The sequence below is a fragment of the Chrysemys picta genome, chromosome 2, assembly GCF_011386835.1.
Source record: "Chrysemys picta bellii isolate R12L10 chromosome 2, ASM1138683v2, whole genome shotgun sequence".
NCBI lineage: Eukaryota > Metazoa > Chordata > Testudines > Emydidae > Chrysemys > Chrysemys picta.
The window spans coordinates 52,243,823-52,388,001 of record NC_088792.1 but is presented as its reverse complement, the minus strand read 5'-3'; the positions used below and the strand labels follow the sequence as shown (position 1 = coordinate 52,388,001).

General features: G+C 40.5%; 1 protein-coding gene across 1 annotated transcript; it reads left to right on the top strand.

The window, feature by feature from the left end:
- The first annotated feature begins 34,809 nt into the window (after positions 1 to 34,809).
- Positions 34,810 to 142,109, top strand: LOC135981192 (angiopoietin-related protein 4-like). The gene is made up of 3 exons (XM_065582443.1): positions 34,810 to 34,935; positions 44,200 to 44,264; positions 140,345 to 142,109. Exons 1-3 carry the CDS (start codon positions 34,810 to 34,812, stop codon positions 141,171 to 141,173), a joined length of 1,020 nt encoding a protein of 339 aa, XP_065438515.1. The 3' UTR covers positions 141,174 to 142,109.
- Positions 142,110 to 144,179: the final 2,070 nt, after the last annotated feature.

Sequence of the window (144,179 nt, the reverse complement as noted above, 5' to 3'; positions counted from 1 at the left end):
CTGTCAAAAAGCTGACAAATTACTCTCTGCTAAACAAAAACGGCATGTAGAAGTAAGGGATCCTTGGAAATTACATGCCAAAGCCATGAAAGCCTATGATACAGGGGGAAACTTATGCCTGATTAGAACCATTTACTCTCTGCCACTTCAAAGGCATCTCCCAGAGATACCTTTAATCTTACCTGGCAACTAACACGCAGTGCTGAACACTCCACCTTTGTAGAGGTGACCATGAAAGTACGTAGGAAGTGAAGGGACAAACTAGGGTGACCAAAAAAAGAAGAACAGGAGTACTTGTGGCACCTTAGAGACTAACAAATTTATTAGAGCATAAGCTTTCGTGGACTACAGCCCACTTCTTCGGATGCATAGGGTGACCAGACAGCAAGTGTGAAAAACTGGGACAGGGGGTGGGGAGTAATAGGAGCCTATATAAGAAAAAGACCCAAAAATCGGGACTGTCCCTATAAAATCGGGACATCTGGTCACCCTAGGACAAACAGATTTAGCAGGATGTGGAATACATATTGCTGAGTCACTTATTGATACAAAATGTGATGGGGGGCTGAGAGAACAGTGAGAAAAAGAGATGGGATTTGTTTTAGACTGTCACCCAGCTAGGACTGCACACCACTCTGAAAAAGGTCTTAGGTTAGTGTGAAAATGGGGCCAATTTTTCAATCAAATTTAAGTGCAAAGCTGCTCAAATTTGCATTTTAGGAATGTTCATTATGTATATGTTGCCAACATACAGGGGCACGAGAAATAGACAGATAAACAGATCATCAAGTAAGTCAGGGATTTGTTTTGATCTAGAAACCTTACCAAAATGAATTCTCTTTCCAATTATCTGGCATTTCCTGGCTCCAGTCGTTTGGAATTACTATAGTATTTGCATGGAACTTCTTCCAGATCTGACTGGCAAAATAAAAAATAATAATATGTTAACTGATTTTTATTTCAAACCATTCAAAATATTTAGTGTAACTGCTAAATGAAGGTTTGTATCATTTGTCAAGTTATCTGAATTCATGCACCCAGACTCTGTTACAAAACATCCTTGCCGTTGCAAGTGTCACAGTTTTGTGCTTTTGAGGATGGGGAATGGCAACTTTTTCCACATCCTGATAGATTTCAATGTTTTATAAATAGTTTATTGGCCTCTGTATTGTAGTAATGCTGATGCCATTTGAGGGTACAAGACAAGATACTACATTCAAAGCAGGGGCTGGTTCTGTCAGCTCTGCAATATTATGGATATGTATAACCTGAGGACACTGGTTAATCATATGAAGCTGAATGGAAGCCAAATCATTAAAGTATTAAACACTATGCACAATAATTAATAGCTGTGTTTTTTCTGCCTATATATTAGTCACAGAAAGGAAAATGTATTACTCTCACAATGATGTAAGGTAAGGATTTAGAGAGATGTCAGCTTGATGGTCCTAGTAGATACTTTCCCTTGGTGAGAAACAGCAAATTACATGTGTGATAAATTATCTCAAATAAGCTGTCCTTAAGTATACCCATGTGCACATAGGGCCTTGTGGGTTTTGGCTCCGATCCATATACTTGCATCTTCATGCCTATTATAGACCAGCTGTAATACCAACAGTTGCAGCATTTGGTATTTGCATTTATCCATTTTTCTTATTTAAAGAAATAACAAGAAGGAAGAGAACCTTTCTACATTTTCATCACTTCCAAATTAAAAAAGAAAAAAAATCCTGTTTTGCCACTTGGCAAAATTGTGGGAGAAAAGTTATAATTTTAATTAGTACCCATTTTGTTTTGCTTTCTTTCTAGATTGCAGTGTCTGAGTCTTAGTGAATCCTGGGATAGTACAAAAGCTAAAGTAATTTACAGAACTAGCCACATGCTGGATAGCAGGGTATTTGTTGCAGTAAAATTCTGAATTAAGCTTGTGATTCTCCAAAGTTGAATAAAAGATTGATTGCTGTTAGTTACAGTTAGAGGGCCTCAAGTAAACCATTCTTCATTTATTACATGCAAGCATTAATTATAGCACTGAATAGTTCAACAGTCTGAATATGGACAATAATTGATTTTTCCGGGTGTTTTTTTTTAATTGACATTTGGGAGACTTGACCAATTTCCTCCCAATTTACTTCACTTCACTTGAAGTTGACTTTAAAGTCAAGAGAACACTACCTATAAAACAAATTAATACCCCTCTATCAGCACCATTATGTTGCTTCAGTACTGTTATTTAATAGGAATTCAATTTGCACAGTCATTCTGTAACACTGTTCATTATTTAGGCTCCTGACATAGGTTAGAAGCTGTCTCAGAGACCTTACAGGTGGAATGGAGCACTTCTTAGGTTTGGTCCCTCCCCCTTCCTCCATGCCCACCCAGAACATTCCCTCAAAACCTTCTACAGTAGGTATGAGTGTGAGAAGGTGGCTGATACAGGCGGTGGCTACACCACTTCCATTAACTTTCCATCTTCGGAGAGTTCCCCTACACAGTAGAATCTGTTCCAAGGTATTAAAGAGTTACACATGTATAACAATCTGTATGGACTGCTAATTTAGTTTATACACTCTAGATGGTTTTCTCTTTTGCTATTAGAGGCTATTTATGTGTGTACTTTTGCAGAAACTGAAAGAGCCACAGGGTAAGGAGGAAAGCGAAAGGACAGAAAAGCAGGAATTGTGTATGGGAGGTGTATTGTTTGTTTATTTGTTTGGTTTGGTTTGGTTGGGGGGGGGGGGAGGGGATTTGGATATGCCATAGACATAATGTGTCATTGCCCTTTCAAGTCCCAGCTCTGACTTGAGTTTGGCTTCCTCCCAAATCATGAAACTACAGAAAGTGGGAATAAAAACCAAGCCACTTTTTCTGTTTGGAGCCTGTTTCAGGAAGAAGGTGAAGAGCTGCCCTGGGAGTTTCCTAATCAAAAAGAACAAGAAAGCAAGCAAACCAAGGTAGGAAGCAACACTAGGGGAAGGCGAAAGCCTATTATTGAGGCTGGAGCTTCTTTATGGAGAGAAGAGCCCAGGTCTGGGCTCCTCAGTGCCTCAGCTCCAGTAGAAAGTGGTGAGCAGAAAACCCTGCAGCCAAGAGGCAAAGGAACTGGCTGAAACCCCTATGGTGCTTTAAACAGACTTCAAAGAGAAACAGCAGAACTAAAATTCATTTGCAAATTTAACACCATTAATCTGGGCTTGAATAGGGACTCCTTACAGAAGCAGCTTTTCCTCTCTTGGAATTGACACCTCCTCTCTATTATTGGGGAGTGGACTACATCCACCCTGATTGAATTGGCCCTGTCAACACTGGTTTTCCACTTGCGAAGTAACTCCCTGTTCTCCATGTGTCAGTATATAATGCCTGCATCTGTAATTTTCACTCTATGCATCGGAAGAAGTGAGGTTTTTACCCACAAAAGCTTATGCCCAAATAAATCTGTTAGTCTTTAAGGTGCCACCAAACTCCTTGTTGTTTTTCCCTTGTGTTACCCAGAAGGGGAGGATTTTTGCTATTGCCCAAAGGGCCAAAAGCACCAAACCACCAATTAACTCAGCAACCAACTGAGGGAGCACACACACCAGATGAGGACGGAGTAAACAGACTTGCTGCAGTAATCTTGAGTGACTCATATAATCTCATTGTGATTCAATTTCTTTGCCTATAACATTAGCATAATTATAACTATCTACCTCACAGGGGTATTGTCAGGCTAAATTCATTAATGTTTGTTAAGCATTTTAAAATCCACTGGTGGAAGTTGCTATAGAGGTGCAAAATATTAGGTGATTTTACAGAAGAGCCAGGTCCCAATCCATGAAGGTCTACCCAGAAAGACAGAAATTATATTGGAAGTAGGAATGCTTTGAGGAACTAGCATAATACTTTCACTCCACCAGCAACCAAGGAAATCTGACCACACCATTATCAAAATGGTGCAAAGCCTAGGTGTCTTGCTGAGTTTATCATTATTTTTGGATCACAGGTGGCCACAGTGTCAAAAATATCATCTTCTAGCTTCAACTGGTCAGGACAAGTACCTAGCTGTGTTGATCCATGCTATCTTCTCATATATGCCCAAGTTAGCTGCAGCTCACTCTACCTGGGGCTAAATGAAGTTGATGCCAGATGTACCAAATACCACCATGAACACATTGCATATGGTTTGTAAATTCCACTGGCCACCCTTTACTCCTGAACAGAATTCAAAAACCTGGTCCTAATCTGCAAAGTCCTTACTGAATAGGGACCTGTTGCCTCAGAGACCATTTTGTCTCCTACAACTCTCCAAGATGTTCCATGGGGATAATGCAGCTCTAAAGATCCAAATTTAGCCTATCAGGCACTGGGTCAGTGTTCTCAGCAGTGGGACTCTTGCTTTGGAACTCTTCATAAGAACAGATCACAATAAGACAAGTCTGACTGCATTCAGACTGCTGTGTGAAACACTGTTTTATTAAAACCTTACCACAAGAACCACCTGTCAATATTAAAAAAAACAAAATTTGAAGACAGAGAAGTTCACCCACCCCATAACCCAGATGCATGGGGAGAGAAAACATCATTAGTTCCAAATGTCTTTGTTTCTTTATAATTTTGTTTGGAGATTATATACCAAGGTGATAGGTATCTATCATGTTTAAGATAAACAGATAGAAATAGGTCACTGTTGCCATCCATTTGCCCTCCTTCCTGACCCTTTATTTCACAGACTGCCTTCTACTATAATCCTCATGCTCATTTTTGATAGTTGCCTAATTTGGTTTAAATTATTTTCATGGTTAATCAATTCCACAATGTAAATCTAGGTAATAAGTGACCTACAGTATCACTAGAAGATTGCCAGAAAGGAATGGCTATTTAAAATACTGTAAGTGGATCATTTTTTTTAAAAATGCATCCAGAGGAAGGTAAGCTACATATATAAAGCCTTCATTTAATTCTTCATGCACTCATTTTCTTGGAGTTCTTGGAGTAAGGGAAGATAACTGTATATTTTCTAGCTTTGTTTTAGGAAATAAACAAAAGTTTTAGACATTAAGATTGTGTTTTTTTTAAATCATTCTTTAAATGATTCTATCATCCTTATTTATGTGGAACAATACTTTACTTCGGCAATACCCTCAATGAAATCTATGGCCATTACTCAGATTAAGATACTCCTCTCTGTGAGGAAGAGTGGCAGAATCTGACCGAGATAAATTCTCTTTCTTTAAAATGCCACCCACTAAATATATGGTTTATACTAAAGGTGGGAGGAATAAGACAATCACAGAATAATGCTTTCCATATAAATAGTGGCTCAAACATTCTACAGACATTTTTCTGGATCATAACACTTAATTGTTTAAAAAGATCTATGTTAAAGTTATAGTCGAGTTACATCCCAAAGACCAATAAATGTACAGGTATTCATCTCCTTTGCAAGTTGTTGAAAGGTAAACACTCCAAGAGAAAAAAATGTCAAACTTTTAAAAAATATTTTATTTCATTGCAAATGTAATTATATAATTTAGTTTACCCAGTGGAAATGCTATTTGACTTGTTCCTCAACATCCAATAGCTGTGTGGGCTTCAGAATATCTGTTAATTATACACTGAAGTTAAGACAAAGCTGCTTGTACTCTAAATCTAGTCCTCTATAATGTATTTCATCCCACTCTGTAACTAAAATGAACTTGCCTAAAATAGCTACATTTCATCAGTTTGAAATTTCAGGATAACATAAACTCAGAGGAACTTGTATCACATAATACCTATGATTCCCTGCATTTAAGAATATGATAATTGTTTTCAGTGGTTTCTATCCGCCATCATAATTATTTTGACAAGTGTTAATACTATTCATCAAAGAGTACATACTCAGTGTACCCTTTGTTGCTACCATGGGAATATTTGAATGCATAAAATGGTATCATTATTCATTAGCTGAAATGAGTGACAGGGTATTTTATACCATGAATCTTCCTTTCATTATTCTGCAAGTATTAAAGGCTGAGTGAAATTTAAAAAGAAAACTTTTAATGCTGGCTAAAATTTGACATTCCTACAGAACAGTCTTCTTATATCTTTAATTTACTCTACATTATGTCACCTGCATTATTGTAAATAGCATAACTTAGTTAAATGTCATATTTTACATTTCATTTCCCTGATTGATTTCAGCCATTTAGAAGTAATGGCAATATGCTAGGTATTCTAGTACTGCAGGCAGTGTAGTTGGAACGGAAGGTTGTTTTTTCAGCCATAATCTTTTCCCCATAAAACAGTGACATTTTAGCACTTGCCTGCACCAATAAACGTAGCTGAACGATTATTTATCTTTAACAATACATTGCATAGTTTAGAGATGGAAGTCTATCCTCTAAGAATGCTCAGGGTACTAGATGATGTAGGGGTTTAGTGATAGCAGAGCCCTCCACTGTCAGTCTGAAGCCAGATCAGGTTGGTAATAAAGGCATGAACCTACAATCTTTTACTCATTTTCCCTTAAAGTCAATGGGGCTATTTACATGAGCAAGGGCTGCTCTGTACAGGTCTCTATTATAGCAGTCTGGGACCCTAAGGTCACCCCTACATGCCCTCGTACACCGTATTTATGGTAATGGTCAAGATAGGTACCACCCACACAAGAGACATCTGCTGGACTCGTGTAGGTTGTTGCTTGTTCTCTTTAGCTAGACTAGGGCCTCCCTCTTCCTGGAGTCACTAGATGGGCTAGGGTCTATCTAGGAGGGAGGACTCAGCCCACATCCACCTGTGCAGAAGATACTGTATGCAGAGGGGGTCCTTATGACCCCAGCAAATGGTTCTCTCACTACTTCCATCCCATAATGCACGCACAAGACCTTTTGTAAGTACAGCCATGCTGCGCATCCCAATCCCCAGTAAGAACCCCTGTCACCCAGACACAGTCCTCTACTGGGCTGACAGGGTGTTACATGGACTGGGAGGGCACCCTCCCCTTATTCAGGAGCTCCTTCTCTAACAGATGGCCAATGTTCCCTGTAACCTTTTTCTTTTCTTCCCTGTACATAAAATGAATAAGTAGCAGAGCTCAAGTTTAGAACCTGTGACTGCAGCCTCTCCCATCCCTAGACTCTTACACAAGCCTTTCCCTCATTCTGTCTTCCTCATCATGAAATGATTTCCTCTCTTTCCCAACCTCATTCATTCCAGACTCTACATTCTCTATCATCTCAATAGAGAGGGAAACGGAAACATGTGTGGAGGAGGGAGAGACAGACAAAGTGTAAGAGGCATGGTGAGAGACAGAGATAAAGATAGGGACATACAAGAGGAAGGGAGAGCCGCAGATCTGGAGCAATGGCAGCTGAGTCCCTCCCCCAGTCCTCAATCATAGGTGTTTGGCCAGCCAGATCTCCTCACCATGCACCTTTTTAGAGGCCTGGTCCAGTGCTGTGAAATGGGAACAACTGGATAGTCTCCTCCTTCCCCAAACCCCCTTTCTATGGCAGGCTGTCTCATGTCTTGTGTCTTCCAGGATCATGTGATGACATCACAGACATTGTCACATGATCTGATTGCTGCATGACACAGTTCATATCAGTTAATCCAGACCTTCCTTTCAGTTAATCTGTTTCTGCTTTTGTAAAGGGTAGGGCGTTCCGAAGAATTAGAGTTATTTTGAAACAGAAGTGATGCTGTTCCATTTGTATTGGATATATATATCACAAAACCCACTTCAGTAATTGACCCTGGGATCTGGCACTTTGGTTGGGCAGTGTAGGGAATCCTGCATTGTTAGTGCCTATGTTTGTAAGGATAGGTAAAGCATTAAGTTGCTAGTATGGGGTTAACTTCCACTTTGGGGAAATTTTGCAGACTTAAAAAACAGATCCATTGAATCAAAAACACCATGCATGAAGAATATTTTGTCTAGCTATAATGATATCTACCTCATAGGTGTGTTGAGGTACAATGAATCAATATTTTTAAAATCCTTTAGCTTCTTGGATGGGCATGGAAGTGCAAAATATGCATATGTTGTTGTTGTTTTTATGATTATAGTTGTTTTTATTGTGATGTTGTGCTACTACCTTGCAGCCCGATTTAGGAATTGCTATTCCTTAAGCAACATAGCAGAAAAAATCAGGGTACATCACAGGATGATGCACTGGACTTTCAGGCAATGAATTTTCAGGTGCATTATTTTCACATAGCACCTTTCCATTTACCCCACAGACTGACATTTCCACTGCCTGCCAAAACTCTTGGACCACCCTGCTTAGGAAATGGGGGATAAAAGTATCAGTGATACCTGACAGTATGATGCATTCTCAAAATCCCCCTTACAAAACCATTAGATATTCGCCATTCCTTTTTAATCATTCCAGACCTCTGAGCAGTTCCCTGTATCATTGTAATAATAATTTTAAAAAAGATATTTTTAACTGGAGAATATTCATTTGACATTTTAAATGCTTTTATTACATTATTTAGGGTAGAAACAGTGTTTCTCACTAAATAAAAAAGATTTCAAATACAGTGGATTCAACACAAGGTGGCAAAGAGCTTTGATTATGATATTTTGGCAGCATGAGAATCAACTGTAAAGGCTAAGAGAACTCTGTTTCTCTGTGGGAGAACAATCTTCAGAACAAAGACCTTTTACTACCTAGTCTTACTAAGTTTTAGATGCTGATTTCCCTTGCTTTTCTTTTCAACACTGGAATCTCTCTATTAGTGCCTTTTAGGCTGGAATGTCATGCAGGGAATTAAAAGGGCATGCGACCTGGAAATTGAGGTCTATTATATAGATTGCATGCATCACAATTTACTTAATTATAAAGTTATGCTTATTCACATATAGCTAGCATCTATTAAAAGCATGAAAGTGAAATACCAAAGGTGCTGCATTCAGAGACACTGTCAAGGCTGGTAGGCTGAAAATGAGGTGTTTTTTCCCCATATGTGTATAATTAGATATATACATATAATTTTAGTGTATTTTAGGCCCAATTCAGAAAAGCACATAAACACATTTTAATCAATCCCTATTAGTCAGTAAAACAATTAAGCACATGACTTCAATGGGACTTAAGCACATGCTTAACTTTAAGCATGTGCTTATGCATCCGTCCAGAAAACTAATGCATTCCTAAATTTTGTGTTTGGAAACTCTGGCCCAAACTTTAAATTGTCACCTATTGGTGGATCCAGATCACACAACTGATCATCTTTGTCATTCAATCCCTCTGTTATAGCTGTTCACAAAATGTATGCAGTTCTTTAGATGTGTGTTTCTTTTGTCTTGGTTTTTGTTTAAAGTAAAAAAAAAAACTGTTTCAGTGACAACACATCATCACCCATGGAAAATACAAGCAAACACCCTTGTGTATGGTGAGCATGCAAGAGGAAGCAAAAGATTTTAGTTTCAAATTTCCAAATGCTTGCTGTAAATTACACTGGACCCATATATGTTCTTGGATACTGAGATACTTAAATGAATTTGGCCCACTGAAAAAGAATTACAATTAAAAAGCTACACCTCTACCTCGATATAACTCTGTCCTTGGGAGCCAAAACATCTCACCGTTTTATAGGTGAAACCGCATTATATCGAACTTACTTTGATCCGCTGGAGTGTGCAACCCTCTCTCCCCCCCCCCCCCCCCGCCCCCGGAGCACTGCTTTACCGCGTTATATCTGAATTCGTGTTAGATCGGGTCACTTTATATCAGGGTAGAGGTGTATTTTTAAAATACCCCATAACATGCCTGAAGTTAGGCAACTGGATCTATATTTAGGTATCAAAGATGAAATCATGACTCCATTGAAAGGAATGGCAAAACTTCCATTGACTTCAATAGGGTCAGACTTCATCTCTAAAATGTAAGTATATTTAATATGCAGACTGATAGGCCTAATTTTAGGAAAATTCAATGTTTCTACTAAATGTACACTAATTGCAAATGCTTTTTAAAATACCCCTGACATTCAAATAGATATAGATCAAAATTTGACTTTTAATTCTAAAATCCCTATTTTATAATACTTTATAATCAGGAGCAATAGAGGGCAATTCCTTATTTAAAGGTAAAGAAACAACTTAAATACTGGCGGGCCTCACCCAAACTATTTGGAGCACAAATATCTCAGTCTCAGTTGTGTATTGCTATCACAGATGGGGCCCTAATGATATGGGATATGATGTATACATTTGGACTGCAGTCAGATCACACTACTTCATCAAAAAACACATTTGGACTGTAGTCAGATCACACTACCATAGCCCAAAAAAATGCAGCCATGTAAAAGGCATCTGTAAGGTTTCAAAAGAGGCACAAAGGCCTGGTTCTCCACTCTGTTGAACTAACTTTATGTTAGTGTGACTGAATCCACACTGCTGAGGAAGTCACTATGCCATGAAACAGGTTTTAAAAAGTGGAGTATGAGACCCATGGTGTCTCTTGTTACTAATTCGTCTACAATATGTGTACCAAAATGCTTTATTTACTTGCTTTTTCAAGCATGCAGTTTTGTGTTAGCAAGTAGACCTCAAGAATTTCAGATGCTTATTCACATTATTCAGACTATTGAGATCTGCAAAACCGGACTGGAATTTTTAAAAGCTTTTTACAAGAAAAGGATTGTTTATGAAAACGGTGGCATTTACTGCTTCAGGATCAGCACAAGAATAGACAATCAAACATTATCATAGCATTTCAAGGCATCCTCCAATCCCAGATGGAATCCAGAAATAGAGAAGTACATAGAAATGAAAAATAATATTTTTTTTTAACCTGGCACATTTTTATTAGGTTCAGTTCAAGTGGTGGGTAAAGGTTAAAAGAATGTGGTTAATAATCTTATCCTATTCAGAGTATTTACTGAAAGGCAAATGTCTAAGCTAATATAGGACAGTGCACAACAATTTAGCCCTAAGTCTGTATCATGGATGGGTTTCATTTTTACCATTTACTATTATTCCAATTTATTGCAAAAATTTAACTCTATTTTCTGTTCTTGGTATAATGTTAATAATAAGGATTTTCTATCAGTGGTTTAATACTTAATATATTCAGTGAAATATTTTGCAAGAATGTCTGTACTTTGACCATTATACCCTATATCCTCATTGACTATCCACTCCATCTACTTCCTGCTAGGTTAGAGATTCTGTAAAATACTATGAGATGTGGAACAGATCAACAGAGCAAGGTAGCCAATCACACCAAGGAATATTGAAAAGGTCAAAATAGTCAAGTCTACTACTACGATTTATAAAACATATGAAGAATTGGAATTTTAGTACCTAATTCTACTGAGAAAAATCATAATGAGAGCTGAAAATGGCACAGTGAATAGATTTTGGTGATGATAATTTGAAATTGAATGGGAGATGACAGTCTGCATTCTCCTCTAAAACTAGGTTCATTACTGTGAGGATTTCAATCTGGAGCTACCTTTGGGTGTAATATCAGTTTTTTTTCTTTTCATCACAGCCTAAGTTAAACACACTGGGTAGGGCTCTTTGTATTGCGCAGTACTCCTGTTGTGGAATTTGCTGTGGAATCCATCTCTTGGTGTGTAATTATGCTTCAGAATCTAAGCTTGTATTTTAAACGATGTTTCGAGCCCTCCTGGTTGCAAAGAAAACCTTCCAAACCAATCGCAAATGTAAACTGATGCTGTGACATCTTCCTGAGACAGCCTGAAACCATAGCTCTGCATATTGTGAACAGATCCGCTCTTCTCAAAGCTAGGAAACCTAATGATGAGAATTTAAATTTCAACACATCTATCCACTGCTACCCAGTTTAGCAGAAACACGCAGCTAAAGTGTTTATTCAGCAGTTCCAAAGATCTCAGTCCTGCAAAGTGATCCATGCAGGCAGAAACTTACTCCTTCACCTGTGCAGATCAATTTACGGACTCGGGGCCAACATGCCTGAACAGGTGTCCCATGCCCAGATGTCAAAACTTTCAGCTTCAGCCCTGATCATTTCTACCAGTTGTCAATACTGAAATCTCTGGCACACTGAAAATTGGGGATGAAGGAAATTGAATTTAATATCAACATAAAGAACACTGTGCTACTTATATTGTGTATTTTCTAACTGAAATGAAAAGCAACAGAATTTTCAGGATGCTACGCTGTAGAGCTACAGAATCCAATGTCCTTGCTATAGAATACATGTCCAGTTTGCCACAGAATACATGGACCTAGATTACAGTTTGAAGGCATGACCATCTGTGTTTTATAATGATCATGTAGTATGTAAAGTTGATACATTCCATACATTTAGTTAGAGGCAAATTGTTCCTACTGCCATAGGCACTCTTGCAAACATGTTTTAGGGGATTGCCTGCAGCCTCAGGGTGTAGTGAAAACTGCCCCTTTAGCTATGTACCTTTCTATCATTTCACTGTTCTGTAAAATTCCACTGCAGGAGATGCTATTTCCATGTTGTATTACGCCCTTAGCAGAGTTCATTAGGTAATGTGGTGTCCTTATGGGAATTAATTTTTCCAGACACAGAGTCCAAGAATGGCTTTGCAGGGCAGTAAGCTGCAGGTACATATTCTAAGTATATTTTTTGAGGGGATAGTGATTTGAGCGAAGTAAAATCAATGTAATCCCTAATATCTTTCTTTACTCACTCTACCACTTCTAAATCCCCCCAGATAAAATCCCCAAATCCCCCCAGGATTCAATAATAGGATGTCCCCTGAGCTGTCCCCCAGATCTTTCTCCCTTCCATTGCTGCTCTATGAGGATCTGTGATGTCCAGTGTGTCTAACAATCTCTCCACTGGCCTGAGATTGCTGCTTACTCCAGATTTCTTGGGATTTTTGGATTTACTTTAGTTGCGCCAAGAATGTTGAGAGATATTTGACGTCAGTGGTAGGCCATGCCCAGAAGAAATACATGGGCCGTGTACATTTTCAAAACTAGAGAGCACGGGAGTAAAGCAGGCTCCAAATGAAGCCACATTTTGGAAGAGATGCAGTGGAGAAAAGGATGAGGGATATATCCCTGAGCCATGCTGCCTCACAAGGTTTAGAGATTCTGGCTTACTCTGTTTATCTCATGCTTTTCCTATAACATATTTTACCAACATCACTTCCTGCCGTACCTGGATTTTTCCTTCTAAATACAGCCAAATTTCAATTTTACAGTCACTGATTTCTGGGTCCTTCAGTCTCTGAGGTGCCCAACTTGAGAGACCTGTTCATAGCAGCCAGTGTTACCTTTGCAAGGAACATGTTCATTTATACAGTCTCTGAAACTGGCCACCCAAAAGCCCAGGCACCCAAAAAGCAGTGCCCACACCCATCCAAATATAGACCAGGCTCAGCTTTATCTAGCTGTTTCAGTCCTCCAAGAGCACAGCCTAAGATGACATCACAGCAGGCATGGGACCTGATTCTGATTTTAACTATACTGGTATAAATCCAGAGTAATTCCATTGCCTTAAAATTGGACTTCATTGTGTTTACTGAAGGTACTTTACACTTACAGTGACTTCACTGAGATTCCCCACACTGTCCCTTAGTGTTTGCTTTATGTGTCAGAGCTCATATAAATGAACATGCTGAACACATCACCACAAATGTAACACTGCTTCGAACATATTGAATTTCATTTGAAGTGGTGCCATCCTAAAGTGTTGGTTTTGGTGCTTTCTCTGACAGAGCCCGCCCTGATGTTCACCATTTGACTCCTTATTTTCTGTGGCTTTCGTCGTTTTAAAAATAGTAATTTCAGATTACATTGACAGGCTGTCACGTATTTTTATGATTTATATTAATTTAAAAGATAACTTGAAACATCTCAGAATCATTCTTTATCAATATAAATGACTTTATGTTTTTCTAGCCCTCTCCATTAATCCGTGACAAACTGTGAAATTTTCCATTTTTGCCATGACCAATCCATAAAATCTGTCATCTTCCCACATGATGGTATTCATGATTTACATGGGGTCCTACTTATAAGGTCACTAGTGAAAATGTCTCATGAAAATTACTATTAAGTAAATGGGTAAGTCTTGTAACTTGGAAAAATCACATAAGCATTATTTGTATCTTTCGCCTTTTTGTATACACAGTGCAATTTCAGTATTCCTCTCCTTGTGTTACTTTTATTGCCTTGCAGAAATAAAATCGTTCATCAACTTCTGGCAGTAGAGTCTATAATATGCAGCTGAGCATCAGGAGGGGCTTTTATGCAAATTGGGTTGTAGGCGGTTGCTTTTGAGATTGGTAGCCTATGATAGGAAGCAACCACAGACCAGTCAGTTTTGGGTGCGGCTGTCTTTGATTGATGATGACCAGAGAGCTTTCAGATCTAAATTCCCTGCAGCTGTACTTAGGGTATGTCTTCACTGGCAGAGTTACATCGCCACTCAGAGAGCACTGAAGGGAAACCGCTGTTGTGTGTTCACACTGTCAGCTGCCTGCGCAATAGCGTGTTCACACTTGCAGCACTTGCATCAGTATTCAGAGTGGTGCACTCTGGGCAGCTATCCCACAGAGCATTTCTTCTTCTGCTGCTGCTAAGAGTTGTGGGAAGGCAGGGGGGGTCATGAGGCATCCTGGGTCCTGTCCCAATGCCCCATGATGCATTGCTTTGCATCCCAGCAATCCCTGTGCTTCCGTCCGCATTTGGGACCATCTTTCAACGGTTTGTGTACTGCACACTACGCCTCTTTGGTCTGCAGGAATGGATCCTGCACTGTTGACCAATATGCTGCTCACTCTCACTGACACATCATGAGTGGCAGTGGAGTTATTCCTTAAACTACAAAAGCAAGAGGAGTTTGACATTGATCTCGCCACACGTAGTAGCTACAACACGAGATTGCTTGTGGCATTCATGGAGGTGCTGACCACACTGGAACGCCACTTTTGGGCTCGGGAAACAAGCACTGAGTGGTGAGATCACATCATCATGCACGTCTGGGATAATGAGCAGTGGCTGCAGGATTTTTGGATGAGGAAAGCCACATTCATGGGACTTTGTGATGAGCTCGCCCAGCCCTGCGGCACAAGGTCACAAAAATGAGAGCTGCCCTGTCATTGGAGAAGCACATGGCGATTGCACTGTGGAAGCTGGCTACTCCAGACTGCTACCAATCGGTCACTAACCAGTTTGGAGTAGGAAAGTCGACCGCTGGACTTGTGTTGACGGAAGTGTGCAGGGCCATTAATTGCATGGCCAAAAGACCATGACTCTGGGCAACATGCATGACATTGTGGATGGCTTTGCACAAATGGGCTTCCCTAACTGAAGGGGGGGGTGATAGATGGCACGCATATTCCAATTCTGGCACCAGACCACCTGGCCACCGAGTACATTAATCGGAAGGGGTATTTCTGTTTGGTTCTCTAGGTGCTTGTGGATCACCATGAGCATTTCACAGACACTAACGCAGGCTGGTCTGGAAAGGTGCATGAAGCACACATCTTTTGGACACCAGCCGGTTCAGGAAGCTGCAAGCATGGACTTTTTTCCCGGACCAGAAGACCACCATAGGGGAAGTCAAAATGCCCATTGTGATCCTGCCTACCCCTTAATGCCATGGCTTATGAAACCACACATAGGAAACCTTGACAGCAGTAAGAAGTGGTTCAACAACAGGCTGAGCATGTGCAGAATGACTATTGAGTGTTTTTGGCCATTTTTAAGGTCCACTGATGCTGCCTATATGGGATGCTGGACTTGCCAATGACAATATTCCTATGCTTACAGCCCCATGCTGTATGCTCTATAATATTTGTGAAGAGAAGGGCTGGACCACTGAGGCTCAGCACCTGGAGGCTGAATTTGAACAGCCAGAGATGAGGGCTATTAGAGGGGCGCAGCGCAGGGCCATAAGGATCAGGGACGCCTTGAGGCAGCAATCTGAAGCTGAAAGCCACTACTATTTGTTGCTGTGCTCGAGAGTGCAGTGCTTGTAATGCTAGGAGGTGATTATGATTGGTGCAGACGATGCACTGTGAAGGTTTAAGAAAATTGCCTGTTGCTTTGCAGGGCTCTTTTGCTTTCAATTAATTAAATAAAGATTGCTTTCAAACCAAAACAATTTTTTATTAAAAAACAACAACAGGAGGAGAGAGACAAACAAAAAAACACATCAGCACTATCAGGGATAGGAAAGGGAGGGTCTCAGGAGGAGGTGGGCTCCCGGGATGGTTAAAGATCAGGTATCATATACAATCTTGTCCTTTGGAGTACAGTGCAGTGGGTTCTGTACTTCAGCAGGGCTAAACTGCAGAGGGACAGGTGTTGAGTGCAGTAGGTACTGGGATGCCGCAGTGCTGGACTGCGACAGGGCAGGAGTGGAATGCAGCGGGTACAGACTGGAGCCAGGAGGTTGATAAGAGTGTGTTGATCGGGGGGGCGGGACACATGGGAAAGAGTTTTGCAACAGCGGCTGCAGGGGAGGGCGGGCGCGGAGCTGCTCAGTTTGCAGTGCTAGTAGTGCCTGGAGTGTGTCCGCTTGGCGCTCCATAATGTTTAAGAGCCGCTCCATGGCTTTGCTCTGACGCACCACATTCTCCTTTCGGTCCCTCCTCTCACTGCCCCACCACTCCTTCAATTCTTGTTTTTCGGCCACCGAGTGCATCATGACATCATGCAGAAAGTCCTCTTTAGTTTTTCATGGCTGCTTTCTAATTCTGCACTGCCATTCAACCGGCTATAACAAAGAGGGAGGCTGGGCTCCAAAGATCATATCTGTGAAGCTAAAATGCAACATTTTACAGAAACAGTATTGTTTGCAACGCAGAGACCACTGATTCAGTGATTTAAAACACAGCCACTATTCAGATACCAGTCACTAACTGGCTGACCCCAAGCAAGCACACATGAGCCACAAGACCCACAAAATGGTGAGTAACCGCAGGGGCAGGGGAAATCAGTGTTCCCGGACACCTACTGTACACTGTGCATATGGTTTTTGTGGAGAGCCAGCACTATGGCGGGGCCTTATAATCATTACTGTCCCCACATTTTCCACAGGCTGTGTTCATTATGGAAGATATCTCGCTGCTGAGGGTGAGCAGGGAATCAAGGCAGGGTCTTCTCCAAGACTGCAGCTTCTGTCCTGGCCCTTATGCGGCTCGCCTGTGTGCAGAAATGATCCCCCACACCAGTGATGGCAGAGTGGCGCGGGAAAGTTACCCTTAATGGGGCAAGAAACAAAGCAGCTCTGACAAAGAACCTGCGGCAACAGATTGCCCAGTATTTCCATGAGAGTTTCATGGAGATCTCGGAGGCAGATTCCCGTGAAGTGAGGGAGTCAATCAACACCCACTTCCACTGCTCAGACTAGGCATGCGGTGGTACATGCATCATACAGACACAAGCCTGCTTTCTGCAACCCTCCTGCCCCCAACAACTCACTTCAGCAATTCCCAAAATCAAAGCTACTTACCAGGGACCTCCTCTCCTGTTTGTGCTTCGCCAAGCTCTGACAGCTGTGACTGGCTAGCCTCCGTCGGAGTAGAGAAGAGCTCCTGGCTTCATGCACCTTGACCTCCAAGTCGTCCTCTGCCTCTGGGTCCCCTCCCTGTCCACATCCTCATCCAAAATTTCCTCCCCCTGGTTCGGTCCACTCTCGACTGGCACGCGAGCCAACAAAGTATCCACAGTGGCCTTTGCAGTGGAGACGGGGTTGCCACTAAGTATCACATCCAACTCTTTGTAGAACCAGCAGCTCATCGGCACAGCACCGGAATGGCAGTTTGCCTCCCACACTTTGTGGTAGGCATTCCGCAGCTCCTTCACTTTGACACACTGCAGTGTGTCCTGGTCGTGGCCCCTTTCTGTCATGCATCATGAAATCTGCCCATAGGTATCATAATTCCTATGGCTGGAGCACAGCTGGGACTGGACAGCCTCCTCTCCCCAAATGCTGATGAGATCCAGCAGCTCGGCATTGCTCCAAGCGGGAGATTGCCTGGTGCGTGGATTAGTCATGGTTACCTGGAAAGACACGCTGAGACCACTGCACGTGTCACCGAGCAAACAGGAAGGAGACTTTCAAAATTCTCAAGGATTTTAAGGGGTGGGGCTCATGTTCGGTCACCTGAGGGCAGGGCAGTAGAGTTCAAACTGATGACCAGAGAGGTGAGAACAGGCATTGTGCACCTCCCAGAGACCAATCACAGTCCTGTAATCAACCAGGATGTCTACACTGGCACCGCAGTGCTGTATCCCTGGTGCAGAAAGCTGTACACCTCTCATCGGGGTGTTTTTTACAGTGCTGTGTAGCGGGGTGGTTACCCATTCCTGCCCTGAGGGGTTTAAAACTGCCCTGGAGGAGGGCTGTGGAAGGGCTGCAGCTCTAAAAGCTGGGCTGATTGGGGAAGCAGCTGCAGCTGGGCCACGCCCCAATCAGGCCACAGCTAGCCCTATATAAAAAGGCTGTGAGCCAGAGCTCAACAGTCTCTCTCTGCCTTTAGAGGGAGAAGGGCCTAGCTGCAGTGAGCTAGAGACAAAGTACCTTAGTGGAGCAGGGCTGGGGAAAGGCTGAGGAGCTGGGGAGCTCCAGCCTGGATAGCTCCAGGCTGTGGCCTAGTAGGAAGCCAAGGGGTACTGGGGGTTGCAGAGGGCAGCCCATGGGTAGGCCAAGGCAGCAGGTCCAAAGCCAACCTTGCCTGTGATGAGTGGCCTATACTGCAGTCTGCCCCAGGAAGTGGGGGCTAGTTGGTGAGTGGCAGTGGCCTTATTCTGAGGCAAGGTAGGGATAGTGGGTGGGGGTTCCCTGGGAGGGGAGACCCTAGTACTGAGGGGTGTACTGCCAGGGGGCAGCACCCCAGATTCAAGGGCACCGGGGTCCGGGAAGGACACGGGGGCCAGAAGAGGACAGGTGGATCACTGGTCTGCAGGGGGCGCTCCAGGATGGTGGAAGAGCTAATTCACAGAAGAGACCAGCAGGAGGCGCTGCAAGGGTGAGTCCGCCCCTCTACATGCTGCAACTGAGCAGTTTCTGCGCACTAAGTGGCTTGGAAGTAATTACACCGCAGAAAGCTGCTTTACTGATCAGAAACTTGCCAAGGCCTTAGTGAACAACAGTTAGCACCCACTAAGAGGGGCCTTTGTTCAGAGACAACAAAAGCCCATTTCTTGTTTTGAGATGGGTACTTTGGGGAAAAGATTCTGAGTATCCATAAAGAAAATGCCAACAGAAACTGCTCTTAATGTTTTTAAGATTTACTTTAATATCCTCTCCCATGATATTAAAATACTCTACGTACATGTACACACTACAGTCAGAAAACCTTTATACTCCTCTTAGCCAGGAATTTATATATAATATTTATTTGTATGTTGCCATATTCCTATTACAGCGAGTCATATTTTTTTCATTTTACTGAAAATAGCTTTTGGGGGGATGGAAGGTGCCATCTGATATTAAATATAACATCTTCCTCCAACCCAATTTTCTGAGATAACCTTAATCAGTGTGATACATATGTACTGTGTCAGAAATACCACTATATAAGGAAAGAAGTGGGTAACTGCCTGAAGAGAATGGATATTTCGTCATGAGAAGATGGTAGGATATTCTCTACCAACTGGAGAACTATAAACTCAATTTCTCCTACCCAGTCATACTCATTTATATTGACTGACACACTGCCATTCCCACCCACCAATACTGACTTCCAGTAATCATTCATGTGCCATACATACAACCATACAGAGTCATATTGGGTCGTGTGAGCTAAAATTCCATTCCACACTCTACATTCACTCATGTCAAGATATGTGCTGTCCTGTTCATTAATAATAATGCCAATTCAGGCATATCCATGGAGTCATATTCAATCTTACTCAGTTAGGCTGGCACCTTACTCAATCATTATCAGTCAGTTCCACCCATTTTCACTAAAGCCTTGACTCTTGCACACAAATAACCTCCGGATATGCTCATACATGCTATTGTATGATGTTATTACAGAACAAAGATACAGTTGTTTGGGTGCCCTAACTATATTTTTTTGTCCTTTTGCATGTTAAGATTTCTTTCAAGTTTAACCTAAACTCTGAATTTCCTGGGTTTATAGTGCTTGATTGGAGATAATTTCAACATTCCTATATATTTTTAACCTGTATGTTACTGATACATACCCTCAACTTTAATTGCATGGGCTGCCGTGCATTATATATTCATTTATTTATTTATTTTCTGAGAATTATAAAGTGGAAACTGGAAGTGCAAAGGCAACCAAAAATGGAAAATAATGTATTTCAAACTTAATAAATGTTTAGTTAAATATATGGGTAACGTGGTGAGTGTTTATGCACATGTTTTGGGGTAGCTGTGAAGGTGAAAGGCTAATATTTCATCTATCCTGGCTCATCCATTCCTAGGATTCCCCTAACTTTAATTTAACTGTACTTTCATAGGTAGAGAAAGGGAACATTTTAGACCCTTTTATTTTGAATCCAAAGAGACAAAATAAGGAAGTAAACTGATTACTGTAATTTACCTTAGCAGTCGAGAAATGCAATAAGATCTCTTTACAACAGATCAATGGCACAGAAACCATATCCATTATATTGTTACAGTTACCCTATACAGTTTGCCATTTGCATTTCTTTGTATTCTCATTGAACATTAAGTATTGCTTTTTGCTTTGGTTTTACTAGTAGAAAGCTGTGAATCAGCATAAGATACAAACAAAAATTGTTGCTAGAACTTCAAAGCACTTAATATAGGGACATTTCCTGGAGATAAAGACATTTCATTTTTCTCAGTCAGAGTATAGCACCCAGAAATTATCAAATGCTGAAGGAATATCATCCCAGACCAACTTTCTTACTTGCCGATTTGGGGAGAAACAGTAAAAGACCTTGAAAATTGATTTAACATTTTCTTTTATAGCTAAGGGGGGAAATAGAATCAAAATACATGCTTTTCATTCTTTATCCTTTCCTTACTTTGCCTTTTCTACTTCCCAGTTCTTTGTTTAAGAAAGCTATCCTGTTTGGTTCTGTAGTGTAATATATTCCTGGAGTTCCTGTAAGATTAGTGATGAATTTGCATGTTTTATCCATACTGAAATACAACTTATATGGTGAATATTTCAGATAGTATTGCATCTTAACAAGAATTAGAATAGCCTAGTTCTGATCTTCTGCTTAGTTCACCCTATGTTACATCACATTATAATAATAATAATAACAATAATAATAATAATAAATAAATAATTAATAATAAATCACAATTTGCCCACATGTGCTCTTACTCATATTGGTAAGTGTCTACTCATGCAAGTAGTCCTTTTTACTTCAATCGGTCTCTTATTTGGTCATTGTATGGCTGTTCAACCTTGGGAGATGGCTTCTGATAATGTCAACATGTGATGAGAAAATTGTGATCTAGCATTTACATGGCATAGGCTGAGAGGCAAAGGAATTGAATACTTTAGCAATCCCCAAACAGTGTTCTGTGGAGCACTTACCAGGCACATGGCGTTAGCTCTCTAGCTTGTTTCTGGCTGCTAAATCACATTAAAAGAGCTAAATGTGCATTAAATATTAATGTTTCCCAGGTAAGAAACTGGCACCGTTTGTCACACAGGTATTATATGAACATGAATAAGAAGGGAAGTGTCCTGTGTGATCTTTGATTGAGGAGTTGTCCACAAGGCAATCACTGAATCATGATATGGTCCATGGAACAAAAAAAGTTTTAGAAGAATTAAAACTGAATCTAAATTAGACATATTTTCAAAGAGAATTGAGATAATGGGAAGTACTGGAGTGATACTGAACACTAACAACAGAAATCAGAAGAACTACATGCTCTTACAAAAAGTGTTGATTCAAATGTGTGAAGGACATGATAAACACCATTATGAACTTGAAGCTCATATTAGAAAGATCAGCTGAAATGGGGAAAACAATACATTTGTGTTTTATTGACTTTCAAAAAGCATTTGACAGAGTCTATCACTACAAATTGCTCAACATATTAACATTTGTAGGGATTGATGGACACAGATTCTGAGTAATAAAACAATTATACTAGAATCAGAAGGTGATTATAATGGGAGAATGAAATGAATATCTAATAGAGATCAAGAGAGGGGTGAGACAAGGTTGTGTAATGTTACCAATTTCATTCAACATTTGTAGCAAGTATTTGATTAAATTAATTGATGAAACAGAAGAAGATATTAAGATGAATGGAAAATGGGTGAATAACATTCACTATGCAGATGACACAGTGTTGTTGGTTGATTCAGAAGAAGGTTTAATGAAATTAGTGTAGATTATATATGAATATGGTCTGGAGTTGAATGTGGACAAAAAAAAAAAAGCCCAACAACCCTATAGTATGCAAGGTTCCTGAGAAAACATGCAAGATTCCAGTAAATGAGAGAGCCATACAGCAAATGAGAAATTATTTCTACTTAGGAAGCATCATTACAGAAGATGAAAGATCAGATACTGAAGTCCGTATCAGAATAGCAAGAGTCACAGAGACATTCTGAAAGAATAAACATCTGATGAAAAGGGACATAAATCTGAAGACCTTATTCTAACTCTTAAAAACTTACAATTGGTCTGTGTTAAATTAAGGCTGTGAAACATGGACATTCAAACAATTAATAATAAAGAAACTACAATCTTTTTGAGTTATGATGCTTCAGAAGAATTCTGAAAATATCATGGATTGTCCTGGTAATCAATGAAAAAGTATTGGCTATGATTGGAACTCAGAAAACATTAGTCAGAGTTCTTATGAAAAGAAATATTTGATTTTCAGATCATATTTTTAAGGGGTTCAGCAGGTGATGTATGTTCACAGGCACTGGAAGGGAAGGTTGATGGCAGAAGAACACGAGGAAGAAAAAGATTTTGGATGATGACATAGTATCCTGAATATATCAAAAGGATTATTCATCTATAAAGAGATTAGTAGGGGATCCTACTGAATGGGCTACTGTTGTTGCAAGCTTCCAGTAATGGAGATGACGCAAAAGAAGAAAAAGACAGCATAAATAACACCAAAAAGACTATGCAGAAAATAAGAAAGGTCAGAAATATAATACCGGTAGTCAAAGTACTGGATGGAGAAGCAAACTTTTCTGAGAACATCTGTGGGGGGAAAAAAACTACCAAAGAAAACATTATGCTGCACATACAATTATCTGCCTGGGGAGAAGGTGAGCGAGAGAACCACCTGTGACAGATGTTAATCACTGCTGGAAAGTGCTCAGATAGTACGGTGAAGTATAAGACCCTACTGAGAAGAGACAAGCATAAGGGCCCTTTTACAATTAAATTTAAATCTAAAAGCGTCTGTGGGCTCTTAGAAACCACTTAACTCTAAAGTGTGCAATATACAGCCAAACTGCTACAGTTTCGGAACTCACAGGAAATTGATTGTGAAGACAAACACAATAGTGGGGAAAATTCCAATGTAGGAACTGATCTTGATTTCACTCAAATCAATGAAAAGACTATACTTTTCTCAGTGGGAACAGGATTGATCTCATAGTCTTCTGGTATTTTATTGTCCATGTATTGTCATTAATTACACATGCCCTATCCATATGAAGTGATATGAACATTTTCAAACTCTGTGAAATGGGTTAAAAATTATCTTTAATTTTTCTTCTGAAAAGTATGGAGAAAATAACTATTCCATAGTCTCTTTTACTTTTGTGTTTTTTATTAGAGATGATCAACAAATAGAATTTCCATCCACAGTGTTTAGAAACAGTTTTTCATCCTGGATCTGGATAAAAAAAATGTAATATCTAAATTTATTATAGAATGAAAAGTTGTGAAAAAATTGATTGGGAAGTGTCAAAATGTTTCAATTCATTGGAACAAAACCCAAAATGTTTCAATTTGGGACAACCCGATCCAAAACAAAGCATTTTATTTTGATTTTCCTGAAACATGTTGGCAAGGAAAATTATGATTTTTGCAGAAGCCACATTTTCCATCAAAAAACAAATCCAACAAACAATTCCAAACCAGCTCTAGTTTGCATATCATGGCCAGCTATGTCCACACTATGTATACACACACCCCTTATGCAGGGGAGTAAGAAAGGAGGCTCCTCCACCTTGCACAGCCCACACCGTAGTCACCAAAAATATCAGTCCCTATGCTTGGGGAAGTGCAGAGTCTGCTATGGAGTTACCCCTCCATCCCTTCTTCATTAAAAATGTAGGTAGACAACTGGCTTGTCACACATGGGAAAAGATGCTGTACCCCTTAAAGGGATGTAGCAAATTTCTCTGCTTTCAATATCGCCATCATCAGGGAGTTCCAGGATGCATTGCCTCCTGCTGCTCCCCTGTGGGTGGTCAACTGTATGGTCCAAAAGCTTTTCTCTCTCACCAACAGAAGATGGTCCAATAAAAGATATTACCTCATCCACCTTGTCTCTCTAATATCCTGTGATAGATACAGCTTCAACTACACTGCATGTACCTTACATGCACAATCTAGTCCTTAGTATTCTTACTGATATACAATTGAGTTCATGCTTCCATTTTGTGGGCTTCTTCTGCTAACACATTGTAAAATATAGCTACTAAAAGCAAGTTAAGTGTGATCTTTTTTTAGGTATGACATAAATAGGAAAGAAATCTTCTGGTTGTTCAAATTGTCATATATGATAATGTGCAGAAGCTACTAAGGCCCACAGTATGCAGAACATTAAAGACTTATTTTAAAAAGCTGCAAAGACTTCAATGTGAAATAAGTAGTAATGTTACTTATCCAATAAAATCAGACATGTAAAGGTGTGAAAGGATTTTGGTTGCTTAACCACATTTGTGCATCAGGGTTAATGGATACCATAAATACTGCCTATGTGTGACCTCCACCATCTTTGACAAATGCAACTCTATGAAAAAGTTTTACTCAGAAAGCCTGCTTGTGCAATCCTTACTCACATTGGTAAGCATTCCTTATGCAAATCCTCCTGTGATTTTTTTTTTTTAGTCAAATGACTCTCATGAATGAACATATAGGATCTTTTCTCTCAGCCTCCTCCTGCAACTTCCCTCCTACCCTACCATTGTTGGCAATGCCACTAATCTCTTATCATTCAGTCCCATAAGATGGGGCTTAGTTTTGTCCCCTTTGCCCAATGTATCCAGTCAGTATCCAAATCCTGCCACTTCTTCCTCTGTGACATCTCAAAACTCTGACCTTTCCTTTCTGTCCATGTAATTAAAACTCTCATCCAGGCCTTCATCATTCATCTTGATTACTGGCCCAGCCTCTTCTCTGGCTTCCCTGACACCCACATGGACAGCCTGAAGGCATTATGAAAAAACACAGCCAAGTTTATCTCCTGGCCATCTTGTCTGACCATGTCACACCCTTTATTCAGTCCCTCCACTGCTTCCTCATTTTCTGCTGCATCAGATATAAGCTTCCTGTTGGAACCTTCTGGGTCCTTCACAGCACTGACCTTTCCTGCTTATCTTCTTCTGCCTCTTCTGAGGTCACCTCATCCCCTCTCCTCTGCTCGTGATGACTGCCTTGAAACCCCATCGGTCTGCTTCTCTGTGTCTTCTTTCAAAGAAGACTTGGAATAACCCCTACAAATGCCATGCCCATCTCCCCCTTCAAATTCTTCCCACAGCTCCAACTGCTGTGAAGCCTACAGGAAATCAACCAATCCATGATGGCTGGGTTTTGTGGCTTTTAAAGATCATTGATTTTATATATATTTACTTACTTTAAATTCAGATGGTTTGGATCTATCAAGTTGGTGATTAGCTGACCTATGTAATCCATTTTATTATCATTACCCTAGTCCTCCCTCCCTGATTCCCTTCTGTTTGTCACACTCACATGTTGTGTCTTATTTCAAAGTTGATAATAAGCTCTTTGAGGCAAGGAGCTATGTTTGGACAGAGCCTACAACAACGGAGCCCTGATCCTGACTGATGTTTTTGACTGCTACCACAGTACAAATAATAAATAACAGCCTTATCCTGTGAGGAAAGTAATGTATTATTATATGTCTAGTTTTCTGATGGAGTTACAGAAACATTAAGGGGTATCCATTTCAGTGGGATGACTCTTGAATAAGGCTAGTGGAATTTGGCCATAGATATCTTGCAAGGTCACACAGTAAATTGGTAGAAGAGCGGAAATTAGAACCCAGGGATACCATAATAAACTGCTGAACTTTTTGAGGCGCAACCTGAATGAATTAAATGTGCTGAGACAAGATTTGTCAAGTAGTCAAATGAACTAAAATTAAAAACAGTATGAGCTGTTCCATAATCCGTATTTAATTACTTGATGCAGTCATCTGCTGGTCCAGTATATGAAGTTATTCTCAATCACTTGCAGCCCCTATTACTCACAGATTCAAAGCCTAGAGGCTTTTTTCCCCTGACATTTATTAGGGGTGAAAGTAATTAGAATGTTTAGTAGATAAAATACAAGTTGAATATTCAGACCTTCCTAAGACTGCTGCAGTGACAGACAATCCAGGTGGAATTTGCAGGTGCACAGCTGCAGTAAATGATGAAGCTGGCATCTTTGGCAGTTCTCCTGTACGCTGATGACAGTGAGGTTTTCATCCAGTTTTTAATCTCTGCTCCTTCCATTTCTTTCTTTCTCTCTCACACACACATTTGTATACACACATACACATGCACATTCAAGTATTGATCCAAAATCACATTTTGACACAACTGTTTTGCAAAAACAGGTTTTATTTTTGTTCCAATGTGGGATGAAACCACACTTTGAAACCTCTAAAGCGGCTGTGAAACAACTGTTGTCTTCCCGTCAACTCTCGTTGGGTGTACATTGAGTGCTGAACTCTTTTGAAAAGCTGATCATAAGGGTCCTTCCCTATTCATGTTTAGCCACCTGTCCATTAGAAAAATGTCCTAAAAAAAGCCCTCTGAAGTCAGTGGGAATTAAGGGTTCCCAACATCTTGCTGAATTAGATTCTAAATTGCCTTTCCTGGTTTATCGTTTATGATCCAAAGTCCACTTATGTCAATGGAAAGATTCTATTGGATTTACCTAATAACTCTGCTGTTGACCTATTCATAGTCCATCACCACTCTTCTTCAAAAAATCAGTCTCCTAAACATAACCATTCATTACATTCGCTGTTAATAATGCCATTGTTATGAAAAGCTGCAGTATTTCATGAAATCAGAATACATTTTACTATGTAAAAATCTGCTCCAAATGAGTCATTTTTGCTGAAAAATGGTCACTCATGAAAACCTTTTCACATATCAAAGCTCCATGTCCCTCTTGATCAAATCATTCATTGTCTACCAGCCTTGTTTTTGGAACTGAAATCTTAAGTTTTATTGTGTATTTGCATTTTACCATGTTGTATTTGCTACAAAGCAACACCATTTTGAAATGAGCCTGATTTGTTTCCTTCAGTTCAAGTGTCAGACCTTGTAGCATTTTGGTCTAGCTCAACTGCATCCTCAGATACAGAAAAGGTGGCTCGGGGTTCTATCTGTGTTCTGGTTCAACTTACCACATCTCTGCTTCAAATACAGGCATTATGTTTTGAGGGGGTTATTTTTGTCTCCTTTGAAATATTTGTTACTGCACTTTTAAGGCAATTTATATTTTGTCATTATGTGCCATAATGGACATCTGCTGCAGTGGAGTGAAACAAGATCAGACATCAGTCATTAATATTTTCTGGATTACAATCTGAAACTCGGAGATATCAAGAATGGTTCATTGATTTGAATATTTCAGTCCTGCAGCACTCAGAAAAGTTCATGCTAAAAATCTGACTAGAGGATCCCTTAAAAAAACAGTTTTGAAAATAAAATGAGAGAGAGAGAGAGAGAGAGAGTGTATGTAAAATAGAGCATTGTGAATTCAGAACTAAGGAACTAAGGAAAGGGAGAGCTCATACAATTGGCATTGGAAGAATGTGGTGCAGGGGGCATGGTTATTAGGGCCCTGGCTTGGGATGTGAGAGGCACCCAGGTTGAAAAGCCCTGGATTCCCTGATTCAGAGCATTTCCTTTCACATAACTCTAAAGCAAAGCAGGGACTTGAAATGGGTGCCCAGGTCAGTGCCCTATCCAGTAGGCTATAGAGTGTGTGAATCTCTCTCTCTCTCTCTCTCTCTCCTACCCTTCCCCCACCTCCTGTCAGAAATTTTGTCATAACTGCTACGTCTGCATGAAACTCTGACAAATTTTCATTTAGTTGAACATGTTCTGATGATCTCTATGCCCAATTATCTGAGCTCTCATGAAAATCTGGCCATTTATTTAAGTGCCTAACTGGGAGCAGACATTTTTTTTCAAAACCTAGCTCTGTGAAGGCAGGTACTAACCATTTAAGAGAGAGCCAGGAACTCACAACTCAAATAAGTCATTAAGGAGGCTCCCTGCTCCATCCTCGGTCTGACCTATTTGAATAGGAGGCTGAATAGGAGAGAGGGACTAGAGACCATCCAGGTTGTAAGGTAAGGTGATCTCTCTCTCTGGCTCTGAAAGACTAGTCTGACCATGTGCAAAGATTGTTTTTTGTTCATTACATTGGGGAATCTCTGAATCAGGGTCCTGAGGTAACTCGTTACTCCAATGTTCCTTCCATGAAGTTTTATCAAAGCATTTGGATTCGTTTGTTTTGGCTTCTCATTGCCTTGAATGCATTGATGCCCAGTTGGGGGCAGTAAAGTGGGGCTTACATGCAGTGCCACACCTGGCCACAGTGGGGGGTGTAGGCCCAGAATGATACAGGCCCCAGTTGAGGGTGCCGACCCCTTCTGAAAATTATAGCCATAGTGGTCTCTGTAGAACAAAGATGGTATAAGTCAGTTGGGAAAGCTTGTACTTCTACAGCCAATGTTCTATCCTATCTGTGAGTAAAGAAAGAACATCATTCTCAAGGGTATATCTGACACTCCACCCTCACCTCTCCTTGAATACTAAATTAAGTGGAAATGTTTACAATATAAAATATGCTATGTTCCTTATTTAAATTTAACTGTCCCTTCTGAAAATGTTTCTGTTTTGCAAAGGAAAAACCAATTTTCACTGGTGAAAACTCTTTTGGTTATGGCAGTTACCAATACAGTATTTGGAAAAACTAAGCGGTATCAGTGTTACAGAATCACAAATTATGTAGCCAGAAAATTTCTCCTTTGTCCCAATTACCTCAGTTCTGAATCCCTCCATTACAGAGGACAAATCCAAGAGAGTTAAATCAATTTTTGCATACACTCACATACCAAAAAGTAAACTGTATTTTTAAACATTAGCTTCATGTTTACTACTAGTCAAGACTATTCTTATAGATCCTGGGTGAAATCCTGGTTCCTGAAGTCAATGGGAGTTTTGTCATAGACTTCAAGGAGGCCATGGTTTCACTCCAGCAATCCAGAAACAAAGCCAACAATGGTTCCATTTTTATCCTTGCAAAACCAAACCACAGCAGTTGAGCTTTTGCCAAAATGCAGCTGGGGGTGAGGAAGAAGGAAGGAGATATTTGGCAGGGCTATAAGAGGAAAGACACTCCCTGGAGTCCTGGCCAGCATAAGGAAAAGGAATGGCAATCCATCCTCTTCACTCAGCAGTCTGTTGATGCATATGTGGAGTTGGGCAGAATTGCATCCCTACAGCCTGTCTGGCCCATTAATGGGCCACAATGGCACCTCATTGGACCCATGTTGGAGGAGTTTATATTGCTCCTTTTCAGCATGAACTGCCATTCACACCTATTTTCTTTGTCCCATCCACCTTCCCTAGGCATTTGTTTTTTCTCTGTTTCAATCACTTTCCTCTGAGTTTTAGCCAATGCTCCTTTAAGAAGCTAGGAAGGATTTTTCCTCATTCATAAAATGATATCTAGTGATGTGGGGTGGTTGCCTATCTCATCACATGCAAGATGTTTGTCTAGGGAGGGAGTAATGTATTATCATCATTTTTTGTTGCACCTTTACTGTAGGCATCTGGTGCATGTTAATTGAGGTAGCAGTAGGACTGGAGTTGCTGCTGTAATCCCAGGCACTGCAAGTTAAAAGGAGAGTTTTAATGTCTGGTGTACAAATACATGAGAAGGGTAAGGGGGCATTTGGAACTGTCCTGATCCCTGGGTAAATTTTGCAGGAGGGGATTAGGAAACAATGGTAACTTCAGTGATGGATTACATTGAAAACCTACCACATGTACCACCTTGTTATTCCATTAGGAGCCTAACAAAATTGCTTTCCATATGTACAAGCTGCCCCTTGTTAAATTCATTTTTTATAACACAAGGATTGCTAAATCTACTTCATTCTAAAACCACTGTTGACAAAATCAGATTGTTTAAATTGCCTAGCTGCTTTATCATCCTGTGATAGGTTGAACAAATCACATCTAGTTATGAAATGGTATAAGGTATTGGCTGGTAGGTAAAACTGCACAGAGAACAAAAAAGAACAAAACAAAAAAATCCCTGGAGGAAAGGAGCAAAGTTCTTCCAGGGAAATTAGAAGTAGCCAGTTCATCCTCAAAAGTCAGTTTGGCCAGGGTGGAGGTGTTGCCGGGACATCTGGGAGATACACTGAGTCAGCACATCCTCCTGGACAGGACCTCCCGAACAGATACTCCTAGAGGGCGGGTGGTCCTTCCCTGGTGATGAATTTCCCCTTAGGGTACAGCCTTTCCCTGCAACAGTAAATCTAGCTCCACTTTTCTTCCAGATTCTCAGTTGACTAATGTTCAAACCCCCTGTCTTTGAATGATGGGCTTGTAGTGATCATCGCAGGAGATATTAAATGTCCAGGCAAGTGACATGTAAATTGCACATTATGCAAATCAATATGGAGCGGAGAAGGAAAAAGTTAAATAAAACAATTGGCCAGTGACTGCATGGATTTACTGACCTCCCTCCATTTGTAATCAAAGGAATTTCCTTCTTTTTTTGAGTTTTTCATGGCTCGTCAAACCTCCAATAAGTAATATGATGATTCTGTATTTTTCTGTGTTCTCTTTTTACAATGAACTGAATTAAATGGAATACCCAGGAGATATGGAAAACTTCAAAGCCTGGTCCCAAATAATGTGCAGAATAGGTACAGTGTGAATACCAACAAAGCCTCAGCTTTATGTTCAAACAACCTTTTAAGAGACTTCCTATGAAAATAACTTTTTTTAATGAATCGAATTCATCTCAGAGGTTTGATACTGGAAAGAATAATTTAAAAGTCGATTCCAAATCTGACTAGCTCTCTTCTTCTGCATATTCTCTGCTGTGGCCTGCATAGCAGCCTGCCAAGTGAGAATACCTCAGAAAAAAAAAACCAGAATGAATAGCCATGGAAACCAAAAAGGCCCTAATTAAGGATTTATCACTCACTTTAAGGGGCGGGGGGGAGGAAATTGTTTTTGAATCAGGTCACTGGTGTAGAATAAAGACGTTGTTCCCTCAGTACGTCAGTCTAAATCCATATTGCACTTACGTAAGATATAGCTATTTTTAAGGGAGCATAGAGGACATGAATATGCTATTGGACTGTTGCACAACTGTGTTAGTACACTTTTACTCTTGCCCTAGTTTCTTAGAGGTCAAGAAGAGTTTAGGCTCCTGTGGCCAGAATCTCCCCTACAACATGGCCATTTGACCCTGCTCTGGTGGTGGAAAGGGGCTGTTAAACCAGCTTAGCTGACTAGCTAAGGATTCCCCCAGCATGGGAGGAGCCCCAAATTCAATAGTGTCTTCTCAGAGCCCCTGGCACAGGGGTCTTGGCCAGGCGAAAGGGGTATGGCTGGGGTGCACTTTTATTTCAGTGATTACCAAATGCCAGAATGACCCTTCTTAGGGTATGTCTATATTGCAATCTTCCCCCATTTCATGCCACACACCTGTTCCCAACCCCCTCTATAATCCAAACTCAAAGTCCTCAATCATGCATCTAGGGGTGAATTGTACCCAAGATGGCATGCTTACCTGGGGGCACAGGACAGATATGTATTGAGCTGTGACCCACACTCCTAGCCACCCACTTTGCAGTGCGGAGGTAACAAAGGTTCAAATACCTTGCCTCAAGCCAAAATAATCCACCACTGCTAATTCCACAATTCCCTGAATCTGTATCTTTCTGCCTTTACTACACTGCACTTCTATCTGCTCTCTTCCCATTCCCTCTGGAAATGACCTGGTGGTTTACATCTCCTTGCTCAGCATTTAACACCTCATTTCCCACATGGCCTGCTCCTGTTTCTGTAGTTTGGTCTGTGCCAAACCGCCATTGGCATACAGCAACTCATGAACAATTGCCTCAGAGATCTTCGTGGAAGATTGCAGACTGTTCGGGTTGAATAATTTTCCAAAAGGATCGGAAACATATCCTGATACCAGCGTTCAGGTCTCTTGTAGCATCATTGAGCATTGCTGCATAGAAGAGATTGAACAAGACCGAACCAATTACGTAGTCCTGCTTAATACCTTTAGTGATAGGAAATTAGTCAGACAGTAACCATCTACACTGACTCGTCCAAGCATTCCATCATGAAATGCTGGTGAATGCTGGTGAATTTTTCTGGACAACCAAACTTATGTAATAGTTGACAAAATCAAGATCTACTGATTGTGTCAAATGCTTTAGCCAAGTCGATGAAGACACTGTAACCGTCCTGTTAGTGTTCTCTGTATTGAGGCACCGATTGCACATGATTAATAATGTTCCATAGCAGACAATCAGGGAGTTCTCTGGCCAGAATCTTTCCAACAATGGAGGGTAACAAGATACCACAATAGTTGCCACAGTCAGACTTTTCACCTCCCTTCTTGTATATGGTGACAATGGTAGTATCTTTGAAGTTGTGCGGTACATCTTCAGTACTCCATAGACTGAGAAAGAGTACATGTAGGGTATGTCTACACTGCAATTAAAAACTAGCGGCTAACTTGTGCCAGCTGACTTGGGCTCGTGGGGCTTGGGCTAAGGAGATGTTTAATTAGATTAATAGAATCAGAGATTTTAAGGCCTGAAGGGACCATCATGATCATCTAGTGTGACCTCCTGCACCTTGCAAGCCACAGAACCTTGCCCACCCACTCCTGTAATAGACCCCAAAACTCTGGCTGAGTCACTAAAGTCCTCAAATCATGATTTGAAGACTTCAACTTACATCATTTACACAAGTTTAAACCTGTAAGTGACCCGTGCCCCATGCTCCAGAGCTAGGCAAAAAAAACCTGGGGTCTCTGCCAATCTGACCTGGGGGGAAAATCCTTCCCAGCCCCAAATATGGAGGTCAGTCGGACCCTGAGCATTTCGGCAAGACCCAACAGCCAGACACCAAGAAAGATGTTGTGGTATAGATGTTCAGGCTTAGGCTACTGCCCGAGCCCTGGGACCCTCCCACCTCACAGGGTCCTGGAACTCAGGCTCCAGCTGAAACCTGAACATGTACATCACAATTAAACAGCTGCTTAGTGTGAACCTGAGTCAGCTGGCATGGGCCAGCTGCAGGTTTTTAGTTGCAGTGTAAACATACCCACAGACACCTCAGCAAGGTCTCTCCCTCACACTTGAATATTTCTGCAAGAATGCCATCAGATTCAGAGACCCTGCAGTTCTTCATGGCACTGATTGCAGTGCTGACTTTGTCAAGGGATGGGGCTGCAATCGTGTTGGTTAGTTAGTGCTACAGTACAGGCCTGTGAGAAGTGTCTAGTGCTGGTGACCAATATAGTGACTCCACTATTATCATAATTGGTCACCAGCTAGCCTTGTTTAGGTGAAAAGGAGGCTGAGTGCATATGTTCTCCCTGTTGGTGCATAGCCTCTCCGCTGACAAGACCTTTGCAGTACCTCCAACTTGTACCAACTGGTAACTGGGCCCTTGCTTGCCCAGGTTAATTCTGCAAGGGATCTCAGAGCAGCATGGGGCCCCAGAGATGTAATGAGTAGGCCTACCCAATGTGTGGAATATATCCTGACATTCACTAACATGTGACTCCAGCTACCAAACTGGCAGCAAAGACCTCAATGGTTTCTATGGTCTTTGAGAGTGCTATACTCTACAACAGCATAGCAAGCAGATGCAGACATAGCAGTTGATTATGACCATAGAGAGCACATGAAATGATTCCATAGTGATGGCCATAGACTGCACCTAACATCTGCCAATGCATGCCACTGGAGTTCAGGAGAACGGGTGAGAAATGGTGGGTGGTGCGACACAAGCCATCAATGTTAAAAACAACTCACATGTGTTCCGATATTGGAGCACAGTGATGGGCAAGTGGCAAAGCATTAGGAGAAGTGACGCTGGTGGTTGTAGTTGCACACCTGCATGTAGGCAGTCCATGACATTGGTCACTTGGTGCTGTACCTTGAAGTAGCAGTACCATTCAGCAACATCCTTGGGTGTCTGAGCAGCTCTATTCAGGATTGCACTACTCACCACACATGGGGAAGGCACTAGAAAAGGTGCCCTAAAAATTGCCTGCTTCCCTAGAACCTGACCAGACCACCATATCTGGAAGTTCATGCACCTATGCAGTCAGAAAATGAACAAACTTGCAATTACAATAGCTTTGTGGAAGCTAGGGTGCTATGGGACAATTATAGCACCAACCAACCTGAGAGAGGCACAGCACTTGTTGCAAGAGACCTGGCCAGGTATAGGGTTGACGTTGCTGCACTGAGTGAAACCAGACTCTCCAATGAATGGCAACTTACCAAACTCAGTGCAGAGTGTACATTCTTCTGGTGAGGCCACCTATCTACAGAGCCACAACAATCAGATGTTGGTTTTGCCATTAGCAACTCCTCTACTACCAAGCTCAAAAGTCTTCCAAAAGACATGAGTGATCATCCTATGTTTTATGCTCCCACCATGACAAATGCCAACGATGAGAATGAAAAGTTCTACAATGACTTAGGCAAACTCATCATGTCTACCTTGGTGTCAGATAAACTGACCATCATGGGGGACTTTAATGCAAGGGTTGGAAGTAACGTGGTAACATGGAAGCATGCCATCAGACAGCATGGGACTGGGGAAGAGAATAGCAATGAAACTCTGCTGCTCACTGCAATCACTGCAACTAGCAATCACAAATGCCCTTTTCCACCTTCCAGACAAAACTAAAACATCATGAATACACCCAAAATCCAAACAATAACATCTTAGTGACTACATCATCATCTGGCAGTGAGACCTACAGGATGTACAAATAACTGCAGCTATGCACAGTGCAGACTGCTAGAGAGACCATCACATGGTCTGCTCCATCTGTTTATTGGCAATATGACCAGTGCATTGCAAGTCATCATCTAAAGCAATCAGACTGCTCAACGTAAACTGACTTGAAGATGAAACTTCACAAGCACAGCTCTGCAACAACATCACAGCAGCTCTGTCTGACCCTGCTGGTTTGACAACTAGTGCTAATGTAAAGAGTGAGTGGGTGACTGTATATCAAGCCCCTCTCACAAACTTGGGTACAGTAAAACAACATCACCAAGACTGGTTCAATGAGAATGACTCAAAAATCCCAAAGCTGCTCACTGAAAATCATGAGATGTACTGTCAAATTCTTGCATCACATGTCCCTGAAGGCAGTAAAAAACGTACAGGTTACCACCTCCAATTTCACCCAGAGCTAACTATGACTTCTCTTAACCTGTCCACCTCGGACTTAGTGTAGAGGATTCATCAAATCCAGGAAGAAGTTAGGTGCCACCTGGAACAGCCTTCTACAAGCAACATGCAGACTCGCATCATCAACCAGTCTCCACATATTCAGTCAGACAAAAAGTGTGGCTCCTGACAAAGCACTTGTGCATCAAACAAATTCTTGCATAAATTAGACTTCTAGTTCCTTGGCCTTTATCAAATCCACTGCCAAGTTAGCCTGGTTACTGTTGAACACCTCCTACCCCAATTTCTGAAGAAACACCCAGTATTCCACATGTCCCTCCTGAAATCATATTCTAAAAATTCATTTCCCCACATGACCCAGCCACCTTCACTGCCAGTGCATGTGCAAGGCCACGAGGAATATGTCATGAGATCTTGGAGTCTAATACATGAGATCTTGGAGTCTAAACGCCAGCAGAGTAAACATTTATACCTGATTGACTAGGAAGACTGTGGCCCTGAGGAGCATACGTGGGAGCTAGTAGAAAATGTTCATGTTCCCACCCTAATACAAGCCTTCCATGATGCTGAGATCCAGCCCAAGAGGCCCAGCTCCCAGAGGGGGGACAGGGGTGATATCAGGCCTCAAAAGTCTTGAACCCAGGTCTTGGGGAATTCTGGGAGTCATCACAGTGCAATTCTCCATGCTGGAACTCACAGAGAAAAGCTGGGACCTGGATCCATGAAGCCCAACTGGGGCACAAGCCCTGCCCCTACACTCTGATGGGGACAGCTCCAAGGCTCCTCACTGGGCCATGGTCCCTATTTAAGCCAGAGGAGGAAACAGGAAGTTGTCTGTTAAATTGGGCTTCATTCTGTGATGGACTGCTTGCCTGGCATTTACCGGTTCATGTTTCCTGATCCTGACCTGATATCCTGACTTGGCCTGACTCCTGGTATTTGACTCCTGAGCCCTACCTTCTGGTTTGTCTCTTGATTCTGATCTCCTGGTATTCCAACCCACCCTGATTCCAGGTAATTGGCTCCTGCCCATGCCTGATGCTAACACCTAAGCCAGGCCACTTTTGCCCTGGCCCTTGCACCATGGTCCCAGTGTAAGTTAGACATTCTCTAGGTTGACCTAACTTTCACTAGCTGGAAACAGTCCATAAAGGACCATCTGCTAGCTGAGTACAGCTGGAGCAAAATATACTCTGGTCACTCTCCCACCCCACACCCACTGTGCCTCCTGCATTGAAGATGGCTATGCCAGCTTTGTACCTACTGAGTCCTCCATCACATCAGAGATATTCCCAGAAAGCTCCAAGGAGCCTGTAAGAGTGCATGGCCATCCCTCCCTGTCAATCTCGGAAGAAGGCCATGCCTCCTCGCTATCTTGTTCCTAGAAAAAAGCAATCTGAAACAGGGGAAATTAGCTGTCTCTGGTGCCCAGGCCCTCTGAGCTGGAGTGGGCAGTGATCAGTCTCTGGGGCTCGAGCCCTAGGCAGAGTTGGGCCCCAAACAGTCTAGGGCTCTGGCCCTCAAGCAGGGCAGCACAGCAATCAGTCTAGAAGCCCAGGCCCTCAAGGATGGTGAGATACCAAACAGTTTAGGAGGGGCTCTGACCCTCAGGCAGGGTGGAGCAGTCTATGAGCCCAGACCATCAAACAGGGGCGGGGCACCAAACAGTCTAGGGCTCCAGCCCTCAGATAGGCCAGAGCAGGGAATAGGCATGGGGCCCGGGCCCTGAGGCAGGGTGGGGCACCACACAGTGTAAGGCTCCAGCTCTCAGGCAGGGCAGAGCAATGAATAGTCTAGGGACCCAAGCCCTTAGGAAGGGCAGAGCACCAAACAATCTAAGGCTCCAGCTCTCAAACAGGGCAGAGCGATAAAGAGTCTAGTGACCTAGCTCTGGCAGATGGTAGACTAGCACAGGCCTCCTGGACTAAGGTGGGGAGGCTGCCACCCTACTCCACTAGGTCCCAGCCTAGAGCCCTAACAGTGGTAGAGTGTTCTGCCACTAGGTCAGCAGGGAATCCAGCCACAACACACTGATTTGGATTCAGGCAGCAGTGCAGCCGAACTGGAGTCAGCTGTCCCTGGGCTCCTTCCTACCCTCCCCTTTGGGGGTACCTGGATCCCGAGGTCATCCTCCATCTGCCCGGGGCACACTGCCAGTGGTAGTCTCAGCAGCTTCTCGGTGTCCGGGGGTGTCCGGTAGCTCTGGTACGTCTGGCAGTTCCTCAGCGCAGCAGAGATCCTCTTTGGGTTCCTGCTCCAGCAGCTTGTAGGGAGCGTCTGTCTCCCACAGTGCCTTCGGCTAAACTGAGCTGCAGAGCCCGCTTTTTGTATTTCTTGTACCACATCCACACATCTGGTATAGTGGGCATGGCCTTCCTGGCCCCACCCAACAGGGGCAGGAGGTGGTTCCTCCTTGTCAATCTTGGAGGGACGTCATGACCCCTTGCTACAGATCCTAAATCACTTTTGAAAAATGGGATTTATCTCCTAAGTGACTTAGATGCTTTTGAAAATTTTATCCTTCATGCTTAGTACTTCTGCAGGAATATAACATCAAGTATTTATTTAGATAAAACTATTTATGTCATACTTTTGGCACATTGGTTACATTTGTTTAGCATTTCAAAAGTGCTTCAATTGTTCCTAAAAACACTGACATTGGGTGCTATTTCTTTAGTGTTAACATTTATTTTTATTTTTGGAGACAATACCCTCTGACTTTTGAACCATTTTGTGTCTGAAATCTATCTGGCATTACAAACATTCCTGTCCTATACAAAAAAAAAAAAAAAAACACCTTGAAGAAATGCAATAGAAATCTCCTATCTTATAGGAATACTTAAAATTTCCAGGATTATGTTTTAATGGCAGAAAAGTGTTACAAAATATTAAAAATAAAAATGTCTGTAACTCATTAAATTGGTGTAGGAGTTTTGTTCTTTTTTTAAACAAGATTATATCTGTAAAGCCATGTGATGTATAAACACAAAGCAATGATGTTCTATATTAATTTGCCATCCACAGGAGTTGAAATTGTTGTTGGTTGTTGCGTCCATATTGAAAGCCCTACCTAGCCAAAACTCAATGTGGGCTTTGCAACATGAAATGAGGGGTTATGAATAAAGCTGTATATTGCGAATGCCCAGTCTAGAATCTCCTGAGAACACAAGAGTCATTACCTGTAGGATACTGCACAGCCATTAGATGGTAATGGCTTTCAGTTTCACTCAGCATCAACCTGGGCTGCATTTAAGCTGGCACCCTACTGAAGAAAGGCTCCATAACCCATTATCAATGCTCAGTCATTAACTCCCACTCATTCCTTCTTATTTCTTTTACAACCATCTCAGGTGAGAATTAACACAGCAGTTCACATGAGCCAGATTGAGTATTACTCAAGACAACTATGTTTTAAAGACTAAAGAGGAGCTGGTATCCAGATAACTAGCTTGGGACACAACAGTGGAGTTATAGAACAGCTACAGATTTAGGGTTTTTATATGCTGTACTCTCATAGAAATAGGATTGGGCTTTCAAGTCATCACCCTTCACTGTGGGCACTGCAGAGCTGCACTGACCCAGAGTTGCAATGGGTCTTGCGCTTGTAGTAGAACCTCTTTGCAGTGTCCATTTGATGGTAGCTAGGCATGAAAGGGAAGAGTCCTTCACAAATAAATACTAGCCCTGAAATGCTGTGTCTAGATAGCAGTTGGACAAAATACAGGAAATACTGATATTCAATACAAAAATGAAGGGTTGGGGTGGAATTCTCAAAAGTACCTACCTGATTTAGAAGCACAAATTCCATCAAGAGCTAATAGGACTTGTGCTCCTATGTCACTTAGCTATTTTTGAAAATTCCATCCTTGTTTCCTGCTTATCAAGAGCCAGAGTTTGCTCTAGGTAGGCAGAGTCCTGAGCAAGGGGGATCAGAAGCTGCAGAACCCTGCTTTCTCCTTGTCTGAATTGGGTGGTAAATTTACTACTGGTCTATTCCTCCACCTACCTGGCACTGGCTCAACTACTCAGGCCTGCAATTAAATGGGGTGGAATCGAGGCTTCATCCATTCTCCAGCCCTCCCTGCTTCGTGGAAGTAGTAAATAGGAAAGTGTCCACACAACTCCTATGTACTTGGACTCAAGGTCCAGGTACTGGACATGCTGAGGACATAAGGGGAATTCAAGCCAGACTTTAGCTCCAATATTGCCCTTAGATTAATGTATTCCTGATGAGTATAGAACAGAGTGTTTGTGAAGAAATACTCAATATTGGTTACACTCCACTTTATTATCAATGGCTTACAATAATTGTTTCAGGTAATTTGGTACAGCTCTATTTAAAAAAAAAACCTTTTGTTTTTACTCAAATGCCTTTATATACATGAAAGTCTGAGATGTATAACACTTTCATAACACTTGAGCATTACATTTTTCTTAGTAATGGATTTCATCTTGTACCTGACAGTCTGCTCTTGAAACTTATAAGCATAAAATTAAAATACCGAACAACTTCCAAAATAGTACTTTGAATTAGCGGGTTTTACACAGCAGCTGAGAGGGGTTTGATAAGCATTTCCCCCTATAATTTCCAAGGTACCAATCTCAGATGATGTTCATCCCTCTTATCCCACATGCGCTGTACTTTCTAACTCACTAGGCTCTTTACCACATGCTCAAAAGAATTCAGAAAGGCACAAGGAAAATTATTTAAAAATTCTATAGTGCTAGTAGAAGAAAATTAACCACTGCAAATTGTGAAGGTCTTTTTTTGTTGGTTATGGGGAAGAGGGGGGGGATTTGCGATTGTCAGGAAAGCATTGTAAAAATATGACAATATCACAAGAGACAAGGTGGAGTATTGTGATTTCCAATGAGCCACAATGTTTTTGATGTTACTTTTATGTGGCATTGTCCGAAAAAGAATATTTTTGGAAACAAGATGTCAGCATCAGTTGACAGATCCTGCCACATTTAAGCATATATTTAGAGAAGACTGGCATATGTGTGCATACTGGCAGGGTATAGGTATGTCGATTACATGCACTCTATTGCTTTGGGTTTTGACATAACACGTTTTGTGGGATTGTCTCTATAAACATGAGAAGAACAGATGAAAAGCAAATAATAAAATAAATCTACTATTACATAGAGTTGTCAAAGTTAGAAATGGAAAAAACTTATTAGGTTAGCCATGTCTTCCTCCTAATCAATGCATTTCCCTAACATATATTTCCTAGTGTTCAAATCTATTCTAAAGAACCACTAAGAACGAAGCTTCCACCATTTCCCTGGTAAAGGGAGACTTTTCCATCCACCCCTATTCTACAATTGACTCTCTCTATTTGTCCAAGTTCTTATAAGCACCCCATTGTACATATAAATATATATTTGTCTCTTTTTCTCTTGTCCTACATGCCAGCAGTGATTGGACTATATTCATTTTGTCTGAATATTTTTTGTGGTATAACGTGATGTTTTGTGGGGAGGTTATTTCAAAGGAGTGGGTTTTGTATTTTGCTCTGAACATATAATTCTGATTTTCATGAGTGACTTCCAGATCCCTAGGCCAATTGCTGAGAAACCTTTGTTTCTTTCACACACAAGTGTGAGGTTTTGAGGTTGACAGATCCATTGTTTCAATGGAGCATAGCTGACATGAGTGGTGACAATAACCATGAAGATTGAGACAGTTATCCAAATAACTTGAGTCAGTTCCAGGCATGGTTTTGAATATGAGGATAAACCTTGATTTTGACATTGTATCCCATGGGCAGTTAGAGAACAGAGTAGGGACTAGAGGGGACTAGAGTGATGTGCTCTTGTGGGCATATGTTGTTTAGGACACTCTTTTCTTCACAATTTTTCATCAACTGCATTCTGTTCTAAATGCATTTCAACTTTCTAAAGGTCAGTATTTCTATGCCTAGGTAAAGAGAACTATACAAGTAAGATCTGGAAATTAGAAATGTATGGATCATCCTGGCTAACTCTTAATCTGTCAGAAGGCAGAACATTCTTCTTGCCAGACACAGATGGAGAAAACCCTCTTTGGTGGCCATGACAGTTTCAGTACCCAGAAGCAGTGAACACTGAAGCTATGGATTGGTTTAGCCTATGTAGCTAGATACCCTCAATGCAGAATATGATTAGAAGAGGTGGTGAGTTCTTCAAAATGATTTCCTTTCCACACCAGTATCATCATCAGTCTCACCAAGATTTATCTTCAACCATCTGCCATTTATCCACTTGCTGATTTCAGTCAAGCCCTTGGATGTTTGATGCTTTTTGTATCTGATGTAAAGGTGATACAGAGATGGGTGTCATCTAATATTGCTGGCATTTTAGTCCATGCAGTTTGTCTCTCCCCAATGGCTTTCAGGCAGATGCTGAACAAGGGAAGGGAGAACACAGAACTCAATTTATCCATCTGAGATGGATGAATGGATAAGTTGACCTTAGTTTGTGCTTCCAGAGGTCAAAGTAACCCAGACCTGATGTTTAGGCCTCCCCTCCCTATGCCTGGCCAGCAATTTGCAATATGACTTTGGGGCAATTGCTTAAACTCCCTGTAATTCACTTTCTCCATCTGTAAAATGAGAATAACAATTAATAGTTTTATAGGGGTCTTGTGAGGCTAAATTTATGAATGCTAGAATGTTAATGTAAAGTGCTTTGAGATTTTTATATGGATTTGGTTCTTGGACAGTTCCAGACTAACCCTCAGAATCTGAACACAGGGTTTACTCAAATCCTAATCTTGATCCAGATCTTTAACATCGTCTCCTTAGCCCATATCTAATGACCATAAATAATACTGACCCTAAATTTGGAAGGATTTCAATTTCTTTTTGGTAGCTGAACATATATCCAGTAAATATTTGTAGTTCTAGACACTACTTACAGAAGGCCTTTAAACATTTTCTCATTGAAAAGACTTTGATTTTTTTTTCAATCTTGACTGCTTAAAAAGGCACATTCTCTTTCACTAGTATGACATCTTTTTAATATTATACAACTTCAATGTTTTTGAAAGTAAAGGTCAGCCTAGAAATTTAATACCTGACTAGAAAAGTTCTCTTCATCAGTTTTTCCTTCTTTGATCATTTAATTGCCTGTATTCTCATAAATATGCCTTAAAAAAGAACAAAATAGATCAGTCAAGCTCAATTTCATTTTTTGGCCAAGATCTGAGCAATTAAAAAGATCTGTGCTATTTATAATGTCTTCTGATTCCAACATTTGCCAGGTTAGAATGTCTGTATCCTTTTATTTCAGATAATGAGAAAGCTCCATGTGCAGTAGTGTACATCTGTTTGAATTAGACACATTATTTATTCTTGCCTATGTGCATGCTTATTGTTGCCTTGTTATTGCACACATTGGAAGGATCACGGAATGAAGTTTGATCTAGTATGCTGTAGTTAAGAAAATTAAGCATGTGTACTCCTGTATTAACTCTAATCTGTTTAAACGTCTCTCTGGCTGCATCATGCTATGCTATAGATAAGCTAAATCAAAGCAGGATCTGTTCATATTCATTTTCATCTTCAGTCATCAGGTAAAATAGCCACTTGTTCCATATGGTGTTAGTTCTAAAATGAAAAGGGTATTTTATATTAAAAAGCTGTGTGCATACTGCTTTCATAGCAACTCTCACATAAGGAAAGAAAACATGAGCTTCATCAACAGCATTTTATGACCTTTTAATATACAGTGTGATGACATAGCCTTTAGATAGTAAGCCAGAATTTCCACTCTGATATAATTCAGAGGCAGGAGTTATACTTTCCGTATACAGTTATTTCATTTGATTACAGATATGCAGGACACATAACACCACTGAGGCCTGTGCTACAACCAGTGCATTTTCTTTTTACAACTGGCACCATAATCTCTCCTTTAAGAAATGTTTAGTAACAGTAATATTTGTAATGCTAAAACATAGTAAAACATCTTAAACATTTCTTAAGCAATGAAACTAAATCTGCACTATCAATATGGGGGGTTTTATCTCTCAGGACTAAATATTTTCTTTGGAGATTACTTCTGCAAACTCATAGGCATGCAGGTAACTTTACATATAGGAGCAGCCAATGGGTTAGTAGTTCAAGCCTATGGGACTAGTAAAGTTACTCATATTCATAAGGGTTTGCGGGATCAGGGCCATCATGCTATTATACATTGTGAATACTTCTCTTAATGTTATTATCCATTCTGTGTTTTCCATACATTGTACATTCATGTATGCATTTCATCAGTGAACTGTCTGTATCTTCCTTTTGAAGAGAGTGTTCTTCTGGATATTGCAACAGAGGGTCCTGTGGCACCTTTGAGACTAACAGAAGTACTGGGAGCATAAGCTTTCGTGGGTAAGAACCTCACTTCTTCAGATGCAAGTCTGGATATTGCATCTGGATATTCTGGATATTGTCCTCTAGATGAGAATTCTAGAGGAACAGTCATCAGAATTCTACTATATTTGATTGGCATGGTGTGTTTACCCTATGCATTGTAAATACATAAAACTTTAATACCTTGTCTGATTCATACTGAATTGGCTGATAAGTGGTTCCTAGATGATTGATTGTAAGTAATTTAATATATTTCTAATTTCTTTTATAGCTTGATCTTATTGTTCTGACTCCAGTGCTTTGGTGTCAAACCTGTGAGCAGAAAGGGCATTTTGGGTACAGCTGTGCAAACTTCAATCGTTTTGGCTCACTAGGGATTATACCAACTTTTGTCATGGTTTCAATTTGGCAGGATTCACATTCTGTAAATTTCAAATTCAAATGAACACTGAACATTCTTCTAATTCAGGGTTTATGGGCAGGAGACAGAAAATGTTGCAGAATTAGTTTTTCCTCACAAAACAATTGAACATTTGTGTGCTTTTTGCTCATAACAACAGGGCCCCTCTTTAAATTTAGGCATCAGTGAGTCACTTTAATAAATAACCTGTTTGTAAATATAGGTTCTATGCGTGATGGGAAAGGGGGGGTAGATAACATTAATAACGGTCAGTTTCCTTTCAGTTTGTATGTTGGCAAAATAATTGTCAGTTCCTCAGCATCCCCCATGCGCATACCAAGGTGGAGTTGAAGTAGTTAGTCAATAAGAAACATTCAAGGGCAATGCAAATGGACTACAAGGTTTTTCATCACACTTTATAGTTTTAAACTGTGCTGTTTATACCAACTAAAGAATTGTTTGCAGGGGGAAAAAAGCAGAGGACAGCAGAAGACATATGACACAATTTTCCCAAAATGGTTATCTTAGCTCTATATATTTAATTTGTAATAAGATTAGTTTCTATTTTATAGTGCTGCATTTGAATTAAGGTAATTTAATTACTTATGTTTGTATAATTGAAAATGATTCCATAAAATTGAATAATACTAATTAATAAATATGTACGTGTATTGGTTATATCTCAAATAGTTATATAACAAAAGGAGCAACACAATTACAAAACTCCCTATTTGTACATTACTAGAACAAATGGTCCAGAGGTTGATTAATATAACATTAACAGTATCAATAAGAAAGAAAAACTCTACACACTGGTCAAATTGTGATATCTTAAATAGGCAGCTGAAGTAAAGTCAGTGAGACAGACTCTGAGATTCAGAACAGAATTTGACTCAAGGCACAGTTTGACTCATAAATGCTAACTCTGTGCAGTAAAAACATTTCTATAAAATACATTGAGTATGAACCTGCTTTCCCTGGGATTTTTCAGGACCAAAGTGCGCCAAATCCTCTAGGTTAGTTGTTGTGGGTTGTTTTTGTTTGTTTGTTTGTTTGTTTGTTTATGCTTTAGCAAGTAATCCCCTGGAAACTACATAAATGGTTGTGTAGTGTGGGACCCAGGAGGGTGGGATATTATAACTAGAATGAAATGTTCAATTTAAGGACTGTATAGTAAATTACTTCTCTTGGTTCATTAAATATTCCCTTTGATACATGAGTTCTCTGTGACATTCTGGCAGCCATTTTAGTTTGTCTCTTTATATGAAGGAATTCTTCACATCATTATATTTAGGAGAGTTATTTGGAGACAATAAGACAGAGTCAAACATCATGACTAAAGAAAGCTTTTTAAAAAGGTGTGTTTCTGTTTTACTTCATTTTAAAGTAAAGCAGCAGGATTTATACTGAAAGGGCTCTTCTTACACTTTCTCTTCCATTCAGCTCTAAAGAATATAGAGAATGCTGCTTAGAGATGGGAGAAAACAAAGAACAGTTTTTAAATAAAACTAAGAGTAGGCCCAAAATCCTAGATCCAGACATTTCTAAAATCCAAGGCAAGATCTGGATCCATATTTTACTATTGGACCCTGTCTATATAATGGAAAAAACCAAAACCACAAATTTGAACATTCTGCACGTATGAGTGTTTGAAGTCTGGATCCAGACCTAGAATTTTTTACTTGGGTTCCTGTGGTCTAAGAAACTTAAAATGCTATATTCTGTAGGCTGGTTTGCTGTCCTTAATTCCTGAAGCTAAAGCTGCAGCATTTCCACAGTACAGCAATTCCCAGAGCCTTATTGTAATAGCAGTGGAGTCAGTGATGTCCATTCTACATGAACAGAACAGACTGTAGGTAAACTTCAAGATCTCCTTATTGATTATATATAGCCCTTAGTAAGCTGGGACCCTGGTATATGTATGACCTTCCTTTGCCCTTTAACCTCTGCACTCAACTAATATTAGCTGTCTTTTCTGTGCTTGCTATCTCAGTATTCAACCTATTTTAGATCAGACTGATTGTGAGACCTTCTTTGTGATAGGGACTCATACATAGAAAATGTGGCTGTTGTCATGGCTTACCTCTGGATGTACGGGGTGCTGGACTATCTACTGGGTTCGTTTTTTGTTGTTGTTTCTTTGTTTTTTGAATTAGGAAGAAACTTTCTCAGTAGATCTGTTCTGGAATTTTCCATTGGAATTATTTTCTGTCAGCAAACGCAATTGCTGCAAAATGAAAATTTTCTATGCCTATATTCATAATTACACTGGTGTAAGTGAGTGGAGAATCAGACCCTGATGCAGAAAATACAGCAAAACAAACAAAGCCCGGCACTGTTTGTATTCTCTGTGAATAAGGCAGAGGTTTTTCATTTCATAGACATTCACAGCTGCTGCAATGATCAGTAATTCTGAAGTCACATGACATTATGCCATATTAGCCCTAACAAAGACTTAGACGGAGGTTTTCATGTTAAGATTTTTATTTCTGGAACATAATTTGTGTTTTTGATTTTTAACTCTGATGCAAAAAGGAGGGAGATGTTGCAGCAGAGAGAGGGTGTTTTTTCTTCTTTTCTGACTTATTCTTATGATATCAACAATAGTGCTTGACAAATATAATGTTCCAGTCTACAATACTATATTATCTTTTCTTGGGTTACAATGGGTCAACTTTTAATCTAACTACAGTTACATTTCCAAAGCAACTTGTCTTTAAGTTTTTCACGTATGTTTTCTTTCAGTGTTCTCTGTATCTCTAGTCCACTGTAATCAACTATTAGTTTAGACTACAGCCAAGATTAGTGAAAGCACACACACATAAGGGGATGAACACCCAAGAGTACCAGCTGGAGCATATTGCAATAGGCTCTGCAGTTTTTGTAACAATCAGTCCAACCGATATGGAATTGATGGTTCTGATACTTACCCCATTGCTGCATTCTTTGTGCTTTGAGAGAACTGTTCAGCAAATGGAGAGCCTTATAGAACAGCAGCCATGTTTATTGCCAGCCTCAGGTACTATTATCAAACAGCAACCAACAACAGTACTTTTTCTTTGGATCCTGTAATGGGGGAGGATGACTAAATTCAATGAGGCTTTATTGGAATGACAAGCTATACAAATGTTACTAAATATAAAAGTGGCAATAGCAATGGTATAAAGACATAAGGTGACAGAGTGGGTGGGAGGAAAGAATAGAAAGAGGGTGGAAGTGAAGGAGCATACAAGGATTGAGTGGGGAGATTGGAAGGTGTGTGAAAGGGGAGGGTGGGAAGAGGAGAAGAGGCTAGGAAATACAGCCTAGATGGAGCTACTACAACATGGGTGCGTATCTGGTTGGAAAACTGTTCCCAGAGAATAGATATCAGTGGGTCACAGTCAAGATGGAAGGGCATATCTGGTGGGGTCCCTCAGAGATTGGTCCTGGGTCTGGTTCTGTTCAATATCTTCAAAAAGATTTAGATGGGGTTCAAATTCAAAATGATCTGGACAAACTGGAGAAATGGTCTGAGTAAATAAGATGAAATTCAATAAAGAGAAATGCAAAGTACTCCATTGAGCAAAGAACAATCAATTGCACACATACAAAATGGGAAATGACTGCCTAGAAAGGAGTACTGCAGAAAGGAAACTTAGGGTTTTAGTGTATCACAAGCTAAATATGAGTGAACAGTGTAACACCATAAGAAAAAAAGCAAACAGCATGCTGAGATGTATTAGCAGGAGTGTTGTAAGCAAGACACAAGAAGTAATTCTTCCGCTCTACTCCACCCTAATAAAGCCTTAACTGGAGTATTGTGTCCAGTTCTGGGTGCCACATTTCAGGAAAGATGTGGAAAAATTGGAAAGAAAAAGTCCAGAGGAGAGCAACAAAAATGATTAGAAAACATGACCTATGGGGAACGATTGACAAAAACTGTGTTTGTTTAGTCTGGAGAAGGGAAGACTGAGAGAGGACATGATAACAGTTTTCAAGTACGTAAGCCGTTGTTACAAGGAGGAGGGTGAAAATTTGTTCTCCTTAACCTCTGAGGATAGGACTAGAAGCAATAGGCTTAATTTTCAGCAAGGGAAGTTTGGGCTGGACATTAGGAAAAACTGTCTGTCAGGATAGTTAAACACTGGAATAAATTGCCTAGGGAAGTTGTGGAATCTCCGTCATTGGCGGCTTTTAAGAACAAGTTAGACAAACACCTGTCAGGGATGGTCTAGTTATTATATAGTCCTGCCTTGAGTTCAGGGGATTGGACTAAATGACCTATTCAAGTCCCTTCCCATCCTACACTTCTATGATTCTATGATCTAGGTCATGGTTACAAATATTAATTCCTTTGTCAGTATCCATTGACTCCAATGGTTACTATTGCATCTTCCTTTATAAAGCAAAACAACTCAAATGCAAATACCAGATCAAAATACAGTACTGACCACTAACTGATATATTCAAATAATAAACCATGTAAATGACCTGACTCCTCCTGACTGATGAAAAGATTATTCTAACATTTTATTGGACATCTGTCACTAGCCACTCTCTGGATCCCAGTGGGCTTTCTAATCACATGGCTGGTTTTTACCCTCAAAACAATTCTCTCTACATTATCCAGTGTGGCACCAAGGTAGATCATTTTCTGAAGGCTAGACTTTGCTTTTCACTGTGATTTCTTGAACATGGCTTCCAAAGGCTTGTGGTCTTTCTTCTCTGCTAACGGCCAAAGTCAGTTGTCAGCATTACTTTTCAAATTTGAATACAATTTTGTTGTGCTTTAATCATAGAATCATAGAATATCAGGGTTGGAAGGGACCTCAGGAGGTCATCTAGTCTAACCCCCTGCTCAAAGCAGGACCAATTCCTAACTAAGTCATCACAGCCAGGGGTTTGTCAAGCCTGACCTTAAAAACCTCTAAGGAAGGAGATTCCACCACCTCCCTAGGTAACCCATTCCGGTGCTTCACTACCCTCCTAGTGAAAAAGTGTTTCCTAATATCCAACCTAAACCTCCCCCACTGCAACTTGAGACCATTACTCCTTGTTCCATCATCTGGTGCCACTGAGAACAATCTAGATCCATCCTCTTTAGAACCCCCTTTCAGGTAGTTGAAAGCAGCTATCAAATCCCCCCTCATTCTTCTATTCTGCAGACTAAACAATCCCAGTTCCCTCAGCCTCTCCTCATAAGTCATGTGCTCTAGCCCCCTAATCATTTTTGTTGCCCTCCACTGGACTCTCCAATTTTTCCACATCCTTCTGTTGTGTGGGGCCCAAAACTGGACACACTACTCCAGATGAGGCCTCACCAATGTCGAATAGGGGGGAATGATCATGTCCCTCGATCTGCTGGCAATGCCCCTACTTATAAAGCCCAAAATGCCGTTAGCCTTCTTGGCAACAAGGGCACAATGTTGACTCATATCCAGCTTCTCATCCATTGTAACCCCGAGGTCCTTTTCTGCAGAACTGCTGCCTAGCCATTCGGTCCCTAGTCTGTAGCAGTGCATGGTAATCTTCCAACCTAAGTGCAGGACTATGCACTTGTCCTTGTTGAACCTCATCAGATTTCTTTTAGCGCAATCCTCCAATTTGTCTAGGTCACACTGGACCCTATCCCTACCCTCCAGCGTATCTACCTCTCCCCCCAGCTTAGTGTAATCCGCGAACTTCCTGAGGGTGCAAGCCATCCCATCATCCAGATCATTAATAAAGATGTTGAACAAAACCGGCCCCAGGACCAACCGTTCGGGCACTCTGCTAGATACCGGCTGCCAACTAGACATGGAGCCATTGATCACTACCCGTTGAGCCCGACAATCTAGACAGCTTTCTTTCCACCTTATAGTCCATTCATCCAGCCCATACTTCCTTAACTTGCAGGCAAGAATACTGTGGGAGACCATATCAAAAGCTTTGCTAAAGTCAAGGAATAACACATCCACTGCTTTCCCCTCATCCACAGATCAAGTTATCTCCTCATAGAAGGCAATTAGGTTAGTCAGGCATGACTTGCCCTTGGTGAATCCATGCTCACTGTTCCTGATCACTTTCCTCTCCTCTAAGTGCTTCAGAATTTATTCCTTGAGGACCTGCTCCGTGATTTTTCCAGGGACTGAGGTAAGGCTGACTGGTCTGTAGTTCCCTGGTTCTCCTTCTTGCCTTTTTTAAAGATGGGCACTATTTTTGCCTTTTTCCAATTGTCCGGGACCTCCCCCGATTGCCATGAGTTTTCAAAGATAATGGCCAATGGCTCTGCAATCACATCTGCCAAGTCCTTTAGCACCATTGGATGCAGCGCATCCGGCCCCATGGATTTGTGCTCATCCAGCTTTTCTAAATCAGTGTTTAAGAAGCATTTGCCACTGGGTGACCAACTTGTACAAGGATGGCTTCGAACCCATGTGAGTTTGCATCAACTGAGTTCTTAGGCTAGGCTCTATATTAATCTCAAAATACTTTAGTATTGGTACTTCTGTTATCATGGGTGGGGTATTTTAAATACCTGAATGCTTTTATATTTCCAGTCATCAGTGTTATTCTGTCCTGTCCTGAAGCAGTACTCTAAGTGGAGCATTCTACTGAACACAGGATGCATTTACTTAGATGTTTTGAGCTGCTGAAGAATCTCTGTAAGACTTTCTTGTTTTGGGGTCTTTCTTTTTATATAATTGACTTTACCTTTCTTGGGCCTAGCTTGAGTTTTGTTCCTGAACATGTGTCCTACATGACTAATCTCAGTCAACTCAACCTGGCATTTGGTCCTATTCAATTCAAGGAGCTGATCTTTGTTTTGTTGCAGAACATTGCAGTATTTTCTTGTGGTGTTGGTAATTTTTGCCCCAAAGTAGCAGATCATCAAATACTTCCATTCCACCCACATACTCAAAGATTCAGTACATGTTGCTTTGGTACATGTTGGACTAATATTCTCTTGTCATTGGGAAGCAAAGTATGAGTTGAATTTGACTGGATGGGAAAATAAGAAGTTATTGAATTAACTCAGATACCAACTGACTAGGTTAAAAGAATGGTCACTGTAAAAAACCATACTAGTTAAATATTTGCATAGATCCATAAGATTTGAATAAAACTTCACAACCAAGTGCTGTTCCATGAGGACAATCTGGGACGGCTTCTCTAGATTTCAAAATGCCTGTGTATTTTCAGTTTTGGATGCAAGTCATGGATGCTGGCAGGTCTACTTGATACTGAAAAGTGCAAAACCCTTCCTTCTTTTGGCAGATAAATGTTTAAAAAAGTTTGGTTTGTAACCAAAGTTAATGATCATTTGTCAACCATTCAGATTCACACAATTTAGCTTTATTACAAAGCTCTATCACATGTTACTCAATGGTTTCACTTGCTGTTGGTTCCTTGTAAAGAAAACATGCCCTTCCTAAGTTGTTTGTGTAGTTGTAGCCATGTTGGTACAGGCGTATTAGAGAGACAAGGTAGGTGAGGTAATACCTTGTATTGGTCCAACTTCTGTTTGTGAAAGAAACAAGCTTTTGAGCTTACACACAGCTCTTTCTCAGGTTTGGGAAAGGTACTCAGAGTATCATAGCAAAATACAAGGTGGAACAGAGTCTTAAGCATATGCAGTTAACATACATTGCAAGAGACTATTCAAGGACAAAGGAGGATTAGTGCGTTACTAGACACTAAAAATCCGGGACTGAAAAAAAGATACTGGATTTATGGCTCTTTACAACAATCTGTAACCCACTAATCCCCTTCTTTGTCCCAGGCCTGAAGAAGAGCTCTCTGTAACCTCAAAAGCTTATCTCTTTCACCAACAGAGGTTGGTCCAATAAAAGATATTACCTCTGCTTGTCTTTCCCAAGTGACATTCTTGCATAAATCAAAGCATTCTTCAAATTTTTGAATGAATTTGCATAGAAGTTTACCGCTTCTTTACATTACCACTGAAATGTATTGTAAATCTTGAATACCTTTAGGTAGCCACATGGAGAAGTATGAAGATTTCATTCTTTCTGGTTTCTCTTCAATGCTACATTCTGCTGGCAAATTTGTAAGGGTAGGTACCACGTCCTCCAATTCTCTGCCAAGTTTACTTCCATGTACAGGAATTTATTTCTTGGCTTAGTCACATGATATTGGTAAGAGCCAGAAAAGGTTTATGCCTATGTCATGTGACAGGGGTCAATATCCATTAACTTCACTTTCTACTGTTACAGCAGTGGGAGAAGAATTTCCATGAGTAACATATAGTTAATTTAGGGAACAAGGTAGTCAAACAACATGTGATGTCAGAAGGAGAACCAAGCAACAAAGAAACGCAAACTAAATACAAACACAATTAATTCTTCAAGAACTGCTAACTGTGTCTCTGCTTTGAATATTTGCTCTTCATAATTTGCTACTCATATTCTGTAATTCGTCACCTAAATCACATGGTATAATTTCTTCTCTCTGAATGGGTGATTCTCAGAAAAGCAGCTTTCATGATTGTCAAGTGTACACTACCAGTATAAATAGTTATGCAAATAGTTATTAGCATGATAACGCACAATACTACATGTGAATAAAAACTTGCTTGTATGAATGTTTGCAGACAGTGAATAAAAGGGGCTGTGAATTCTGTCCAAGCAAATTTGCTGCTTTTATTCAAAGTATATACTTTTAGCACTCTTTGTGCACATTTATCTGTAACTTTTGGTCAATGCTGACTCTTTAATGGCAACTACTACAAATATTGAATTTGTCACCACATCTTTAATAGCTTAAATTTGCAAGTCACTGGTGAGTTGAAGTTCTTATGTATCTGTGCTTTTTGGTTGCTTTCCTTTTCTACTTCCCTTGGTACAATAATAATTAATAATCTCAGAGAAGAGGAACTAGTTACCTTTTTAAATAGCAAAAGGTAGGTTAAGTGTGATATAGTCCACTCTCCTGCTAGTCAATATTGGTAAATAAAACTCCTATCAGTATCCATCTCTCTCTTTCACTCACTCACACACACACACACTCACGAATATAGGACGGTATAGCTGAATTTGTTACTAAAATATAAACTGGCTATACAGTCTATATAAAAACTCTCTTTCTTTATTATGATGATTTTACAATCTCTATTGAAAAGAAGTGATTTAACCCCAATGCTACCCAATGTCTTGTGAATTTATGCCCACGCCTCACTCTTTGATTATGGTAATGCCTCTGATAGCATCAGCACAATAATTAATAGCAGGTTTTGTCAATTTTCTGCTTGACAAAATCCACCCAAAGCCTTACCTCCATCATACCACATCATAAAGGATTACATTATTTCCTTCTCTTTTTAACCTCTTCACTTCTGCTTGGCCGTGTATATACAGCACAGGCTCTATTTCCAGAAGTGCTGAGTTCCTAAATCTCCAGGTGAAGTAAAAGGACTCTGCACCCTGGAAAGTCAAGCCCTAGATGTTTTGCAGCATTTTGCCAGAAATGCATTCCCTCAAATAGAATGTCAAGGACACCATGGAATAATTTATTTCTGAGATATACCTTTTGCATCAGTCAATGTGCTATGGGTTAAACAACACTATTGACAGTTATAATTTACAACAGGCTATATAGAAATTATTAATAGAGGAAAAACCGGAAATATCAACAGGAATTATCTTACAAATTATTTACTTTCAAGTACATTAAAATCGTGCAATCTTAGCAGGACTGTCTGTATCACAACACTTACCTGCCTCCTGGCAACAGAGTTATAAAGGCAAAGTGTGTGTCTCATTCCACTTGTGATATTATAATGAGATGTGAGCCTACATTAAAGAGTAGCATGTTTGTTTTCTGAGGGAAATTCCCCAGGTATTACAGAATGCCAGGCAGCCTTCCTATCTGTCTGCTTTGTTGTTGGTATGTTTCATAAATGTAATTCAAATGCAACTGAACAGTTTTCATTGCAAAGCATCAGGTTTTGAAACTAGAAAGACATGATATGCATATGGTGTTTTATTATGATGTGTATTAAAAAGAAATCTTAGTCTAGATCATTTGCTGTTCTATACGGGAAAGGGTCACTTAAGCACCCCTCTACAAAGGGGGAAAACGTGTTTCTACTGTCTTTTCTGTCTCCATTTTGAGTGTGGGCTGCCTGCTGCTTATTCTGCATTCAGTTCTCTAAAAAGCTTATTAATGTGGTCTAGAGGGAGACTGTCAGAAATGGCAGACCGAATCAAGGGATTTTTCTTCAACATCCAAATGACATGCTGCAGCGAGAGAATTAAACAGATGACTAACCAGTGCCTTTTTGTCTGCAGATGAAGATGGGATTGCCAACTTGTAAACCAGAGACTGACATTTGGGTGGATTAAACCGTCCTGTTGTTGTACTGCTAGTTTCTAATCACTAGTGCTTTCTTGATCTCAAGTGTCTCAGCTGAAAGCCTTCCCAGTTCTCGGAGACTTGTTTGCTGAAACCCTCAGCAGAGCTTTTGCTGTAAACATTTATCCACAGAGAAGCACTGCTCTGACACTGACTGAGGAGAATAGTTGGCTTCTAGGTATTTAATTAAAACATTAAGCAGAAAAAGCTTTAGTGTCAACATTCACGAGTGCTTTGCTATAGCTAAGGGTTGCTATAATTGAGTTTTCCAGCAAATGCTCGGACTCCCCCCTCCCCACTTTCTTCTCAGAGAGCTGGAATAGCTTGAGGTTCGCTTAGCCTCATGCTGTTAGTTGTGGCTCAGAGACTATGCCCCATGCTGTCATCCTCCTGATTCTTTCAATCTGGTTGTTAGCTTTAATTTCTAAAATCAAGATTGGATGGCAACAAGGGGCTCTAATGAAAAGTAAAAAAAATAATTTGTTAAACAACGTTAAGAATTCTTATTTGCAACAGCACATAATGTGGTCAAGCTGAATGTTTTCTGGTTTTGCGAATCATCAAATTCCCTTCACCATGTAATATTAAGAAGAAGAAAACACTGTTTGGAAACTAAATGTATCATAATAGATGTATCATTTCAATTCAGGTTCCCTGTGTGCCACCATTTTGATTTACACCATTGTCAAAACTCTATACCTTACCATAACATGGACATTTTTATTAGAAATTGCCCTTAGAAATGAGAGGACTCTCAATGACGTGTGTGTGTGTGTGTGTGTGTGTGTGTGTGTGTGTGTGTGTGTTGATTTGGTTCGTCATGTTAGTACCTACAAAAGAACAGCTTCATTTTCTTAAAAAATCCTACATTTGCCAGCTTGGAAGTAATAGAAAGACATTTAGTAATACTTTATTACCGCACTTTTCTGAAAAGGAGCAAGCTTAAAAAACACTCCTTTTGTTCAGATATTCTGTGCATGGACCATTGAAGGTAATAAACCGAGATTGCCCATGCAATTCTCTTCAATGCACTGAATCAAATGAGAGGGTGTTATCCCTTTGAGAAAATAGAAAGGTATAGATTTCACATAACATCCTGAAACAGTCAAGATGGTTTCTCAAAGACAGAAAAAGCAGTGTTTGCTGCTCCGAGACTAACTTCTGATATTCTGCATTCAGAAATAAAGAAACTGATGACAAAACGTCTCCTGTGGAGATTCATGTTCTTAAGAAATTTCATTTTTTCCTAACTTCCTTAAGAGTATCCTTGTTGTCATCGCTCATATCTTGGTGAGTAGAAGTCAAAAGGCCCAGTTCTAAGTAAAGCCAGTTACAGGTTTGGTGCTCTCTAAAGGTAATATAATATTTTCCCCTATGCTGCAGCGACAATATAGAGGAGAAAGTCTGGTTTAGGCTAGTGAAAAACAGTTAGTTTGTCTTTGTAGTTGCCAGGCCTTTGGGGCTACTCCCTTGGCCTTGCATCTTCCAAAAGGAATGCTGTGACTGCAGCTATCTCTCACCAGCTCAGACTTTTCAAATGGTGCCAGATCCTCCTTGCTGCTGTTGCTTTACTTCCCTTTACTTCCTACTTGATACACTCAGGCAAATACTTGTTTTTCTCACCACAATTAGTATGTAATGATGCCATGGAATGCAGAATGTGGAATTGTGTGGAACCAAACATCTCATTTCATTTATGATCCTTTTAAAAAAAAAAAAACACACATCTACAATCACTGAATGCAAGGAATTAGCATGATCCAATTATTGAAATATCATTGAGCACTCCATGTCGCCAGACAAGCTTTAGAGCTGAAACAGTAAGGATAGTAATGTAATGACTACATTCTGACAAATATTGAATGTATATTGTAAATATAAAGAATATAATGGCTACAGTTTGACAAATATTAGAGCAGTAACAGGGCTACTCTGTCTTGTGTGGGGAGCTAATTCTTATTCTGTACTGAGTTCAGAAGAGCCATGGTTTAGCATTAGCATGAACACTTCCCCTCCTTTCCATGCTTGCCATTTTCCTCTCTATGTGGTAATATCCACATCCATGCCCCACATCACAACTGTTTAGTTGTTTGATTTAGTTGCAGACTAATAGTGGTGCAAACCCATCAGAGGAATTTTTTACACATCCCTTAAGATGTAAAACAGTCACTCAATTAACTTAATACAACCAGAGTCAATACATGTCTCCATTTTGGGAGAAGGGAATACTAGACACCAGTATTGGAATAACTTTTGAAGGAAAGCTCTAAATAACACAATAAAAAAAGGGAATATTTTTTCTTGATTGAGGAAGATTATGCTGCCAGTATAAAGAAACATTATCTTGATTCATTCTATTTAATTTATCTCCTTGTGCATGTGCTCATTCACACACACAAATATGTGTATATATGTTGTACCTTCAGCAAAATATATATTCTTTTTTCTTCCTCTCAGGGATGTGAGAAGTCATGACCTATACAATTAATACTACAGCTGATTGGAAAATGTTTTTGTTTGTTTTTCTTTCTTTCCCAAAATAAAATTTTAACTTTTTGTCAACAAAGCGAAAACCAGAAAAAACAAAATTCTTCAGATAAAAGCTGCTGAAATTTTTTAAAAAATGGTTTTCAGGTTTTTGAAAAATCAAATTTTGGAGGAAAGTAGAATTTTTCTATGAAGATTTTAGTTAAGTTGAAAACCAAATCTTCCATCAAAAAAGTATTGACAGACATTTTTCAACCAACCTAGTTAATAATATTAAAACAAAGTTTGCACTGCATGATACTGTAATTTTATATTCTGTGACTTAAAATATAAATTAGATGAGACAAAAATATAACAAACGTCTATAAGAAAACATGAAATATCTTTGGGGAAGTGAGTTAATATAATTAATTGAAAGGCTGAAAACCTACATAGTGATTAAAAACAAAACAAACTAGGCACTGATTGTCCTACATTGTCATATATTTTCACCATTTTGTAGCAATTTGGAAGGCACTACCTAAGGTCTGGAAATGCTTTAAAATTCATTAATAAAAATGGACTATATCCCTTTAAAATTTCGGTTAGCAAATTGGAGAAGTAATTAGTATATGGATGCACCCCTAAGACTGTGGGCTTGAAAGGACTGTTTATTTTCTGCCTTGCAGCTGTGTGTAAAACCCACTGAGAGAAACTTGTTACCAATTACCGGTTTAGAAGCTTGAAGTGAAGACAGCAGGTACCAAGAGAGTAAAAAGTCTAACCCACAAATAACTATACAACACTGAGATTCCTTAAGACCAGCTGTTAACAAAGCAAAGGGAAAAAATATACCCACTGAGAAGTAGAAAATGCAGAGGAGAAAAGATGGGTTAACTGTGACACAGAAGAAAGGGTTCAGACCACAAGGTTCCAATGACACAGAGCAGATCAATTGATGCAGTCCAGAAAACCAATACATTTTAAATGATGTTGGAGATCTGGGAATGTTCAATCAGCAAGTCACTTCTATAGGACAAAATATACACTGAATATTGTATTTCAAAATTATTCAGTTTTGAAAAAGAAGGAGGGAAACCATTAATGTCAGCAGTTTCAAGGAAATTAGTCCATGTCTGAGTGGGAAAGAGGCTTTATCCGTCAATTTAAACAACTTTGTAGCATTGACCAGGAAAAATGAAAGACCTAGTGCTATGCTTGGAGACAAGAAACATTTATTAGCTAGTATCCAAAAAAGCAAATGAACAAGGAGAGAGAAACTAAGCTCAGGAAAAGTCATGCTTTGTTAACAGCTGGTCTTAAGGAATCTGAGTGTTGTACAGTTATTTGTGGGTTAGACTTTTTACTCTCTTGGTACCTGCTGTCTCACTTCAAAGTAATCAGCTTTGGACTTGGAAACCAGGAATACTACATCCAGGGATAGTAGACTGGGGGTCTGCAGTCAGACTGCAGTATGGTAGTAAGAGATAAGAATGCAGTGGACAACAAAATAATTCATCAGCCCTAGTCCTCAACAGAAGCCAGTGAGCCCTCAGTACAACTCAATAGGGGGAAGGGCCTGTAAAGGTGGCATGAATCCAACACTTTGCTCCTCCAATTCTGAGCCACTTGTTTTCCTGCTAGTCCGTCAGCATAACTCTGAGCAGCCCGATGGCTGTTCTAAGTTAAGTCAGCTGACAATGGCTCCAGTGTGTTAATAGAGCAACTGAGGATCACCACATGTCTCCTCACTCCTGGTCATGTCCCTTGCACACACCACAGCCTACAATGAGGAGTGGGAGACATAAGCTTCTGTGCCACCAAAAGATCCTTCAACGTTGGAGTGATAATCCTCCGGCATTAAAGCAGCCCCAGTGCAGTCCAGGATCAAGACCACTGATTTTAAATGTTTAAAATGGATGTATCATGCATTTCCCACTGTGGTGAGCTGGCTAATATAGAAGGGTTAATGTCATGGCCTGCTTCTTCCTTTCCTCCCCACCCCACCCTGTTTGGTGAGCCTGGGATTCCTAACCTCAGAAAATCTCAAACTGCTCTACAAATATAAACCTCATTATATTCTTGTGAGAGAGGTAAGAAAATCTTTTTCCTTGGTATTTCAAGCCGACCAGAGATAGAAAGTAACAGAACTGACATGACAAAGCCTGTTCTCTTATTTCTAGCCCTATCTATCATGACTAAGAGAGATGGCTACTATGGAGAAAGTTCTAAACTCTAGTTCCACAAAGGGATTTAGGCACCTAACTGCAATTTTAGGCACTTAAGTCCAACTTTTAAGCACCACAGAGATCTTCAAATGCCTGCTCAGCTGCCACCTAACCACATATGCAACTAAATTTCTAGATGCCTATGTTTCTCCCAATCAGCATGTCAAAATTACCTAAGTCCTGATGGTGCCAAGCAGCTCAGCATCGTAGTGTTGGTAGGATTCACAAACTAGGTGTTGCGCTGCCTCTCCCGTCTGATGGGCCTGATCTGGTAGGCATGTTCTGAGCATGCCTGACCTGCAGAAAAGGGAACTGGAGGCAAATAGATTGGGATTTGGTTGTGTGTGTGCCTGTGTCTGCCAAGGCTTGAATCTCCACTCCACCTGATTTGGAGCTCCCACGTCCCAGGTCAGTGTCCTAGCCTTGGGTATTCTAGGATGGGAATCTCACCTATTGTAGCTCTTCCACTTTGTATAAATAATTAAATATCCATTGGGCCAGAATGAGAATGAATCGACAGCCCACCACTTAATCTGGGAGATGGAAAACCAGGGTGTAAGTTGCTGCTACAAATCAGGCAGAGTAGGGATTTGAAAACAGGCCTCCCACATCCTAGCTGAGGCAACACCAGGCTATTGGCTAAAATAGAATAGGTGTCTTTCTTTCTCTCCTTCATTTTAGTGTCTGTTTTTTCACAAGAACAGGATAACCTGCTTTAGGCACCTAATTCCAGGAGTTTTATGGCTGAGAATCCGAAGAAAAGAAAGCTACCTCTCCCCAGCCTGGAGTGAGGCATCTAACGGTCTCAGAGGGGCAAGATGTAAACCTTACCTCTCTCCTCAGTATTTCCTATTGACTAATTTAAGCAGCTCCCCACTCAGCTTGCTGGCTTCTGAGAATCCCATTCTTAGGCACCTAACTGTCCCCATGCATTGTATAGGGAACCTGGGTTCCTAATTTGGGTCTGTGAATTCCGCTGGGTAGTAGGGGACCTAAAAGAGAGGCAATTCAACACCTAAGTACCTGTGTGGATCTAGCCCTAACTATCTAATCTTTTCTGAGATTATCACTATTTCTACTTTATGCAGTTCTTGGGAACCAAGTATGGGAATACATGGGAATGTGGGGTTTTATAACAAAATTAAATGTTCCAATGAGGGAGTTAGGAAAGACAAGGTGCAAGATCTTTGGACTGTAGACAGAGTGAAATCCTGGATCTATTGAAGTCAATGGGAGTTTTGCCATTGAGTTCAATGGAGCCAGGATTTCACACATAATATATCAGGAGCTCATTCAAAGCCTACTGCATTCAGTAGAAAAAGACTTTCAACATTGGGTTTTGGATCAGGCCCAAGCACAGAAAGTATTTGAAAGCAAGAACAAAGCTTTTATTTAATTTTTACAAAAGTAGAATATAAAATGTTTTTTGCAGGTTGGCTCCTTTTTTCCATTTTCAGCTTTTTATAGCTTGTAACTAAAAATTGAAGGTTATTTTTTTTATAGTCAGAGGTCATAACAAAACACTAGACAATTACAGTTGAGAAAATGCAAGTTCTTATAGCACATGCTATTTAAATATGAGTTACTGAATACAATATATCATATCAGGAAACATACCCAAGCTTAATATGAACTGGTGTTAATCTGACAGAAGAACATTATACTTTATTGTATGTTGTAATGGTTGTGGCATCGTTAATTTAATTATTTCCAATTGTAAATGAGATTTGTTAAAATCACAGTTGCTTACTAATGTTTCACTCTAAATGTTTCTTACAGATTTTCCTTTAAAGTAAAAATTGTGACTATTGGTTTTAAAGACATGCTAAAAAGGATATTCCAATGAAAATCCCTTGTTTACTTGAAAGAGGCTGCTTAAATGTTTAATGACATTAGCTCCTTGCAAACGGCATTCATTTCCTGCATATGCAAATTTCCTTAATGTGAAACCCCCATAACAGGTAGAATGTAGAAAGTTAATGAAGCCATGTAATTACAATCACTATAGTGACTGCAGTCCCCGGAGAACAATAATGTGATAATATACATGGGTTTTGACTTTCTTTGAAAACAACAGCTTATAATTTGAAAATAAATAGTAAAATATTTTCATTATCTTCTGCCGTTTCCTAAGGCAAATGGCAGGTACAAATAGATTACACTTTCAATAACTGCAAAAATCATGAGATAATACAATTGGGCAACATTTTCATTGTTTGTTTTTTCAACTTTCCACCGCTGATCTTGGTCTCTGTTTAAACCTTTTTCTCCTTTTAATCATAAGGCAAAGCCAGAGCCACTCTGGTTTAAGTCTGGGAGTCTTATCTTTCTCTAATGCTTGAAAGATACATAATGAATATGTCCAAAATGATATAACTGGCAATTTCAAACCACATAACAAAGAAATAAAATATTTATTAGGAACTTGGGAAGCCATTTTGCCGGGTGTTAGAGGAACGGTTTCTAGGGATCTGTGCTGAATTATAACCTTTCCAGTGCGATTGCTTAAGGTTTTCCAATGGAATGGGGAAAAATATTCACAAAGGAGGATTTAAGCAATATTCTTATGGCCAAATTGTTCTTGGATCATCTCTAGTACCAGTAAGCAAAGGAGGAAAAGGGCACAGAGATCCCTTCCCCATCTGTACACTGATGCAGCTGCCAGCCATAATAAGAGGTCCTTGAGTTCAGGAAATACAAGGATCTAGCAGGAATCAGGCTGCTGTCTGCTCTGACTTTTTCAAAGATGGTCAGTGGGAGATGGATCAATCTCATGGAGGGGACTGCACACTATCAATTCTTTAAGACTGGCTCACTTCAGGAGAGACTGCTCTCTTCAGGAGCTCTGGGAGATGTTCTTCATAAACAACAATGCCCTCTAGACCTTCCATTGGAAGTTGTGGACTTCACCTCCCCGTCCCATAAACAGAATGACTGAAAGACACAGTCCTCTCCTTAGCTCCTGATTGAACACAGTTCTTAAGCACGTGCCTAACTTTAAGCATGATTAGTTCTATCGCAGTCAATAAGACTAATCACATTCTTAAAATTAGACTCGTGCCTAAGTACCTTGCTGATTCAGTGCCTCGGTGAGATACATTCTCCCTTGTTCACACACATCTCGTTCCCATTCACTTAAACAGGAGAAATGTTTCTTCTTTCAGTGGTAGGTATGAGCCAAATCCTGATCTCTGTTACACTGGTGTAAATTTGGAGTAATCCAGTAGAATTATTCCAGTTTTACACTGATTAAATAGAGATAATCATCTGTTCCTACACCCCTAGGTGTGATTGTTCTCTGGAGACTGCAATTTCTGAATTAAAATGTAAAATGTATAATGTGTGTCTAATTAATAGGTATTTTTCATGTATGTTGAATTTACTTTTAAAGAGCACTGAGATTCTCCGATGATAAAGGCTATGAAACGTGCAAAGTATCCGTATTTAATTAAACTTAAAAATTAAGAGCGAAATGTGTGTTGACACATTTAGTCTGTACCAGACATGGGCACTATATGACTCTGCAGAAGGTAGGGTAAATCGCTTATGGAAGCCTTTTTTCTCTCCCCCTTTTGTATTTAATGCTGGTTTCAGAAGTGATGTAGTTCTACCATCATAGTGTGTTAATGCTGTATTTTTTTTAATATTCCATTTCACAGGAGGAATTAGTTATGCATCATACACACATATCCAAATTTACATCAGTGAGTTTTTTCTTAACTAAAGTTTATGAGTCAGATTTTAAAATGTGAGAACACATACACAAACAAAACCCACCAGATCTTTTGCCAGCGCAGAAATACACTTAGGTTCACAACTACCTGCCTTACAGGTGCAGTATGAGGTATGGTAGCTGTCCAGGTATTTTTACAGGCTGCGTCACCATAATTTGAAGCTTGGGCTGTTTCTGTTGAGATTCTTTTGAAAACTCTTAACTGAAAATAGTCAATAAAACACATGATTTTTATCTGTCTCCATTCATTGGGTTACATCCCAGCACTGAAGATATCTGATATTTGTTCATTTTATACAGAACCTTTTTAAAGGGAGAAAATTAATTATTAATTATTTCATTACTCCTTAGGCAGGGTAGAGTACTCTTCCTTAAGTGATGAAATGCTCATCCCCCACACTTTCTTTAGTGAAGTCATTCAGGGTTAAAACATTACTGCAGATTGCATCACAGTATTCCATTCCCACAATGTGATTGTTGGAAGTAGCACAAAGATCCCCTGTCCAATGTACCTGCTAAGTGTCCTTACAGCTTCATTCCAATGTACTACTCTCCAGCTGTTCAAAGTACTTTAAAACAAATATTAATTTTACTCTATCAGTAGTGGGTTTGCTCTATCGTGTTGCTGCCATTAACATTTTGAAGTGTAGAGCCAAGAATGCTGGGCCAGATTTATTTAAAGTGTGTGCAGGTGTAAATGACACTACCCTTCATCAGCGAGGATCCTTATGCACCAGACTAGACTCAGCCTCTGGTAGGGCATGCAATATTTCCCTGGGGTTATGGGGAGGAACAGCTTTAACTATCACTGGAGTTAGAGTCATAGAGTTTAAGGCCAGAAGGGAACACCAGATTGTTTAGTCTGACCTGTGCATCACAGGCTACTGAACCACTGCATTGAGCTCAGCTGAGTTCCAATTGATCTCCATAGTCAGGAACAAATGTGGGAATATTCTACATCCAAACACACCCTGCTTGGCTGGGCATCTTCCACTACCAGCACAAAGGAGATTGCAGTTACTTTCCCCTCTGCATCCTCCTTAACTAGCAGACATTTTTCAGAAGCTGAAATGGACCCTGCAGCGACTCCTTCCCACTTCATTATTATTGATTTATAAATATTATATATACAATATGTTAATGGCAGGATGGAGTTTGCAACATCATATAGCTCTTTTGGGAAATATGAACCACTATGGATAGAATGAGACATGTTATTCCATTCCTCTTCCACCAGGGTCTTTTGTGTATCTCAAAGCATTACTAAATGGTTAAGGAAAGAGCTAGGGCAGGAAAAACTGCTATTTTTTTTGTAGGGAATGAAGACCAATAAAAGCTCATTTTAAAGATCTTACGGCTTGAGGTTTCCTGTAGGGAGCAAGAACGGGGAAGGACAACTGCGTTCAATTCAGGTTAAGGAGAAGGGAGTGCTGGGGAGACATAGTTGGGAGGGCACAGCTGGGGAACTATGAAAACAGCATCAGCCCATGTTGGTAGAACTTTGTGGCTCTCACTGATGATTGAGGTCGCAGAAGAAATCCAAATCCAGCCTGATCTTGGATAAACTCTCTAACTCCTATGCAAACCTTACACACACATTCCCACTTGCTATGTGTTTGGCAGAATCCATCTACTGGACACTTGCAGCTCTCTATATATAAATTACATCTATTATTAATAATATTTAGATCTATAGGGATTTATCGTAGTTCAAGGTCCTATAGTATTCAGAACCAGAAACCTGATCTAATATATTAATCGTGGAACTAAAGGCAAGGGGCTCTAACATCTGTGACTTTGAGCAAGTCATTTAATTGCCTTACCTCATTTTCCTCATCCATAAAATGGAGATAATACTTATCACTAGAAGAGGGAGAATTTTCCAAGCATAACTTTCTCTAAATATTTAATCAAATATTAAATTGAATTTGCTTCAACTGTACTAGTGACTCTTTGTATTTGTTTTCTACTAACATACAGTTGAGTAAGATGTGTCCACAAAAATGTGCAAGGAAAACACAAGACTCATGTATTCAAGCAAATATATATTCACACAAAAATTCATCCTGGAAAGGTTTGCCTAGCCATCTTCAAAAGTCTAGCCATCAGGCAACAGAGTCAATACAAGGTGATTAGGTGACGAGTAGCTCAGCTTGAATAGCATATTGCAAATAATGAATACAAAAAGGAGTACTGGGAGCCAAAGACAGGTGCCTGTTGCGGTATATGGCTGTCCCTCTCCATTAGTTTCAGAGGGAGGCCATGGTGCGCTTATATATGTAAAGCTCAATAGGGGGATTAGCAGTCTCAGGACTCTGGCCTCCTGGGTGGGGCAGAACAATGGGCAGTCTAGGGCACTCTGCCCCTACAGGCAGAGTAGAGCACCAAACAGTCTAAGGGGGCTCTGGCCCTCTGGGCAGGGCAGAGCAATAAGTAATCTATAGCCCAAAGCTTCCTGGCTAGGGCAGACAGCAAACAAATACAGCATGTTTGGCCTAAGGTAGATAGGCTGCCACCCGAGGGGTGGGGTCAGCAGCAGGGGGTAGGGAGATCCAGGCCCCTCCTACTCCATCAGGTCCCAGCCCAGGGCCATGACAGTGGTGGAGAGCTCCAAGCGGGGATCCCACAGAAACACACTGATCTAGACTCTGGCAACACAACCGGGTTAATATCTGGTGTCCCTAGGCTACCTCCTACTACCCCTCCTGGGTGTACATCCATCTCATGGGGTTCTTCCATCTCCATGGGGTACATGGCCAGCAGCAGTCCCAGCAGCTCCTCCAGGTAATGGCCAGTTGGCAGTACCGGCACCTTCTCTGGGTTCTTGGTGCTGTAGAGCAGAGGTTATCAAACTGTGGTCTGTGGACCACCAGTGGTCCATGAGCTCCATTCAGGTGGTCCACGGATAGTTTCCTCTAAGGTGCATGCCTGAGCAGCTGCACACGAGAGAATGAAGGGCTACCCTCCTAATTATGCAGGCATGGCTCCACTAATTAGGTGCCTGGATCCTGGAGAAGATACATATGTAAGGTGAGGTGGTGGCCTTGGGGAGAATAGGTCAACTTTCACAAAGATGTTTTCCAAAGTGTCCAAAAATCAAAAAAATTCTAAATTTTGTATGGAAGTTGGGTTGTGGATGTAAACTCAGGGAGTCAAAGATCACGTTGGATACAGAGTCAAATTATGCCTTTTTGTGGAAGAACATCTTGTAGACCCCAGAAAATCTACTGGTTCATTTCAGTTTCTTCTGAATAATCTCACCACCAATATGATTCTATGGGAATTGATTTTCTGCCCCTTCCATCCTCTCCTGGGGAAGATGCATGTAACAGTTTCAAAGTTTAAAAAAAGGAAATGTGCATGTATCCGCGTGTGAACATTATACCCTAAACACAGTCACCAATTCTTGTTTGCTTCATCATACACTTTATTTCTGAATTAAAGTTAAAGTGTATACTGAACGGGAATGTTGAGCCAAGGATGTGACCCACCTCATACATTTCCTCTGGAGACCTTTGAAATATTTCCTTGGTTTTGTTTTTAAATTTCTGGAAAGGATATTATAATGCTTTTTAGTTTTCTCTTCATATAATAGAGGAAATAAAAAGCGATGGACTGTTGCTAAGAGTTAGCAGGTTATAAGTCTGCATTTGCCCGAGTCTTTAGCTACCCAGAAGCAGCTAATATGTCTATATTGCTTCAAACTGTATTATAGGAGTTGTATTGAAAGAGTGGATAGTTATGTTATATCCCTTATAGAAACAGGCTTAGGAAAACAATCACATCTTCAAACGCTGAGCTGAACAAATGATAACCTTTTTACCACTACAAATCATGTAAGTCCATATCTTCCTTCAAATATGAAGGCTTGATCCAAAGTCCATTGACAATGGAGAGACTCCCACTGATGTCAATGGATTTTGGATTTGGCTCTGCATGTGCACAGTGCTCGTTGATATCAATAGAAGTTGCCCATTCATATTTGAGGGAAGAATTTGAAATAGATAGTAAGATAAGATGTGTATAGTGCCAGTATAGTGAAGAGGGAAGGCAATGTCAATGAGGGAGTGTGTGTGCAGGGAGTTAGAAAAGTATTTTTGCACTAATCAGATTTGCACTAATATTCTAGTTAGCCTCTCCAAAAAAATAGAAGCTGCTTGACTTCTTAAAGCAGATTTTCAATTTATATTAATTTCATTTTAAGATTGCTAGAAGTAGAGCTGCTCATATTACACACTTGTAGATACATTATTTGGTGAATTTAGTTCTTACCAGTTACCCAAAGAAATAATTGGGTGGTATAAAAGTTCAGCTGTCAGGAACTCAATGTCTGCATTATTTAAAGTTTTTTTTAACACTGCACACATATTCTGAACTGAAGTACACTTCAGGTGTGCACTGTACAAATAGCAGTACAGTGAAGATACTACATTGTCCTTTAAATATCTGCTTAAAATTATGCTATGATGGCGACAAAACACCTGGCAAAGACTAGGCAGCTGGTGTGTTGTAACCACTGCTTATTGCATTAATCGTAACTGTCTCACTGTTGCCTAAGGCTGCCTCCGTCTGGTGGTTGTAGCCACCTGCCATCTCTTGCCCTTTATTTAGACTGTAATCCCTGTGGGACAGAGATTGTCCTTTCATTATATGCTAACCTTGATCCTTCCAGGACTCACATCTTGAAATGCTACCAGTATAAAAGAAAGGAGGCCATGACTACAAACCAGAATCTGGATAGCAGAGAGACTGCTCCTTCTGAAAAAGAGGGAAAGAATCAAGAGCAATGAAAGACATAATGGTTTCTGTCTGAATGCCAGACCATCTGTGAGAATCTTCTTCCGACTCTATTGACACTTATTTTAGCACTTGTCGTTGTAATTATACTGGTCTGATAAATCCAGTGTTAAGAACATTATAAAAAAGAAATATAACAAAACCTAATCACAACTGAGCAATAAGTATGGGGGGCAAATAGAAGTAGCACGGCTTAAACATTTCTATGAGGTCTTTGTGAACACGATGATTTTGAATATGGCATCACCATCAAAATGTAGAGCAATAATCAAATGAGCATTTGTATTCCCATTGGAGTGCATGAGGAAAGAGTCCTTCTTGAAACACAAGGTCTTTATCTTCAGGGTGGTTGAGAAGGAACTGGAGTGGCACCAGGTTAGCACCTTCCGATCTACCTTCACTCTGAAGCATGAGGATGTGTGGGGCACAGTCACTGCTAGCTAAAAGCTCCAATCAAGAGTGGTTGGGTATGTGCACATCCCACAGTGGAGCACCCATAATGACAATAATTTCAAGAACTTTTGTTATGGCAAGTGCTATCCAAAATTAGTCAGATGGGATCAAAGCTGCAACTTTCCCAATATCAAAGAGGTATTTTTAAGTCTTCCATTGCTTCTCTGATGACAACACTGAACATATTTTTCTACAGTAATCTCAGTATTTAGGGTCTGATTCTGATCTCATGAATGCTGGTTTTACATAATTACTATATTGAATTTAGTGGGATTAGTCCTAATCTACAACAAAAATATCTGATTATGTCATCTTCAAGAAGGGGATTAGCAGTTAATAATTGTAGATACTGTAACAGGTGTTCCAATTTCTTCCTATCTTTATGATCTGCTCTTTTAGAAATATTGGAATAACTTTTTTAAAAGGGCATTAAAAAGGGGTGAGGGGGAACATCTGAATTACACTCAGCCTGTTTAGCCCAGTCAGGAATCCTAAAATAATCAACTGGTTTTGTTTCTGTCTTTGGAAAGAAAGCATTATCAGGAGTTATATTGTACAAGTTACAAGTCACATGATGGCTAATTTCCATATTACTTGATAACATTGCCTGGATCACATCTCCATATACACCAGTGTTATGGTATAATATTCTTCATAGGGAAGGAATATAGTCTGCTGACCAGAAGAGGAGACTAGAAGTCAGTAATTCTGAGTTCACTTCTTGCTTGATTCACTGTGTGACCTTCAGCAAGTCACTTAATCTCTCTGTGCCACAGTTTTTCACTTTGAAAAACAGGAAGAATAATACTTCTCACTTAGAAGAGTTCTGATGCTTATATAATTACTACTTGAAAAGTTCTTTGAGAAGTGAGGGTTACTGGTATTGATTCACGAGCTTGTTAAAAAAACAATCACAGTGGAAACCCTACTTACTTATTTAACAATTTCATGAGACTTTCAAATGATTAAGAAGAAATGGTTGCACAGTACAGTACTATTTAATAATTTAAATAGTATGTGCAATGTGGGTGAACTGATTCCACTACTAGAACTTTTACTTGCCTATTGTCTGTCATTTGTGCATGATACATTTGAATTCCAGCACTGAAAACAAAAGCCAAGGGTCCTCTGACCAAATCAGAATTCTTTTAGACCAATACATTTATACAGACATCACATACTAATACAAAATCAAGGGGGGAGACTGCTCAGCTAGTGCCACTTTCTAGAATTTGATCCGTATTTACAATGTTCTGTGCTAATGCAATACATGGTAATGCTACAGCCTTTCCTGCATCAATAGCCATTTACAGTAGATGTACCCTGGTGAGACGAAATTAGGAAGAACAAAGAATAACAAAATCTATTGTGTTGATAATCTTCTAGAAGATTGCATTTATATATTAGACTTAACATGAAACTTCAGAAATGTTTAGGGCAGCCAGTTGAACTTTCACAGCATGATTTAATAAAATTGCCATGTATGAACATACAAACTAGCGTAAGAGTCATTACTTTCATTAAGAATATTACAGTGAATAAATTAAGCTAAAACAATAAAACCTAAGCAACAGATATATGTAAGTCATTTACATATTGTTGTAGACTCATTTGGAGTAGGAAAGAATGAATGTGTTATGGTAGAAGTTTCATTAGCTCTTGCGTTTCAATTGACTTCAAAGCACACCACAAAAAATGCAAAGACAATAAATATAATCCATAAACAAGAATACTATACAGTGCCTTTTTTAGCAAGATGTCCAGTGCCATTACATTTGAACATTCATGTTGCATTTCCAATGTGAAAAAAAGCTAAAAAAGTGCTGCAGTGGTGTCATCAATGAAATCTGCAGTCATATTTCATATGGCTTTATTACATAACTCTACAGCCAGACCCATGAATGTGATATTGTCTCATGAGACACATCGATGATATTGGAGGGAAGGCGTTAATAAACTATAGTAAAGACATAGAATACAGTACCTTACTCAAAGAAGCTTTGCTCAGATATTTACTGAACTTTTTTGCACCACCTAACTAAAATAGAATATGGAATCAAACTGCATTTCTAAACACCATGAATTATTTACAGCTATAGACATTTTAAGGTGTTTACATTAGCATCTTCTTAGTATCTTGGTTTACAGACTGTGATAGGCTGTTGACTGCAGTCGCTAGGGTAGAATAAGTCTAATGGAATTTCCTCTGACATCTGACTATGAAGCTGAACTATTTACATGCAAGATCCTTTGGGAATAAGATTCAGTATAGATTGGTCTCTGAGTGTGAATTACTTGTATTTCATTCTGCATCAGAAAAGACAGAGAAATTGGAGTTACACTCTGTGTATGGCTTTGCTTATTAGTATGCTGAAATTAACTGTAATCTATTGCTCCAGGTGTGAATATAGCACCTCATGACAAACTATGGTTATACTGGCTACACTTTGGGTATATTGTAGGACGTGAGGCAAAACCCAACTACCTTCTATCATCAAATATAGGGTGTGTAAGTGTATAACTGCTTGTGGATCTAGAAGATGACTATTCCTATAACAAACTATTTCTTACAATTGGCTAACCAGTTGGATGATATGTATGAATATTTGTGCTTTTTGCATCCTAAAGGCCATGCGTGAACAATTTGAAAGGAATGAGAAGTATAAGAATAGCTTCAGAGCCTTGTGATGTCCTCTCTGGAAAAAAGCTATGGAATGCTGAGATTATATTTAGTACAGTACGTGGTATTGCATGGTTAGAGGAGAGAGCCCATCTCAGTACATTAAGCACCTGCTAATTAGAACATTTGACTAAAGCACTAATAAATCACATTGCAAATATGAAGGATTATACCTTCAGTCATTTAGGTTTTGTAAATTATAGACAGAGCTCATAGTGATGCCTGTAGTTTAAGGTTGCACTAGAGTTTCCATTCAAATAGATCATTTTCAGCAACTTATAACTTTATCACTCTTTTAGCTTTCAGGCTGAAATTTGGCAAGTTTGGCCTCTGTCTTGCAACTAGCATTAATAATAATAATAATAATATGATTTTAATATTTTGCAAATCTTGAGCAAAACTGGTTCTGAAGTTTTTAGGAATGAAGAGAGGGGGAAGGTATGTTTTCTCCTGTTGTAAAATTGGTTCTGGCACCTGGGTATTAAATTGTAGAGACTTGAAATTTGGCAGGAAGATATAGATGTGCCTTTCACTGGAATGGTGAAAATTGGTTGCAATTTGTTAAAGTTATAGGGCTTTAAAAAATGTATCTTCCATAGTGGATTTTCAGTGAACAGTCGATCAATGTTTTACTGGTAAATGCACATGTGTGCGTAACATCAGAAGCTACATAGGGAGCATGATGCTATGTTTATACATAGGAAATTGCATAGGGGGCGTGCTAAGTGAAAGAGACTAATGTGGAAAGGAAACTTTCCTCCTGGACTTTAATGAAGGACATTTTCAGAGCACTTAGAGACACAGGAGCTGGCAAAAAGAATGATTCTCCATCTCCAACTGCCTTCCTTAACAAGATAGCTATTAGCCTATAGGAAGGGGCATTGCACAAGGACACCATGAGTTTAATCCTTTTCCCTTTTGGCTATAGGGATGTTGAAAACAGGTTAGCAAGTATGATATTTTCCCTCCTCACACCTAACAACATGAGGAAGCCACTATTTGTAATAACAGTCGAAAGTCCAGAGCTATAATTTGTTTTATTCACATGTGTAATCTGGGGCAGCTACTGTCCAGAATGAGAGGGTTAGGAATGCTCATCCAATCTAATATTCTGTATTGCTGAAAACTCTTTAGTATCTTATAGATACTTAGAGATGAACATAGACACATAGGGCCTGATCCAAAGCCTATTACAATCAATAGGAGTCTTTCTATTTGCCTTTCAAGTGTTGTGGATGAGATCCATAGGTTGTCCAATACTTAACACTGTTTGGAAACATCTTTATGAAAACTTCTTAATATGATGTGAATATCTAAATGATCAGTAGTTTTCTGTTCCATCATCTTGTCATAGTACATGACTAACATACTATAATACCCTGGTAGTTAAACGGTACATTGTTTATTCCTGATAACCTTCTCTAATGCTTTATCATAAGCTGCCATTGAGAATCCTTTCCTTCTTTTGTGCTCAAGAGCTAATTTTGAAAGCCTATCCTGCCTCCTCTATACCTAGCAATCAGGGGTTTATGATTGTCATCAAACAGTCTCATAACAGAGTTGCAGGGAAGATGCAGGGAAAACAGTCTTATCATTGAGATGCATAAATTTTGAATCAAATAATATAAGACAAATCAAATGGCATGAAAAGTCACTACTGAAAATCCTCCAGATTATGAATGAGTGGTAGAGTGTTTTGACTGTTGAAAGGTTTGAGTTAATTTTGTTGTATTTGCTTTTGTTAAAATATTATAATTCATTATATTGATGGAGTGACTTTTGTGCTGTGTGAAACTTTCATTATGAAACTTGGAAGCATATGAAGATATAGCCTGGCTTTGTGTTTCATTACCATACCAACTAAAAAGCTCGGACCACATTTATTGAAAAGTCTGCCACATTTTCAATCACACTTGGACTCTGGAGTAAACGTTCATTAATTTATAGATTCACTTTAACACTGGGTGAAACTCTTCAGTGTTGATTGTGTTTCATATTGTGTGGCTGGATTGATTCAAACCTGAAGCTCAAACTGAAAATCGGTGGATGAGAGCCCCCTTGATTCCCAGCTGCAGATTCTGATTAAATGTGACCTGCAACCAATGCATTTCATTTAGGTCTAGTGCTAATGAGGAAAATTCAGACTTGGATTAGGGAGGCAAAATCCCATTCCTTAGGCTATTAATATGCTTACACCAAAGTTGGATCTGGTTTTAGGTCTTTAGCTTCATTTAGGATTTCTACTTACAGTGAATATTAATCCAATATTAGTCACTGGAATTGTTTATATATGTATATATGCACAAGCAGAGCTGTAGTGACCAAGAGGCATAGTGGAAAGAAGACTCTTGTCTCACTGCTACTGCAGAACCTGACCCAAAGCCCACTGAAGTCAACAGACTCCCATTAACTTTAATGGACTTTAGATCAAACACGTAAAAAGGAAGAGCATGTAGTCCTAACCCCTCCCCTGCCACGCCTGCTGCCAGAAGCCAGCTGGTAAGTATTCACCTTGAAAGTACATGATTCTTTAAGGCTCTGGAGAGCTGTCAGACACTAGCCAGACTTACAGCTCAAGGTGGTACTAGGTTTGCATTATAGCCAGCTTCCCAGCATGTGCTAATGGAATGCAAGAACCTCTTCCTTTACACAGCATCCATTCAGAGGCAGCATTTAACCCTCTGTGCATTATAAAAATAGCATTTATTGTCTGTCATTGTGCTCATTCTTCCTTAGGGTAGGGAGCACTCTGAAGTATATGAGCCATGTTAGGCTGATAGCATGGTATACTTTCAAGTACCTTTTATTTGTATGACTTTGGAGCTGGAGAGAGAAGCCTTTTTTATTACTCTGTTTTTCCACTCTAAATAATAGATCTGCAGTATCTCTATAACTGTAACAGTTCTGATGACCTGTTACATTTTGCCACTCACTGTAAAGGCCAATAAATATGAAGTTTAAATTGCACCAAATTTATATCTAAAAATATTCTTCAACTTCAGAGGGCTGCTTAATAGCAATATTGCATGTTTAGTTCCAAGGATTCTGATTATAATCAATAACTAATCAGAAAGTAACTTACTCAAATGAAGTCAGGAATAATATTAAACTGAGTCATAACTTCCCCAAGCACATAATTATAAAGCCCTTTCCAGATTCTTTTGCGCAAAAATGTGCATCTAGCACATTTTTCTACTGTGGCATCTGTTTTAAAAACAAATTAAAAATGAAACTTTCAGCCGAAGCTTCTACTTTCAAAAGAAGGGCCTTTAGGAAGATACCCTGTATCTACAGTAACTGAAGCCACTTAATCAAAAGAGTTGGAAAAGTACCCTATCAAAGACATAGAGTATGGTGAAAACACACAGACTGAGCTGACTGGAGTGAAAGGTCCGGGGGGAACAAGCTTTGCACAAAAGAAAACCCCTTTCACGGTGTTTAATTTGTAGCAGGGCTTGCCAGGGTTGAGCCCCAGCCCCTCTAGGCTTGGCAGTTCATAGCCCCGGCAACTCTTGGCTTGCCCCGTCAGTAAAAAAAATTGCTTGAGCCCCAGCATCTCTTTCATTACAAATTAAGCACTGATCTTCAAAGTGGACAGACGTGAAGGAAAGATGCATCTGGAGAACATCCAAATCAACACTTGTCTGAGCCCTGACATATAACTCATCCATGACAGAAAGTGTGGTCAATAGTTATTTATGGGTGTCTAAGAATGAAAGCTTTGCTTATAAAGAAAACCCAAAGACATGCCAGTGAAGGAAATACCAACAATGTAATAAAATGTAGTGGTACCATCACAAGAGAAATAAAATGGAAAATTTTTTGATCACACTTTCTATAGCAAGATCAAATTGCAGGCATGAACTTTATAGTGAATGCCAAAACATTCTGAGGCAAATACACCTCAGCTGTATACTGAAGTCAATGGAGCTACACCAACGATGATTTTGGTCTTTTTTTTTTTAATATCTCAGCTATAATACCCCTAGTATGTTTTGTTTGGAGAAACACATTTCAGAGTCCAGGGGTGAGTTTAAAAAAAACAGCCGATTTTACTGACAGCTTAATTCAACTTTGGTTTAATTGAAACTGCATAGTAATCTGGAAGTAATTCCAGTTTAGAATGGCTCCTGAGAAATCACTCCATCCTGCCACCCAAAGCTGACTCGCAAAATTCAAACATGACACCATCAGAAATAACTCTCACTTCTTTCTGATACCCTGAAGCTGCTGGTTTTATAATTTAACTCATTCATGGGTGTTATATGCACTGCCACCTATAGGAAGTGTACTGAGCCATAGAACATCTTTTATAAAGATAAAGGTTAGCAGACTATTCCACTACTGTTCTTATTCCTTTAAGATGAAAAATTAAAATCAAGATCTGTGGTCATTGAATGTGGTACTTTTAGCAAGAGTAGAAAGCCTAGATCTGTCATTCTACACAAATTCCAATTTCAATCATTATTCCCCACCTGCCTCAGTTTTCCTTGCACTCTGGATATGGTTGTGGATATGTTTTTTTTTTTCACTTGCAATCTTAACCTGATGAGCAGACTGTTGTGGTTTTGCTTGCTTGCTGTGTTCCACCCCAGAGGTGGCTATGTTGCAGTAGGGAATGCATTGTTTTGATTAGCAAAATGTTTTGGGTTCCTTCAGGACAGAAAGTAGTAGAGTGTCTAGCTATGAAATGAGATTTATTTATTGTCTCATCCCAGTTTCCTGTCTTGGGACTCTCTTGTGGCTTTTAACCAGAGATCCATGTTGGGGGCAGTGCAAAGCAATATTAATCCAGTGAGATCTCAAGGACATACAATGACATGCAGAGCTCCCCAGCATGCAGGGGGAGCATGTTCACAACTAGATCACTTAAGAGGGTGCAGTACATTTAGCCCCTCTGGCAGGAGCAGGGGACAGGCAGGATTGTGACTTCACCTCCTCCCTATCCACTTTTCAGATTGTTAGGCACCCCTAGGTGTAATCAGGGAATAGACTCTGCTGATAGGAGAGCACAGGGGCTGCAGTTGTGGCTATCCCCTGCACACACAGATGGAGACAAAAGGAGGAAAGGTTTCTTGTGCTATCCGCCTCTCTTGTGTGTCCACAATCTGTCCCCCTCTATATGTTAAGAAAGCTACTATCAATATTTATGTAAGCACTGTGGTCAGAAGTTTCAGAGGGTAAGGAGCTCTCTGCTCCTATCTATCAGAGACTAGGGGAGAGATTGACCACAGAGCCATTCACCTGCATAAGCTATTTACCCAGCATTCTAGATGGACAGAAGCTCCAGAGGAGAAGTACCTTTCTGCCCCCACCTATTGGTGAACAGGGGGAAGTACAGCTACAGCAAGCACTTCTTTTGCATAATAAACTTTATATCCAGAATTCCTCCACTGATGCATTGGGAGTAACCATAACAGTACACAAACTCAGAATTGGTTGGGTAGGGAACCATCACTAAGAACGGAAGGAAGGGAAAAGGGATCCTACTTTCTGGCAGAGTCTGCTGAAGGGTCCTATATGCTACTGGTTTCTCTCTTATAAGGATCCTGCATCATTAAGAGGATTCTGCATCTGTAGATGATGCAAAGGTAGCTCTTCAATAGGATGCAATATGGAGAGGACTCTTTGCTGAAGCCATAGAGGACAACAGCAACTCCGAATGAACTTTGCTAAGGTTTCTCCTTTACCAGCCAGTAAGTAAAGCTGAAATTACTCTAGTGGGCAGAGCTGCCCAGAGGGGGGAGCAAGTGGGGCAATTTGTACCAGACCCCGGGCCTGCGGGGCCCCCACAAGTATGTCGGAGGCTCCCCCCGCCTCCGTCTTCCCCCATCTCCTGGTGTCTCAGCTGGTAAGGGGGCGGGGCTGCGAGCTGCAGATGAGCAGGGGGAACTCAGGCCCCGCTGGAGACAACCCGCCATTGCAGCGCTGTCCGGGGCCACTCCTGAATGCGGTGCGCTGAGGCTCCAGGAGAGGGGGTAAGCGGCATAGTAAGGGGACGGGGACGGGCACCCCCCCCGACCCCATTCCCCACAGCCCTGACCTCCCCCAGCTCCGAGCCCAGCTCCTCTGAGCCGGGTACCTCCCCAACCCCATCACCCCACAGCCCTCACCCCCAGCTCCGAGCCCAACCCCTCTGAGGTGGACACCCCCCTGACCCCATTTCCCCACAGCCCTGAGCCCAGCCCCTGTGAGCCGGGCACCCCCCAACCCAGAGCCCAGCTCCCCACCCAGCCCTGGGCAACAGCAGCACCACCCCCAGGCAGCGACACCACCCCCATTGGCACCCACCATCACCATCACCCAGCAACAGCCCATTATGTAATTGCAAATGTATACATATCATTAAAGCATTTAATGTTTTTAAATAATGTATTTAGTGTATTTTCAAATTATTACAAATTAATTTTTGAATGTATTTCACTGGTTATTTTTTACATTTCCAAATACATGTTACTATAGTATTGCAACTTTTTTTTATGGAAGGGGCCCCCAAAATTGCTTTGCCCCAGGCCCCCTGAATCCTCTGGGCGGCCCTGCTAGTGGAGTTAGGTGGTAGAGGCTCAGGACAGAATCAAGTAGCACTTCCTAAGGGACTCGAGACAGGCCTTCCAAGTGCACCTCAGGACTCAGGAAATATGCTGCCTCCTAACACCAAAATGTGAGTGGGGTTTAGTGGAAGAGGAAAGGGGGAGGGACATTTTGCCTATTGTATATTCACACCAGCAGGTGGGAAACTGAGTTAATGGACTACTGCGGACTACCCCGGTGAAATGTTTTATTTATCATTTATTTAGATTGTTGTCATGTTTTCCCAAGTTGATGTTATGTTCCCTTCCCCAACAGTAGTTTTCCTTACTTCATAGACTGACTCAGTGTTTGTCAGTGGGAAAGTATTGCCTATTAAGGCTTCCCAGGGAAAGTGTTTAGGAATCCCAGAAATTTTGGGTGAGAGCTCCAGATGGTGATGTTTATTAGTTTTAAGCACGACCCCCTATCTATTTGAACCCAGCCCTTGTTGCTGCTGACAATATCTGGCTGAAGGGCTACATTTAGAATTAAATATTTCTACCATAAAGAAGGGAAACTTGTTGCTCATGTCCCCTATTCCTTGCTGGTGGGAGGGACGACAGGAAATGCTGGCCACTCTATCAAATCCTACTTTTCTCCAAAAAGGTTGGGAAATGAATTCCAACTTCCCATCCCCGTGTACAAATCTGGGAGTGCAAAGCAATCTTTACCAGAGTATGTTAGGTGAAGCTGGCTCTACAACAAAAATTTCATCTTGAAATTTATAACAAAATTTTGACATTTGTTTTCATTCGCATGTGGAATGAAAATGAGACCTTTTAATTTTTTGTGAAAAAAAGATGAGAGAGAGAGCCTCACACCAGATTAACCAGAGCAGGGAGTTGAATCTAAAACCACTTAAGGGCCCAAACCACTCGGCTACGGGGGTCTCTTGCGCTGGCTCACCTTTGTTTAGAAAAGAAAATCAAAAATGCTGGTGTTCTGATGCAGAATGAAACCAAATTCTTAAACCTCAAAATTTTTCAAAAATGGAATTCTTGTTTTCAGGCCAATTCTAATTCTCATTTTTTTCACCCTTCCTTACCTCATATACAGTATCTGAAAGTAATGTCTGATTTCATGTCTCTGCAACACTTGTCACAATATTATAAATTCTTTATTATTTATATAAGATTCTCAAAATAAAGCCTTAACATAGAAATAATATTCCCACAGTTACTACAGTTACAGCAAACTGGAAAATGGGAACTTTATATTGAATTCCTGAGCATCTTCTCGTGTACTCTGTCCTACTTTTTAATACTGTGAGCAGTTGAAGGTTCTTGTTTCCTGTTCCAAAGTCTATTGTCCCAAATAGTGTGTCACCTACTCTGCCTCCAAATCGATTACTAGTGGTCTCGCATAGCATGTATTTGAAAACCAGTGGCCAGATTCTAGCGCCTACACCAGTCACTTTAGGTACTCCAGCTATGTATAGGGACCATAAAGGGAATGCAACAGCCTGGAGGTGCAGGAGCTGGATTATATTATTCCTCTGATGCAGGAACTATATAAGGATGGCTTAATCATGTCAGGGATGGAGCAAGTGCTGAGAGAGGGGGTATCTGGGGAACTCAGTGCTGTATCCAATCTGAGCTGCAGAGCAGCACATTGGCAGTTATGGATAGGTGCAGTTGTTTTACTCTGTACTCTGTACCTCAAAGAAGCGCCCTGAAGCCCTCATATTCATCACTCTCTTACAATTATGATCTGTTTCATACAAAATATGCCTGTGATCTTTCCAGCAAGCTATAAGAAACTATAAAAGAGAAGTGACATCATCACTTGGCCTCACTCCCCCCACAACTCAACACCTGGAAACATGTATGGACGACAAAGACTTTGAACTGGGGAGGGTGGTCCCGGGCTGAAAGGCAGGTCCAGCCTGCGTATTGAAGATCTGTGACCTGTTTGTACCATCTGTCAGAATGAGACACTGCTTGATTCAAATCCTGTTTCGTTTATGGAGCTCGGATTGTGAATTTACTTTTCTTTCTTAGGTAATCAACTTTGATATCTACGCTTATAATCACTTAAAATCTATCTTTCTGTAGTTAATAAATCTGTTTTATATTTTACCTAAAGCATGAGTGGCTGGGAAAAGCATTCATGTAACTCAGTTGGGTGTGTCCCTGCCTATGTCTATGTAAGTGTAGTGCCCCTGTCAGAGATTTGTAGCTAGACAGCAGCATCACAGAGTGAGAGGGATACCCCAGGTTGGTGGAAAAGAGGACTCAGCAGTCCCAGAGACCAGATTGCACCCCATGAACCCCATCATAGCAGTGCGGGGGCTCCACTGGCCTCTGACACAGACAGAAACTGCACAGTGCAAAGGTGGATTAAAGCTACCTTTTATATATCGATATGCTAGTTATTTTGGCTTCAGTTAGGATGATGGTACAGCTTTAATTCAGCACTTCTATCACTGCTTTCTAAGAGACAAGGCCCAGTTCAGACAGGAGGTGAGTGTTTCTTCCTGCTTAAGTATGTGTACCTCTGGGCCCGAGAGACTGTAATGACTTCACTCCATCTTGTCAGCAAAGTAGAAGGAGAATTCTTCACAGTGAGTAGTGATTGGGTCTGTGGGAGAAATGAGACAGTCATCAAAGACTTACAAGTTGGAACACCTCCTTTCCTCAGGGTTTGGCAGATATAAAGGTCATGGAATCATAGAATCATAGAATATCAGGGTTGGAAGGGACCTCAGAAGGTCATCTAGTCCAACCCCCTGCTAAAGCAGGACCAATCCCCAACTAAATCATCCCAGCCAGGGCTTTGTCAAGCCTAACTTTAAAAACCTCTAAGGAAGGAGATTCCACCACCTCCCTAGGTAATCCATTCCAGTGTTTCATCACCCTCCTAGTGAAATAGTTTTTTCTTAATATCCAACCTAGACCTCCCACACTGCAACTTGAGACCATTACTCCTTGTTCTGTCATCTGGTACCACTGAGAACAGTCTAGATCCATCCTCTTTGGAACCCCCTTTCAGGTAGTTGAAAACACCTATCAAATCTCCCCTCATTCTTCTCTTCTGCAGACTAAACATCCCAGTTCCCTCAGCCTCTCCTCATAATTCATGTGCTCCTGACCCCTAATCATTTTTGTTGCCCTCTCTGGACTCTTTCCAATTTTTCCACATCCTTCTTGTAGTGTGGGGCCCAAAACTGGACACAATACTAACCAATGTCGAATAGAGGGGAATGATCATGTCCCTCAATCTGCTGGCAATGCCCCTACTTATACAGCCCAAAATGCCGTGAGCCTTCTTGGCAACTAGGGGCACACTGTTGACTCATATCCAGCTTCTCATCCACTGTAACCCCTAGGTCCTTTTCTGCAGAACTGCTGCCTAGCCATTCGGTCCCTAGTCTGTAGCAATGCATGGGATTCTTCCGTCCTAAGAGCAGGACTCTACACTTGTCCTTTCTGAACCTCATCAGATTTCTTTTGGCCCAATCCTCTAATTTTTCTAGGGCCCTCTGTATCCTATCCCTACTCTCCAGCGTATCCCGTACCACTCCTCCCAGTTTAGTGTCATCTGAAAACTTTCTGAGGGTGCAGTCCGCGCCATCCTCCGGATCATTAATGAAGATATTGAACAAAACCGCCCCCAGGACCGTCCCTTGGGGCACTCCGCTTGAGTGCCTCATTGCCATGTCAGAATTTCATGCACACTTATTGTGGTGTAGACATTCCTAAGTCACACAATGTGTGTTTGGGAGTTCCTATAGCTACAGCTTTTCCTCAATGTGGTGGAGGACCATGGCCACTACTCCAGCTAGCACAGCAGGTCATCTAGCTTCTCCCGGTTGGATTAGGATGGAACCATGACTGTGCCACACGCTCTCCTGCACTGGCCAATGATGGGGGAGTGCATGCTACACCCGTCTCCAGGGAGGTGGCTGCTGCTGGCTGCTACTGCTGCTGTTTCCTAGGCACCCCAAATGGAGGCAGGATGGTCTAGTGGACTGGGCACTGGACTGAGATTCAAGAGTCCTGGCTTCAGTTCCTGGATTTCCTGTGTGACTTTGGGCAAGTCACTTAACCTATGCTGTCAGTTTACCATCTATAAATGGATTTTGCATGGATACAAAATCCAGTAATGATTGTGAAGCACTCAGATGCAATAGTGATGAGGGCCATATAAGCACATAACTAGAGAAAGAGGAGGTTTTCTGGATTACTGAGAGCAGTGCTCATGTGGTCCTCAGTGCAGAGTGGTCCCTTTAAATGCCCTTAAATGTGGAGCAGTGCATACTGTAGTCCAAATTTAGCACAGTATGCTTGTCAACCATACAAAAGATCTGATACTAAAGGAATCTTTGAGCAACCAAATGAAGGATATGCAAATCCTAGGAATAAACTAGGAATTTACATATGTGAGAGTTACTTATTGAAACTTGAGTTTGCATAGGCACAGAACATGAGTGCAGACAATGCTGACTTCCCCACACAGCCCAATCAATATATATCTACATTGCTAGTGGTGGTCCATCATGCTAGTGATAATTCAGTCTCCCTGCTCATTGAATTCTCAGACTTTCTGTTAAGAAACTTAGTAAGGGTGCATTTAGAGTCAGTTGCAGTAGCAGTTTCTGTGATGTGAACATGTGTACACAAGGAACAGAACCCACTGATTCCTTTAAATCACTACTGACCAAGACAAGATTCAAATCAATGACTTAGCAGTATATAGATTTAAAAGTTGAGAGGGTAGCCTTACTAGTAACTAGCTTACTTTACTGTGCTGCAGCCACAAAATTTGCCATGAATCATTTGCCCTGAAATTGTGCTCCAGAATCAAGCTTAATTTTTTTTGTAATTGATTCTAGCCCTTATGGTTGGAAAGATGACTCTGGAAAGATGAACTGATCGTAAATCAAAGAAATGTTTTCCTGAGTCTGCAAGCAGCATAAAACAAGAACTCTGTGAACTGTCCCATTCATCTTAATGAGGTGTTAACTCTGAAACTTAAAGATGATATTTTATATGCCAATATTGTTAATTGTTTCATGGCTGACCATTTTAGCAGAAACATCCAGCTGATGTATTTATTCCATAATCCCAAATTGTCTCCCATGCCTCCCCATGGGCCCAGACGTCTGTTACTGCCCTCTACCTAACTGCCTATATTTCCAGTTTTGGCTCTGACAGCTTCTATGAGAAGTTATGAGTTGTTGATACTACTATCTTTGGAACATTGACAACTGAAAATATGTTGACAGCATCCATTTAATTTAATTTAAAAATACATAACATAGGACTACTGTATTGACTTTGCTATTCATTTTCATATTTAACTCAGTAAGATCATCCAATTTGAATTTAAATGAAGCTGCCACAAAATTTCCAGGTACTACAATAGATTGTTGCAGAATCCTGAAATCTTGTAAGTGTGCACAGGGGGGTTATGCATATATTATTCCCAAAAGAGTTTCTGAAACATTTGTTACAACAGTTCATAACTAACAGTTTTTTCCTGCCTTCCAAAACACACACACAGAGAATTGGCATTTATACCTGAAGATTTCATGGTGGCAATTTTGGGTAAAGTTATTTAGCCCAACAGCAACTGAATGGAACAGAACAGAGCAAGTAAGGGTAAAGAGAGGACTGTTGTAAGCAGATATATAGTAGAGAATGGTAACCCTATTTGTTGCCATGATTTCTTTATATAAAGAACTAAAGAAAATCCTGTCCACTTGTGCCAAATAGCAAAAAGGGAAAAGTCTCCAGAGTGATCAGTACAGAGTTAAAGAGACATAGGATACAAAAATAGCCAAGATGTTAAACAATTACTTAACCTCAGCCTATACAAATGAAATCAATGAACATTTACCTCCATCAGAAATTAGATTTACCAGAACAAAAGAGGAGAAATTAGAAAGTATCCAGATAACACAGTTAATGGTTATTAAAAGCTTGGAAACTCTTACAAGTGCAAAGCTCTAGGACCAAAACACATACATCCAAATCCAACAGCACTAAAGCAGATGGAAAATAAACTGGAGTAATTTAGTGGATATTTTTAAGTTTACTAAACCCAAGAGAAAATATTAAAGGCTGGAGTATGGCCAACATAATTATTTAAAATAGGACAACTGCACACTAGGAATTTTCATAGATCTTAGCCAAATTTGTTGTAAGGGATCATATAAAAGAACTTCAATTTTCGTAATTTCATCAAACGTTCTCTGAAAATCTGACTAAATGGTATGATATCTAATTATAGAAGCATAGCCCTCTCTTTTTAAGAAAGACACTTCCTTGATGATTTACCTCTAAGCATTCTTACTATGAACACATCAGACTCAATTCTTCCATCTCTATGCTCTACTCCAGCAGTTCTCAAACTTTAACAACCTGAGGACCCCATCTTGATTTAAAAATGTTCAGGGACCCCCACCACTTAGTCCCAGGCCCCACCCCCATTCCACCCCTTCCCCCAAGGCCCCACCTCTGCCCCACCTTGTCCCACCCCCCCCGCTCACTTCATCCCCCCTCCCTCCTTTGCTCACTCTCTCCCACCCTCACTCACTTTTACTAGGCTGGGGCAGGGCATTGGGGTGCAGGATGGGGTTCAGGGTGCAGACTCTGGGAGGTAGTTTGGGTGTGGGAGGGGATGCAGGGTGCGGGCTCTGGGAGGGAGTTTGGGTGCGAGAAGGGGTGAACAGTGTGGGCTCTGTGAGGGAGTTGGGGTGCAGGCTCAGGGCTGGGGCATGGGGTTGGGGTGCAGGCGGGGTGAGGGGTGTGGGCTCCAACCAGGTGGCACTTACCTCGGGCGGCTCCCAAAAGCAACTGGCACATGTCTCTGTCAGCGGCTTCTAGGCTGGGCAGCCAGGGGGTCTCCACACGCTGCCCTTGCCTGCAGGCATCGTCCCCGCAGCTCCCATTGACCACTGTTACAGAGTCGAAGTCAGCACTCAGGGCCGAGGCAGAACGTGGAGACCCCCTGCTCCTCCCACCCCAGGGGCTGCAGGGACGTGTCGGCCGCTTCCGGGAGTGGCACGGGGCCAGGCTAGGCAAGGAGCCTGCCTTAGCTCTGCTGTGCCACCAGATTTATCATTATTTTAGTGATTATATGGCAAAGTAAGAGCATATAGCCTCTGGGAGATAGAGGGTGGGGGGAGGGGGAGTAGTTGAGGGAGGGAGGGAGGAAGGGAGTTGGGTGACCAGATGTCCCGATTTTATAGGGACAGTCCCGATTTTTGGGTCTCTCTCTTATATAGGTGCTTATTATACCCCATCCCTGTCCCGATTTTTCACACTTGCTGTGAAAGGGAGGGAGGGAGGAGGAGTTGATCAATGGGGCCCGTGGACCGCCCGGAGTTCCCTTTGGGACCCCCGGGGGTCCATGGACCCCAGTTTGAGAAATGCTGCTCTACTCAGTATGGGGGGTGGGCAGTAGTTATGGAACAAGTTATGGCTCTGATTCTGCACTAGCCCCAGCCCTGCTGTATTACCATAGCACATAGCTCTAGTCATGGACCAGGACCCCATTGTGCTATGCATTATACTAGGGATCAGCAACCTTTGGCACGCGGCTCGCCAGGGTAAGCACCCTGGCGGCTCGGGACGGTTTGTTTACCTGCTGCATCCGCAGGTTCGGCTGATCGCGGCTCCCACTGCCCACGGTTTGCCACTCCAGGCCAATGGGGGCTGCGTTAAGTGGCGCTGGCTGAGGGATGTGCTGGCCACCACTTCTCGCCACGTGCCACATGCCAAAGGTTGCCGATCCCTGCATTACACAAACACAGAACAAAAAAGGCAGTCACTGCCCCAAATGCCACTTTTGTTTGCAGTGTTGTTGTAGCTGTGCTGGTCTCAAGATATGAGAGAGACAAGGTGGGTGAGGTAATATTTTTGAGTGGACCAACTTCTGTTGCTGAATGAGAGAAACTTTTCAGTTACACAGAGCTTTGCTTCAGGTCTGACATAACATACTGAGGGCTCTGCTGCATCCCCTGCCTCGAAGTGGTATGCCCACCATCAATTGAAAAATAAGGGAGTGATTCAGGTCTGACATAACATATTTAGGGCATGCTACTTGCTACAAAACTCTGTATTCCCTTACAACATCACGATGCATGCTCCACACTTCAGATTTTAAAACTTGGGTCGAGTGCTATATCTATCTTTAGAAATCTCACATTAGTATCTTCTTTACATTTTGTCAAATTTGCAGTGAAAGTGTTCTTAAAATGAACAACATGTGCTGGGTCATCATCCGAGACTGATATAACATGAAATATATGGCAGAATGCAGGTAAAAACAGAGCAGGAGACATACAATTCTCCCCCAAGGAGTTCAATCACAAATTTACTTAATGCATTATTTTTTAACGAGTGTCATCAGCATGGAAGCATGTCCTCTGGAAGGGTGGCAGAAGCATGAAGGGGCATACGAATGTTTAATATATCTGGCATGTAAATACCTTGCAATGCCAGCTACAAAAGTGCTATTTGAACGCCTGTTCTCACTTTCAGGTGACATTGTAAATAAGAAGCGGGCAGCATTATCTCCCCTAAATGTAAACAAACTTGTTTGTTTGAGTATCAGAGGGATAGCCATGTTAGTCTGGATCTGTAAAAAGCAACAAAGAGTCCTGTGGCACCTTAAACACTAACAGATGTATTGGAGCATAAGTTTTCGTGGGTGAATGCCCACGTCGTCAGACGCATGCATGACGAAGTGGGCACTCACCCACAAAAGCTTATGCTCCAATACAGCTGTTAGTCTTTAAGGTGCCACAGGACTCTTTGTTGTTTGTTTGAGCAATTGGCTGAACAAGAAGTAGGACTGAGTGGATTTGTAGGCTCTAAAGTTTTACATTGTCTTGTTTTTGAGTGCAGTTATGTAACAAAAAAACCCTACATTTGTAAGTTGCACTCTCATGATAAAGAGATTGCACTACAATACATGAATGAGGTGAACTGAAAATACTATTTATTTTAACATTTTTACAGTGCAAATATTTGTAATCAAAAATAATAATGTGAAGTAAGCACTGTACACTTTGTATTCTGTGTTTTAATTGAAATCAATATATTTGAAAATGTAGAAAAACATCCAAAAATATTTATAATTAATTTCAATTGGTATTCTATTGTTGCACAGTGCAATTAAAACTGTGATTAATCACGATTAATTTTTTTTATCGTGATTAATTTTTTGAGTTAATCACATGAGTTCATTGCGATTGACAGCTCTAATTCCAACTATACATGCTAAAAGAATCTTACTAGCACTGTGATGCCTGTCCTAAGCAGATATTTGATTGCTGTACTTTCTTTTTCGTTATTTCAACTTGTCATGCTACTAATGTTTGTTGAACTGAAAAACAAATTGCTGTAATGGAGATGGGATAGTGAACAAATTTTACAGCACTCTAGAACAGAGGCCTTGATTCAGCAAATCACGTAAGTATGTGCTTAACTTTAAATGTGTTTAATTCCATTGGCTTCCATATTTAAGTATGTGCTGAAGTGCGTGGCTGAATAGATTTCACTTCAATTGAATTAAGCATATGCTTAATATTAACATATTTAACATACTTTATTGAATCAGAGCCTGAGGTTGTCAATTGTTTAAAAACTATTTATTTAATTCCTAAATATAGTTACTCAATTTAAAATGTTTCTTTTAAACACTTTTATTGGGAAAAGCACTATCTACAATAAGTTTACATTCAGTATGGGGGGGGGGGAATAGAGTAGTGAGCCCAGAATGTTCTAACTAGTAAGTCTTCAGTAGTAGGTTTATGAACTATTTGTATTTATAGATCTCTTTTCATGTAAATGAAATTCAGTTAGCTTAGTACAGTTAGTGGACAGGATCATATCCTACCCAGTGTCCCTTCCTAATAGTGTATTTGAATTATTTTGTACAAAAATAACATTTGAATGTACTTTTGCATAAATGAACATAGAGGAAATTAAATATGAAGTCTCTAATCATTAGAAAATGATGGTAGTAATTGGGATAGTGGACAAGATGCCATGCAGAAGGGTCTAGAGGAACAAAGCTAGCTTATTATTTATCCTGTGTAAGGTCTAGCATGGTTGATTGTTCAGGATAGTCTCTCCCTAAAGAAGAACAGTAGCTAATGAGGATGGATGTATCACCTAAGTGTATTAGAAATGGCTGCAGCAAGAAAGGAATTGTGATGCATATAGAGTGCTCTTTCTTTGTACAGCTCTCTGGTATAAGGCTGCCTTTGAAAACAGAAGAACTGGGTTTCTGCATGGTACATTTGCTAAAATGTTACAATGGGAACAAATGTTATCCTGGCTTTAAAATGGTCAGGTTTATATGTTCTTTCTTTTTTCAAAGGAAAAGATTTCAAGTTGCCCAACCTTAATTCAGGAAGAAAATAAATCCCTTAAGAGACACTGAATTAGGTTAGGTTGTAATAAAGATGAGATGATGCAAAAATAAGAAAATTATTTTGTAAAGGGATACATGATTTAGTTACAGACATTATATTAGTAACATTGATGTTCAAAGGTCAAATTTTATTGTGGGCAATAGATGCAGAAAAAAGCAATCAAGTTATGAAAATCATGCCTTCTGTCCTCCTATTCAAAAATCAGGAGATACATTGCTCTAATATTGAAGAGTTTTCTCTATGCCATTCTGATGTTCTCAGCAATATAAAAGCATAGACAAACTGGCACTTGGAACAGGTGTTCAATCTGATATTCAGTAAAATAAATATCAAGAATATTTGTAGCCAAGAAGCCACAAATTTGAAAAGGAAAAACCACTTCAGTTCAATTCAGGAGAGTGAAGGGAAGCTTCATCAGCTCAGGGGGTTGTTTGTTTGTGTAAATGATGTGAGCACATCCTGTTGGTTAGAATTCAGAATGGAAAATTACAAAGGTTGTAATAATCTTAGACACTAGCGAGTTGTTGCCCCTTTAAAGAAGCCAGGAATCTGTATATCCACCCATCTCCTGACTGTGTACAGTAAAGTTGTCTGTCTGTCATCTAGCTGGAGACAGAATGTGACAGCATTCTTCCATGGATAAGTACTTGCTGTGATTGTGCTCTGCACATGAGAATCTAATGATTTGGGTTTAGACTGCGCCTTTAGGAACAGCCCTGAGCAAGTGATATAAGTGCATAAAATCTGAAGAAAAAAATAAAATTAAATTAAATAAAATGCACCACCCGAGGTGATGTCCAGGGAGCCACTGTGACTCAGAAACACACTATTGTTTCATAATTCATTCCGTGCTTCCTCTCCTCTCTGGGAAGTGGTAGTAATTTGCTGTTGGCCTGTACCAGCCATACACATTGTAGTACAGATGCCAGCTCAGTTGTGTTCGCTGACATGTTTGGGGTCAAGGCTCTGTCCAATCTCTTCCCCTCCCAGCCCACTCCCTACACACATGCTCTAGGGGTCACACGCTCATTTACTGCTACATGCTTGGGACAAAGCTCCAAATAGCCTTGGCAAGGGTTTAAGGTTGGGTGAGGGGGTACCTACTCTTCCTTAATCTTGTGCCTGGGCATGTAATCCAAGTTACAGTCTAGCACTTTCAATGGGTAATCCTCAAATAATATGGAGATGAGGTTCAATTAATAAACAGGCAACAGCTCCGATACATACCTAAACTGATACTATTAGAATAAAAAGTGATTCATCTGCTATTTTTCTTGACACTCAGATAAAATCATCAAAATGTTCAGTATTTAGCTTACAATTAATCAGAGAGTGACAAAACTAGCAAATATAGCACTCTATTGGTCTGAGTAGTACCACTATGTCAGCCTACAAAAGACAACATCAGCACCTTCATGATTAAAATATACCAGGGCCAGATCCTCAAGTGGTGTGATTTGTCATCCACTGATGTCAATGAGCAATGAGAGGTTATACCAGGTTGGGATGTGGCTCAGAGCAACTTCCTTCTTGTTCTTCACCTCAAGTTCAAAACAAGACAGTATCACTGTGTATCACCTAAAAGGATTCTACTTATCTCCATTTGAAGTGCACTATAGAGAAAGGGAAAGATGAGCAGCTGATCATACAACACTCGGAACAGAAACATTTTTAGTGTGAAACAAGCATGTAGGAAGGGAGAATTGGATTGCACAACCACTTTCATATTTGGGAGACTTGGGAGTTCCATTATGGGAGCCCTTCCTGTGATCTTCTCTACTGTTTTTATTTTCCTGTCCTAAAAAAACTCTAGGGTATATATATTCCAGAGAACCCTCAAGAAGCATGAACTAAATCAGCTTCTTCACAGAAGACCAAAGTATGTATAATCCCTTCATAAACCTGGGAAAACCAAAGTCATATGGAAAAATCAGCCAGTTTTCACTCACAATTTCCAACAGACTACCCCTTTGATCATCTGGTTCTGTATGCGCTGAAATTACATTGCTAGTGCACCTGTGATAGTCACACTGTATACATTGAGAGCAAGTTTTTCATGTCCAAAGTAAGAAAGCATATCCCTTCATCTCTACAGGTTTCCCAAGAGCTATCAGGAAATATCACAGACCTTGTACTATCTGTGCAGAGAGATCATATTTTAATTTGGTCAATGCACAGGTACCACAATGATAGGGGCTATATAAAACCCTAAAGTAGATAGACTTGATAGAGGGTCTGGACTTGTGGAGTTAACCTGCTTTTAATCCATTCCTGTTGATAACATACATTTGAGATTACTCAGTTACATGCACACTTTAAAATAACTTGGTATCATAAAGACGATCCCATAAAAAAAAACTGGAGCTGGGTAAATTTCAACAAGTCTAATATTTCAATTTGGTTAAGTTCATAGAGTATCTGCATCTTTCAAGAGCCTGTCTCTCCCTTCCCTCCTCTGCATGCCTTATCTTTGTGCCATCCCTTTTTCCTTCCAGCCTAACCCGCTCCTTTCTCCTTTCCCCTTCCCATACATACATTTTTCTACCTCAGCTCCGTAAGCCTATTCCTAACCATGTGTAGTACAGCTGAATGGGGGAAAGAAGAGATAGGGGAGTGAACACTGTTAGGACCAGAGACAAGGAGGTTGGGAATAAGGAAAGAAAAGATTGTTCTAAATACAATTAGCTATATGGCTAACCCCTCTTCTACCTACTTCTTTCTCTTTCCTTTCCTGACTCCAAACCTCCCTGTCTCTAACCTGAAACAGATTGTTCCCCATCTCTTTCATCCCCCTCTCCAGCAAACACACAAAGCACTTTTGCTGATGTGTCTTTAGCTTAATACTCTTGATAGACTCTCTTGCTAGTCAGTGGTGAGCAAATTGCTAGTTTCAAATCCCAAATCCAAGCAAAGGAGGTTTGGCACAATCATGGAGAGGATTTATTTCAACAGGTTAAGTTACGGCATGATCTTTGAGCTGAGGCTCTGACAGTCCTTGCTTTCATGACAATTCAACAATTCCTTTGATCATTCATGTTGTGGCACACTATCATATAAATGCCCATAGTGCAAAGAAAAGACTAATGTTTTAGAATGATTCTGTATATTCCTATACAGTGAAAAACTAAAAGTCTAGAGAATTCTGCTACTCTTCACCTAACACAAACAAAGGGTAACCATGCATAATTATGGTGATATCAGTAATCATAATATCACAATTCTGTATCCGTAATTACTTTTTCCTAATAATTATTTTAGTGATTATATGACAAAGTAAGAACATCAGCAAAGTAAAGTTTATAGAAAGGAAGTTGCTAATCTACAGTTTAATACCTGTTCAAATGTTTTGGTCTATTGTTTATCTATTTTCCTACCAAAGCAAAATCAAACAGTCTGCTTGTGAATAATTCACTCTAAATTATTCAAATGTGATAGCATCATACATTCTAAAAAGGAACTAATTACAGGAATGGACTGGAGTCTTCAATAATCTGAAATATTGTTTTTTAATCTAATTCTTCTTCTAAAATAATTACTCAGAATCAATCACTGTCAGGATTAGAACAATAATCAGATTGTCGTTAGAGGCAGTTGATAATATCTCAGAGTCCAATTTCTTCCCATGATAAGGAGATCAAATCATTTCAGCAACTGGGAATTACATTACAACTATTCGAAACTTAGTTTAAATGCATCATTTTACATTTGTGTATCTTTAGTCTTTTGTGTTCATTTTATTTGCAAAAAATATGCACACAGTGGACTTTATATAGTATTTTAAAAATAATTACAACCATTTTGAACTTATCTAAAGGGAGGCTTTCATTGCAGGAACTAAAGACTTCTTTCAGTTCTCAGCACAGTTTATTGATCTGTTCAAAAGGATGACAACCAATTCAGTCTAGAATGTCTCCCTTTGAGTCTTGAAACAAGAAAAGCAAGAAAGAAAAGTGCCTGTGAAGTCAATCAACGGTCGTGCATTAGCATATAGTTGATAATCCACTATTTCTAAGACTATAACACCTATATATATTTTTATCCTCATCAAAAAAAAAAAAAACTTAATAGCCATGCTGCCTACAAATGATAAAGTAAGCATTTCATTTACCTTTGAATACACAGGAAAGGTAGGGTTTGGACAGTTTATTCAACAAAAGAATAATAATTCCTCATCTAAATTTGGAAGTAGTCCAAGATTTTCAAGTAAATGTAACCCCTTTTGGAGTTTGCTAGCTCCTGGAACACTGGACTGAGCCTATAGGGTTCCTATCCTTTGGACTACAGCAACAATGGCTCCAGAGCCTCTGGACACCATTTCTCAGCCTGCCTATGGTGCAGAGTGGGGACAGAATAGACTGGAAACTTGTACAAAAGCCAATGGAGAGTTTTGGATGGAGTGATTTACACTTTGCTGGGTCTGTGAGGAACCAGGATTTCTCTGTTCCCTCAGTGGGAGGGGACAGGCTGCAAGCACCAGGGACAAGGCTTGAACCATGGCTTGGGGGAGCGGCTACAACAATAATAATTAAACTGGGCATGTGGAGTTGTAAAAGTAAAATCACACTGTAAGAAATCAGGCCCCAAAATTATTTTAGGTTTATTTTTCTTTTCCCCTGGGCCACTGGTTCTAGTTTTTATTTGTTTACTGAGTTTTGAAGGTGAGCTGGAAGGGGTTGGTCTTTATATGAATGTATTTACTTTTAAAACTTGAATTCCCAACATTCATAAAAAACTACACTTACCTACAAAGCATATGAACCATGAGTTGCATTATATCATATTCTTCTTACACAAATAAACCTCTGAAGAATTAAACTTAGAATTTGTCTACACGGTGCAGCGATGTGCGCTACGGGGAGGGGGATGTGATTTTTAAAGTGCACACTAATTGTTATGTTAAAGTACTCTAGGGAACTTTTAGTTCACACCAGCAGAGTCTATATGGACCAATTAGTATGCAACATTTTCATGCACTTTAGCAACACAGTTCCATCATGAGCATCGCCTCACGGTGTAGACAAGTCCTCACACTAATTTCAAATCCACTTCAGTTTTATATGTTCATATTTTTGGTTCAGAGTGGAATGTTATTACCAGTCCTGCAAGTGAGTACCTTTAGCCCTTTGTAGTCCAAATGACCTCAATTAAACTAACATACCTGTTTGCAGAGTGAGCCATAAGTTTACTTTCTGCATAGGATAGACTTGTAATAAGGAGCTGAGAAGAAATAGGAAGACAAAATACCAATGATTAAATGCAGTGAAAAATTGAGAAGAAAGAGGGCAAAGGGAAAAAATATAGAGAATCTGGCAGAAGGAGCTGAAAGACTGGGAGGAAGACAAATTCAAGTGAAATAATATAGCACAAGTGTATATTTATTATGTATTTACTGCATACAAGGTATTCAGTGCATAATAATACAACATATATGAGGTTCTATACCTAATATATAGCACAAGTATCTATACACCCAAACAGATCTTGGTGCTGATTCTGCAAGCATACTCAAGCTGGTAATGCTCTTTTGTTCCAGTGGCTATTGACTTCAGTAGGGCTCCAGGCAGGCACAAGGATTCTGCCCATCCAAATCAACTTTCAAAAATAGGATTCCATATACATCACTTAGAACTTCTGGCCAGTTTCAGATCCCCTTATTTACCTTTGGTGGTTGTTCTTTTCCTTTGCAGTGTGTGGGTGTGGGTCACTTGCCAGGATTATCTGGGTATATCTCACTTAATAATTTCCCTGCCATTACCGGGGCCTTGCATACTGGTGCACCTTAATTCCACCCATTCTACATAGTAGTCTAGGGTAACACCAACTCGGTCGTCAGCAGGCAGGATTGAACTTGGGATCTCTGGAGCTTAGTGCATGAGCCTGTACTGCATGAGTTAAAAGCCAGACGGCCCTTAGCTAAGGCTGTAGAGCGGATTCATTTATCTCTCTCCAAGTGGTGTCACTAGATGGGACAGAGCACCACACACAAGAGGTGTGTGGGTTACACTAGTTTCCTGTGGGCTATAATAGTTTGGTCTAATTTTGGTTGTTGGATTCACTGTGTGGGTGCTGGGTGGTATTGGTAACCTGTGATATACTAGATATTCACCAGATCAGACTAGATGATCTGGTGGTCCCTTCTGACCTTAAAATCTATACTGAGTAGCACTTATTGCACAAGCAGTTCCCTTGATTTCAATAGGACTTAGAAGTAACATATCACCCAATCTGAATCTTGGCCTGTAAATGGTAGGTGGTTATATTTTTATTTATTTATTTTTACCTAGAAGATGTTAGGTGACAGATGTCTGCATAGATCCTGGGTTTAGCCTTTAGTTCCATGAAAACTAGATTCACGTGTAGGTTTCTGCAGAAAAATACAGAGCCCAGTTCTCATTTACAGTAAGGCCTTTGCTCCCACTCTGGCACTGTAAAGTGCCCTTGAAGGGCAAGTAAATTATATTTACACTCATCTCATTTTAATGCCCCATTGTACAGCCAGAGCTATGTCAAGGGCCCATAGTATCATGACAATTTGGCCCTTAATGTCCACCTAGTTATAAACACAAGTCCCACTTTAAAGTTGGAAAATGATGGAAAGTGAAAAGACAGAATAATTTAAACAAAATGTGTTAGATTGTATAAGCTTCCTAGCCTGTCTTTTGACATTTGTTAATTATTAGATCATATCTCATTTATGAGAGAAATTTCATATCCCCTATAAAACCATTACACATCTTTTCTCAAGGCAAGTAGACTGTGGTGGATAGAAGGCATAGATGAATACCCAAATGACAGATGACTTTTTAGATTTCTTTTTAAAATGTGTTTTTAAAATGACAAATTTAAAAGACTATAGACATCAGCATGACTGAGCAGGAAAACATTGTCAAAGAAAAGAGTACTATTTACATTTTCATGATAGGCTATATTTAAAAATGTTTGAGAGCAAGCTACTTTGATTGTTACATTTATTTTGGGCTCAACTGATCCATATTCACACAAAATTCCCATGGGAATCAGTGGGAGTTTGGGTTCTACTGCAAAGGAAAATGGGGGAGGGGGGAAATACTCCCTATTTTTTCCCATTTTGTGCCAAAAATTTCAAAATACTTTAAATTTTCTCAGTAGTTTTATGCAGAGTAAAGACAGTAGCATTTTGCCTTCTAATAAGAGACTGATTTTCATCCTGGCTGTAACTGGGTCTCCTCTTCTGCACCACAAATTTAGATACTTTAGGCTGTTATTCAGCCAAGCACATACTTAACAACAAGCACATGTATAGTTCCAGTGACATCGCTTGGCTGGATCAAGGCCTTAATGATTCTGAAGTGCAGTGACCTTAGGGGTCATACAAATACACAGATTTTTTGCAAAGAAAATAGGGAAAGCGGCCATCCTCTTTTGCGCCTGCAATTTTGCATCGGCATATCAGACTTCAGGGTAATTACTAAAGCCTGTAAAGTTAAGCATGTGCATAAGAGTTTGCAGGATTACGGTTTTGTTTTTGATTTGTGGATGCAAAATATCTCTGTCTGAGTATCCCATAATACTGAGGCAGTTCAGAATTCAGAGCCAGCACATTTAAGAGACCGATGATCCTTGCTGAGGAATGTAGATCCAGCATGTCACAGAATACACAGGTTGCTTGACAGAAACCTGTAGGGACATCAGAAGTTATTGATAACACATTGTATGGCTTTACAGAATTGTGGGCATGATTAATGTTTCAGTTTAACCTTTTATTCCCACAAGGAGGAGATACCTGTGTTCCCCCTAGTTGACAACAGGAATTTCCACAGGATTTTTGCAGCTCAGTTTAAGCACTTTTAAGCCTGCTATAGACATATACTATCTCTGAAAGCATGCTCAAGAGTGGGGCTCAAGCTTTCAGATTAATTCCTTTCCTGTGCAGCCTCCCTGAATCTGTGCTAAAGGCACACAAGGATAAGAAGGGCTACCTGCCATGTACTTCTCCTTCCACTATGTTGTTGGCCTGGAGCGTGTGAATAGTCAAAGCCTTGATTTTAACCCTGCTTCCCACCTAATATGCTAACCAGCACACATGGCTGTTCTTGTGTGGTTGGGAGAGGGAGTAATCTGTTCCTGGTATGAGCCAGTAGCAGATACTATCCCACAGGGGCAAGTGGGAAGCAGTTATGCCTTTCTAAGGGTACCCAGATTGGCGGGTAGTGGTAGTGTAGACGCGATAAAATCGATCCCCTATCGCTCTGCCGTCGACTCCGGAACTCCACCGCGGTGAGAGGCGGAAGCAGAGTCGACGGGGGAGCGGCAGCGGTCGAGTCGCCGCCATCCTCATGGCCAGGTAAATTGACCTCAGATATGCCGACTTCAGCTATGCTATTCGTGTAGCTGAAGGTGCGTATCTTAGGTCGACCCCCCCGCCCTAGTGTAGACCTAGCCTACGGTGCTCCTGGGAAGGTGAAATTACACCTTGCCTTTTGTACAGGGCTACAGGTAAATACACAAATGTAGCCTAGTGAGTCCAGTTGTGGAGTAACATATTACTCCAGGTGATGAGGGGTGGCAGAATGAGAACTGAAAAAATACCTGTTTGAACACTATTACAGCAAAATAGAGCTTTGGATGTTATCCTCCCAAGTATCAATTATAAGATGGTTACCATGAGTGCTGAGAAGGACTGGAAATTTGCCAGGCATTTGAACTGACAGCATCCAAAATGTCAATATCAGGATAAAAAAAAATTTCCTGTTTTTTTTTTTCAACTTGACAGCTCAGATATATTTTATCTGATGACAGTTCAAGTGAAATAAACAACTCTGACGACATTGTAGCTTTGAAATATAGCTTTACCTCATTAAGTAACAGTGAACTTGGGACTGTAGCCAAACTAGCTACATTTTGAATTCAATAGGATGAGATATTCAATATGGATACGCTTTTCTTATAGTTTACAGAACAGATATTGATGAACTACGTATTCTTTTTGCCCGTAAGTGTTGCTGTGTGTCCCTGCCAAGTTAGAATAAAAATATGTAGTTGCCTGCTACAGAATTAGCCTATAAATCACAACTAAGGGCCCAGTGTTTACAGTGAATAACACTTAATCAGGCAGTTTCACTGACGTCACGTGTTGTCCATAATTTGTGTAACACCATGTCCAAGAACAAATCTGCAAGGAGTTGGTGCTTCTTGCCAAAGAGACATGGAAAAAGGCAGGATGTGTAGTCATTACTTTATTGCACAAATATTAGAGCTGATCGCACAAAATGGAATTTCTATACCAGAGGAAATTAAGATTTTGAATTTGTCCTAAATCAGGATGAAAATCTCGGAATTTTATTTTTACCTTATTTAAAAAAATTCAGAATTTCCCTTAGGCTATGATAATTACACAAATTAACAGAAGTCAAAACAATTTTATGTTATTGTACTTTATAATAACAAAAAATCAAAACAATAAAGTCAGAATAAAATGTTTCAACCATATCAAAATGAAATATGTCAATAATTCCTTGTCAAAAATGTCAAAAATTTATGCATTCCCACAAAACATTTCAATTTTGTCAAATCGTCATTTTCCAGCAGGGAAACTATTCCTTCAGAAAATTTTTGATCAGCTCTAATTAATATTTCCAGCGGATGTTATTGGAGCAACTTGCCTGAGTAACTGCTACTGAGCCAGAGTAAGAATTGTAGAATCAGACCCTGAATTAGTGATGTGGCCCTGAATCTACTGCAACTTAAAATGCAGCTCTACCCTGAAAAGTGACTACTCACCAGATCTGCTGCGTATATATATGTAGAGTCATATCTGTTTAGTAACAAAAGTAAACATTTACCCCTTTGAACAGCTGGAAGCACTGCATAGTCTGAACAGCTAAGAGAACTAGTTACCTGGACTTCTCCTTGCTTCTAGAGACCCAAATAGCCACAACCACATAAAATGCTGTTTTCTGTCTTTTCTCACCTGTTGGATTTGAACTTTGCCACGCTGCTCAATGCCTTTTTGACTTCCAGGCCCGATCACTGTAATGTTCTGGGTCTAGATATGACATCGCCAACATTTAAAAGCTATGGTAAGTTCTGAAAATAGCAGACCATCTGCTCAAGCCACAGAGGCTAACAAGAGTGCATCACCCTGGTGCTCCGCTTTTAAACTCGCCCCCTGGGGAATAGCATTTGAAATTCAGTGTGTCTGAACTCATTCTCAAAGTAATAAGAATCAAGAAAAAAGAAGGCCCATGGTGTTATTTATAGCAAATCCCTCAGCCTTAGCATGTTGTAGTGGTAGCTAAGATTGTGATGATGCACCAATTTACATGCTGAGCTGTAATTGTTAAGTACTTACTAAGTACTCCGCAGAGAGAAATGTCCAGAAGGGATAGCAAACCTTGTTTCATTCAAACAAGTTTCGATGGTCTGCATATGGACACTCCTTTCTCCTTCAGAAGGTTTTGATCTATTATAACAATTCTGTAACCTTACCAGGAGACCTGAAAACGCCTAACCAAGTCGTTTTAGTTCAAACATTCAGTTCACATCATTCCTTCAACTCCACTGTTTTTTCTTTTCATACCAAAATTTTTACATTACATGTATTGTTAAAATTATCTTCCTTCCACCTTTTACTCACTCTGGGCAATTTAAGATTTCAACTTAGGGTTTGGTTGAGTCAATAGCTAAGGTACACAAACCTTTTGAGCAAACCAGGGGAAGTTTATGATACTGCATTTAAATCATATGAAATCTGTAATTTCTCATAGTTTAGATATTGGCAGCAGAAATCCAGCAGTTTTGACAGTTTCGGCCAGACAACACAAAACTCAAAATTTGGCAGATGTTAATCTAAGTGTATCAAAGCCAAAGAAAGCATTTTTGTGAACCTCTGCAAAGCAAAACAGCCAAGTGTCATATGATTTCAAGGCAGTACCATTTGCTATAAACAGAGCCACAGTTAATACTTTTAGATTTCCAAAATCCATATTACCATATGTTCAGAGGTATATTCATTCTCTCCAAATAGCTTGGAACATTTAAAGGGCATGGAAACATTTTCATTCCACTAAGCAAGGGTAAAATTATACTGTCTCTGCCAGATAAAAAGAAAACAAACACTATTGTAGGAAAAGAAAGAAAGAAATAATCCACAAAGTCCTGAAAAAGAAGCTTATGTAAACTAGTTTATGTTTGCATATATTTTCATCAACTCTAGGCCTGCTTCTATTTCCACAGTGTTGCCAATAACAAGAAAAACCCTCAAATTTTCCTCAATAAGAACAGGATCAGGCTCTTTCTGTTTATTAAACATTGAACTGATTTTTCCATATGCACACAATAATGACTATGGAGGATCTTATTATGTGGGTATCTACTCTAGCGCTTTACATGCAGAGATTGCTTTCATTATTCACAGGATATAGCCCTTTGTATCTTTGCAGGGCTTTTTATCATGATTAAGATTTGAGTAAAAGCCTTTTATTTAGGGCTGTCAGCTTTAATAGAGGGGAATGAGACTGATCAACACATCTGACAGAAGAAGTCTCTTCTTGGAAATTGCATTGTACCAATGTGTCAGGTTCAAACTGTGTGACAACTCTCTCACTTCTGTACTGAATCACAAATGGGAAATCACTATATTTATGTAGCTATAGTCATACTAGCGTGTTTTAAAAGGAAGCATTTATCCTGTATTTTTTTTTGTACCTAAAATGCTTTTGTTGAAAGATGTTACAATAGCAAACTAAGGCTTCAGTCCTGTAATGAGGTCAGTATAGGCAGACCCCTTTGAGTTCACTGAGGCCCTATGTGGGCTCAGTGATCCACCTGACCAGAGCGATTTGTAGGGTCAGGAAGCTAATGGAACAGTGCTCTGGCTTCTTCCCCCCATTAAACGGGGGGGAGGAAAAGAATGTTCTAGAACAGGGATCGGCAACCTTTGGCATGCGGCTCACCAGGGTAAGCACCCTGGTGGGCCGGGCCAGTTTGTTTACCTGTCACGTCCGCAGGTTCGGCCGATCGCGGCTCCCACTGGCAGCGGTTCACTGCTCCAGGCCAATGGGGGTGGCGGGAAGTGGCACGGGCCGAGGGATGTGCTGGCCACCGCTTCCCGCCACCCCCATTGGCCTGGAGCAGTGAACCGCTGCCAGTGGGAGCCGCGATCGGCCGAACATGTGGACGTGGCAGGTAAACAAACCGGCCCGGCCTGCCAGGGGGCTTACTCTGGCGAGCCGCATACCAAAGGTTGCCGATCCCTGTTCTAGAAGCTGGATGACTTTAATGTAGGCATGGAGAAAAAAATGCTATGTATGGTATTGATATGGCCTCCATCACATCTGAGTGCTTCACAACTGCTAATGTATTTATCTTCACAACACCCCTGTGAGGTAGGGCAGTGCTATTATCCCCCATTTTATAGATGGGGAATGGAGGCACGGAGAGACTAAGCGACAGGCTCAGGGTTACACAGGAACCAGGGAGTTGAACCCAGTCTCCCAGTTACTCTAACTACATTACCATCTTTCCTCTCCTCTAGCATTTTTTTTAAGTTGAAGAGAACCTACAGAAATAATTAGGAGTAAGAAAAATATGTAGTTCATCCATTACTTCCTTGAAGACTGTATCAGTATTCAATATATCTCTCCATATTATTTTATTATACCACTTTTTTTAGTATCTTTCTTTTTAACCTCATTTAGTTCAATTGCTTTTTGTAAAAAAGGATTCTGCTTCAGCTCCTCTGTGATGGGGTATACCTGCCCGCACTGGATGGAAAGGAATTAATCCCATGCTGTGGGCTGAGGAAGCAATGACCCATTGCCTCTGTTGGGCATGCTCCAGTTGGAGCCACAGTATAAGAGGGAGCAGCCCAGCTCATTCTGGGCTGGCTGCTGAGGAGAGAGGGCATGTGTTGCAGGCTCCCTCATGGGAGCTGCTGGAGCCCCAAACCACAAAGGCTAGGCATGCCAAGAGATACTTGGCTGCCCACAAAAGGCCAAGAGTGGACGGAGCCATCTGGAGCTTCACCAGCCAATGACCCCAGAGGACCTGCAGACTACCATCCTTGAAAACAGGGAAGAAAGTAGCTCAGAGGAGCTTGATATTGATCCTGTCATGGAACTGGGAACCTAGTCAGTGTGTTTCAGAGGGATCCCCACTGACACAGCGGTGAATACATTTGCTGCTGACAGAGCCCTGGACTGGGACCCATAAAGTAGGAAAGGCCTGGGTACCCCTAGCTCAGCTGCCACCCGCAAGAGGGCAGCCGTAATGACTCTGGCCACTAGGCCATGCAGCCCTACACAGGAGGGCAGCCTTATTGACTCTGGCCATTAAGCCATACTTCCCTGAGGCTAAGGGTGGTTATTTGGGCTATAACACCCCTCCCCACTCCCCAAAGGCTGATGGAGTATACCTGCCCCCAAGATGCTCATTGGTGGCTCTCTTCTCATTTTGATGCAAGATGTCTTGCATTTCTCTTACTTACTAAAGGATCTCATGATAATAAAATGGCCAAACTGACTTATCATGGGTTGGATTAATGAACTGGGGTCAGTAATTATGGGATTATTATTATTTATAAATTATCTCCCATAGTTATTTGTGATGAAAAAAAAATAAACTACAAATGGCTTTCAATAGCTCATTATTCCATTATACTCATTTCTGGAATTCTCAATAGCTGGCCATAATCTATTTTTCTCCCTTCAAACCAACTTTCTCAAAGGTGGTAAAATATTGTCTAGATTTGCATTAGCCAATAAGGCACATATGAGGCTGGCAGAATATTTCAAAACCTTTGAAATCTGATCTTTTGAAATATCACTTGGGGCAGGGGGGAACATCTGAAACACCAAAACAGTCAGCACCTGAAGACCTGAACTGCTTTAAAATGCCTAAGGGAGAAGGATGGCTGTTTGGGCATGATACTGTATTAACAAAGCATTGTCCCTAGTGTGGGAGAAAGAGAGAGCCTGGAGCACTGGGCTTGGTGCAAGATCTGAGGCCTGACACAGAGGCTGTGAATCAAAGTTGGGCCATGTATTAAAGTAGATGTTTACAAGTTCATTATATGACCTTGGCAAAAGTATTGCTAGTGTGGCTAAAACACAGGCACTCCTAAGAATCAACAGATACTGTGTATGTGTGAGACCACACTCCACAAGATTGGCCCAGGAGGGCCATCCTGGCCTAATACAAGACAAGAAAGTTTGCCAGAAGTAATGAATAGGGATGTTGTGCCCAAGACACCTGGAGCATGATACAAGGGGAGGTAACAAGCAGATGATACAAGAGTTATTTGTCTTAATCTATAAATGTTGGGGTGCTTCACCTCAACCATTTGTGTGGCCTTGGGGACAGCAGAAAGACCAGTTGCTGACTGAGTAGTTCCTTCCCACAGGAACATTCATGTTAGCATACTTGTAGCTCCTATGGGGTGCTAGGACTGTGTCTTGAGAGCAATAAACCTGGCCGAGTGCCTTTGTAAGTGAACCATGCTGGTGGTCCTTCTTTCTGGGTAGTATTCTCAATGTCTGCTGAGCCAACTATCTGCACAAGGCTGGGACAGCATATGGAGAAAGCACACACATACCTAACTGACTATACCTAGTAGCCTTGATATAGCCTTATAACGCTATCTAACACTGCAGATAATTCAAGGTCCCTACCCTGCAACGAGGGCTACTTAAGTGGAGTCTAGTTGAAGAGAATGAGGCTACAGATGGACGCAGGGATCCACCCACAGAAAGCACATTGCAGTATATATTTTTTAACATCTCATCTTTTTTGCTGCACAATTTATTAATATTAAGCATCCAAAGATATGCTAGGCCCTTCACAAAAACAAGTCTATGTCCCACAGAGCTTCCACACTCAAGGTGTATCTACATTGCCAAAACGCTCACAGCAGCAAATCTCAGAGGCTGGGTCAACTGACTCGTGCTTACAGGGCTCACACTATGGGGCTGATCAGTGTAGACATTCCCACTTGGGTTGAAGCCTGAGCTCTGTGACCCTCCCCAGTCCCAGAGCCCAGGCTCCAGCCTGAATCCAAATGTCTACACTGCTATTTTTAGCCCTGTAGCACAAGCCCTGCAAACATGAGTCAATTGATCCAGCCTCTGAGATTCACTGATGCATGGGGAAGGGAGGGTCTGGCAGTGTAGATGTACTCTTAAGCCTTAATCCTGTCAGAAGCTCTGTCCAGGCAGCCTGCTATGCCACCAGGGAGTCTTAATGTCACTGGGGTTTTGGGTACAGGGCTCTGCCTGTACAGAGCTCCTTGTGGGATCAGGGCCTAAATACAGCTGTGACACAACAAATGAGAACCACAGACTGTAAGATGCGGGGAGGGAATGGAGAGAAGTAAGAACAAGAGTGACAGTCAATGTGGTTACTCAGTTAGACATGTACAGCCTTGATGGAACACTTAATTGGGTTTGTGTTTGTGTCACTTATAGATGACATGGCAAAAGTAACATTTTAGGAGCGCTTTGAATAAGGAGCAAGAGGTGGCCTAACCAGTTATTTTTTTGTTAAAGCAACTAATGCATCAAACCAGACAAAAAGACTATAGTGAAAAGCCACCCTGATAAAAAGCCATTGTTACCTTTCAATCCCAAATGCTGAAACTGTTTTCCTTCCTTTGATCATCTCTCACCTTGACTGATGCAACCTCCCACCATCTGGCCTCCCTGTATCTTGCCCCCATCCAAAATATGCCAAAAGATTGTTGTCAAAAATAATCATCCTTGTGCTCTGACCACATGTCTCTTCTGAGTCTCCCTGCAATGACTTCCTTTCACCTTACACATTAAGTTCAGGACTCTGGTCTTTAACACCAGAGCCCTGCATGACTATGCCGCTTCTTAAGGCTACTTGATGTTTGAACTGAGCCTTGCTCCCTGTCTCATTGTCTGTAATCATTCCAAGCCTCTCTCCTAAATGCCCTTTTTAGATCATTTTCCCATTCCCATCTCCACAGGTCCTTCCTTGAAGCCCTGGTGCTCTTGGAGCGCCTTACATGCCTTGCTAAACAATCTCATCAATTTTCACTCTGTCTCAATCCTGTTTTAGGAAGCTGCTCAAGATCTTCATAACTAGCCAACTTTGTATCATGTGACAACCTGGACTACTTACCAGATAGGTTTTAGGCCTGGATACAGCACTCAGACTGTACTGATATATTTATGTGAAGATCTCCTGGTCATAGACTAAGGCTGGTGCTGATTTTGTTAACTCTTTCAGAAGACTTTTTGTTTATCAACTGCTGACTCATCTGCGGGTTGGGAGGAATGGAGTTCCAGTGGTTTGTTTCTCCCTGCCAGGGAGAACCCAGCACATAATTATGGGTGATCTTCATTCTCTGCAAGGCTCTCTTACAAGGTCTTGTAGGGGGCCATCTTGACCCCATCTTCTATTACAAGTGTGTGAAGCCACTTGGGTAAATTTTGTGACATTTTGGTCTACTGTACGCTCAGTAGAAGGCAAATACTTAGCTTTTTGTCCCCCTTTTTGAGTCCACATTTTTCACACTCCCTGCTTTCCCAGTGCCTAGGCAAGCTGAATTCCTAGATGCAAGATAAATGCTTAAATGTCATCCAGAGAAGATGTTTCTCCAGAGGAAATACCGCAGAGAATTCACAGGTATTCTGACTGTTCTCACTGTTGAAAGGCTATGCCCACCCTTAGTTTCAGTGGCTTCCAATCTGGAAGTCTCACTGAATCCATCATTTTTCTTGTATTCCTACGCAACATCTGAAGCACCATTTTTCATTTCCTGCTGACCCACAGGCTGCAGACCTTGTCTTTGTTGTGAACTCATAATTGTCATCCATTCACCATTGACCGAGTATTAAATAGCACATTAAATGGATGTTCAAATCATTCAAAATTAGAAGGACTTGAAAACACCATAAAGGACAGAAAAATAATACGAAAGGGACAAAGGGTTTACAAACATAGATTCATAGATTCATAGACTCTAGGACTGGAAGGGACCTCAAGAGGTCATCGAGTCCAGTCCCCTGCCCTCATGGCAGGACCAAATACTGTCTAGACCATCCCTGATAGACATTTATCTAACCTACGCTTAAATATCTCCAGAGATGGAGATTCCACAACCTCTCTAGGCAGTTTATTCCAATGTTTAACCACCCTGACAGTTAGGAACTTTTTCCTAATGTCCAACCTAAACCTCCCTTGCTGCAGTTTAAGCCCATTGCTTCTTGTTCTATCCTTAGAGGCTAAGATGAACAAGTTTTCTCCCACCTCCTTATGACAGCCTTTTAGATACCTGAAAACTGCTATCATGTCCTCTCTCAGTCTTCTCTTTTCCAAACTAAACAAACCCAATTCTTTCAGCCTTCCTTCATAGGTCATGTTCTCTAGACCTTTAATCATTCTTGTTGCTCTTCTCTGGACCCTCTCCAATTTCTTCACATCTTTCTTGAAATGCGGTACCCAGAACTGGACACAATACTCCATCTGAGACCTAACCAGCGCAGAGTAGAGCGGAAGAATGACTTCTCATGTCTTGCTCACAACACATCTGTTAATGCATCCCAGAATCACATTTGCTTTTTTTGCAACAGCATCACACTGTTGACTCATATTTAGCTTGCGGTCCACTATAACCCCTAGATCCCTTTCTGCCATACTCCTTCCTAGACAGTCTCTTCCCATTCTGCATGTGTGAAACTGATTGTTCCTTCCTAAGTGGAGCACTTTGCATTTGTCTTTATTAAACTTCATCCTGTTTACCTCAGACCATTTCTCCAATTTGTCCAGTTCATTTTGAATTTTGACCCTATCCTCCAAAGCAGTTGCAATCCCTTCCAGTTTGGTATCATCTGCAAACTTAATAAGCGTACTTTCTATGCCAATATCTAAGTCGTTGATGAAGATATTGAACAGAGCCGGTCCCAAAACAGACTCCTGTGGAACCCCATTCGTTATACCTTTCCAGCAGGATTGGGAACCATTAATAACTACTCTCTGAGTACGGATATCCAGCCAGTTATGCACCCACCTTACAGTAGCCCCATCTAAATTGTATTTGTCTAGTTTATCAATAAGAATATCATGCGAGACCGTATCAAATGCCTTACTAAAGTCTAGGTATACCACAACCACCGCTTCTCCCTTATCCACAAGACTCGTTATCCTATCAAAGAAAGTTTAGTTTGACATTATTTATTCTTTACAAATCCATGCTGGCTATTCCCTATCACCTTACCACCTTCCAAGTGTTTGCAGATGATTTCCTTAATTACTTGCTCCATTATCTTCCCTGGCATGGAAGTTAAACTAACTGGTATGTAGTTTCCTGGGTTGTTTTTATTTCTCTTTTTGTAGATGGGCACTATGTTTGCCCTTTTCCAGTTTTCTGGAATCTCTCCTGTCTCCCATGATTTTCCAAAGATAATAGCTAGAGTCTCAGATACCTCCTCTATTAGCTCCTTGAGTATTCTAGGATGCATTTCATCAGGCCCTGGTGACTTGCAGGCATCTAACTTTTCTAAGAGATTTTTAACTTGTTCTTTTTTTATTTTCTCTTCTAAACCTACCCCCTTCTCATTAGCATTCACTATGTTAGGCATTCCTTCAGACTTCTCAGTGAAGACTGAAACAAAGAAGTCATTAAGCATCTCTGCCATTTCCAAGTTTCCTGTTACTGTTTCTCCCTCCTCACTGAGCAGTGGGCCTACCCTGTCTTTGGTCTTCCTCTTGCTTCTAATGTATAGATAAAAAGTCTTCTTGTTTCCCTTTATTCCCGTAGCTAGTTTGAGCTCATTTTGTGCCTTTCCCTTTCTAATCTTGCCCCTGCATTCCTGTGCTGTTTGCCTATATCCATCCTTTGTAATTTGTCCTAGTTTCCATTTTTTATATGATTCCTTTTTATTTTTTAAATCATGCAAGATCTTGTGGTTAAGCCAAGGTGGTCTTTTGCCACATTTTCTATCTTTCCTATCCAGCGAAATAGCTTCCTTTTGGGCTCTTAATAGTGTCCCTTTGAAAAACTGCCAACTCTCCTCAGTCTTTTTTCCCCTCAGTCTTGATTCCCATGGGACCTTACCTATCAGCTCTCTGAACTTACCAAAATCTGCCTTCCTGAAAACCATTGTCTCTATTTTGCTGTACTCCCTTCTACCCTTCCTTGGAATTGTGAACTCTGTGATTTCATGATCACTTTCATCCAAGCTACCTTCCACTTTCAAATTCTGAACGAGTTCCTCCCTATTTGTTAAAATCAAATCTAGAACAGCTTCCTTCCCACCTCCCAGTAGCTTTTTCAACCTTCTGAAATAAAAAGTTGTCTGCAATGCAGTCCAAGAACTTATTGGATAATCTGTGCCCCACTGTGTTATTTTCCCAACATATATCTGGATAGTTGAAGTCCCCCATCACCACCAGATCTTGGGCTTTGGAAGCTCATGCTACTGTAGTAGGACTAGGGAGAAATAATCTAAAACACTGCTGTTCAATAGGTGAAAGAAACCTAGGCTGCTAAAACAGAAGTAATAGGGGACAGCAAATTAGGCCAAAACCAGGCCAATGCAATTTTAGGATAACTATGCACTAACATCATGTCTCAGATCAGGGCCATGATAGTCTTTACTGCTGAGATAGGAACTACACCTGAACTAATCATTTCTGGCCACCTCACTATCAAAAATATACTGACAAACATGAAGAACTTCAGAAAAGATTGACAATACTTGGATACTGTAGGGATTGGTTTATGAATTAAATACAATGGGCCAGATCCTCAGCAATTGTAAGTCAGAATGGCTGCATTGATTTCAGTGAAGTAAACATATTTACACCAAAACATATATGTGCATCGTTTGTCTGAAAAACTTTTCAGAGAGCTAGAGCATGAAAAGAATCTACACATTTTTATGCAGTATAAATATGAAGAAGAGAGGGATATTATTGTGGTCATCACTGGAAACATTTAATTGGCCTTTTTTGAACTTTGAAAATGATTCAGTTTGGGTTCAATGCGAGTCTTGGGTGATAATGTGGATTGAGTGTTTTATCCACATGTATTTGTCAGTCTTTAATTGCAGACCCTGGAATAATTCCTGGTCCCCTGTAGCCTTACATTCACAGTAGTAAATTATATGAATCACTTATCTGCCTTTGAGCTTAATGTAGTCAAGGCACTGAATTTCTCTGTTCTATTATATTTCTCCCTCCCCTACCATTTGCGTCATCAGCAAATTTTAGCCATTTTTGAAATTGTATTTTATTTCAATAACTATCCTCCTCCACCATGTTCTGCATGCTAAGTGTTTAGATCTTAGGAGTGGGCTCTCCTATGAATTCTAATAATTGAAATCATATTCATAGCCACACAAACTCAGTTTCTAAATTTCAGCTGATGTCAGTGTTAGGATCACCTGTTTTAAGGATTAACTTTCAACTATGGTACCAGAATCTATGGATGTTTGAGTTCACAGATTATTAAAGGATTTGCTAGACAGAGAGATACAAAGGTTTAGTAACTTAAATCATCATTTGACCTATACTTGGATTTTGATTCCCACATCAGCTATGTCTATAATCTTTAAAGCAAACATGGATTACAGCAAGCTTGAATGAAAATTGATATTGTAGTATATATTGTCAGTGGAACTATTTTGCAAGCTCATTGGATTTTCAAGATGTCTGATAGCATTAAAAGGCATCCCTTGTTTGTATTGATGTAGTCAACACAATTTATTTCTATAAATGAATATTTATAGTCATTTTAAAAAGTGGACTCAAACCAAATCAGATTTTTTTACTTCCCTTTTGCATTTCTAAATAGTGACATTTATTGTACAATATTTTCAGCATTTTTGTGTGCTTTATTTTATTTTGTAGATAATTTAGTATTTGTTCTTGTTAGAAAATGGAAACTGAGTTTAAAAACAAATCTCATCTTATTATGGAATTTTATTGGAGGTAGCTTTGTCTAGTTGTTTTGAGCAAGCTACTCCTGAGATCTTCTTTCAGTTTTCCTATGTGAGCTCGGGTAGTCACAGGCTTTCCCAGTGCCTTACTTTCCCACCTATAAAGTGGAAATAGTTGCCTACCTGATCATGACCATGATGTCTGTAAGGCTTCATCAATTGAAGTTTAAGCTCTTTGAGATCCTGATATGAAAGGTATTTGTAAAATATTATAGAAGTACAATTATTTTAAAGTATATTCCACTTATACAAAGAACTCATGGAATCAAAGCCAGTGAGGTGTGCGGGCACATCTGAAGGCAGAATTTAATCCTATCAGAGAGTTTTCAAGCAAAACGAGCCCCATAGTTGGTGCTCCTTTGGGGACACATTCAGATGGTCTCATTGAAGTCAATGGAACCACTCATGTCATAAGGGAATTTGTGGAGTTAGGTCTGTATAGCAGGAGTCAAAATCTGGCTCTTGGTGTGCACAGATCAAGGACAGAAAACATCCCCTAAGTTGTTAAGTATCTAAAGTGGGTATCACTATTCACAAACTGTATTCAGTAATATTGTGAGCAAAAAAACTGAAGTAATTGCATTTTAAATGTATTTTTCAGTATCAAAATGTTCACATAAGTCATTAAATTCTAGTCTTAAGTATTTTTTTTATTTTCAGAAAGGTTGAAGTGCTTTTGGAGAGAAAGATTAATTTCAAATCCACTTTCACTGTCATATAACTATTAGGTGATGATCTGTACCCACTCTTAAAACCAAAGATTATATCTGTAGAGGTTGTCCATGATTAAAGTTATGTCATTCTACCATCCCTTTAAGAAATATTTATTGTTTTCAGGGTCTGTGTATTTTAATATTCCTGTAGTGGAGCGACATATTGCCTTAATTAAAATAACTCATATTAATTTATGAATCTCTGATGGGAATTTGTCAAATGGTGATTAAGGTGTAATAGAAAGACGCAATCATAGCTACCAGGAATTCAGCAGTTGTCTTTCAGTAAGGATCTCTTGACCTTACAACTCATTTACTCTTCAGCATGGCCTAGTAATCTCTGGAAGGAAATGATGTGGAACACATGAGGATTCAGGTCAGACCCTTGTCAGAGTCAGTGTAAAAGAGCAAAAGATTATTAGGACTCAATAAATTATGATTGTAAATTATTTCAAGTGAAAATTATGCCAGGATGCAAGAGGACAGTACATAAAAATCAAATCAGGGATTAATCTGTTTTCACTCCATTGAAATTATAGCAAACCTGGTGTCTATTGTCATTGCATAAAATGCATACTTAGAAAAACATTAATTGTGTAAGACTTGTACATATTTTTATTCTTCAGGACATCTAACTATGGGAAGTCAAATGAAAATGGGAATGTATTCTTAATATGAATATATCTAATGTTCCCATTCTTGTTAATTTCCATAAAGTCTTACAGTAATGGCATTCACCAGTATCACCCAAAAATCACAGCTGTCTGACTTCAAACAACTGAACTAGTTACAGTGACACAGAGTAATAATCATTGCTCCCTTGATATTGTAACACCGACAGACCCAGGTCGTTGGCAGGCAGGATTGAACATGGGACCTCTGAAGTTTAGTGCATGAGCCTCTACTGCATGAGCTAAAAGCAGACTCCTTAATCTCTCTCTCTCTCCAAGTAGTGTCAGTACCACTAGATGGGACAGAACAGCACAGAATCATAGAATATCAGGGTTGGAAGGGACCTCAAGAGGTCATCTAGTCCAACCCCCTGCTCAAAGCAGGACCAATTCCCAACTAAACCATCCCAGCCAGGGCTTTGTCAAGCCGGCCTTAAAAACCTCCAAGGAAGGAGACTCCACCACCTCCCTAGGTAACGCATTCCAGTGCTTCACCACCCTCCTAGTGAAATAGTGTTTCCTAATATCCAACCTGGACCTCCCCCACTGCAACTTGAGACCATTGCTCCTTGTTCTGCCATCTGCCACCACTGAGACCAGCCGAGTTCCATCCTCTTTGGAACCCCCCTTCAGGTAGTTGAAGGCTGCTATCAAATCCCCCCTCATTCTTCTCTTCTGGAGACTAAACAATCCCAGTTCCCTCAGCCTCTCCTCATAAGTCATGTGCTCCAGACCCCTAATCATTTTTGTTGCCCTCCGTTGGACTCTTTCCAATTTTTCCACGTCCTTCTTGTAGTGTGGGGCCCAAAACTGGACACAGCATTCCAGATGAGGCCTCACCAATGTCGAATAAAGGGGAACGATCACGTTCCTCGATCTGCTGGCAATGCCCCTACAACAGCCCAAAATGCCGTTAGCCTTCTTGGCAACAAGAGCACACTGTTGACTCATATCCAGCTTCTCATCCACTGTGACCCCTAGGTCCTTTTCTGCAGAACTGCTACCTAGCCATTCGGTCCCTAGTCTGTAGCAGTGCATAGGATTTTTCCGTCCTAAGTGCAGGACTCTGCACCCAGGAGGTGTGTTGGTTACACTATCTTTCCAAAAGATGCCTCAAAACTCACTTGTGTCTCATGTTGTACAAACTATGATCACTTGTAACTGCTTTTTTAGTGTCTTTTTAAATCCTTGTGTGATATACAGGAGAGTTGATAGTATCTGTAAGCATGTAGGCAAAATTGACATTGAAAGGTGCATTCAACATCAATTTACATCAGTAGGTAAAGATCAGGCAGTCTCTGACTGAAATCAGAGCTGAGTGTTCTGAGAAGGCTTTTATTTTTATTATTCCTTCCTGTGCACTTACACTGTTAGCAATTCCAGGGCAGGGAAATTGTTCTTGGTTTGGCACAGATCTTAGGCCTGGTCTATACTAGACAATTGAATATTTTGTTCAAAAAAAAAAAAAAATCATATCCAGGCATTTTATAACCTAGGAGCTATGGGTATAACCATTTCGGTTTTACTCTGTATTAGGGCTGTCAATTAATCGCAGTTAACTCACAGGATTAATCCAAAAAAATTAATCTTGATTAAAAAAATGAATCGTGATTAATTGCACTTATAACAAAAAATACCAATTGAAATACCCTGTTTCCCCGAAAATAAGACAGTGTCTTATATTAATTTTTGCTCCCAAAGATGCGCTAGGTCTTATTTTTCAATGAAGAAGAATACGGTACACATCGGTGGATGCCTTATTATCGGGGAGGTCTTATTATCGGGGGGATGCCTTATATTACAACGAGAGGCAAAACTGTAAGTAGGCCTTATTTTCGGAGGATGTCTTATTTTCGGGGAAACAGGGTATATTAAATATTTTTGGATGTTTTTCTACATTTTCAATATTGATTTCAATTACAGCACAGAATACAAAGTGCACAGTGCTCACTTTATATTAATATTTTTGGTTACAAATATATGCACTGTAAAAATGATAAACAAAAGAAAATTTTAAATTCCCCTCATACTAGTACAATCTCTTTATCATGAAAGTGTAACTTACAAATGCAGATTTTTTTTGGTTACATTCCTGCTCTCAAAAGCAAAACAGTGTAAAATTTTAGAGCCTAAAAGTCCATTCAGTCCTACTTCTTGTTCAGCCAATTGCTAAGACAAACAAGTTTGTTTACATTGATGGGAGATACTACTTCCTGTTTCTTATCTACGTCACCTGAAAGTGAGAACAAGCGTTCGCATGGCACTTTTGTAGCCGGTGTTGCAAGGTATTTACATGCCAGATATGCTAAACATTCATATGCCCCTTCATGCTTTGGCCACCATTCCAGAGGACATGCTTCCATGCTGATGACACTCATTAAAAAAATGTGTCAATTAAATTTGTGACTGTACTCCTTGGGGGTTGAATTGTCTGTCTCCTGCTCTGTTTTACCTGCATTCTGCATATATTTCATGTTATAGCGGTCTCAGATGATAACCCAGCACATGTTCGTTTTAAGAACACTTTCACAGCAGATTTGACAAAATGCAAAGAAGGTACCGATGTGAGATTTCTAAAGATAGCTACAGTACTCGAGCCACTGTTTAAGAATCTGGAGGGCTGTCTACAAATCTGAGAGGGACAAGGTGTGGAGCATGCTTTTAGAAGTCTTAAAAGAGCAACACTCTGCTGATATGGAAACTACAGAACCCAAACCACCAAAAAGGAAAATCAATCTTCTGCTCGTGGCATCTGACTCAGATGATGAAAATGAACATGTGTCAGTCTGCACTGCTTTGGATCGTTATCAAGCAGAACCCATCAACAGCATGGAAGAATATCCTCTGGAATGGTGGTTGAGGCATGAAGGGACATATGAATATTTAGCACGTCTGGCACATAAAGATCTTGCAACACCAGCTATAACAGTGCCATGTGAATGCCTGTTCTCACTTTCAGGTGACATTGTAAACAAGAAGCAGGCAGTATTATTTCCTGCAAATTGTAACCAACCTTGTTTGTCTGAGTGATTAGCTGAACAAGAAGTAGGACTGAGTGGACTTGTAGGGCTCTAAAGTTTTACATTGTTTTATTTTTGAATGCAGGTTTTTTTGTACATAATTATATTTCTAAGTTCAGCTTTCATGATAAAGAGATTGCACTATGGTACTTATAGGAGGTGAATTGAAAAATACTATTTTGTTTTTACAGTGCAAATATTTGTAATAAAAATAAATATAAAGTGAGCACTGTACACTTGGTATTCTGTGTTGTAATTGAAATTTAATATATTTGAATATGTAGTAAAAATCCAAAAATATTTAAAATAAATGGTATTCTTTTGTTGTTTAACAATGCAATTAATCGCTTTTATCACTTGACAGCCCTACTCTGTACCCATAATGGACCTTTCCCAAACATTCCAGCACAGAGAGAGTGTCAGGAATGGAGGTGCCAACTCCACTCCACAGCTGTTTCAGTTCCCATCTCTAGCCCCTGCCATGATCTCTACAGCATTGCTTCAAAGACACTGCCCTCCCCTGGGAAGTGTCCCTCTACTCTGGCTCTGCAGGTCCTCAGACAATAACCTAGCTATGCATCACCACTGACATTCCACTTCATCTTTCTGCAATACCTACACACACACACACACACACAAATCCCCTCCCTCCAGCCAAGCCCTCTGATCATACCCCTCCCAATTAACTTCCAACATTAAAGTGTGCCCTACCCAACCCAGCCCCCAGTAATGTTTTCTGCTTCTGCACCTTCTCAGTTGGCAAGCCAACTATGGTTCTCTAGTTGCAAGATTCAACCTGACAAACACCAGCAGTTCATCAGCCTGACATTTGCCGTGATCCATTGGCTGCAACTACCCCTACAAAGCCTCCTCTTTTCAGAAGACCAACCCTCACGGCTCCTAAAAATAATGCTGCCCTCTATACCAGAAGTTGTTCTCCACCAGCAAGCACAATATCCCCTTCTGTCCTGACCCCAGTTCTTTAGGAGAAGGAAAAGCACACTATCATAGGAATACCATATTTCAAGTTCCCAAATAGAGAACATTGCTGAGGGGAGGGTATATTTGTGGGGTGCTGGAGGGGTGTGTGTGTACTGGGAGTGGGTATTTGGGACGGTGCTGGAGTGGGGATACCTGTAGTCTCACACTTTAGGTGAGGGGCAGTGTTGCGTTCCCTCTCATGGTGGCAGGGTGACTGGCACAGGCCCAGGACACAGTGCCAGCCCATCTGTCAGTGCCTCCCTGCGGGCCTATCCCCCTCTCCATGGTATAGAGCCTGGGCCTGGCCTTCCCTCCCAGCCAGCCTCTGAGGCCCACAGTTGGGCAGGTGGCCCAACCAAGAGGCGCTTGGCGGTTCCACTTACCTGGTGTGCTGGGCTGGGGCCAACAGGATCCAGCAACTGCAGATGCGGGGGAGGGACCAATCAGGGTGCTGAGATGACTCTTTATGAGCTGCAACATCTGCCTCTAGCCTCTGTTTGCCAGAAGCTTGGAATGGGAGAAAGGGAATGGATTATGTGATGATTGCTTGTTCTGTTCATTCCCTCTGGGACACCTGGCATTGGCCACTGTCGGAAGACAGGATACTGGGCTAGATGGACCTTTGGTCTGACCCAATATGGCCGTTCTTATGTTCCTATACTCCACAAGGAAAAATCCCAGACATTTCCTCTTATTTGAAAAATCCACCCAGACGGAGATAGGCAGACCAGAAAGAGGTCATATCTGGGAAAAGCCGGACGTATGGAAACCCTACAACTAAAAATGCAAATACAATGACGCTTGTCTTAGGCAAGGATTGACAAAAATTAGTTGCTTAAAGGAGGAAGTCTTCTGTTAAAGGTAAAGCAGAATAATGTATTGAGAATACTTTATTGTATTCACTTAAAGCAGGAGTTGCCGAATGAAAATGCCCTTTTGTGTGGATTTCACTGTAACTGCATCTAATAGCTACCTAGCTGAACTGTCAAGGAAGGAATACTCATTGATACAAGAGTCAGAGCCATCCATCCCACATGTGATTCCAACAAGCTGCTCGCACTAACATTTCAGTATAGCTAATTCGTATTCTTGGATGTCCACTACTCACCATCAGGAAGTCGTTACTGTGGGCAGTTTACCATTGATTCTTTGGGGGATACCACTGGTATTAAGGTCATGATATTGCCACTGCAACACTACTGTTAAAAAAGAAGATCTTTATTTCCCACTGCCCCCCACCCAAGTCTGTCATAGGGTGAGAAACCAGGAGATGGGTGACTTGAAATACCTCTATTAATCATTTCCTGGGATTACATAATGTTCTGTTCATCTGTGTTTGAACCTGGCTTTGTGTCTGCCCTTTGAAGCCAACAACTCACAGTGGATGAAAGGAAAGCATTTATCACTTCTGCAGTGTATACCTGTTTGCTAGTCCAATGTGTAAACAGCTGCAGATTACTTAGACCTGCCTGACTCTGTTCACAATATCATTCTCTATTCTAACTTCCTTCTGCTTTACCCACTGGCTTAACAATGTCTGAATGCAGTGTCTGAATATTACAAGCAGGTTAATTTATTCTTTTACTATTGTATTTATAGGGCAATCAATCTTCATATCTATAGCAAGTCAGTTTATAATACAATAGATAAAGTATATCAGGCAGAAGAAGAGAACCAAGACAACTTAAGAGGCTGATGGTAAGATTGAAGTTTTCATTCTGTATTGTTATGCCATTGTACATATTTCCCACTGTGTTTTAGTACTGTTTCAGGCACAATACAGTACTTGTATAGTAATTGAATGCAAGTTCCCTTATGGCCAATGTATCAGGCGATTTAACTAGGTTATGTTTTTCTCAATGTTACAAGTTCCTTTATTATTTATTTTATATGACTTGCAAAAAATATTTCTGAACTATATCTAATGCCTACATAACTTATTTGTTCAGTAATTATTGAAGGGTATCATTATGTACTACTAATCTTCCCTAATATTTATTATAGCTATATTTTCAGACACTAAAGTTAGTGGCAAGATGTCCATTGTTGTTAGGACCTTCAGGTTAACCAATTTCCCATATATCACCGATGGTGGCATTTACAACTGTATGTGTTGCTTTTACAATTTGCTTGTACAGTACCGTATTTCAAATAGTAGCGGGTATGAGCTCTCCAAGATCTTGCTTAAAAATGAACACATTGCTATATGTATGGATGCTTGCAGTTATACATGTAAATTGGGTATTTGCACATGCAGATTACCAGTCACAATGTACACAAGTTAGGTGTCTGAACTAAAGCCAACTGAAATCAATTGAATGACTCCCATTTACTTTGGGTGAGACCTTACGCACATAATTGCTTGCAGTTGTGTACCCTCATAGGTGCTACTCAGATAATTCAAAATTATATGTAGTAAAAGCCGTATCAAGGTGGTCACCATGTTGAAAAGACAAATATTGCAGTGGAAATCACTGAAGTAAATGTTGAATTTTTAATGGCAGGTACTGCATGTGATTAATTATCCAACTATACCATTCTTCCACTACAGTGAAACTACTGTAGTATTTCTCAAAGATAGATAAGCAGTGTGATTAATTGTAATTACTACATACATACTGGGAAAGCAGGACTAAAAATACCTTTTTTAATTAATATTTTCATTTTACACACAATAGGAAAGACAGGTTCTCTCTTGCTGTCAGAAAAACAATATAATTCATAGTTAAGTCACAAAGGAGAGAGAGAGATCATTCCAACTTTTTATCATTTAAAGAATAAAGGCAGAAAAAATGGGAATGTGATTAGTAGTGAAAGGGGATGTTGGAATGTTGTGTCTGCATGGGAAGGAAACAAAGTAAAATAAACACAGAATAATTAAATGTGTTCAGCCCTGCACTCTAACGGTAACACAACGTGAAGGCTCTAGATCAGGTTTTCATTTACATTAAGACACCTTTACACTGCTCTAGCTGTTTATCTGAGTTCTTATACAGCACCTATTGCTATTGCATTGGAGTCCTGCTTGCCAGAATGGATGCTTCACCCGATGCAGGGTTTAGTTAAATTATCTGAGTACTCAATGACGATTTAGAGGATCACATCACATCCCTCCTTCTCCCACACTATCCCTCCAAACACAACTACAAAGTCCCTAAGTTACAGCCATAATTGTGCATGCGATTTGGTTGCTTGCACATGCAAATTGGTATTTTCCAGTATCCATATATGTAGGACTTTCATGTGCAATCACAGGTGCATTATTTGCAAATGAAATTTAGGGCCATGTTTTGAAAGTGTAAGAAAGAAAAGACCCCTAAGGATACATTTACCAAAACTTCTAAGCTGGCATGTGCTGGGAATCAGTCAAGTATTAGAGGAATAATAAATGTGGGTAGAACAACTATTAATCATCAAAAATACAACATGACTAGAATGTGCTATTCATTCTCCTCTTTTTAGAAGCAGTAGTTGATAGTTCACAGCACACTAGATCCATACCATTATATATGTCATGCAGAGCAAGGCTGATACTCTAAAAATATACAAAAGGCAATTGAATGGCAATCCTGATAGCATATTTTCTTCTATCATCAATAACTGCTAAAAAACAACTAATTCTTCTGACCAAAATGCTCAGAAATTGAATATACTGTGAATCACCTATTTTTAATGGTTTGCAGTAAAACCATTGCAGAGCTGACAGAGAGAAAGAGAGAGAGAGAAATGTTGACATTAGATGAAAAAGTGTCTACTATATCTTAGCCAGTTAGTGGATGGAGATGACCACTTTCCAACATGTCATAATGAAACTATCACAGCGCTATATTTAAAAACAGGGCTTTACACAGTGTCTGAATAAGATTTTTTTAATATAAGTAATACTGTGTCAGGTTATTTAAAAAATAAAGTATTAATTGAATATTTTGGATTAATTATTAGCCTAGCCATATAGCTAGTCTGATAATTTGATAACTAAAAATCATGCATATATCTGACAAAATGTCTTCATACTTTTTATATATTCTTCAACAATTATTGATTATTTTTTATATGTAACCCATATAAACTCATCAAACACAGGAGAAAGTCACTTTGTAAGAGTAATATCTGATGGAGGTGGTACAGGGAGTGCACTCTGACCAGCTGAACCACGCTATGTCCAGAAAAAGGTAGATATTTATGTTTCGAAATATCAAAATCAATTTACAAGGAGCTATATCTTCTACTCATTTTGTGGTGGTGGAGGGGAAGGTCTTAAGAATTTCCTATTTTCAACCAACCCCACACCTTGCAGTTCAATCTTCTCTCATATGACAGGGCTGGATTCATGTCTCTCTAGAGTTCAGTGCTAATCCACCAGAGGGTATTAATGGAGAATGAAGTGAGGTGTCCCATCACTTCCTAGCAGAGGATGAGCTTATTGCCTCCTCAGTTGTCCAGACTCCCTGCAGCCTGGGTAGGAGGATCCTGGGTAGGAGGAATCAAATTCAGGACATCAACACAGATCTCCTAGTGAGAGAACATTTAATTTCCACAAAACTGTCAAAGTAGACCTCAGTTTATCCATCTCAGATGCCAACATCTAAGGGAACCATTCCAGAATTCAGTGCCAATAAATGCCATAAAATTTAAGAGCTCCAATTTTATGAAATACAAACTGAATTTGAAAATAAATGAGCTATTGTTGCAGTAACACTAGAAAATAATGGCGTGTAAGTTCAGTATTTGAAATCAGTGGAATGTTTGATGGTGAAGAATATACATGTGGGCAAAATTGTTTGTGCCTTGTTACAATGGCAGAACCTGAATTACATTATGGTTTTCTAAGGTTGTCTTTACAAGACCAAATGGTTATAAACTGGCCATCCGTAAGTTAAGGCTTGAAATTAGAGAGGAGTGAAGCACTGAAACAACCTTCCAAGGGGAGTTATGGGGGCAAAAAACCTAACTTATTTTAAGACCAAGCTTGATAAGTTTATGAAGGTGTTGTGTGTCTGAGTTAAAGAAGACTCAAGATTGTCAAATAACAGGCACCATTGGAATTATTTAATCGAAGGTTATCAGAGGTTAGTACAGCATTGTACAGAATACAAAAAGAAATAGATATATTTCCACCCTTTGTTGTCAGACCAAGAGCTGGCTCTGTGTGTCTCCTTCACTGTATCTGGAGGGATGCACAGTTTTCATTCCCCAACTAAGATCCCCTACTATTACTATAGGGTTTTAAACACAGAAACTCTTTTTGCCAGAAGAAATATATGTTATGATGTCTTTTCTATACATTCTCATTTACCTCCTTTATGTATGAAGGCATCATTATTTACAGATGAGAAGACTAACAATTCTTTAACATAATATCCCTCAGTGGGTCCTTCTTACCCGTAACAATCAAACAATATCTGGAGTTTTACAGACATGAAGGCATCAAGAATTATCAACTACATCCTAATGCATAAAATTCCTGAATAGGGTTACTTATCGGTCAAGGACTAGTGTTCTGGGCCTCAGAATTCAGACACACTTTTTGATGAAGCTAAAGATTCTAAAGAAGCTGGGAATGGGTGACAGGGGATGGATCACTTGATGATTACCTCTTCTGTTCATTCCCTCTGGGGCACCTGGCATTGGCCACTGTTGGAAGATGTCTGGCTGGTGAGTCTTGTCCACGTGCTCAGTGTCTAACTGATCACCATATTTGGGGTTTGAAGAAATTTTTCCCCGGTCAGATTAACAGAGACTGTGAGGCGGGGGGCTAACTTTCATCTTTAGCATGAAGCATGGGTCACTTGCTGATTTGAACTACTGTGAGTGGTGAATTATTTGTAACTTGAAGACTTTACATCATGATTTGAGGACTTCAGTAACTCAACCAGAGGTTACAGGCCTATTACAGGAGCATGTGGGTGAGGTTCTGTGGCCTGCAATGTGCGGGAGGTCAGACTAGGTGACCATGATGGTCCCTTCTGGCCATACAGTGTATGAGCATTGATATGGATCACTGGAATAACATGATAATAAACAAAGTTATAAAAAGTATGTCCTCTTACTCCTCCTCCTAACATCACAGAAACATTTGCAATGGATGTGAATCTGCACAAGTACCTGAGTAAACACCTGTGTATAAAGAAGACAGGAATTTTAGTGACACCTACAGCAATACCATGTTAATATGTACTGTACTTCCAGAACAGTTTCAGTGATCTCCACTGCACAAGTCTTTCAGATTATAGTAAAACTTGTTATTTATAAAGCACATTTTCAGATGGCTTTTTTTTAAAGTTTCCAGTTTGTTTTACAAAATAAAAAAGATAAGAGATAGTTTAGGGGATTAAGTAAGGGATAGTTTACAAAATAATAATACAAAGATAAGGGATAGTTTAGGGGATTATCAGTGTTGTCATTTGCTCTTTGCATCAAAATGGCATCTACCTCCTATTGTAATAAGATGAAGATCCCAGCTAGATAAGTCATAGGCCCTTTTATGGTGTCCTGCTTAATTGTTTATAACGTCAGTTTGCCACTTGTGAATTATTAATGTTCTGCTCTAATCTTTGAGACATACTGTATTTCCCTTGCCTACTCATCCTTGCTTCTGTCTATCTGCTCTCTCACTTCTCTTGCCATGCCAGCCATCTCCTCTACACCATCTGCTTCATTTGTTTTGTTTTATGTCTGTGGGAACAACAGTCCTGTTTCCAGAAAGAAAGGGATTAAAACAGACAAAAGTCAAACATTGCTTTACTAGGTGCAAAGCAGTTATCCTAAGGTGATCAGGGAAAAGGAAGACATTGAGGAAATGTCATCAACTAGCCTTCAAAAAACATTAAAAGGTCTATTTAAAGCTATATGAACTAAGCCAATTGACTTTCATTAATGTAATTGTTTAGTTCCAAGCCAATACCAATCTAACTGATTAGACATGACAGAAGAGGCACCCTGATCATCACTTTGGGAATCTGTGTAAAAGACCAACTGAAATGTAAAGTCTAACCTAGCAAAGGGCTCTGAGGAATGGCCACACCGAGGGAGAAGCCCAAAGGTTCAACTGGGCACTCATTCAACATCAAGAATGATTTGAAGTCTGGAAAATATGCCGTACAATGAGAGATTTAAGGAGCTCCATATGTCTAGCTTACCAAAGAGAAAGTTAAGAAGTGACATAATCTTGGCAGGTATGTGTTTACACTGGGTTAAGATATCTGATACTAAAAGTCTCTTTAATCTAAATAGGCAAAGAACGGCACAATAAGATACAATAGCTGTAACTTGAAGTTAGAAAAATTCAAATTGGAAATCATGCACATTTGTAGTAATAAGGATATTTAATCATTGGACTAGCTTGAGAGGGAGATGGTGGAATATCCATCACTTGAAGTCTTTAAATCTAAAATATTTCCTCTAGTTCAACCCTATTTTATTGGGCTTGATGCAGAAGTTACTGGTAAAAGCCCTATGACCTGTGTTGTACAGGAATTCAGACTAGATGATCACAATGGTCCCTTCTGACCTTAAAAATATCTTGATCATGCACTGTATTCTGCTCTTTATAAATCAATGATGACTACAGTCTCCTAACAGATCCAACAGATAAATGTGCTTAATGTACTGTAAGGTAAACAAAGTCATCAAGCGAGCAAGTGTGGGAAGGTGACTACTTACCAGACTGAACAGGGGATGGAGACTGCACCCCCAGGAAGCCTTCCTTCCTCTTGAAATAGTGTCAGTGAATTTTGGGGAGATATAAGGAAAGGTAAAACGTAATTTTGTTTTCCATCATCTAGGGAACAAAAGGAAAGCCGCACCCCTTGACTTAATGAAAAGTGGATCCTCTTGGCCTAGGAGTCCAAAGTAGCTGGAAATTGATGATAGGTGAGAAACATACCTAGACAAAGGTTGTAACTTGCTGAAGTTAAATTTGTCACCTAGAAAGCGTGTTTGTTTTACTTATAACCGAACCTGTCTCTTCTGTTCTTACTTATCATCACTTAAATACCTGCTCTTTGTTAATGAACTTAGTCTTGTTTTATTACACAACCATCACAGTGATGTGTTTCAAACGGAAGGGTAAAATACTCAGCCAAAATAACAGGCTGGTGAGTGTTCTGTCTCTTTGGAGGCAGCATACTAAATGATCTCTGTGAGGGTCCAATGAGAAGGCCTGGACACAGCAGGGGAGATGCTTTTGGGGAGCCTTGAGACTGGGAGGGTGTTGGTGTCACCCTGCAAGGAGTAACCAGGCTAGTGGAAGCCATGGTGAGGCCATCGTGCTGTAAGCAGGCAGAGTCGGGCTCTGCTCCAAACCTGCACAGCACAGAAGCACCCAGGGTTCCTGGGAAGATGGTGACACCACCCCTTACCGGTCTGGGTGAACCCCCAAAGCATCACAGTGATGGATAGGTGCACACCCCAGGGGTAATTGGGACAGGTCATTAATTGAAACACCCCTTTATGGAGTGCACTATATTCCCCATTGATCAGCCAGGTACCTCCATTGTAGATGCGTGGGGGCACGGGGATAGAATTAGGGTTACGTCTACTCCCCTATCCACCCCTGCCGTTTGCTCCAAGGGGAGCACTAGATGCACTGTCTTTGCCTACCCCCAGATTCCTGGAGCAGCAGGATCAGGAAGCCCTTGGCCTGCCACACAAAGAGATGAACAACTCTAAGCCCTCCTTTTCTCCAGTATTGCTGTGCAACAGCTAGGCACAAGTTTCAGAGTAGCAGCCGTGTTAGTCTGTATCCGCAAAAAGAAGAACAGGAGTACTTGTGGCACCTTAGAGACTAACAAATTTATTAGAGCATAAGCTTTCGTGGACTACAGCCCACTTCTTCGGATGCATATAGAATGGAACATATATTGAGGAGATATATATACACACATACAGAGAGCATAAACAGGTGGGAGTTGTCTTACCGACTCTGAGAGGCCAATTAATTAAGAGAAAAAAAACTTTTGAAGTGATAATCAAGATAGCCCAGTACAGACAGTTTGATAAGACAACTCCCACCTCTGTATGTGTGTATATATATCTCCTCAATATATGTTCCATTCTATATGCATCCGAAGAAGTGGGCTGTAGTCCATGAAAGCTTATGCTCTAATAAATTTGTTAGTCTCTAAGGTGCCACAAGCTAGGCACAAGTTAGCCCTCAGTGTTTCTGAAGGTGTTTACTACAATCCGTGCATCTAATATCCTGTCAAGAAGGCATACTGAATCAACTATTTCAGTTTACTACTATCCTGAAATGTTGATGGGTTGTGGCGCTGATGATGACGTGTCTTTGTACTACAAACACAGTATATTTGTTTTAATACAGCTTGATGGGGTTTTAATTCATTACCTTTGAAATATAAAACAGACACTAGGGTACAGATTTCACAGTCATGTAAATATACAAATGTCACACAAGCTACGGAAGGGTTCCCCTGTTGTTCTTTGAATGCAGTTGAAATATATTGAGAATTACAGTAATACAAATAATACAAGGGAAAAATAACAAAAATATTAAACATGAGTGCTGAAGTGTTTCACAGTCCCTATCAAGAGTCTCTTACAAGCAAATGTCTCTGCCAATCAAATCAATTTCCTGTATGTCTTGTTTCATCAGTAAAAAGCAGTAAAGGATGAGAAAAAAAGATTCTTACATTACATATTTCTTCAGGAACACTAGCTGTATTATTTTTGTATGTTTTATTAAGGTTAACATGTGTTTGTTAAATTATTAAAATGTATGTCACAGGGTATTCATCATCCTCCTTGTGGCTAAAGCTGGGGACTAGCTCTGCCAGTCTGACACCCCTTCCTTCAGGTGCTCACTCTATCTTTTTTTAACCTCTCTCTTCCTGCAGGACTCAAATGATGCCTCTTTGTGGCTTGGTCCTCTGGCCAGGTCACTTTAATCTTCCCCTTTGAGTGCAGGTGGGGAAAGGGAGTTGTGTACTAAAGTCTCTCTATACCAACTGTCCCAGGCAGTCTTCCAATTTATTACCCCTCTATGGTGCCATTTCCCCAGTGGCTGGTAGGGGAACCTGGGCCCACCCTTTTCTCCCAGTTCCAGCCCAGTGAGCCTACCACCAAAAGCTGAGGTCTACATTGTCCTACACATTGCTGCTGTTTCCCTGGACTGCTTCCTACATTGCCTCTATCAGGCTCCTTTTCCACCCTCTTCTGGCTATATCCTTCCCTCCTGGCCAAGCTCTCTTCTCTTCCTAGCCACAGAGAGACTAACCACAAGTCTCCTCCCTGCAGCCCCTTTCTGCCTGCAGATACCTGGCTTTATACAAGCTCCACCTGTTTCTGTCCAGGTGAGCTTCATCCTTTAATTAGTACTCATTGCTCCCTGGCTCTTCCTCCAGGTACAGCCTAGATAGTTCATTGGCCCACCTAGCCATCTAACCCCCTTCATGGGCTGGTATGGAGTGAACACCCCATCACAGAATGAAATTCATTATTAATAAAGTTGTTTTATGTTGCCAGGGCAATATCCCTAATTCCCAGTGAGTCTGGCTCTGTACAGATAGTAGATATTCTGTTCCTCACTTGGCTAGAGTCAATACTCTGACTCTGAATTACTGTTTACTTTCTTGTTGCTATATTAAACATACAAACAACAAGAACAAACACACTTCAAAGAGTACAGACCTTTTCCTCTAACCCACTATTCTAGGAAAACAAATCATCATCCTCCTGCAATATACAATACTGTATAACCTAGGCAATCTGCCAAGACCTCCCTTGTTTGTAACATCAGATCAGATAGAAAACAATCAATTTAGAACAAAAAACTCCATTAATGATGGAATCAAACTACTTAACCAACACACCAAATTATTTTTAAATTAGACACAGACCCTGAACTGACTTTATAGACTGGAAAAACAAAAGAAGGGAGTAGTAAGGAGGAAATGTATCATTTCACTGCTGTCCTTTTCTAGCCTGACTTTTCTCTTAGCAGAGCAGTGGAAGAAATGCAATTTTATTTCAAAGCCACAGAATCTCCTGTTTAAATTGCTGTTTCAAGCCCTTCAAAATAAGCAAAGTGCATCATTTATGACAGGTTGTATCATGCACTAGGAGAGTGTTAGTGCTCAGTGTTATCCACGCCATGTAAACAATATCTTACATAAATATTGTAATAGTGATCATGAATATCTCAATCACTGTTTTCATACATGTGAAACAATATGCTTGTAAAGTAGACACCGGCAGAATTAATCTAAAAGATGCATTTAAAAATCTATTGACAAAGGACTGTTCTTACGGCTACTCAGATCAGCGACTTGTACATTCAGATTAAAAAGCCCAGGTTCCATTTGTGCACCTGCAGTTTGGGAACAAACATCATTGTGAGTTCAGGTTTTCACCTGCAATTATTTGAAGACTTAATGTAAGCCTCTTAAATGTACCTGATTTGGGGGAATCATTTACATGTGACAGAGTAGCAGCCGTGTTAGTCTGTATCCGCAAAAAGAACAGGAGTACGTGCCACAAGTACTCCTGTTCTATTTACATGTGAGAGAAGCTGACAGCTCACTCTACATTAAATTGAGGATATGCTGCTGCTATTCTTCCATCTTCCCAAAAACACATAACCTTAGATCCACATGCTTTCCATATTTCTGACTGGAGGCTCCCCATAAACAGGTGTTGCTTTAGCAAAAGTGAGAGGATTTAGCACAATCTACAGTTTCATTATACTCTGAGACTAGTTTGTCTTTGTACCATAGTGCCAACTTTGTTTCACAATGAAGCCCCATGCAGCCATAGTCAAGATGGCCACTTGTTACAGCTGAAATCCCTGAATCTGCCAGTGTTGTCTTCCTCCAGAATCAGTAGCATCCAAGTTCAGGAGGGCATGTTAGGGGTGTGGGGCACTGGCCCCATGCAAATCTCATAGATCTAGCTGCAGCCCTGTGGCTGTCATAATCCCCATGAAGTCTCCTGCGATGGAAAAGAAAGCAGGGGAGGCTCAATGGACTCAGTGTGAACACCTCCAAAAAACAAGCAGCTGAGCTACTAGAGGGATAGTGTCTCCCCTCCTACCAATTGGCCAGGGCCTTGATAGTACATTGTTACTGGCTGACAACTCATCTTCAGAGTTCTCAGCTGGCTTCTTAGCCAGCTGATCCTTCTCAGTCTTTTCAGCTGCCCATTTGGCTGGGAACACCCATCTCCTAATGCAGAGATATAAGGGTAGGTGTCATTGATTCATTCCTGGCAATCCCACTGCTGTATGTGGTAGGGCAGAGACAGTCATAGACTCAACCACTTGGAAGAAAGAAGATTTGGAAATTGCAACTAGAGAAAGAAAGAGCAACAAACTAATGCCAGAGAAATGTTCCATATTATACTCTCCTCTAAAATGCATATACTATAACCATAAATCTATGCATTCTACCCCTAAAAACATAAATGTAAAAAGGAGGGAACTTACTGGATTGAGCCATAAAAATCATCAATATATTCCCAAACCACCACTTAAAAAATAAGCATGTCTTGAGGCAAGAATGCAACTGCTGATTTGGATGTGGTATGGATGTAAACTCCTATAGATACCTCTCTGACAGAAGATCTGGTGCTAGCTCTATTGTTATTAATAGTGATGACTTTTGACAGCAAATTTCGACCCGCAAGAAGGACTGGGAGATTATAGCACCAGAAATTGCCCCAAAACTGACTGACTGGGTCATTCATTGGCTGATGCCGGATACCTACGGTGTGGCTGATATTATGAATGCTGTCATTCTAGAACAGTTCCTTCTGAGTCTCCCAAAGAATACTTAGCTGTCAGGCAGGCAGCATCAGCCCATCATCCTAGATGTAGCAGTTAAACTAACAGAGGAGTTTGTAGAGGCAGACATTCTCAGACAGGGCTGGATCCGGGGAAGAAGAACAGAGAACCTACACTCAGAAAGGGTGCAGAGAAGAAGAGGAAGGATTCCAGGGCAAATGTGTGCTACCAATGTGGGTGGCAGAGACATACACAAAAGGGACTCTCCATATATGGAATGTTAACAGAATTGTTTGGTTGGGTTGGGATTCCCGGGCAGGGAGAAAGAAGTTACCAAACATTTCTGCTATGTTGGGAGGGATGTATCAAAGGGGTCTGGTGGACACTGCCTCATCCTGTATACTACTCAGGTGGGAGTTGGTGAAACCCCCTTGGATACTTCCTGGAGCAAGAGTGAGGCTCAAATGTATACATGGGGATAAGAAATTCTGCCCAGTGGCACAGGTACCACTAAAAGTGTGGAGAAGTTTAAATGGCAGGGGGTTGGGATAGTGGATGGGTTGCCTCATCTGCTCATGTTAAGCATGGACTGGAACCCCTTCCCCTTCCCATTAGGGAAGCCAGGGGCATCTTGAAACCCCAGAGGAAAGGAATGAAACTCATGGGGAAGGGTTGGAAAATATTAGTCGAATGGAAAATAAAGAAAGGGGAATAACCTGAGAGACAAAAGGGGAAGAGGAAAAAAAACAAGGAAATAGTCTCTGGGATAAAGATAATCCGAGCTAATTAACAGGAGTTGAGCAGCTATTGGAACTCCCACCTCTCGAATGCCAAAAGGAGGGATCCCAAGAGCAGCTCAGAGGATTAGGGGAAGCAAGTGACCACAGGTAATGAGGAGGAGGAGGGATACCAGCAGATCCCTGCACAAAACAAAGAGGTTAAGAACATGGAGAGTGACTCTTAGATTGACCTTAGTGTGTAGACCTGTTAGCCAAAGCACAATTATGGGGCAACCTCCACCAACCAAATATGATTTTTGTGGGTGGAGAATGAACAGGCCCTACAAAGGGGCAAAGAAATGCAGAAGTCAAGTAGCATCTCCAATAAAGTAAGGCAAGCATGGGGAAAGTAATACCTTTCCATCTGGCAAGGTGATGAGGTGTGAGACAGACTGCTGGAAATCAGCAACTGAACCAGCACTCTGGTCACAGTTTAACCAATTAGACCTCCAGAGAGGATCTCATTAAGGAGAGGACTTTCTGGAGGTCTAATTGGTTAAACAGTGATCAGAGTGCCTCATTAAGAAGAGCAGTTTCTGATTACCAGATCGGACTAGAGTAGGTAGCTAATGAGCACACTATTTTTTCAAAAGGATAAAAGAGCACAAGAAGGAAATGCAGAGATTAGGGAGAAGCAGAAGAGAGACAAAGGCAAGTAGGATCTGTCAAAGGGAATTCCTTGGGGATGGGGGAAGACACATTTTCTCTCCCCTGCTCCTTTGGAGAACAGATAGTAAAACTGGAGGATATTGTAAATACTGTGACTGCGCTAGTATGTAGAAGGTGGTGAGGTGAAACACTGTAAATAAACTGTTCAATGGTGTAGTAGGTGTAGTAGTGTTTCAGTAATAGAGCCTGAAACATAAGCCCATGTATCAGAGGCCTGGCATGAGGCCTGAGGCCGGGGCTAAAGTAGTAAAAGCTTTGCCAATATAAAGCAAAGTTAAGTTGTGAGTAAGAGGCAGGCCCTGCTCAAGGAATCTAGCAAGCATAGGGCTGATATTGCAGAAACACATATTCCTAAGAGGTGCTAGGCACAAAACACTCATGCAAGCACATTCCAGAAGGGTGGTTCCAGAACACCCTGATAAACACATTCCCTAAAGATAACAGGAACGTGCTGACCCATCATAAGGATAAGGTCAGGATGACAGCATGATGAATAGAGATGTTTTGATCGAACCTACAGGTACAAGGCAATGGGTGACGCCCTAATACATCAGAGGGTGGCACCCGATATGTCAAGGGTGATACGTAACTTGTTTGTACTGGTGTATAAAGATGTATCTCAGAGGGAGTGTCTTTGGCCAGCCGAAGGGGGCAGTGGAAAGTCCCGCCACTGACTGAGCTGCGTCCATTGTCACGGACATACACGTGCTAGTGTAACTGTAGACATTGATCCAGGGAGCTAGGACCGTGCTTTGTTGACAATAAACCTGACCAAGCACCTTCACACCTTAACGGATTTTCTGGTCATTGGGCAGTTCGCTCGAGATTTGCACACAGGGAGAACACACACGCAGCCGAACATCTGACGACAAATGGTACCTACACAAGAGACGTTCTCTGAGCAGGCTGTGTTCAGAGCTTACCCCCGATGCTAAAAGCCTTAAGGGGCCAAAAAATAGCACAGATGGGTCATTCCTTTACTTCTGGCTTTGCTTCCTATGGAGTCAACAGGGTTGGGGTGACATGGAAGTCTCTATGAGGATGGCCCTCTGGCATTGGAAAATTCTTCTTGCATGTATTGATACTCTGGGTCTTTACAGCCAAACTCCACAGCAGTGCCATGCAAAGCACACCAGAAGGTCTGACACTGATGTGTCTAATAAGAAAATCCACAGTTGCATTATACAGCGTAGGTATTATGTATATATTTATGGCCAAGGTTTTTTTTTTTAAAATGAGTGCCCAAAGTTAGGTTCTTGAAAAATAGTTTCATTTACCAGATAAATGGCCTGATTTTCAGAAGTGCAGAGCACACTGCCATTATGCTAAGGCTCAGAAAGATGCTTGTCAAACATGACCTAGACAGTACTGAGCCAGTGGAATAGTTAGGAATAGAGCCCTGCATACCTGTCTCTCCAGCCTGTGTCCCAACTACTCAACTACCCTCATACACTCGTACTTTTCTGATAACTCACCCATGTGAAGAATGGTGAGTTTCAGAGTCCACATTTCTAAGCTGATGATATAGGATCAGATTGGACATGAAATATTCCACCTTGATTGTCTTTAGTTCTCACAGATATTTGATGACCATAACGATATGTAAAACAGAACTACCTCCACATAAAATAGCATGTCCTTCCAATCAATACATACAAAATGTGTTTTCTATGACATGCTTCTTTTATGTTTAAAAAATGAACATTGTTCTTTTGTGACAAAACTGTACATGTTTCACAGAGAACGATAGTCTCCTGCATTACAAGTAAACAATGCTAAAAGAGGTAGCAGGTGCTCTCATACAGTACATTTTAATCTATACTGTAATGAATTTAAGACTGCTAAACTCAATTGCTCCTTGAAACCATTTTTGCCTGGACTTTATCTTGTTAAGAACCTTGTACTAAAATCATATCAGCCAGATGGTAGTATAATTGTGGGCCACAAGAGGATAGACTGACTCCTTCAGGTAAAATGTTTTGAGTCAAGAGATATCATCAGGAGGCTCCAGTTACTGGTAAGGTTTTTTTAATTGAGGCCAGTAGTCTGATTAAGGATATAGTTTGGCTTAAGTCTGAAACGTTAATAGGCTATAATGAGTTCTGCAGATCATTTGTGACGTTCTGCTTCACTATTGCAAGCAGCCTGATTGGAATCAATACAAAGGAATTATTGGTCAGCTTTTTAAGATATTATCCTAGATATTAGTTTTTTCCTCCATAATTATGGGCTTGGAGGGTTTCTGGTATTTAAATATTTTATGTTTCAGTTGCTGACAATACTTTAAAATGTACCTGCTTTTAACAGTTTGTTGCTTTCAGAAAATATATCATTTTGTTTTATGGCTCAGGGAAAAATATTCTGATTGTTTATTATAATGTATGGGGTATTCTTCAGCTCATCTGTGATGCTTCAGCCAGAGGAATATTGGGACTCATAGAAATATGGTAGAAAATAAATAACCTTTTAAATTGTACCAGCAAACATTCTACATGTACAACAGACATTAATTAACTTAATTTTTGAACAGGGCTTCAACGTGACCTCCTTTTTTGCAGACACAAATAGCTGTGGGAACAAGTTTGCAGCCAAAGTTATCAAGAAGTACAATTCATGTCATATGATACTTTGCCTACGTGACTACACACAAGAACTAATGAGTCAGATACCTAAAACTTCCCATTTGAGCCTGAAAATAATAGTGAGTGCAAAAGGGGGGATGCAAAAGGGAGTGCAAATGGGACGGGAGGTTGATCATGCATGTGGATGAAAGTGTAATCATGTAGGCACAGATGCAGAGGACATATTTTAAAAATTGGACAAAAGACTCCAGAAAGGGCATTTCTTTGATAAATAAATTCTATTTATTGGCCCTTGTGAAAACTAAGAAAATAGCAAATAATGAAAACACATTAACAAACAAATAAAAAGTACAGCAAAAACACAGAAACAAGGATGTGAATGTTCTAATCAGATAATCACGGGCTAAAGAAAAGCTGAAGGTATCAGTGCAGTCTGCCAAGAACTGAGGACCAGAATTGTATATAAATGGCCCCAGTCTCCTCACAGTTTCCAAGAAGGTCCCAGTCTAGAGGTGGAAGCATCAGCATAACAAAATGGCTGACTGCTGGAACTATGTTTCCCAGCCTGCCTTGCAGGAATAGGAAAGTTTCAAATTCAGGCTAGCTGAAAAAATGAGCCTCTTCTAAACACCAAGACAGTGGCTGCCATGCAGTTGCGGGCCCATGTAATCCAAAGGAGCAAACTTCTCATCCCAGATATGCTCAACTTCATCCAGGACCTTCTTGGGGATTTAAACTTTAGAAACAGATCTTCAGATAAATACAGGGGGAGGTTGAAAAGTTTATGTTGTAGATAATACTGCATCCAGGATAAGGGACTGAATGTGCCAGGGCAGAGCATATAGTTAACTAATTTCAAGTTGTTGGGGCACTTTGGCCCACCCTGATCTAAGAGCTCCAGTGTTGGGGCTATGAAAATAGTAATGGAAAAATATAACAGTGTTGTGTAGAAGCTAACAGCAGTTTGCCACAACACCACTTTCTCTTCCTCTGTGACAGGTTGCCAGTCACTGCTTCCCTGATCCTCTTCCCTGAACCACAATAGGGTACAACAGATCTGTTGCTGGACCTTGTGGTTCAGCAAGCTGAACTAAGGCAGTGCATGGAGGCTAATACTCAAACAATTCTTGAAAATCCAAAGGATACAACAAGTAAATGAGGAATGTCCAGACGAAAGTAGCCCTACATGTAAAACTTCTAAAGCATTGAAGCCTACGCTATTTCTATTAGATTCAGGAATTGTCCTCTGGCGGTGTATACATATCCTTTACTAATTAAATGAACATCAACTCCTTGAGAATCACAGTTCCATCAGAAAATGTTGTCTTCCTATTAATACAAATGACCCCTGAGATTGGTGTCACTGAGGAAGATTAGAGAAAATGTTTTATTTTTCTCTTTTTTTTTCCAGTTTGCTGACCTTGTGTATTTGACAGTACTTTGTGGATAGCCAGTTTCACTGTTTTGTTGACAATGCATATACTTCCTCAGACCCAGAAAAGGTAGATACAAGCAAGAGCTGCAGCAGAGCTGAAACTGAAAGTCAACAGGCAGCAAGAGGCAGGCAGGTGTGTTAAAAAAAACGGAGAGTGGGGAAGACATGAACATTTTGGTGATGTTACTTTTTGGCCTGCCATAAAGAGCCTTCACCACATAAACTGGGGAGCCGAAAAGCTCATATCACAATGTTTTTACAATAAATGTTTATTTTAAAAGTCCTATCATTTGCAGGCTGCTCTATCATAAAACTGATATTTTTTAATTAGTCACTTTAAAAATCATTTTGTTTGACAGTATTTCTTTAAGGGTAATTGTCCATACAAGAACTTCTGCCCACCTTAATAATGAACTTCAGTAGTTTTTAAAGTATCAGTTGCAGTTACAGAATTGAAGATTAGAATAGTGGCAATCCTTTTTCTTTGGCACACACCATTTTTTGCTCAGGAACAATCATCTCCCTTGTATTGAAGATGGCAATGGCAGATCTTCTTCCTGACACACACACAGTTCAACTCCAATTTCTGAGTTTTAGAGACAGGATCAGCTCTTAATTCCCTGAAGCTAAATCAGAACATAACACAAACTATTTTTGTTCCAGTTCCCAGCTTCTTACAAGTTTTCTCAGTTTCCTTTACAGCTCTTATATAGTCAGTCTATCTGTGCCTAAGACCTTTCAATTCCATAATCCTCCTGCATGCTGGGTGTTTTATAAACTCTGAATGCAAATGAAAGGACCTCAGCTGGTGATTCCAACTGGCTGTTAAGCAATCCTCTCACGTTGTCTTTCAAGTCCCCTTGCCAAGTTTCCACTGGTCTTTTGCCCTTATAATACACAGAAAATATCCCCTAATTCACTTACACTTAAGTTAAACATTAAAATGGAGAAGGTGCAAAAAATTCAAAACCAAATCTTTTTAGCTTTAAATAATCATATAACATTGTTTTAGCTGGACAAAATCTTGCATCCAAACAACTTGGAGAGGGGCAGTGTTGCAATATGGCAGTCCCTGGCCATTGTGCATCATGGGTGATGATGCCCGACCAGGGAGCCAAGTCCATAGGGAAGAATGGGGACATGAGGCAATCAAACTACAACTCCAATGATACACCACAGCACCATTTCCATATCGAAGTATTTTGATTTTTGGCCAAAATATTTCAATTTTCAAGTGAAATCCTCTTTAGAAAGCAGACACTTCTTGTGAACAATTTCATTTAGTCAAAAATCCTACTTTCTGCCCCAAAAAATTAGTTTTCGCAGAAAATTTTTGACCATCCCTATTACCAGCCCGTGATTCTCCTCAGGTCATCGTTCTCCTCAGTTATAAACATACAAAGATAAATGTGTGTCTCTATTAGGGGTACAAGCTGCTTGTTCTCAGCCCTTGCTCCAGACAGCATTCTCTGGATGGAGACTATTGCCATGGCCCCTAGTAACTAAATGATCACTCTGGGCTGGATCTCTTGTGGGATGGTGTGCTAGCTTTCCAGACACACCAACTCATATGTTTTCTATCTGATGAAGATCTTTCTTCAGCTACAAGTTCTGCCACCTGCCACTGCCTCCCAAACACTTGCTGCTGTCTTAATAAGATTGGAAGCAAGTTGGAGGGACTTCTTCTGGAAATTAAGAAGAAAACAAGACCATTATGCAGATGCCTAAAATGATGATGTTACTAAACAGATCAAGATTGGTTTATATCTCAGACCGAATCCAGCTGTACATTAAAGCCTCCTCACTTCCCTCTGGAGTATTAAAAACCTGGCCTGAGATAGTGTCGGAGACAACAATTAATTGAAAAATACAGGAAGAGACATAGTTATCTGTTGATTGCTGGGCTGGGTCTTTAGAGCTGTCTTGTGCATTCTTTAGGACATATTAATTGCATAGGCTGGCAGCCCCATCCGCCAATCAGACAACAGCTTTCATCTAAGCCAGTTTGTATGTGCATGGAAGATGTTTCTGTCTGCCTATCTTAGGTAGTATTTTATTTGTCGTTCTACTTTACAGTATGTCCTAGTAATAGGTTTAGAGTTATGGAAAAGGTGAATGGTTTACAAATTAGAACAAGCTGTCCAGGTGTCAGCATTAACTTATTATGTGCTTAAGATTTTGAAAATGCCAAATCAAAGATATAAACTACCTGGAAACAGGTTTATGATACTTGCCTATGTCATCAAACAGCTCTTTCTTCTTGATTATTTTTCACCCGCTTCATAGAATGCACACACTTGCTATCTGAAGGAAACTCCTTTTATATGAAGAAAAGCCTGAGACTGGTTCATTACTATTGCTAATATCATTTAAATAGAGGTTACATTAGGCATCCGATACAAGTGTTATACCCATATAGAGCCCTATACTAATGCAATTTGGAAAGTGGTGGGATCCTCGCTTCAACTGCAATCTTACAGCTGCATAAGTTGGAGTGTTCATTTTCCTGTACTGCCAGCAACATTTTACCTCCACCCAAAAATAATATTCCAGGAAAGAACAGTTGTGATGATGATGATAAGAATAAATAATGCTAAGACAAACTTTACTAATTTCTTTGCTTTTTTAAATTTAATTTAATTTTACTTACTTTTCACACCAGCATTTTATTTCTACCCATTAAAATACAACAAATAAAATGCAGCAACACTTTTTTTTTTATCTGCTCTGGGTTTTTTTGGTTTGTTTTGGGTTTTTGTTTTGGGGGCGGGGGTTGATTTGTTTTGTTTTTACTTTATCCGTGTGAGCAATTTCATTGAAATAAAAATGAATATTCTTTTTTTAAAGGTGGAAATGATTCTGTGCTTTTAATTTCTTTCTGAAGTAACAAACTGTCTAGCACCAGTATGTTACTTACCATTACTGGTCCTGGCCTTAGGGAATGTTACTTTATTACCTTTCCAAACCACACTTCAGAGGAATTAATTAATTGATGCTCTTAGCAGCCTCATCCTGACAAAAACATATGATACTCAAATGTTAAACATGGAAGCTAAGATGAAACTGTCAGGAGAAGGCTGAAAGTGGTTATTAATATGGGTTTTGATAAATATCTTCTCAGGCTCACACTGTGCCGCGTCTACTTTCATCTCGGAAAGTAGTTAATCTGATTGATGAAGATCCTGTTTCAGATTGTCTCCATGCTGAGTTTAATAACTGCGCTTTTTTCCCCCCCAAAATAAAAAAGTCCCATATTGCAAAGCAGAAAGCTTTGCACTGTCGTGTCTTGCAATCATGTAAGAAGCTTAACAGTGAAACCCCTGTTTTTGTCATGCCTGTTTTAGCGTGATGTTCCTTAATCGCCACTCCATCCAGCACGCGAGAGACTACAGTCCACCTCCTCGTCCCTGTGTGCTGGCAAAGGAGACGTCTGATAAGAAAGTTGTCATATGCTGCTAATGCTAAGCCCTTAGGCATGGAAGAGCAAGCCCATCATGACATCCTATCTGGCCTCAAGCACAAAGAAGCTACACAGCAAGGCAATTTAGTATCATTACCAACATCCTGGACATAAAATTGATAACAGGGTTTTTATAATAATTTAAAAGCTTCTATTATTATATTAAGTATATAGTCACAGTTATGATTGCTGAGCTAAAATAAGAGGGATATTTCTATCACAATGTAACATCTGTAGATGTGCTACCCTACAGTGTACAATTATTCATGTGATAAAGATAATAGTTTTAAAATACAATATATAATTAAATAGAAGGAAACACCAGAGAACACAAATTATTTCAATGGATGAACTTGGTTTGATTTGAAGGCACTGGGACAGTGCTTTGGGAAGCTCTGAGGGACCCAAGAGAAGCACACCCCTGCTCCATAGACATATGCCATGGCCGCACCTCCTTGCTGTTCCTTTCTTGGTGTACAATACCGCCAGAGGTTCTAGACAGGAGTGGTCATTGTGCTTAGGAGCGCACAAGGATTGCAACTGTGGTCACACCAGGCATATTTCCTCCCTCTTGTACATACATGCAGGGACCAGCCACATACTGGCCCTATATATTTTAGGTGACTATACCTCTAAATTAAAAAACAAATATATTTATCCTTTTTAAAGGCTAACAGACTGAAAAAGTATCTAGGGTACTTTGAAGCAAATTGTGTCATCTTGTAAATTCTAGCAGTAGTCAAAGATCATATACTGGCTGTTGTGCAGCTCTAAGTGTGTCAAAGGTTCAATGCTGGTTTACAGATGCTATGCTAACAGACAATGAAATGATAATGTGACTGTATACAACTAATTAGTAAGCCAGCTTTGGTGGCTGATGACATAATAACAGAGCTAGAAGGAATTTCCCTGGCACTATGGCCCAGTTCCTCAAAGGTATAGGCTCCTAATTTTCATTGGTTTGAATGGAAGTTAGGAGCTTAAATACCTTTGTGGATCTGGGCCTATGTAACTACCATGCTTGATACTTGAGTCCCTTCAAATATAACCTTCTACTAGTAAAGCTGAGCAGGAAATTTAATGTTTTGTAGGTGGAATTGTTTAGGAGATATGGTGTGCAAAAACAAAATTAGGAGACTCTCTGGAAAAAGAACAAGGAAAATATCTGTATTCCACACTTCCAAAACAAGTATTCCAGAAAAATTCCACTCCAGGATGGGATCCGATTTGTGAGATTGGATTTGTTTTGGTGAAATAATGGTAGGTTGAAAATCAACTTATAACAGGATACTGGTTTCATCCTTAACTATGAACAAGTAATGAGAATTCACCCACACTGAAAAAATTCTCAGTGCTGCGACAGGGGGCTATGTACTGAAAGCCGGCAGAAAGGGCCCAACCCTGCAGTCCTTATTCATTTGAGTAGTCCTGATGAACCTGGAAATAAGAGAGAGAGCTGCACCATGTCACCAGTCACCCCTCCAATGACCGACAGGAAGTGCTTTGTGGCCCATCAGTTATCCACAGGGAACAGCTGGGGAACCAATGACCTAGAGTAAAAGTCTCTTTTTAGCAGATCAGAACAGGGTTGTGCATAGCATATGAATGCTCAGCAAAGGAGCACATCTCATATTTATGAAATCCTAAGGGATCTTTATTTTCTAAAAGTGGTTGTTACCTCATGTTCTGGGAATGGGACTTGGAGATACCTCTATAAGAGGATGAAATGAAGGACATGTCAATATGTGCATAAATGTTCCTGTTTTTTAAATAGTGAAGGCAATACATATTAAGTTTACTCTAACATTAGATTATATATCACTGCCAAATTGTCCATCATAATACCAACTAACCTATGCCATATCCTAAAAGTTACATGGAAGCAATATTTCCTTTATGCATTTGTGATGGGACTGTCCACAAGGACAAACATTAAGATTGATATTCCAGAGAAATATGCAAATAATGTATCTGTGGACTCGGTATCCAAAACCCCCACCGTATACAGTAACCTTTGTGTGGCAATCTTGTTCATCTGGGGAAAAATCATACATTGCCTATTGCTGAAGACTGGAGCATCTTGCCCTTTAGAGGTAGAGATTATGCTTCCTAGTGAGGATGGTCAAGCTAATGCTTTTCTTGAAAGATAAATACAACATTTTTATTACAATCTATTTCCCATTCCATACACACAGCAACCAGATGTGACTACTGTGAGCTTCTCAGGACACTCAAGGCTGTGAGTTACCTAGTTGCCACCTGCCCTCACTCTGAGCCTGTTTGCTGGGTGTTAGCTCCCTCTCACAAACAGCCTGTCAGCCATTCAAGACCTCGTCTGTGGGCCATACCAGCCATGCCTTTGCCCTGAAGACTGACAACAGATGAGTCCCTTCAAAGTATTTCCCCGTGGTGTCCAGCCCCTGATCACTGGATACTCACAGAAATCCCAGATGCTCCATTCCCAAAAGCAGCATACCCGACTTTACCAGTTGTACCTTAGCTCACCACTCCTGTATCACACCCAGCACTTGAGTTCAATTATAGTAAAAGAAAAGGATATCTATTTAAGAAAAAACAGATTCAAATTGAAACAAGTGTGAGTGATGGAAACAAATGGCTACCTACAAAAAAAATAAAATGCAAACTAGGGCCTATACTTTTTAATAGTCACCTTTCCTATCTAATAAAGTAGATTCTCACCCCCCCCCCCCCCAGTTCAGTCTTTTGCAGCACTTGCTAGTCCCAAGGAGCTAGGACCCAGTCTTTCATGAAGCACCCCCACTCATCAAGGTACCTCCCTCAGTGAATGGATGCAAAGCGGTTTTTCTATCCTGTGACATATTAAATCAGTCTTTTGTCTTTATTCACAGACAGGGTGATCCCTTCGCTATCATATTGTTCCTTTTCACTGCCAAGTGGTTTTGATGTTTATAGTTTGTCACTGATGATTTTCTATTGACTTTTCTGCGCTGGTGCAATGGTGGACAACTAAGCAATACATTACATGATCAGCTAGCCACAGAGGAGTGACAACTCTCTCCCTCTTGAATGGGCCATCACCAAGACATATTATTCCCTGGTGACTCATTTTCAATCCAAGACCATAAGGGTATAATTTTCATTATAGTTACATTGTTCCTTAAAGATCACTTGTACACAATCTAGTTATGATTATGAGTAGCGATATGTTAAAGCTTTCAGTAGTGACCTCACATGCTACCCTTTACAGATAAATAACATGAAAGCAGTGTATTAGGTGTAGCGAGTTTGTCAGGTCTGAAACAGGAGTTGATTGTGAACCCTTTGGCAGTTGGCACCAATGGTTCATAGCCCATCCAAGCCTTCATATTTAAAATTACTTTGCTGAATGTTAAATGCTGAAAAGAAAAGGTTTCAGAGTAAATACTTAGGATCTGTTTTATAAAATGTTAATTGTATTCAATGGCTATGCCCATATTTTGAGGTTACAGTTTATTCTAAGAAACAATGATATGCTGGCATTTTGCACAACCTGAGCACTCATGGAAATAGAAAGAGTAGGACTGGCTCCTCTTAATTACTGCCAAAGTAATGGGTTTCATTTTTCAGAAGGTTTGGGTGAAGGAAGGGAGAGCTTTATGATGTACTGACTATGAAACAATGGGAGAAAAGTAAAACTAAAAGCCCTGAGTCTCTGTTTGCCTGATGCTGATGTAACACCCGGGACATTTTTTTTTAGTTTCGCATGTTAAGCTGACTCAATAAAAGCCATTAGAAGCAACAGAAATTAGTCAATTAATCTAATAAGTACAGTAGTTTGTTCTCTTCTGCTGCAAAACCTGAAGAAGGCGCATAAGTAAAATAAACCTTTATATAGAAGTAGAGCTGATCTTTCCAATGATGCTGGTGCACAAACAAACAAGAAAATTATAGAGATTTTTTTGGTGTACGTGCTGCAGGAGACACACTCTTCCAGATGAAAATAGGCTCAGCTGGTAAAGAAAGCAATTTGATAACACTTAGCATTAAGGTGATACCCATCCCCCTCACCCTGTGCAGCTGCACACTGAGAACTGCAGCCCCTCAGCTCAGGAAAACAGGAGGGCTGTTACCAACTGGTTCCTTCCTAAGAGTAAAAGTGGTGGGAAAAAGCAGGGACTAGATGCTCCAGTCATTATGTGCTTGACAGCAGATTTAATAATAATTATTAATAGAGATATCCCATCTCCTAGAACTGGAAGGGACCTTGAAAGGTCATCGAGTCCAGCTCCCTGCCTTCACTAGCAGAACCAAGTACTGATTTTGCCCCAGATCCCTAAATGGCCCCCTCAAGGATTGAACTCACAACCCTGGGTTTAGCAGGCCAATGCTCAAACCACTGAGCTATCCCTCCCCCCTAGGGAGCAGTACAAACTGGACAAGCAGAACCTGCAGATTAAAAGCCTGCAGAGCAAAGTCAATCTCTTGATCCCTCTGCATCTTAAGGACAACAAAACTCAAAGTCTAAAGTGGAGGATAAACCTGAAGAAAAGCATCAGACACACCAACCAAAGCCAAAACGCCAGTGTGGAACCTGCACAGCCACAGAAGCTCCCGCTGGACTGCCAGCAGCTCTTCCTGGCAGGGGAGAGAAGCAGTGGTGTGTATCAGATCCAGCCCTTGGGATCTCAGCCTTTCGAAGTCTACTGTGACATGACTGCTGAAGGTGGCTGGACAGTGATCCAGAGGCGTCTGGATGGCTCCGTGGACTTCGACCAGATTTGGGAAGCCTACAGGAATGGCTTTGGAGATCTTAGTGGTGATTTTTGGTTGGGCCTGGAGAAAATATACCACGTTGTCCAGGAGGGAAGGTACAATCTCTCGATTGAGCTGCAAGACTGGGAAGGAAACTCTCAGCTTATTCAGTTCCTCTTTAGCCTGGGTGGAGAGAACACTGCCTACACACTCAGTCTCCTTGGACCTGTGTCAGGAGAGCTGGAAAATGCCCTTGGGGACTTCAGACAGCTGCCCTTCTCCACTCGAGATCAGGACAACGATTTCAAAGCTGACACTAACTGTGCCAAGCACCTGTCAGGAGGCTGGTGGTTCAGCACTTGTGGCCATGGCAACCTCAACGGAAAGTACTTCCGCTCCATCCCCCGCCAGAAGCATGAGCGGAAACAGGGCATCTTCTGGAAGACATGGAAGGGGAGGTATTACCCACTGAAATCTACCACCCTGAAAATCTGACCCGCAGAGCTGGAAACAGAATCCTAACCTAGCTGCCACTTGAAAGACTCAAAGGAGCGCAGATTTGCAGCTCCGTCACTTGGTGTTTACAGAAACCAGCAACGCAACCCTCACAGTGACAGTTCAGAGAGGAACCTTTCCTCACATTAGCAGCTGTTTAGCTGGCAGAGACTAGCATGGAGTAATGCAGCAACAGGCTCTTCCTGTAGGTATAACCACTTAGTGTTACTGGGGTCCAATGAACTCAAAGGATGGGAGCTCCCAGAATGGGCAAGTAGCCCTGAACAGGGAGAAGGGTCACTGTGGTACGCACAAGCTGGGGGAGCAGTCGCAGACCAGCTCTGCCGCTGCCCAAGTCAATGATGTACAAAACTTTGTCCTAAGTCTTGGTTGATCCGTTACCTTTGCTGTTAAAGCCACTGTGCTTTCAAGGGGCTCACTTGCTCCCAGCACTGAAGCTGGGGAGAGGTGAGGTGAATGGGGTCCTCTTACATCATAGATAGAACAGCTGCACCCTGGACCCATGTGCCACCTTAATCCTCTCCTCTCACTGGGATTCCCACCTGGAGGAGGCTCACAAAGCCCCCATGAGCCAAGAGGCTGCTGATACTGTCTGGCTTTTCTTCTAGGATAGCTCCCTGCTGGGCTCTGAGGTTTGGAGCTGCAGTAAAGTGCTGCTGCCAAAAACCCATCCCATTTCCCCCAGAACAGCTGACTAGAGACCCTCCTCCTCTGCCCCACCTCCAGCCGTGGCAGGTCAGTTACTCGGCAGCAGCAATAGAGGAAGCAGCAAATGTAACTCATGTCTGACACCTTGTTTCTCTTAACTCCTGCCCAGCTGCCCCCCCTCTCCTCAGTTACTTAAACACCATTTGACTGGTTCCTCCAAGGGAAGGTTCTGGGGGCCCCTCTTGAGGAATGGGGACTGAGGTCCATCCAGCTGAGTATGCTGTATTCTTGAAAGTATGCTGTAGCACATTATTCCCTCCTATCCCAGAACCAGGGAGCACTCTAGAAGGCATTTTCCTCCCTAACGCATATCTCCTGATACTCCATCTGGGCTCTCCACCAGGGCCAGTTCTAGGGACGGTTGAGTAGGGCGGTTGCCTTTAGTGCCAACTTCCAAAGGGTGACGAACTGCTCTGCCACTCAGCTATTTATTTATTTTTCTGCTCGGTGCTCGGAGGGAATGGGGGGGAAGGGTGAAAATATTTGCCACCCTGACCAGCAAAATGGCTATGGATGCTCCTGCCCCCTTACAAGAGTCTATATCTAAGGGGCAGACTTAATTATATTTAATAAGTCACAGATTCCGGCATCTTTACTCAGATTGAGTGGTACCTATCTGTGCCAAGAGTGACCCAAAATGGTTACTAGAAATTGTTTTATTAGTAATCCATTGTAAGATGTGCTCTTGCATAGGGTGACCAAATGTCCTGACTTTATAGGGACAGCTTTGTCTTATATAGGTGCCTGTTACCCCACCTCCATCCCCACCCCCGTCATGATTTTTCACACTTGCTATCTGGTCACCCTACTCTTGCATGTTGCAGACAGGTGGTTAAAAAAATGTTATAATACCTTTTACAAGCAATCTGTTCCAAAGCACTTACAAATGAAAATTCACATTATTTATATGTGCCTTTAAAAATATTTGTTAAATGTGTTATATTTCAAGCCCTGTATTAAGAGACAGTGAAGACATGCACTGTCCAGGCAGGAACATCAGGAGGCATTGCATCTCAGAGAGGCTCACTTCCTCCTATGGCCCTATATTATGCTGTGAGGAAAGGTAAGGGTGTAGCAAACTCTCCCCTGCAGAGACATCAAAGATCCAGGACACCTTGGTTAGGAGGAATGCTGCAGGGTCTTTATTTCCCATATAAACAGACTCTTACCTCCCTCACTACATGTCCCCTAGTGGCCACTTTGAATAGTGGCTCTGAACATTCACAGTGAGCACCATCCTCCCTGTATGGCTAGCCAATCCCTGGCTAGTGCATAGGGGACAGGAGTTATGGTCCCACCTACTCCCATTTGGTCACTATATTTCTCTGAGCACCTGGGCTGCAGCTCTGGCTGGCCATTCTATGGTTTACAGGCAGGTGGGATATCCCCACTCCTACTCCCCTGCAGTACTATGTGAGGACAAGTCACAATTTACCTTGCACTTATAAACGAAAATGTGTAAAGCTTGTTTATGTTGGTTAGCATGTACTCACATGAGCAGGTCCATTGTGAGTAGATACTCATCATCATGGATAAGCATCCCACTGTCCAGCCCAACTTACTAGCAGAGCTGGTTGAAAAACAGGAAAAAAACATTTGCAACATTTTTTGGATTTTTTCCTCCTGTTTTTTTTCCCCATCAAAATTTTGAAGTTCCAAACATTTGGACCAGCCCTAGATATTAGTAATGTTATTTTCAAGTGAACAGGGTGTCACAACCAGAGTATGGTAACCTGAATATTTTAAAAACCTGGCTGAACGTCCTCACTATGATATCTTCTAATTAGTCAAATCAATAACTATATCTGCATATCACTGAAAGATAAAAGTGGGATTAAACCACAGACTAGAGTAAGGGGTAAGAGCAGGTATCCCATCCCACTGGTGGTTCAGCTACTGTGCTCAAGGCTAGAGCTGGTTGGGAATTTTTTAATGAATTTTTTTTTTCATAAAAAAACCCACATTTGTTGAAATGAATGGTCGGTTTTGATGGGTTTCGTGTTTCAGATCATGCTGAAAAAAGTTTCAAAATTGTCAAAATGTTTCATTTTGGGAACATTCACATAGGACTAGACTGCAGCTAGCTCCATATGGGAGGGGGAGGATGGGAGGCGCTTTCCCCTCTTTTCACAGTGGCTAGGCATAAGCTCAGTCTTTGCAAGTCACAGCAAACAAAAACTGGGGGCTCTAGCACGGACACTCAATAGTTTCTACATGGAATGTTTCATTTTGACATTTTTGAAATGGAAAGTTCCTTTTTTTCAGTTCGAAATGACT

Bases quoted from the DNA above. Each gene is read 5' to 3' on its own strand.
- LOC135981192 (XM_065582443.1), top strand. From the start codon at position 34,810: ATGACAAATGCCAACGATGAGAATGAAAAGTTCTACAATGACTTAGGC. The intron at 34,936-44,199 runs GTAACATGGAAG...TTTCTTTTATAG, and splicing joins CAAGGGTTGGAAGTAACGTG to CTTGATCTTATTGTTCTGAC. The intron at 44,265-140,344 runs GTACAGCTGTGC...CCTCCCCCCTAG, and splicing joins GAGCAGAAAGGGCATTTTGG to GGAGCAGTACAAACTGGACA.